This window comes from Pinus tabuliformis, chromosome 8, assembly GCF_031772625.1.
Source record: "Pinus tabuliformis cultivar Carrire ecotype Pingquan chromosome 8, CPIR1, whole genome shotgun sequence".
Classification (NCBI taxonomy): Eukaryota; Viridiplantae; Streptophyta; class Pinopsida; order Pinales; family Pinaceae; genus Pinus; species Pinus tabuliformis.
Window position 1 is genome coordinate 396,827,333 of NC_142294.1, and position 144,179 is coordinate 396,971,511.

At 39.9% G+C, this 144,179-nt stretch overlaps 1 pseudogene; it reads left to right on the forward strand.

Annotated features, from left to right (window-relative positions):
• Positions 1 to 62,635: 62,635 nt before the first annotated feature.
• LOC149235761 (abscisic acid receptor PYL9 pseudogene) lies at positions 62,636 to 95,526 on the forward strand (annotated as a pseudogene).
• Positions 95,527 to 144,179: the final 48,653 nt, after the last annotated feature.

Here is a 144,179-nt window from a genome sequence, read left to right on the forward strand (position 1 = left end):
GTAAAGGGTAAGTAGAAGAAAAGTTGCAGAAGTACAAATTTGATTGAAGCATAAGCACATTTATCATGCTTAATCTTATGTTTTAGTGTGCAAGAGCAGTTTTGAAAGTGAAAAAATGTTCACAAGTTGTTTTAGTTAACTTCCCCTCATTTCATTTCACCTCCACTACATACTTACTAATTTCCCCATTATCCCCTCATTTCCTAAGAAAATATCCTTTTCCCTTTATTTTGACCTTTACCCCTTCGTTTCACACATTTCCCTAGCAATTTACCCTTCAAAGGTCATTTCCCTATCCAAAACCCCTTTTCCCTAGTGTGAAACCCATTCCCCTTTGAAAAAATCATTTTCCCCTTATTAATTTCCCTATTTTACACAAAAAACCCATAAAATCCCCTTGTCTTAAGTTTAATCCCCCCTGCATTACTTTATTAACACCACCATTCATACATTTCCCGATATAAAAACCTTTTTAAACCATAAAACTCCATATATCCAAAGTTTTGTTTCACCCCACTTTATAAATAAAATTCCACAAATTCACATTTTCCCGATACAAAACCCATTTAACCCACCCCCTTGGTATGGTTAAATAAACCCCACCACAGTTAACCCTGGTCCTACTATATTTAAACCTGTGCATTATACTTTTAACCCCCACCACTTATTCATTAAATAATTATGAGTTAAGTGTAATTATCCCACGAGCCTCGCTAATCTCTGCCTGATTTCCCTCTGTGCAACTCCATCGCGCAATAGCCATTAGATCTTGCACCCCCAGATTTGATGGCGCACATCCATATTGCGCACTCCCGATGTCCGATCTTTACCTGCCGGAGAGCACATGAGAGTCGTGGTTTTTCTCGAGCCCCTTTTGGCTATGTGGCAGCACCGGGTGAACTTGCATGCTCTCATGAAAATACCACTCGATGGCCTCCGAAACCACCTCCTCGCTAAAGCTGAAATCACTCACTGTTCACATTATGAAATTCCACGCCAATTCTAGCCGTTACCCGTTAAAACGTTGAAGATCCTCATTTTCACTCTTTTCGCTCGTTTTTCAGTGAAATATGCCTTAGCCATTTACACCACCCTAAGCATGTGTGACCACATTTCACCATGGATTACCTCCTGAACACACTCTGTATTCCATCCATAGTTCTTCCTAATACAAATACAGGCTTTCGTCACCTCCTCTCAGAGCTGGATTTTATTAACAATTTTTTGTATTTTTCAGGTGATTAACAGAATAGGAGCTTGGATAAACAATTTTGATACTAGTTCCAAAACCTGTTTACTCTAAGATTCACAAGGAAAATGTATTCAAAAGAAAAAAGACAATTATCATAAAGCAGGAAGAAATCCTCTACACAGAGATAGTAAAGGTTAAAACACATATGAAATCATTTTCACTAGCACATCAGAACACTCTTACAAACTACTCTCCAAGCAACATTTTGTATTCTTACACTAAATATCATTTTTTACTAAAAACATAGAAACAGGTGTTATAGACATTTTTTGTGCCTTACAGCATGAAGCATGAAATGTCCATAATCTAAGGGATCCAAAGTCCCTAAACATGTTGTTCCTACCCCTAGAGGAACAAGGTCAGCAAACCACAGCACTGAATAACAGTTCTCCACCTAAAAACACTTAAAAACAAGGCAATTCTGGATCATGTCAACTGCTCCACTGAGCATCTGCGCTGAATTTCAACTGCTCCACTGTCTACCTGCGCTGAATGTCAACTGCAAAGAAGGCTACCTGCACTGAGCGAATTGGGACATGTGGCACAGTCATTCCTCAAGGTGTCAATGCCCAGGAAGCTTCCAAAATGACACTTGGATCAGAGAATTCGACTGGTGATGAGTAAGAGGGTCTAGATCTCCAAGTGGAAGCAAGAACCTCCAAGTGGACTCAAGAACTGAAGAATAATTGAAGTGAGAGAGGACACTAGTCAGCTTCATGCTAGCCTCAAGCTGACTCATCCTTTCTCCAAAACTCCTATATATAGATCTCTCTCATGAGGTCTAGGGAGGCTGGAATCTTGTGAATGTAAAGAATTGCTGTTGGTTTGAGTTTAGAACTATTGGGTGATTTGCTTTGAAGGAGGTGAAGAGGAGATTCCTTTTTGCTGGGAAGGTGGTGCTGGATTGGGCCTCTTATGGTTGTATCACTTCCTGAACTTTACTTCTTCCATTAATAAAGCATTTGAGGTTCTTCTATATGCATGTGTCTCAATGGTGTATTGTTATACTTGTGTATTTGATTTATTCTAATCCTTGAATCAATTATGAATGTATGCTTCTTGTAGTTTCCCTCTCTTGTCATTTTGCAGGATCTTGGTGTAGATGGGCCAGTGAAAGAGCAAGGAGCTGGGAGCAAGCAGCAAGGAGAGAAGATTGGATCAATCATTAGCGGAAGACATCGGTTAGTGGATCTCTTTCTCCCCTCTTTTACATCTCATAAAGAAGTAATCTCACATAGCTTTGCTTTGATTGTTGCTGAGGTACTATCACCCTTAGAGTGGGATAGGGCCATTCCGTATTGGATACTTTTCCCAACAACAAATTGGCGACTCCACTGGGGATCGTATCTTGTTGGTTGTTTGTGTTTTTGCTATTCATTTCCTAAGCACAGGGAGTACCGAATCGAACTGCATTTGGATCTTTCAAATGCAAAGTAGAGGGCAACTACTCTAGCTCAGTTTCTGTGCATGTTTATGATTTGAAGAGCTGATCCACAAGGACTCTGAATAGCTCTTAGTGATAGCTTTTCATCCTCCTTTTCATCCTTTAGTGTGTACTTGATTTATAGCTTCTGATTTGGCCAAAAACTGTTGATTTTTGAGCAATCTGTGACCCGGAAACTGAGAAAAACGAAAGTTTGTTTCTGATATCTACAAGCGATGAGTGGTATGGAGATATTATAGTTTATCTCCAAACCAAAAAGTTCAGGCCAAACACCTCTCACTCCGAACAAAAACGTATACGATACCAAGCAAAAGACTACATGATCGTCGGTGATACACTTTACCGTCGCGGTATCGATACAGTTCTGAGGAGGTGCCTTACCCATGAGGAGGCCGAAAAAGCCCTGAAGGAATGTCATTCAGACGCGTGTGGGGGGCATCAATCTGGATATGCAACACCACAAAAAATCTTACGAGCAGGATACTTCTGGCCAACCATGTTCAAAGATTGCATAATCACAGTCAGAAGTTGCCATGCTTGTCAAATTTTTGATAGCAAAACCAGGAGACCACCCGCACCTTCACAACCAATAGTTGCTGTTGGGCCCTTCGCCAAATGGGGCATCGATTTCATGCAATGTAACCCCACCTCGACCGGGGGGCATGGGTATATTATAGTCGCTGTTGACTATTTTACCAAATGGGCCGAGGCGATGCCTACATTGGATAACACTGGCGAAACAACTGCCCTTTTATTTTTCAATCATGTAGTCGCCAGGTTCGACGTACCACAGGCTATAGTTAAAGATCATGGGTCACATTTTTGCAATCACATGATGGTCGAATTAGCTGCCAAGCTAGGGCTATCTCACGACAGCTCTACCCCGTATTATCCGCAAGCCAACGGACAAGTTGAAGCAATCAACAAGGTCCTGAAGCGTATGTTGCAAAGGATGATCGGTGTTCATAAAAGAAGGTGGCACCTAATCCTGTACTCAGCCTTGTGGGCTTACCGAACGTCGGTAAAGAACGCAACCGGGTTCACGCCTTTTCAGCTGGTGTATGGCCTGGAAGCAGTCTTTCCAATCCAGTGCGAAATTTCGTCGCTTAAACTCGCAATCGATCTTCTCCCCGGAACTTCAGAAGAAGAGGCTCGTTTCTTGCAATTAATCCAATTGGATGAAACCCGTCGTGATGCCACTTTGGCTAACGAAGCCCATAAGAAACGAGTCAAGGCTCAGTTCGACAAAAGTGTCAAACCCCGTGTCTTCTCAGAAGGTGATTTGGTCTTGCTTTATGACCAAGAATCCGATAAATTGGGAGCGGGTAAACTCAAGTCCTTATGGATGGGCCCCTACATTGTTAAAAGGGTGTTAGCAAAAGGAGCCTACGAGTTAATGGATTACGACGGAATTCCACTGGCGTAGCCCCGCAACGGGCTATACCTCAAGCGTTACTATGCTTAAATAGTAACCTGCATGCTTTTGTTGTCTTTTGTTTTCGCTAAAGTATTTGTTCTGGTCGAGTGATCCATCTTTCTCATTTGTTGCAGATGTCTAACCTTCTGGAGACATGTGTTGGATATGCAGACGGAGTGAGTCGTAGTTCGCGGAACCTATCCTCCGCAGCCTGGGCCATTTTTTATCCAAGCGGCGAGTTAGTAAGTTTCAGAGGTGTATGTATTTGGCAATCAATGAATAACATCACTGAGTATAGCGCGTTGATAGAACTACTCTCTGATGCCATCACACGTGGCATATGCTGACTAATTGTCAGGCTAGACTCACAGCTCGTAATACTACAACTCAATGGTATATATTCCGTTCGCAATCCAGCTATTTATCGCATGTTCCTAAGGGTTAAGATTTTGGAAAGACAATTTGATTCAATTCAATACCAACATATTTCCATAAACTTAAACACATTAACCGACTCATTAGCAAATTATGTGTTAGATAGACATTTGCGACATATATAGAAGAGACACATCATCAATGATTGTACATATGGATCATATAACTCAACCATAATAAAACTCGAAAATCAAAATATATATAAGCTGTTTATAGTTCATACATAATGTTCTGTAACCAAGACAAAATTGGTCATATGACCCAAAACCTCAAAAGTGCTAGGGGGCACCCTAGCCTAGTGGTGCTCATGATAGCATGTCACGGCCTGTGCAATCATGCGCAAGAGACGAGTCCATCGTCTGGGCACACTAGTAGTGTGTCGCTGCAGCTGTAAAGGTAACTCATCAATCCTCACATCGGGAATGCCGAGAGTAAGGCTCTCAACCTGCTCCTGCATAGCTGTAAGGGTCTCAGTATCGTTAAGGTCACGAAGAATAGCTCTCCTAGCAGGCTCCACTGCCGGGGCAGTAACTGGCGGTCTCGAATGAACTGCTGGACGAACAGGACCAACATCTGCATGCACCCAAGAGTATGATTAAAAGTCTTGATAGAATAAAGCACAACAACATTATGAATAAAATAGAAAAGCGAGATCCGAGCAGTTTTAGAACATAGTTCATGCTCGTTAAAAAATAAACATAAGATTGAGCAGAGTTTTGGCGCATTCAAGCTCGTTAAAAAAATGAACCTATCCCGGTAAATAACCAGTGTGATCGTAAATTTATCAGCCATACAAAGCCATTGGTCGTGTTTTGCACCTGCCACCTCCATTCCATTTGTCCGATCATTCACCTCCATATGATTGTTTACCCATTTTTAGGAACAACTGCGAAGAGTGATTTCACCTAGCCATCCTTGTGACACTGCCGTGATTGGAAAATTCCAACCTGTACCTGGAATCTGCTGCTATCCCTGTTTATCACTTGTTCCTCAAAAGACGAGTCTTCTTTAAGCTCTTTTCAACTGACTCGTAAAATATGAAAATTTTGCCGAGTTTTGGCCTTCCAGCTCGTTAAAGTGACCGGAAGAGCTATCCCTCCTCTAGATTTTAATCTTTTTGGACCTGAGGGATTATTACACAAAAAGGTCGAGCGCTTGTTTAATTCGGCTCGTTAAAATTATCGAAAACTCATCCCTTCTGTATTGTTTTATATTTTTTCGGACTTAAGGGATTAGATGACGAAAAAAGAATTTTGGAGTTAACTTTCTGTACCTTTTCAGACTCTCTAAAAATGAAAAGGACCGAGTTTTCCTTGTCGTTAGACTCGTTAAAATGATTAAATAGCGACAAAATTGTCTTTAGACGGGAACGAGTTTCCCTATCTCTAAGCTCGTTAAAACATAGTGATGGGCTTGCCCGAAGGGCAGGTTATAGAACAAGCATATGTTATCCTCCTCAAACTTGACAAAAATAAAGAGGTACTGGTCAGAAATGACTGGGGAAAAATTGGGAGAACCTCAAAGCTTTAATGGTAGAAAGTCGCTCTTGAACATGACACTTTTCCTCCGTACCACATCGGGTTGGGTTATTTCATTCACCGGTCTCATCACCATGGTCTCGCCAAACCATCCACATTTGGGGTAATGCTACCGATCCATCGCATCAGTGTCGTTATATGTTCAAGAGATGTTGTTCAGAAAGAGTCAACCGTGCCCCATCCGCTGCCATACATTATCCTTCATCCATCCATGATCGCCACCCTGAATCCTATGTCACAGATTGTTTTCACCTCCATTAAAATCATTGGCTCCGTTTCGTGTCACTGATGTGGGATTCATTAAGGCCCTTCTTTGACGGATCGCTTCTTGTCGACTTCAGCTCATTATCCAAGAAGTTGATCTAGGAACACCCCCCTCAGTACTTTGAAGCTTGCATGCCTCAATGGCAAGTTTCTCACTTCCGGCGACAGGTATACATCAATGACCTTCGACCAGAAGATTTTGCGTGGTGTTCGACGCCAAGTCCTTTATTCACACCATGTGAATTGTACTGCAGTACCTTGAGGGTCATTATCATTATCGGTGATTTCTCTCGTGCTTGTTAACGGTTTATATCATTGACCGGTAATCAAGCGATGTCTTTCCATGTTCGACTTCAGCGCAATTCTCACATGGATCGACTTGTACTTAGAGTGAAGATCGAACGAGTTTGAAGTCCTGGGATCTAGTTTCATCCATCCGGGCTGCGATATATATTAGGGAATATAAAGACATTTGACATGACATCATTGCAGCAGATGATCATCCTACTCAAAGGATGATAATTTCAACAGAGAATTATCAGTCTACCATCAGACGATCGTCTGTTCTATGTACTAAAATGAATATATAAAGTTGAGCATGGGAATGCCCGCCTCAGCTAGATCATGAAAGCAGAATGAAAAATAATGTATTGTATTGTATTTTGTTACAGGTCACCTCTCAGCGATTGAATGAACTTCGGATCCTCCTGATAAAGCATTTCACCCGATAAACGACCTCATACTTTAGGGGGCAACTGTTATAGACATTTTTGTGCCTTACAGCATGAAGCATGAAATTTCCATAATCTAAGGGATCCAAAGTCCCTAAAAATGTTGTTCCTACCCCTAGAGGAACAAGGTCAGCAAACCACAGCACTGAATAACAGTTCTCCACCTGAAAACACTCAAAAAAAAGGCAATTCTGGATCATGTCAACTGCTCCACTGAGCATCTGCGCTGAATTTCAACTGCTCCACTGTCTACCTGCGCTGGTTGTCAACTGCAAAGAAGGCTACCTGCACTGAGCGAATTGGGACATGTGGCACAGTCATTCCTCAAGGTGTCAATGCCCAGGAAGCTTCCAAAATGACACTTGGATCAGAGAATTCGACTGGTGATGAGTAAGAGGGTCTAGATCTCCAAGTGGAAGCAAGAACCTCCAAGTGGACTCAAGAACTGAAGAATAACTGAAGTGAGAGAGGACACTAGTCAGCTTCATGCTAGCCTCAAGCTGACTCATCCTTTCTCCAAAACTCCTATATATAGATCTCTCTCATGAGGTCTAGGGAGGCTGGAATCTTGTGAATGTAAAGAATTGTTGTTGGTTTGAGTTTAGAACTATTGGGTGATTTGCTTTGAAGGAGGTGAGGAGGATATTTCTTTCTGCTGGGAAGGTGGTGCTGGATTGGGCCTCTTATGGTTGTATCACTTCCTGAACTTTACTTCTTCCATTAATAAAGCATTTGAGGTTCTTCTATATGCATGTGTCTTAATGGTGTATTGTTATACTTGTGTATTTGATTTATTCTAATCCTTGAATCAATTATGAATGTATGCTTCTTGTAGTTTCCCTCTCTTGTCATTTTGCAGGATCTTGGTGTAGCTGGGCCAGTGAAAGAGCAAGGAGCTGGGAGCAAGCAGCAAGGAGAGAAGATTGGATCAAGTGGAAGAGATCGGTTAGTGGATCTCTTTCTCCCCTCTTTTACATCTCATAAAGAAGTAATCTCAGATAGCTTTGCTTTGATTGTTGCTGAGGTACTATCACCCTTAGAGTGGGATAGGGTCATTCCGTATTGGATACTTTTCCCAACAACAGGAAAGTGTGAGTAAGATTTACTGTAATAAGTAAAAGTAAAAGCAGGTGACAGAGCATTCATGGTAAAAGAAATACAGTTGAAAGACAAATATAAGAGGCAGATGAAAATGTATCAGATGAAAGGTTATAAGTAAATATGACATCTAGCGTGAAGACCAAACAAACAAGCAGCTTAAAGGGAAAAAGATCAGAGACTAAAAGACAACAGAACCTAAATAATAGGGACAACAAACAACAATTCAATAGATTAGTTCTCAATGCAGTTTGAGATATTTTTAAAAGTTCTTTTGTATAAATACTTCATAATTCAAAGTATACAGGGTGGATTGCTATAAATTTGTAGAGTTATTTTGATCTTAAACCTAAGGGTGATTGTACCAAGTTTCAAGTCAAAACACTGGAGCAAGTAATAAAAAGATTGCACTAGAGGATTCATGAGATGAGTTATTGCAATGAAGTATCTTCTTTGTCTGATTTTGTTACCTTCTTATGTGTCTCGTAAACTTAAATGTTATCTAAATTTGAATGAATTAACTGGAAATTCAACTCAAAATTTGTTTAAGTACACTTTGTTTTGCACATTAGTCATTTATATGTTTTTCTCTGATACCCGGATTTGAGAACCCTTAATTGCTCTCCCATCCCAGTTGAACTCTTTCACTTCTCTTCATAATCCAGCCTAGCGAACCCTTAATTGCTCCCCGGATCCGATTAGAAACTATTCCACCTTCAAGCCTTTGAGATATTTAGTAACTCATCTATCTTGCCCTCTAGACATTGTTTTTAGAACTTAATCTAGTCTTATTTGTTTGACATTTGACCCCATAGCTCAATGGTAAAAGACAACCATTTTCATCTAAGTAAGTGATCCCACCACCCAAATTCAAATAAAAAACTCAAGTGCAGCCATAAATAGCCTAAAGTAATTAACTAAAACAAAGTTAAATCATAAAGAGAGAGCCCTCCCTAAGATTAGGAAGGGTAGGTCCTGATGTTATAGACATTTTTGTGCCTTACAGCATGAAGCATGAAATGTCCATAATCTAAGGGATCCAAATTCCCTAAACATGTTGTTCCTACCCCTAGAGGAACAGGGTCAGCAAACCACAGCACTGAATAAAAGTTCTCCACCTGAAAACACTCAAAAAAAAGGCAATTCTGGATCATGTCAACCGCTCCACTGAGCATCTGCGCTGAATGTCAACTGCTCCACTGTCTACTTGCGCTGAATGTCAACTGCAAAGAAGGCTACCTGCGCTGGGCGAGTTTGGACATGTGGCACAGTCATTCCTCAAGGTGTCAATGCCCAGGAAGCTTCCAAAATGACACTTGGATCAGGGAATTCGACTGGTGATGAGTAAGAGGTTCTAGATCTCCAAGTGGAAGCAAGAACCTCCAAGTGGACTCAAGAACTGAAGAATAACTGAAGTGAGAGAGGACACTAGTCAGCTTCATGCCAGCATCAAGCTGACTCATCCTTTCTCCAAAACTCCTATATATAGATCTCTCTCATGAGGTCTAAGGAGGCTGGAATCTTGTGAATGTAAAGAATTGTTGTTGGTTTGAGTTTAGAACTATTGGGTGATTTGCTTTGAAGGAGGTGAAGAAGAGATTTCTTTCTGCTGGGAAGGTGATGCTGGATTGGGCCTCTTATGGTTGTATCACTTCCTGAAACTTACTTCTTCCATTAATAAAGCATTTGAGGTTCTTCTATATGCATGTGTCTCAATGATGTATTGTTATACTTGTGTATTTGATTTATTATAATCCTTGAATCAATTATGAATGTATGCTTCTTGTAGTTTCCCTCTCTTGCCATTTTGCAGGATCTTGGTGTAGCTGGGCCAGTGAAAGAGCAAGGAGCTGGGGACAAGCAGCAAGGATAGAAGATTGGATCAACCATTAGCGAAAGACATCGGTTAGTGGATCTCTTTCTCTCCTATTTTACTTTCATAAAGAAGTAATCTCAGATAGCTTTGCTTCGATTGTTGTTGAGGTACTATCACCCTTAGAGTGGGATAGGGCCATTCCGTATTGGATACTTTTCCCAACAACAAATTGGCAACTCCGCTGGGGATCGTATCTTGTTGGTTGTTTGTGTTTTTGCTATTCATTTCCTAAACACAGGGAGTACCGAATCGAACTGCATTTGAATCTTTCAAATGCAAAGTAGAGGGCAGCTACTCTAGCTCAGTTTTTGGGCATGTTTATGATTTGAAGAACTGATCCACAAGGACTCTGAATAGCTCTTAGTGATAGCTTTTCATCCTCCTTTTAATCCTTTAGTGTGTACTTGATTGATAGCTTTGATTTGGCCAAAAACTGTTGATTTTTGAGCAATCTGTGACCCAGAACCTGAGAAAAACGAAAGTTTCTCTCTTCATTGCAGGCACTGTGAAGGCTGTCTGCATTTCATCACAGGTCCCGAAGGGGCTACCTACGCTGAATGTCAAACTGACAGTGTACTACATGCACTGAACCAGTCTTGCCTTGTGCAACTGGGGTTCTCTGCTTTCTGTTGCCCTGTTTTCATCCCTGTTTTTGCAGCCTGTTATCAGTCAATGTGCCTATCTGAAACCACTTTTCTTTGCCACTATTCCGCCTCGGTTGTATAAAGAAACTGTGTTTGTTCTTTGCGTATTTCTTATATCATTTGCAGTTTCCCATAACAAAAGTGAACTAGTCTTGCTGTGGCCTCTTAGATCTAGACCTATGATAAGTGTCGTTCTGATCTTAAGAGTTAGTTTGTTTGTTGTTCATAGCTGATTGAGCTTTTGCTTTCGTCATATGGTTTGAATTTATGTATTTCTAGTGTTGAAACAAGTAAATCTTAAGGTGTCTTTTGATTTTGGACAAAAGCTTGTTTACTTTCACTTGAGATTGAATTCAAAGTTATACAACAGCTTTCTTTTTGTAGTACATCAACATTAAGAAAGAGAAAAGAAATACTTGCATTGTGCATTTTGCATTTGATAAGTTTGCATGTTGATTTAGGAAAAAGAGCATTAGTGTGTGCTCTATGATCTGTGTGAAAAGATGATGTCTTTCTTTTCCCTCAGTAGTTAAGATTTTCATAAGTTGAAAAGATTGAAAAAGCTTGCTTCTCATCTTTAGACTGCATTTAGGAATTTGTATCATACATCTCGTGGTGAACCTTAAAAGGCAAACTTTAAAAAGATCAACTTAAAATATATTGAATGAACCTAATAACGCTTTGAAACATAACGCAAACACATAGAGGTCTAAGCTAGAGACGTGTTCCGGCGTCGTTAAACGTAGTGACTGTCGATCTCGAAGAAGGTGGGTGATTCCTCCTGAGAGTCGGTGGCACTAATACGGACTTGTGCTCCCACGTACCGTCGCGTATATATTGGGAGACCCCTATAGGCATATATCTTTTATCCTTAGGAAGCTGTGTCGGCCGCCCTACTGATCGCAATGCAGTGAACACAACATTCACGAAGATCGACCACCCGTACCGTAAAACGTATTATGTGGTTTTGCGAAAAGTTTGGCACACCCTCTGCCTAGATCTCCAGAGTAGTTTCTTTTGGCCTTTTTCAAACTCTATAACTGAAAAATTCCATCTGAGCATTTGTCACTTCGGGCTCGTTAAAACATAGAAGGAGACTAGAGTCATCTTTAGCTTTTTCTCGACTCTTAAAAAGTGAAAAAGCAAGTTGTGTCTAAAAAGCGTCTAATAAAATTCATTCAATTCGGAAACACAAATTTCCCCTTTTAATATTTTGGTTGATCGAGTAATCCGCAATCGTGGAAGAAAGTCAATTGAAACCCCGTCGTTCACGGAGGCTTATGAGTCAACCGTCTTCGTCTCCGGAATCGAAGATAGTACGGACGAAGCGAACTCGTTTAACCGGTTCAAAATCTCCTATAAAAGTTAGAACAAGTGTTCCAACTGCATCTGAGGTTCCGGTTACTCCAAACATTTCTGGAAACCCTGCCTCTATAGAAGAAGTTCAACAGCCACAGAAGGACAGTAATACTGATCCTAGTCTGGGGGCAAATACTTGTATAACTGAACCAGTTCCATCTGTAACCGGTCCAGAGAGTTTTGTTCCTCAAACAACTGTCGTTGTCGAAACAACCACTTCTTCGGCACCAGAAATATTTTACGGACCTGACGGTCTTCCTCTTCCACCAGGTTTGATTGCGATAGAGGAAATTATAGAGGATCTGCAAGCAAGTACCCCAACCCATTTTTGGGTCGGGGTCACTCTATTTCCTTCATCAGAAGTTAATCCACCACAAGTGGAGGTTCCTATAGAATCGCTAGGCAATCTATTGGATAGACTTAAAATGTCTGAACAACCGTCATCATCTAGGACTGTGTCAAACGACACAGCGACAGCAGAAGCCCGTGCCATCACTCCAACGATGTTTGTCGGCATACCATCTGTCCCGACTAGCTCGCAACTGCTAGAAGGAGTCCACCAAGGGACTATGACGACAGTGTGGTATGTTCCAGTTTGTTCATCCGGAATAATATCCGGCAACTCTTACGTTGAGACTCGACAGATTGATCCTCATGGAGGTCAATTTGGGCCATCCAGTCCTCAAGGACAAACAATCCCTCTGAGTTCCGAATTGCTACCGTATGGGGGGCAGTATGCCCTTTCATTACCTCCTCCAGGAGGATATCCATATGGCAGTTCTCAACAGTATTCAGGTTATACTGGAATTGCATCAAGTAGTTGGGTACCTATGCTACCTCAACAACCAAGGGTTGTATATTCTATGCAACAGTGTGTACCTATGACGAACATCCCGACCACACCGGCTATTGTAACTGTGTCACAAGTTCAAGCGATACCTGTTGCTTGTCAACCTCAGATTTCTCAGGTTGTAATGCAACAGCCACTTGGCCATGGGTCACAACCACGATCGCCAACTGGTGAGGCGACTCAGGTACAAACGGGTACAATTACCCCACACCTTGGTCCAACGGTTAGCATAGCACAACAGAACATGGCTTCACAACCATGGCTAGTGCAATACCAACAACCACAATTCCAGCAAGTATACCAAGGTTCTGAGCAGCAGATCTTTGCGAATAGTGGACAACCGTATATCCAAAACGGTCAAAACCAACCACTTTACAGTGGTCAATTCCACCAACCGTATCAGTCATACCAACATCAATTACATTATGCTGGTATGCAAAGGCCCACTGCTCAAGCGATTCCATCGTACCCTGGTTATGCTTCGCCTAACCTGAATCAACAGTTACCATTCGTGGCAACTTTAGAGTTACCCGATTTACACCGGTTAACCAACGATCCGATTGCTTATGCCCCTTGGTGGCCAGCGATTCCCCATAAACTTCCATCTGACATTCCTAAATTCAATGGAAATCCAGGTGAAGACCCATCGAATCACGTGATGACTTTCCATCTGTGGTGTTCGTCGAACACCCTAAACGACGATTCGATAAGGCTTCGCCTCTTTCAGAGGACATTGACAGGTCCAGCGGCTAAATGGTATATTGAATTACCTAGAGCCTCGTTCGACAATTTTAGTTCCCTAGCCACGACTTTCTTAATCCATTTTCAACTACCGATAAGGTATGAAACGGGAACAGAAATATTAACCAACTTCAAGCAGACAACTGCCACCCATATATCTGATCATATACATGAGTGGCGTCGTCTTCGTAGGATGGTGAAAACATACGTTCTTGATTAGCTATTAGCTGAATGGTTTATAAAGTCGTTACTTCCTGCTATAACAGAAGATGTGGCCAAGGGGGGAGTCGTAACAGAGGAGCAAGTTATTGCTCCTGCACAGTATTTGGACTTAGTTTATACTCAGTCCGGAACACTCTACGACAAAATACCTGACGCCCCTATACCAGAATTTTCAATTCCTCCTCCTCCTAAATCAAATAGTGACTCTCATGTCGGTGATGGCGTGATTGGCACGACAAACGCGAAATCGATAAAGGCTTCGTCAAAGAAGGCCCGTAAGAATTCGGATCAAAATGCAAAATAAGAAATTCTTGCTTCGGAAGTAAATGTCGTATCAGCAGATAAAGGCAAAGAAACCAATCAACCAGGAAGCAAGAAGAAGCAAAACAAAGGGAAGAAGAAGAAACAAGGTGAATCATCTCCTGGGAAAAATTCTTCGAACCCTCCTGGGCAAGGGAAACCAAAAAGTCCATGTTTGATATGTGACGAGGATCATTGGATAGCAGACTGTCCATACAAAGCTGAATTAAAAAGATTCTTAAAGAATTCACAAACCCCAACTGTGTTAACTGATCTGTTTCCGCATCCAGGTCAAAATCTGGTTGATAGTAGAAATGCTTCCCCGTCGCAAGTTCTAATGTTGTCAACCTCTAAGCAACAAAACGATGCTTTGATTTCAACAAAGAACAAAGATTACGGGAATCCGCAGCTGTTGAATGGCAAGGAAAGAGTTCAACCAAGCAGTTCGACGACAACTTCGGCAGAAGTTGTTCCACCATTCATCACGGGAAGCATTCCAATGATCCATGGAAGCAATCATTCTCTCCAAAATATCGGAGTCATTTTCCTAAAAGACCCTACTTTAATGGGTACTTTTTCCCTACCGCCTAGAAGTAATCTGGCAGAAATGGCCACAGTGGAATATGAAACCTTCTATTTCTAATGGATCTAAAACTTAGAGGATAGTTCTTTACTATGTCAACCTCATTAAATAATGAAACGACCCCCTGAAGTCTAGGGGGCATGCGCCTCGTTTGCATTATTATTTTGGGGGCATGCAAAATTAATCGAGCAGTTTTAGCATAAAGTTCATGCTCGTTAAAAAATAAACGCAAGATCCGAGCAGTTTTAACGCGGTCTTCATGCTCGTTAAACAATAAATATAAGCAGTGAGCAATGTTTCCTCCATAGTTTAAGCTCATTTTTAAATAAAAAATGAACCTATCACGGTAAATAACTACTGTGATCGTAAATTTATCAGCCATAAAAAGCCTTGGTCGTGTTTTGCACCTGCCACCTCCACTTTCATTTGGCCGATCGTTCACCTCCATACGATTGTTTACCCATTTTGAGGAACAGCTGCGAAGAGTGATTTCACCTAGCCATCCTTGTGACACTGCCGTGATTGGAAAATTCCAACCTGTACCTGGAATCAGTTGCTATCCCTGTTTATCACTCGTTCCTCAAAAGACGAGTCTTCTTTAAGCTCTTTTCAACTAACTCGTAAAATATGAAAAGTTTGCCGAGTTTTGGCCTTCCAGCTCGTTAAAAGGACCGGAAGAGCTATCCCTCCTCTAGATTTTAATCTTTTTGGACTTGAGGGATTATTGCACAAAAAGGTCGAGCGCTTGTTTTATTCGGCTCGTTAAAGTTATCGAAAACTCATCCCTTTTGTATTGTTTTATACTTTTTCGGACTTAAGGGATTAGATGACGAAAAAGGAATTTTGGAGTTAACTTTATGTACCTTTTCAGACTCTCTAAAAATGAAAAGGACTGAGTTTTCCTTGTCCTTAGACTCGTTAAAATGATTAAATAGCGACAAACTTGTCTTTAGACGAGAACGAGTTTCCCTATCGCTAGGCTCGTTAAAACATAGTGATAGGCTTGCCCGAAGGGCAGGTTATAGAACAAGCATATGTTATCCTCCTCAAGCTTGACAAAAATAAAGAGGTACTGGTCAGAAATGACTGGGGAAAAATTGGGAGAACCTCAAAGCTTTAATGGTAGCAAGTCACTCTTGAACATGACACTTTTCCTCCGTACCACATCGGGTTGGGTTGTTTCATTCACCGGTCTCATCACCATGGTCTCGCCAAACCATCCACATTTGGGGTAATGCTACCGATCCATCGCATCAGTGTCGTTATATGTTCAAGAGATGTTGTTCAGAAAGAGTCAACCGTGTCCCATCCACTGCCATACATTATCCTTCATCCATCCATGATCGCCACCCTGAATCATATGTCACAGATTGTTTTCACCTCCATTAAAATCATTAGCTCCGTTCCGTGTCATTGATGTGGGATTCATTAAGGCCCTCCTTTGACGGATCGCTTCTTGTCGACTTCAGCTCATTATCCAAGAATTTGATCTAGGAACACCCCCCTCAGTACTTTGAAGCTTGCATGCCTCAATGGCAAGTTTCTCACTTCTGGCGACAGGTATACATCAATGACCTTCGACCAGAAGATTTTGCGTGGTGTTCGACACCAAGTCCTTTATTCACACCACGTGGATTGTACTGTAGTACCTTGAGGGTCATTATCATTATCGGTGATTCTTCTCGCGCTTGTTAACGGTTTGCATCATTGACCGGTAATCAAGCGATGTCTTTCCATGTTCGACTTCAGCGCAATTCTCACATGGATCGACTTGTACTTAGAGTGAAGATCGAACGAGTTTGAAGACCCCGGATCTAGTTTCATCCATCCGGGCTGCGATATATATTCAGGAAATATAAAGACATTTGACATGTGCATCATTGCAGCAGATGATCATCCTACTCAAAGGATGATAATTTCAGCAGAGAATTATCAGTCTACCATCAGACGATCGTTTGTTCTATGTACCAAAATGAATTTATAAAGCTGAGCATGGGAATGCCCGCCTCAGCTAGATCATGAAAGCAGAATGAAAAATAATGTATTGTATTGTATTTTATTACAGGTCACCTCTCAGCGATTGAATGAACTTCAGATCCTCCAGATAAAGCATTTCACCCGATAAACGACCTCATACTTTAGGGGGCAACTGTTATAGACATTTTTGTGCCTTACAGCATGAAGCATGAAATGTCCATAATCTAAGGGATCCAAAGTCCCTAAACATGTTGTTCCTACCCCTAGAGGAACAAGGTCAGCAAACCACAACACTGAATAAAAGTTCTCCACCTGAAAACACTAAAAAACAAGGCAATTCTGGATCATGTCAACCGCTCCATTGAGCATCTGCGCTGAATGTCAACTGCTCCACTGTCTACCTGCGCTGAATGTCAACTGCAAAGAAGGCTACCTGCGTTGGGCGAGTTTGGACATGTGGCACAGTCATTCCTCAAGGTGTCAATGCCCAGGAAGCTTCCAAAATGACACTTGGATCAGGGAATTCGACTGGTGATGAGTAAGAGGTTCTAGATCTCCAAGTGGAAGCAAGAACCTCCAAGTGGACTCAAGAACTGAAGAATAACTGAAGTGAGAGAGGACACTAGTCAGCTTCATACCAGCATCAAGCTGACTCATCCTTTCTCCAAAACTCCTATATATAGATCTCTCTCATGAGGTCTAAGGAGGCTGGAATATTGTGAATGTAAATAATTGCTGTTGGTTTGAGTTTAGAACTATTGGGTGATTTGCTTTGAAGGAGGTGAAGAGGAGATTTCTTTCTACTGGGAAGGTGATGCTGGATTGGGCCTCTTATGGTTGTATCACTTCCTGAACCTTACTTCTTCCATTAATAAAGCATTTGAGGTTCTTCTATATGCATGTGTCTCAATGATGTATTGTTATACTTGTGTATTTGATTTATTCTAATCCTTGAATCAATTATGAATGTATGCTTCTTGTAGTTTCCCTCTCTTGCCATTTTGCAGGATCTTGGTGTAGCTGGGCCAGTGAAAGAGAAAGGAGCTGGGGACAAGCAGCAAGGATAGAAGATTGGATCAACCATTAGCGAAAGACATCGGTTAGTGGATCTCTTTCTCTCCTATTTTACTTTCATAAAGAAGTAATCTCAGATAGCTTTGCTTCGATTGTTGCTGAGGTACTATCACCCTTAGAGTGGGATAGGGTCATTCCGTATTGGATACTTTTCCCAACAACACCTGATCTACAAAAGTGGTTTGTGGTTACCTCTATCATTTCTTTTTCTGACAACTTTGAAGAAATTTTGGGGTGATAACATCATTGGCAACCATATTGGGGACTTTGATCCTCAGTCTCATAAAACTTTAAGGAAACCTTAAATTTCATCTTTGATCCAAAAAGGATCTAAGATAGACTTCTAAGTCTAAAGTGTTTATCAAAAAGGAAAATGAAAGTCCAAATATTCTCTTGGAAATAGTCCCATTGCATAGAACTTCTCCTTCTGAATCTACTGCAACTTGAATGGGCTAAAGTGGACTTCGGATGATGAAGTTATCGCATAAAGAAGGTTGCTTTTGTCCTTTGGAAAATGAGGCATTTCTTCTAAAAATGGGCTAAAGGTATTATAAAGGAAAAATCGCATTAGAAGGGTTAAGAAGAGGACTTAAGGCAAGGGCGGAAGGAACCCCCGACTGCGACCTCCGACTTATCGCATCGGAGGTAGGCCTTCCCTCGATATTGGGACCCTAGACAAGGCGACATGTGATTAGCGATTGCGTTATTCGACGATCAGAGCGATTTTCCGATTGATGATCGGAGGAGCAGGAGGCATAGACCCCTGCCGATGCGATACGTGAGGTGCGATATCAGCGATCGGTGGATCGACAGTTCGACGATTAGGTGATCGGTGATCCCCGATACAAAGGGTCGTTGGGCATGCGACTTGCGATAAGCCGATAAGGGCATAACCCAATGGGAATTATAAGCCTAATTACATAATATTTTAAATTTGAAAATTTGGATTTTCAATGTATTTCCAGTGTAAATGGGGTTTTGGCCATTACTCCATGCGATAGCAATTTGTGATAGAATGGCAGACCCGAAACGTTTATAAATGCAGCCTTAGAAATTTTGAGTTCTGTGGTAAGCGGGATTTTGGGCGGGCCTCACGGGGTAAGTGGTATTGGACAGGCTCCGCCCGAACCCATACACTGGCCAACACGTGGCATGGCGCAGGAGAGAGAAAACCTCCTTTTCGGGTGGGTATTCTCCGTGCACATAAGCCACCCAAAACAAGTTGTCAATCGTTGGATCGGAGATCATGCAGATCAATGGTGGGCTTGCGATAACCATAAAAGGGTGGACCTGATAGGGTTTATAGGGGTGATTTCATAATGGTTGAAGTTCGGATTTCGCACCCTAAAGTGTATTTTCGGTAAAAGTCCGTGTACTGGAATTTTGTTCCATTTTCGGGTTTTCACCTGAAGAAAGGGCTCAATTCTTTTGTAATAGCCCCTGATCATTGTGCCATGCGGAAAGTGAGCATTTTGTAAACAATGATGCGTTTGTAATGCGCAGAGCCACAGAGCTAGAAGCCAGAGGGCCGAATGAAGAGGCAGATGAATGATTATACGCAGAGAAATGGACAGGAAGTCGTGGAGCCGGAAGAATGCCTTAAAGAAGCCAGAGAGCACGATTGGGGGCAAGAGTAGGCAGAGCAGAAAGCACAAGCAACTGAGGGAGTTTTTGGAGTCGCTTGGAGGTCGAGCGAAAAACTAGAGAGTTGAAAGTTGCTGAGACAGTCACTTGGAGGTCAAGCAAATTACAGAGGCACGTAGAGGCTAAGAGAGAGAGCTCCAAGAAGCTAGAGCTGAAGAGCCAGAGTGAGAGCAAGAGAAAGAGCCAGAGAGAGAGCCAGAGCCACGAGCCAAAGACAGAGCCAAAGCCAGAGCCGAGAGCTACAGCGAGAGCCAGAGCCAGAAAGTTGGAGAGCTTTAGAGCCAGGGATAAGATGGTGTTCTAAGTCCATTGTATTTAGTGTAAACCAGTGGAGTTGAGTGTGGAGCTTGTAAAAGGACTGATGCCATAATCTCAGAGAGCCTAGTCGAGTTAACTAGAGCTTAAGGAGACGTAGCCTAAGAGTTTTGGGTGAATTCCATATTATATTGTTGTTATGTGTGATTGCTTGTTGTTGCATTGTATTTGCTGCTTTATTTGATGTTATATGTTTTGTATTTGTTCAAGAAAATAAACTTAAGGCACATAAACAGTTTAAAGACAAACACAAGCATACAACTATTTTCAAGCACTTTTTAATTCTGCAATTGGTTAATCATAAGGACTTGGAAATATTTAAGCTTTGGAAGTGGGAGAGGTTCTTGTAAGTTGGACAAGAAGATTTTAACGCCCCATTTTCAGATAGGTGGTATCAGAGCCTGAGATTGATTAAACTCACCTTCAAGAAGGTGATATCGAAGTTGATTATACCATAGCAAGTGGTATCAGATCAGAATGCTTGATTGACAGAGCAAAGATTGCTTGTTTGAAAGGTGTTTAAACAATCAGAGGTTGATTATATGGTTGTTTGCAGACTGACTATCGTTTGAGTTTGTAGAGGTGAAGGGAAAGCTATTGATAGCTAAGTCTAGGAGAGGACAAGAAGGAAGAAGGGCTAAAGGCATTCTTATTATTCCAAAGGACCTCAAGAAAATCCTTGAAGCACAAGAGATTTGTTGCAAAAGGTTACTTGAATAAGCTATTTATTAATCTTGTTTGAAGTTCTTTTGTTCATTAGCATAATGACAACTTTTACAAGTGATTCCTCAAATTCTTTTTTCTTCACAAGATTCTTTGATGGATACAAGAAGAAAGACTTGTTCACCATGATGGATATGGTGAGGGAAATGTATGAGGATGGAAGGAATAATAGCATACTTAGAGAGCATTTGAATTCCGTGGGGGAAGAGAAGCAGTTGCTTTCTGACAAATTGCAGGAAATGGAGAGGCAACTTCATATTGCAAATATGAACCTGAAAAGGATGCATGAGTTGGAGACACAACCCTTTGTTGCGAAAGAAGCCTTAGTTAAGTATCAGCTTGAAGAAGAGGTAAACAATTCCTTTTTGTCTTCAAATTCTTCTAAGAATGCTTGTATTGGTTCTTTTGAAAGGCATACCAAAGGCATAGGTTCCAAGCTAATGTATAGGATGGGCTATGAAGGAAAAGGCTTGGGAAAAAATGCACAAGGTATTGTTGAGCCAATAATAATTGAGGAAAGGCCTAGGTATTTGGGTCTTAGCTATGGAAAATATTATGAAAAAAGTTCCAAAGCTGCCATGAAGACCATAGAAACAGCTCCAAGAAGGAGCTTCATTTCAGGTCTTCTACCCCAAGATTGTGAAGATTGTATTCTTGGGGAATGCAATGGTGTGAAGCATACCTTGTAGAAAGAAGGTGTATATCAGCATGCACTTGAACCAAAGAGTTGCGGAAACTATGACAACCTTGAAAAGATTGAGGGTGTTCCAAAGGGAGTTAATTCTTCATTCAACTCACCTCCTCATGAAAGTAAAAGAGGTGGAAGAAAAAGGTATAAATCTGGTTCTTACCATATTCCTTTTGATTATTTTCAGCATGATAAATTTCCACATAAGCATGGGAAAATAATTGCATGTTCCTTTTGTGGTTTGGATAACCATAATGTTTCTAGATGTTGGAAGAGAATGGCCACATACAGGAAACTTTTGAAGGAAAGGAAGCAAGAAGCCAAAGGTCCATTGGACAAGGCAAACCATGCTGTCAAGAAGATGCACATGTGTTGCACTTACTGCCATAAGCAAGGGCATCTTGCTGAAAGGTGTTGTACTCTGAATCCAGCAATTCTTCCACAAAATCTGAAGAAAGTGGAAAGAGAAGATGATAGAAATGGAAAGGAAGATTCCATGATTGATGTGTTTCAGGACAATTCACATGTTAATGCTGATGTGGAGACAAAGGAAAGACCTTTGAAATGGATTGGTAAGAAATAGCTAGAATTCTTATCTAATTAAGATTGCATGTCTATTGATATAAGACATCTATTTGCATTTATTTGTTAATGGAATGCAAGTTGCAGGATTTTTCCAAGAAGGTGAATGAAGAAGTTGAGTAGGAGACTCACTTTGTTGAGAGAAAACCGCCTTTTTGGGCAGGTAATCTCCATGCACATAAGCCACCTGAAATGGACTATCAGCTGTTGGATCAGAGATCACGCAAATTAACGATGGGCTTGCGACAACCATAAAAGGGCAAGCCTGATAGGATTTATAGAAGCAATTTCATAATGGTTTAAGTTTGGATTTCACGCCCGATAGTGTACTTTTGGTAAAATTCCATGTATTGAAATTTTGTTCCATTTTCGGGTTTTCACCTTAAGAAAGGGTCTGATTCCTTTGTAATAGCCCTTAATTATTGTGCCACAGGGCAAGTGGGTGTTTTGTAAATAATGATGCACTTGTAACGCACAGAGCCATAGAGCTAGAAGCCAGAGGGCCAGATGAAGAGATAGAGGAATGATTGTATGCAGAGAAATGGACAGGAAGCCGCAGAGCCGGAAGAATACATCAAAGAAGCCAGAGAGCATGATTGAGGGCAAGAGCAGGTAGAGCAGAAACCATAGGCAGCTGAGGGGGTTTTTGGAGTCACTTGGAGGTCGAGCGAAAAACCAGAGAGCTGAAAGTTGCTGAGACAGTCGCTTGGAGTTCAAGCGAATTACAGAGGCACACAGAGGCCGAGAGAGAGAGCTCAAAGAAGCTAGAGTTGAAGAGCCAGAGCCAGAGCTAGAGCCAGAGTCATGAGCCAGAGCCAAAAATCTAGAGAGCTTCGGAGCTAGGGAGAAGATGGTGTTCTAAGCCCATTGTGTTCAGTGTAAACCAATGGAATTGAGCGTGGAGTTTGTAAAAGGACATATGCCATAATCCCAGAGAGCCTAGTCAAGTTGACTAGAGCTCAAGGAGATGTAACCCAAGAGTTTTGAGTGAAATCCATATTATATATTGCTGTTATGTGTGATTTCTTATTGCTGCATTGTATGCTTTATTTGTTGTTATATGTTTTATATCAGTTCAAGCAGATAAACTTAAGGCATATAAACAATTTAAAGACAAACACAATCATACACCTATTTTCAAGTACTTTTTAGTTCCACAATTGGTTAATCATAAGGACTTGGGAATATTTAAGCTTTGGAAGTGGGAGAGGTTCTTGTAAGTTGGTCAAGAAGCCTTTAATGCCCCATTTTTAGATCACATCTTGAGCCCCTTAAGGTCATTTTCGCAAGTTGTTTTTGAAAAATTTCATAAGAAACAATTAAAAAAGTTAGAATTGCGGCTCCTAAGAAGACTCACTATACCAGGGCAAATCCAGATCCAAACCCTACTACTATAGTTGATGACCCAGATAGAATTTTAAGAAAACCAAAAAACATGGAAACTCAGGCAAGTAGTAGCCATTTAGTCAAAGCAAAGTCACTCCTTGAGGAGTTGTCAACTTTAAAGGAAATTCCTTTTGATTTGTCATTTGACCTCTCATTATTTAGAACTAAATTTGAGAATGCCATTCATGAAACAGTGTTAGACCCTGAGTTTATTCAACCCATTGAATCAAAAGGGGTGATTATCCATCTAGATGATACTTACCTTCAACAATTTGTTGAACTAGTTGGCCTTACTGTTGCTGCTTCTGAAATTTCTACACAGTCTTCAATCACTGTAAATACACCTTCATTTCCCACTACTTCACCTATAGTATCCACTACAATCCATTCCCCTAGACCAATTATTCATCAACCATCCTCACCATCATCTAGTTCATCTCCATCCAGTTCAAGCCCTTCCTCAACTACCAGTTCCTTATCCCCTAGTCAATCCAGAATCCAACCCATGGCAGATTGATATGCACCTCTGGTTTTACCTACACAACTCCATGCCATGCCCCAAGATTATCAAAGAAAAATCTTTTTGTTTGATGCTACTAGTCAGTACACTGCCTAACAACATGTGAATAAAATCACAGACTATCTTTAGTTGCATGAGGTAGATGAATCAGATGTCCAAATGAGGTTGTTTGCCCAAACATTAACAGGGGATGTTAAGAAAGGGTTCAAAGCTTTACCTGCTGCCCATATTGCATACTTAGTTGATTTTCATAGATTATTCATTGATAGATGGGAGAGAAAGAAAAACCCTTGCAAATACTTTCTGAATATGATAACATTAGAATAGCTCCTAATGAGTCAGTTCAAGATTATTGTAGTAGGTTCAATAACATTTACAATGAAATCCCTGCTAATCTTAAGCCTCCACTTGACCTAGCATTAATCAAGTTCCCTGATGGTTTTGAGACTGACATTGATCTGGATTTAAACAGGAACGCAACAAATTACAGAGATAACCATAAACACAGAGATGTAGTGGAAATAAAACTTCATTTCATTAATGTAAAATACCGAAATATGCTTACAAACATAAATGGAAATAAACCAGTTAGGGCGATGGTAGCTTATTTTTGAGAAGAGATGTGACAACTACATGCCTCTGAACTGTGTTACAATGAGGCTCGAAGGCCTATTTATTACTCAGAAATAATGGAAAACCCTTAACATCCCAAAACCTAACCTTGGAAGATGAAATGCCAAATTATGGGCCCCGTTTTGGGTAAGTTGGTACATCAACTTCCCGGGGTTGTAACTTTGGCACCGATCTCCATTTGACTTGTACAATAGATTGTTAGAAAGATCTATCAGAGCATTATAACGTTTGGAAGAGAAACATCGGCCCATGGACCCATGTTGCTCCCAGATTTCCCAAAAAATGTCGTTTAGGGCCTCAAAACAACGCCGAAAGTTTAGGACCCGAAAAACTGCTAAAAATAGTAAATTGTGCTACAAATACGGAAACTAAAAAACTGAAAGAGATAGTTGTGGAGGTCCAAGTGGGATAGGTGGGTGGCCACCAACATCTACCTGGATCATTCCTCCCCCCTTAGGAAGCAATGGTCCCCATGGCATTGAGTTCCTCCATCTGTTGAACTTGGTCCCTGGTGAGCTATTCTGCAATCTCGGATGTGTCCAGTAATGGTGGGAAAGCATGGTCGAGGGCAGTACACATTGAACACTTGGTGCAGGTGAAGGAATGAGGGAATGTTGTGCTCCAAAGCATTGTTTCCCACAACCTTAGTAATGGTGTAAGGACCATGTCGGAGTGGTCTGAGCTTCTGATGGGTTATGGTAAGGCGTTCTTTCTACCGATGCAACCTGACTTTGTTGCCCACTTCACACTTGTGTGGTACCCCTATGGGTGAGGAGAAGTTGTTCCTGTGTTATTTCATGACCGTAACTCTCTGTTGTTGTTGCTGCTGCATGGAGGAACCCTTTGCGGGGCCATGGATGTGGCAATGATCTTCCCCTTACTTTGGGAGCGAACCAGACAGAAAATGAATTTCCTAGTCTCAGAGATGAGATTTCTACCCTTCTTAGTAGTGATCAAAGAGGTGGTGGTAGGTTGGGCTGCCTCTGGTATCCTGTATAATGAATTACCCAAAGAAATAATAATAGCACGAGGCCTTGACTCATACACAACATGTCGCCTCCACAAGTATGGCTGGCCTAATAATACATCGCAAACATCCAGAGGTGTAACATCACACAATACCTCGTCTGTGAAGGGTTTGATGTTGTAGGGAAGGTGACACTGCTAGTGAACTCAGAGATCTCATCCTTGGTGAAGCCACCCGATACTGTACCGTTCCGGGTGTGGTGTAGTCAATAGGCCCAACTGCTTCACGATTTCTACTGAAATCAGGTTCTTTTGGATGCCACTGCCAACAATGAATTGTAGCGGCGAACCCTTCACCCACATCTGTGAGTGGAAAATACACTCCCCCTCCTCTGGATCTTCGGGCTCATTCTTTTGGATCTTGGCAGTGACAACAGTTGCGCTGGGGTTTACATCAATGATCTGCTTCCCTTTGCCATTCCCCTTTTCGGGTTCTGACTCAGGGTCGGAACATGCATCTGATTCGGAAGCCTTCAACTCGGCCACCAGCGACTGCTTGGTCCGACACTCACTTGTCTTATGAGTGGGACTTGTGTGGAACTCACACCACTTTCCTGTATCCTTCTTCAACTTCATGGCACTGTTCTTTTCTTGTAGCTTCGACGGGTTGTCTTGGGTCACCCTGCCTTGGCTTTGTCCATTGGTCTTCAGATTTGCAGATCCAAAATATCGCTTCTTTTGTTTCAACTTCTGCTCGATTTTGATAGCGTATCACTTCTGCTCGATTTTGATAGCGTATCAGGATGCCTGCCGAGCGAGGAGATGTTCAGGAACTCCATCTCTTCCTGTATGTACCTGTCTAGGCAACCGCGGTATTTGAGTACCAAATGTAGCTCAGAATCCTTGATACCCAACTGTGTGCGAAGGGTATGAAAAATGTTTGTGAACTTTCGCACATCTTGGTCCCTTACCTATCACAGCGTGGTCCACTTTATGTATTTGTCCTCATAGCCTTTGACAGGGTAGTACTGCTCCTTGATGGCATCCCGAAATGAATTCCAAGTGGGTGTGGTTGAAAATAGTGAGCCTGTACTTTCATCCTTTTGCTCGCAGTAGGTTTCCCACCAGTCCTTGACGTGGAGGGCTGCTTTGAGAAGAGCAAAAACAATCTTTTCCTGACTCAAAAATTCATGAACAGAAAAATACCCTTCTAGCATATTTAAGCATTTGTCTACGACATCTGTGTATATCTGACCCTTGAATATGGGTATTTAAAAATTAACTTGTACCTTAAATGGTGTGACATTTCCAGAGTAGCTGTTGGAAGTTGATGCATCCCCTCTGGGTAGCCGCTGAAGGATCTAGGTAAAGTTGTCCATCATTGTGTTCTTTTGCCACTCGAGGGCTTCTACTAGCAAGATTTTGATAGGATCTCCTGCCCCCTCGTCCTTCTTTTCATCTGCCATTGGAGGCCATCGGGATTTGCAGGGTTAGTCTTGCAAAGGTTCGACTAGCTCAAGCCCTAACTCCTTATATTTCGACCTCGTTGGGGACATGCAAAGAAAAATAGAGAAAAAGCAGACTGCTCTGATACCATTGATCAAGATTTAAATAGGAACACAACAAATTACAAAGATAACCATAAACATAGAGATGCAGCTGAAATAAAACTTAATTTCATTAATGTAAAATACTGAAATATGCTTACAAATAGAAATGGAAATAAACTAGCTAGGGCGATGGTAGCTTATCTCTAAGAAGAGATGTGGTGGCTACATTCCTCTAAACTGTGTTACAATGAGGCTCAAAGGCCTATTTATTGTTTATAAATAATGGAAAACCCTTAACATCCCAAAACCTAACCCTAGAAGATGAAACGCCAAATTGTGGGCCCCGTTTTGGTAAGTTGGTATATCAACTTCCCGGGGTCGTAACTTTGACACCCGATCTCCATTTGACGCTTACAATAGCTTGTTAGAAAGATATATCCGAGAAATACAACTTTGGGAAGAACAACATTGGTCCATGGACCTATGTTGCTCCCAGATTTCCCAAAAAACGTTGTTTAGGGCCTCAAAATGGCTCTGGAAGTTCAAGACTCGAAAAACTGCTAAAAATAGTAAATTGTGCTACAAATACAGAAATTGAAAAACTGAAAGAGACAGTAGTGGGGGTCGGTGGCCACCAACATCCACCTGAATCAGACATGTCATACCAGTTAAGGGAAAGAAACCCTCAAACATTGGAACAAATGCAAAGCAATGCTGTTAGTGTAGAGGCCAACCTATTAGCCAAGAAATCTAGAATGTGAAATGAAAAGAGAGTTGTAATTAAAGAGGAAACTTCCACTTCTGATGGAAAAATAGATAATTTAGCAAAGAGTGTAGAAAGAATAATGGATAGATTAGAAAACATGGAAATAAAAACTCAATGGGAGAATCAACAACCACCCCCAATAAGAAACCCCAACTTTAGGAAGTCCTAATGCTGGAAAGAATGCTATACCAGATCAGCAGATTAGGCCTCCCTTCCAGGAGAACTATGCTGAGGAATCATAAAACCATGAAGAAGAGGATGACAGCTAGAAAAAATTGTTAGGAATAAACAATGAAAATATTGTTTTTCTTACTCAAGAAGAACAAGAGTTGTACATGTTGCAACAATTGCAATTATAATCTGGTGAGTCCTTTGACTTTAAACAGGGTTATGAGTCAGCTATATATGAGGTTCACAAACATTATAGCTTAATAAGTAAAAAGAACAATGAAGCTCCCACTAAAAGATCAATCCAGACCCAAACTAAAAATATAATAGAAGCTCTTGTCACTAAAATTTTACAAATCCTCCTTAGGGAACACCGGAGACTTCTACCCCAAAAATTGTAGATATAACCTCCACTGAAACGCAAACTGAAACAATTACTGAAAACATTCCAAATAGGAGTAATTATAACAAAACTGCTAAAACACAGAATGAATTGCCTAGTACTGAGAAACAAGATAAAAACACACAAACTGCATTTGTTAAGGAAGATCTCATCCAAACAAGGCGCAACTCCCTTTCAACATGAAAACTGAAATAGACAAATTAAAGATATCGGTTCCTTTGACCGAACTAGTAAAGAATGAATCCTATAGATCATGGATAACTGAAACTTTAAACATAGGAGAGGGAGAAGATGCTGTCAATTTGAATGATGGTCAACCTGAATTATTGTTTGGCCCTGAGGCCAATGGTATTCATCAGCAAGGGGGAGTCCCTCTTTTCTACATTAGCGTGAACATTCATGACAAAATATTACATAATACTATGTTAGACTCAGGGGCATCCCATAATTTGATGCCAAAAGCAATCATGGAGAGACTTATTTTCCATATAAGGACTTATTTTCGTATGTGCATATCCTGGGAGGTGCACATACTCTATGGTCTAATAAGAGTATGTGCATATCCCAGGATATGCACATACTCTTATCAGAACATATAAGGACTTATTTTACTTTGACTCTAGCCAAGTTAAATTCCTTGGTTTGATCAAGGATTTATGTGTAAATCTAGTCCAATGATCAGCAAAGAGTATTCTAATGGACATAGTAGTCGCAGATATCCCACCCAAATATGGAATGTTGTTATCTTGCTCATATCTGTTTTTGGCCAACAAAGGAAATTATATAAAGAGACCTTGATGAAATACATGGTGAGTAGTGTAGAAAAACCACAAAACTTTCCCATATACTCCATCCATTCTGATATGGACTCTTTCATCTTGTATAATTGAGACCATGACAAAAAGGAAATCACAACTAGAGAATTGAAATGCAAAACAGTTGACAGTGAAATTTTTTTCATGAGTCCCTATGGCATTTATATTTTGATGGATCTGTGAATAGGTTAGGGGTTGGTGCCGGAGTGTGGATCCACAATATGGAGAATAATCATTCTGAGGGACACGGATTCAGATTAAACTTCAATTGTGCAAATAACATGGCAGAGTATGAAGCTGTGATCTTAGTATTACAAATTGTTAGAAAACTTGGAGCTAAAAGAGTTTCCATACTTTGAGACTCATAACTGATTATTAAAAAAATTAATGGTGAAAACTCTGTAAACAATCCCAGACTTAGTCAATATATAGAGACTGTCATAGATTTGATTAAAGACCTCCTGGAAACAAACTTTGCTGCCATTCCTAGAAAACAAAATATGCAAGCCCACAATCTTGCCACTTTTGCTAGTACCTGCAAATTGCCCTTCCAACCCAACCATTAGTACACTGCAGAAGTGAGACATAGGCCTGTCATACTTGACAATTTAAAGTATTGACAGATTTTCTCCCACGATTCTCAGACTTATAACTTCATGAATGCTGAAGGTGAGTTTCAGAATTGTAAAATAGATAGAGAGTGTACAATAGATAATGAAGTAGATAACTTAGAAAGTGTAGAAATAGAGGAAATAATGAATGATGATCCTGAAATTCTTAATCTTAAAAATAATATTTTTCCAAAGGGATTAGTCCCCTTAGAATATTTGTTTGACTCAAATAATGTAGCTAGGAAACCGAAACTAGAGCCTTTGAGAGAGATATAGAAGAATGTAACATAGGAACTGAGGAAAAACCAAAACTCATTAAAATATCAAAAACCTTACCTCCAGAGGAAAAGGTAAAATACATAAATATGTTTAAAAAGTTCCAAGAGGTATTTGCATGGAGTTATGAAGATCTAAAATCTTATGACACCAACATAATTCAACACAAAATACCTCTTAAAGAAGATCATAAACCTTTCAAATAGAAACTTAGGATAATTAATCCAGTTCTTATGCCATCTATTGAGAAATAAGTTAAGAGAATGTATGATGCCCAAATCATAGCCCCCATTAGATGTTCAGGTTGGATTTCAAACTTAGTCACTACTAGGAAGAAAACTAGAGAAATCAGACTTTGTGTTGATTTCAGGAATTTAAACAAGGTCTCATTAAAAGACAACTATCCTCTACCAAAAATGGACCATATCCTTCAAAGGGTAGTAGGCTCATCCAAAATCTCTTTACTTGATGGATTCTCTGGATATAACCAGATCTTAGTTCAACCAGAGGACCAAGCCAAAATTACATTTACTACTCCTTGGGCTACCTTCATCTATTTGAAGATGCCCTTTGGATTAATGACGCAAGAGCAACATTTCAAAGAGCTATGGATATAGCTTTTGCCAAGGAGATCCATGATTTCTTAGTGGTATACCAAGATGACATCACGGTCTTTTCTCAATCTGATAATGAACACCTAGATCACCTGAGAAGAGTTTTCATCAAATGTAGGAAATTTTGGATTTCTTTAAATCCCAAAAAGACACTCTTTGGTCTATAAGAAGGAAAGCTGTTGGGACATATTATATCTAAAGATGGAATTAGAATAGATCCTGATAGAATAGAGGCCATTTTGACCATCACCCATTGTAGAAACATCAGAGAGTTAAAATTGTTTTTACGCAAAATTATTTTTCTTAGGAGATTCATTTCAAATCTAGAAAAATTGATTAGAGAACTAAATAACATGTTAAGAAAAGATTCAACACTTGTATGGACAGTGGAGGCCAAACAATCCTTTGAAGCCATCAAGGAAGCCCTAACCAAAGCTACAGTCCTTATAAGTCCTGATTTTCAGAAAGATTTTATAATTTTTTCTTTTGCTTCAGAACACACCATTGTAACAATCTTGTTGCAAAAGAATGACCAAGGATATGAACAACCAATTGCATTTTTCAGTAAATCCTTAAGAGATGCCACACTCAAATACAACATTATGGAAAACAAGCATTAGATTTAGTAAAGGCTATTAAAGACTTCAGAGTTTATATTTTGCATTCTCACATCATCGGTTATGTTACAAATTCAGTAGTTAAGGACATTTTGACACAAAATGGGCCTGAAGGGAAAATAGGCAAATGGATTGCCACTATATTGGAATATGACATAGAAATAAAGCCTCCTAAACTTATCAAAGTCCAATGTTTAGCCAAAATCATGGCTAAATCGAACTGTCAGGTCATAGATATTAATTTCATTGGTGCCCTTGATAATCAGGAAGAGATGACGACTCCATAGATTAGTGAACTTTTTACAGATTCACCCTGGTATGAAGATATCATATTTGTATTGCTAAACTTACAAGCTCCTCCTGATTTAACAAGAAATAAAGCTATATTTTTGAAAATGAAGTCATTAAGATATTGTATCATAGATAATAATTTGTTTTGGAAAGACATTAGTGGTATTATTTTGAACTGTTTACTGAAATATGAAGCTGATAAAATTATGCAAGAATTTCATGTAGGAGATTGTGGAGGACACTTGTATTGGAAGACTACTGCTGAAAAAATTCCGAGGGTTGGTTTCTACTGGCCCACTCTGTTTGTAGATGTTAACGCTCAGGTTGTTCCCTTTGACTCCCAAGGGAATACGGCCGAGGTAACCACTGACCAATCTTTGGGTCACAGGTTCTAGCCTACCTATGACCAGAGAGGGCTCTCTCTTTATGATTTAACTTTGTTTGTATAATATTTTAGGCTAGTTATGATTGCTCAAGGTTTTGTTTTAAATTTTGCTGGATGATGATTTCAGTCAAAACAGATGTATGTTTACAGGGTGATCTAGGCCATTGGGCATGGAGTCAGTGATGTTTAATTGCTTGATATGTCTGTGTTGATACAACAGCGATGCTACAGAGCCAGATAAGTGTCCAAGGAACAATGTTTTAAATCTGCAGATGGATGTGATGGAATCAGGGCGTGAAAGGCAACTAAGGATCTTTGAGTAAGATGATATGGAGAAAAGTGGGAATATTACTTACGATCCACTGAATAATTCCTGCATAACATTCATATATATAGAATTGATAAAAACATGAGCAATTAAGAATTCATGTTCATGATTAATTCTGAAGAAAACATTTCAACAATAGAGATTGAGTACAGGGTGTATACAAACATATCCTGTACTATTCTATTTCTCTATTATTAGATTGGTGAAACATGCATATGATTCAAACAAACATAGGAATATAAAACATAGATTAAGAAGACTTATTGTTCCATTAGACAACACAGGAATTCTGCGACAGCACGCAGAGCATCATTGAGACATCAAGCATCCAAGAAACACTGAGCTTTTCCAGCTTTTTGCATTAGATTGTCTGAAAATATACAATACATTTGCCTTAGAGTGAAAATCACCAACCCCAAATACGCTGCCAGGGGAGGTATATATACAAAGTTTACATCAGAAAATATCTAGCTGGTGAGTTAATGGCTCATTAATATTGTGCCAACTACTGGAGCATTGCAGCTGAGAAAATAAATGTTGTAGTAACTTCTTAGTATATTAGCTGTCCAAAATGGTCAGAGAATGTTGACTTTGTGACCGATGGAGTCGACTGAAGCCGTGCTGCCCAAAATTTGTGCATTTCCTATATTTGGCTTGCTGCCGTTGTCTTCATGCTGAGTCACCTTTTTCGGCTGCCTCGTATGTTGTCCAGATTCTATTTTTTGCTTTTGGCTGAGTGGAGGCTGACTAGGATTAATCAACTGAAATTACTGAGGCAAGATTTGCAGCATTGCCTGCCACCAGCCCTCTTTGGGCAGTTGGTGTCTTCGAATTTTTACCAAGGTTTCATCTACCTCTGTATATCTATAAAAATTTGGAGGAACCTCAAATAGGTGATTGATCTCATGTTCAATAAAAAATAGATTTTCAAGCTTGTCATTGAGGCCCTGCCCTATTGGAGGCCCTGTTTCCTCAGAAGTACTGGCGGATGCAGTAATTTGATTTTCAATAAAATTTGTCATCTTGGTAGCATATTGCTCACGGGGGAGAAGTCTTCCTGTGCTGGTTAGTAGGCTGGGCAATCCCTTTTCTTGCAGTGCTCCCATTTTGAGCTTGTACTCATCTACCTCAGCCTGCATTTCATGACATTTTCTTTCTACAGTTTGTGCAAAATTTCTGAGGGTGAGCACTTTTTTAGCTGTAAGGACAACATCAGTTCTGTTAATAATGTTCAGGGCTGCCAGCTCCTCCTTAGTCTGATTGTTGAGAAAATTTATCATTCTATTGGCCTACTCAGGCCTGTTCCCCAGTACTGTTCTGGCTTTTTGGATCTCAATTTGTGCTTGGCCAATCAATTCCATTTGTTCATGCACTGTCTTGATTGACTTCCATTGTCTAGTAAGGGAGTGGTCAATCCGGGCCCACAAAATTCTCTTTATTTCTGCCAGAGTATTTTCAAGTTTGAGCTCCTTTTCTAAGGCCTTTATTTTGTCTTTGAGGGCCTTAATTTCTCTAGACTGCTCTGCTACAGTCATCTTTGACTTGTCATATTTGGCCTCTAGTTCTGCCAATTTTTCCTTGGCCTGCTTGATCTCGGTTGCCTGCAGTTCCAGCTCTTTGATAGCCTTTGTCAATTCATCCATGTTTAAGCTGGACTCAGGGGCTGTTGTTGTTGCTGTTGCTTCTGTTGTTGTTGTAGTTGTTACAGGGGCTACTGCTGCCTCTGTAGTGGTGGTAGTGGTTGAGGTAGTTTGAGGAGGTTGGGAGGTTGATTCTCCCTGTTTGTCTTGTAGTGCCTCTTCTACCTCCTTCTCTAGATCAATGACTTTTTGATTCAGCTGCATTATTAGATCAAGCTGATCTTAAGACTCTTTTTCCTTTTGCATTTCTGCTGTTTGGGGGTGCTCAGTGGGAAGCAGTTTCAGCCTTTTCTTCAATGCAACAAATCATCTTCCTTCTTTTTCATGAGGGCCCTCACGCCCTTTGGGTCCTTAGGATCATGTCCTAGGTTCATGATGATGTCCTCTAGTGTCTTAATCCTGTTGTCCTTGGCCGTGGAGGACATTCTCTCAAAATCTAGCTGAATGTTGGTTTTCTTCAGCGATTCTTTCAATTCATGGGCCATTGTGGCCCTGTCTACCAAGGTGGCATAGACCATTTCCCCCGTTTGTTTGTGCAGCTCTATCTGGTCCATGGGGTGAATGTCCTTTGCCATGACTTCCAACTTTGTTTTTACAAATTCTGCAGCTGATTGAGGCTGCGGTACCTTGGGTTTGAAGTGGTTGAGGACTATCTTTTCCTCTTGTATGTCATACACTAACATCAGCCTCTATTGCTTAGCTGGTGTTTCTTTGAGGAATTGCTTGTACACCTCTATTCTCAATAGCTCATTTTGTGCTTTTATCTCTTTGAAGGAAGCTGTGGTGCTTGAAGGCTTCTTGCTCTGCTGAGTGGAGGAGGACACCTCCATGCCAAGCTGTAATCCCTGCTCTTGCTGAAAAGAGCTTGTAGCCGTTTGCTGGCTGTCTCCTCCTTCCTTCCTTGGACTCTCAATAACTTCTTCGCTTATTTCTTCTATGACTGGGGAGTCAACCTTTTGCCTCTTGGCTTCCGGTAGCTGGGAGGATCCACTAGCAGGAGTGGACTCTTCTCTGTCCCTTTTCTTGCCCCTCTCCTCATGTGCAGGGGTCTGCAATGCAGGCACTGTTGGTGGCTCTGTTTGTGGTGGAGGGGTTTGCTCTTGTTGCTGCCCAATTGAGGAGGCAGGCTTTTCTTTTACTATCTCTTCTTCAGTACCCATTATTCCCTTGCCCTTATCTGTGCCTGATGCTGGTGTAGATGGCGCCTGGGTGGCTGGTGCAGTTGTAGTTTTTGAGGTTCCTTCTCCAACTGGATGCGGTTGCTTGAAGATTACCTGCTGCACAGAATCTAAGTCAAGAGTTTTTTCCAAATCCTTGACATTTCTTTGCATTATTTCTTCTTGAGTTAGTTCCTCAACTAATGTGTCTTGCAACCATTCTTGCTGATTAGCATACTACTCAAAATGTGGAATTTTACAGTGCTCATAGCCTAGTAGCCTGTACTTGAATCTTCTAGCACTGATGAAGCCTTCAGGGTCATAAGGGACCCACCAAAAGCTTCTTGATAACTTGTATTTATCTCTGAGGATTTCCTCAGCTTCTTGCCATCCCTCTTTTTTGTTCATGATAAAGGGGCCCAGGTGGTGTTTGAACTTGAGGTGGGGTTTCTTCTTGGCACTATGAAAGTGGGTGAGGTCAGAGTTAATAAGCTGCCTATAGTACTCCAAGGCGAACAATCTCATTGGTACATATCTTGGGAGTCTGTATGGACAGAGTTCACAGCCATAAATTCTGATGACTGTGCGATTTTGGTATAGGTACCAATCACCTATTTTATAATTTTTGGACAGCTGCAGAGTTTTCTGGATTTCCAATGACACTCTAGGAGGAGGGGATCCCATCAATAGGCAAGAGACTAGGTAGACAAATTGATCAATAAATTCACAATATGAATATGGTGAATCTTGGACTTGGTGGAAAACTGATGACCAGAAGATGACAAACCTTCTTTCCCCCTTAGAATCCAGCTTCTTGATAGGGCATTGAAAAGCCTCAGACTGATAATACATGAACAAGTGGTAGATATATGATGAATATTTGAATATACCCTCCCTATCCACTTTGAAGAGTTGTTCATGTATCTTGTTGGCTATGAATTTAGCAAAGTTATACTTGTAAGCAGGAGGTTGGCTTGGGCTGTAAGCAGCTAATAACACCAGCACTGTCTCATCAACATGCTCACTGGTTTTATAGCCCAACACATAAGAAATGATGTCAACCAAAAGTTGGCCTACATCAGTAAAATGGACATGCAAGAAAGGAGATGGCCCTGTGGGCTGGTGGTCAGCTCTCATAAATGTTTTGGTGATCTTCTGAATGTCAGCAGTGGAAAGCTTGGCACCTGTATCTAGTAGATAGTTCATGGAGAAGGGATACAGCAACTGAGTTTGTTTGAAGTTGAGCATCTGGTTGATGGATTCAGCATTGATGTGGAAGAGTATGCTCCGAGATGGAGACTTGACATCTCTGTGATTTGGGTCATAATTCTCAGCACATAAGCGGATAATTTCTGGAAAAATGTTAACAGATGGGAGAAAGTAATAAGGCAGATTAGATTCCCATATCCCGTATGTGTCATTGTTGCTCAAATAGTTATCCCTCAATTCCCGGAAGGTCTGTAAATGGTTCCTGTCACCCACCAGGTCTTGGATGAGGTAATCTATGTCAGCAAGAGGCAGGGCCTCAAGCTCTTTGTTGGGTGGATTCATGGGGGCAACACTGAGAGCTATGGGTGCAGGTGCAGCCATTGTATAGTCCTCAAGTGTTATCTTTGAAATGCAGTTTCTGAATGTAACAATGTAACTGTAATAGCTTGTAAATCTTTTCAGAAGTCAGGTGGCAGGTTGAATGCAGGTGATGCCAGATATGTCTTCAAAGAGGAGTAGGTAGATTAAGCAGACTTGCCTCTGTTCTGCTCTGGTAAATTCACAAGGATTGTGAACAATGAGGATGAATTGCAGAGGGGCGGCAGGATTATAGGCTGGTGAAATGCAGCTCTTCGATCATGTACCCGGCAAAAGGGAACAATGCCGGGCAATTGGAGGGTCAATTTTCAAATTAAGGCCAAGAATGGTTTTTCAACAGTGAATTTTGAACAAGGGGACAATGTAGGTTGTTTTGGTCCAGCATTAACTGAATGACAGTCTTTAATTTAGGATTTACTAGGTATTTAGTGGAGAATTTTGCAGAAAAATGGCAAGAATACGGGAAAATGGGTAAATTTTGGCAAATACCTGGACAATTAACGCCGAGATGCTGCCGGGTTGAGCAATGGATGAAGAACGCAACTGAATTAGTGAGTGGCGGCGTCTGAAGCTTCAAATTCGCGGCGTGGAGGCAATTTTTCGGAGCGAACGTGTCAAACGGCTCTCTTTGTTTCCAGTGAAAGTGACAAAAACATTTGATTTTTGCGTTTATAACGACAAATTTGGAAAATATGGGTTTTTGGCGCTTTTGCGTGATGACGTCAGCATGACGTCATCAGCCGGCCCGGGTACGGATGATGACGTGGGTGCTGATTTGGAGGCCAGCGTGGCAGGACACGGTGGAGGGGCACGGGGGTCACAAGATGGCGTGGAAGGCGACGTGGCGTGGTAGCGGGGGCTTTGGGTATGACGTAATGATGATGCGGGAGTGACGCGACAAGGGAGGCGGGTTGCGGGAGGGCGGTTTCCGGTTTCCCTACACCGCTATTGGGGAAAGTTGGTAAAGGGGTGAGGGGATCCGAACAACCCCGGGGGCTGCCACGCATCCAGCAGACGGGAGCAAAATCACCCGCTCCCCGGATGCTAAAGCGCGGTAGGTCCAGGAATGAAATTGATCGCCCACCTTTGGATTGGGGGCAGGGGAAGATCAGTGGCTGGCGGGCGCCTCGACCCAGCATGCAAGTTTGGGTGGGGACCCGCCACACAATTAAATAATATTTAATATGTCGGGGTCAAAACTTTGGTTAGGGGGTTTTAATGGGTTTTAAACATATGTGGGTTAATATGTCGGGGTTCAACCAAATATTTATCATTAGGTTTGAGCGGGGGGAAGGGGTTTTCATATGTATTTTCGGAAAAAGGGTAGGAGAGGGTTTAGTGTAGGCTATTATTCTAACCAGGGGTTAGAGTAATTCCCAAGTAAGGGTTGACTATAGTCCCTGATGGACTAATGTCTCCCATATAAGTGCTAATTAGCTATAATGCTAAAGGGAGGGGATATTTGTACATTTTCTGGGCTTAATGCATAGAATGCTATAATAGTAGGGGGAGGGGTAGCACTTAGGGATTTATATAGTAAAATTAGAAATTAATATGAATTGGTGATGTGAGAGAAGGATATAAAGCTAAGTTTAATGAGTAAACTTATATTTAGAAGCAGATGGGAGTGAAGAAAGATTTTACACAGGAAATGTGGCTTCATTTTGGAGAAATAAGTCACTACTTGTCATGAAATTTGCAAATGAGAAATGTAAGGAGGACTGTTTAGGCAGATCCTACAGTCCTCAAGGGGATGTTAGTAAGAAACTTTTGAAGGGGATTAGGGAAGTTAGTGAGGGTTTGGTAGTTTGCCAAATAGGCCATTGCCCTTGCCTTTCTCCTACTGGTGACATCATATGTGATTTTCCTCATGTCATATGCTTAGATCTTGTATTCTGCAACCTTCCACTGCCTACCCTGCCTAATATGCCTAACATTCTTTCTTCCTTTGGATGGGTGCATTTAGCCTTGCAAACCCTGATAATTCTCTTTTCTTTTTGCTGTCCTCCTATCTAAATCTACCCTTATGACTTCCAAGGGCCCAGATTAAGCAGTTGGGCTCCTTTCTTTGTCTATCCACCTAGTCATCTGTCAAGCTTGAACTGTTTGAGCAGGTACTTCCTTTCTAGTCTACAACATGCAATTTAAAACATGGTGAGGCCCAGCTTGAGCTGTTGGACCACCCATCAAAGTAGCAGTGGAATTTTGGGTTAGCCACTTTCATGGTCTTTATTTGGGGTTCATTTGCTTTATTTTTTCTTTGACCAATTCTTTTTCTTGCCTTTTGATTTTTCTTTTAAGGCATACCCTCTTTACATTTTTTAACTGTCTGCTTCTTTCACAAAAATGGAACCTTAGTAGCATGGAAGGTGAACATTTTTGGCACTTTCACTGTCAATCATGAGAAATGAAAACCTATTGGCATAGGAGGCTAACAATGGCTCCACTTGGGGATGGATTTTCTAGATGAAAAGCCAAGAACAACAGGTCAGATTGCCTCATTCCTCTATTCTTGCTGTAGTCTGACTTTCTCTGTTGTTGGAGACTTATGCCTAGGATCTTAGATACTTGCAGGCAGTACCCACTGAGTTGATTTGCTGTGAAGTTGCAGATCTGTTTTTACCTGTTTCTCAAATTTTTCCTCATCACCTTAATAGTTCCTCTGTGTCTTTCCTTGCTTTCCAATGCTGGGATCAAACTTTTCTCCAAAAAAGAAAATAGTGCAACATCCTGGTCTTCTCAAAATATGCTCCACTTGGTGCTTTATTTATCTGTTGTGAATGATAATACTTGAAAATACAAATATTTATGTACAATATATGACTGTTCAGTGTTTGATCAAAAGGAGTCAAAATAATGCTTGAGCATTCTCCCATTGACTGGGCCTTCCTCAGTGTTTGAGCCATCCAAACTCCTTAGAAAGTAGGTGTTGTTACCTTGTATAGCATAGATGACATAAGGTCCCTTCCATAAGAAATCAAACTTACCATGTTTGCCTTTGTCCTCCCTCCTGGAATCCCATCTTAACACTTTGTTTCCTATAAAGAAATCTTCAGCTTTGGTTCTTTTGTCAAATATTCTTTTGAGTTTTTCTTGCAGTACTTGGGTTCTTTGATAGACTTCCTCTCTTGTTTGTTGTAGGTGAATTGTCTGATTGATTCTTCTTTGAATATCATTGGGCTCAGCTTGTATTTCTTGCAGCAACTTGATCACAGGAATTCCTAAAGATGAGGGAAACTTTGCTTCTAGCCCATAAACCAGTTCATATGGACTTATGCCAATTGATCTCTTGGTGGTTAGTCTGTCTGCCCACAAGGCATTGACCAATTTCTTATGCCAATTTTTTTTGTTTTCTTCCAAAACTTTCTTGATGATATTGATGAGAATTTTATTGGAAGACTCAGCTAGGCCATTACCTTGAGGATAGTAGGCAGTGGAGTGACCTAGGGTCATGTGATACTTGTGACAAAACTTGATCATTTTTTTGGATTTGAAAGCAGCAGCATTGTCTGTAATAATTTTATCTGGACAGCCAAACCTGGACAAGATGTTGGTTTTTATGAATTGTATAATAATGGAGTCATTGGCTTGCCTACAAGGGATGGCTTCTATCCATTTGGTAAAATAGTCTGTGGCAGTGAGAATCCACCTGTGCTGGCCAGAGGATGGAGGGTGAATTTCACCAATGAAGTCTAAACCCCATTGCTGGAATGGTCTCTCAGTTGAAACTGGTTTGAGTGGTAGAGGTAGCAGCTTTCTTTTTCCCTCAAAAATTTGGCATTTGTGACAAGACATTACAAATTTCTTCACATCAGCAAACAAGGAGGGCCAATAAAATTCAGCCCTTAGGATTTTATCAGCTGTGGACTTCCAGTATAAGTGTCCTCCACAGTCACCTGCATGAAATTCTTTGAGTACATTGTCAGTTTCTTCTAATGTTAAGCAATTGAGTAAGATCCCTTCATGATTTCTGCAAAACAAAACACTGTCAATAATACAAAACTTTGATGCTTTCATTTTCAAGAATCTTTTCTTGGTTCTGGACAACCCTAGAGGAGCTTGCAGGTTTAATAATACAAAACATATATCAACATACCATGGAGATTGCATAAAGGCTTGATCGATCTGTGGAATCGCCATCTCCTGTTCGTCGTCCAGTTCATTAATGTCAAGGGCTTGAAAATTGGTTTCAGTCATTAGTTTGGCTAGGCCTTGTCCTTTTATCAGTTTGGTAGGTTTGATCTCAATGTCATATTCTAAGATATTGGCAATCCACTTGCCCCTCTTGCCCTCAATTCCTTCTTGGGTTAGAATGTATTTGACCACTACATTAGGAACATAGGCAATTATATGAGGGTACAGGATATAGATTCTGAATTCCTTGATGGCTTTTACCAATGCATGGGATTGTTTTTCCATGATCTGATATTTCAAGGGAGCATCCCTAAGGGCTCTGCTAAAAAATGCAATGGGTTTTTCACAGCCCTGGTCATCTTTTTGTAGCAGAATAGTAGCAATTGTATGTTCAAATGCGAAAGAAAAAATGATAAAATCTTGATCAAATCTAGGGCTTGTTAGGACTGGTGTGTTTGTCAATGCCCTTTTGATATCCTCAAAGGCTTGTCTAGCTTCCATGGTCCATTTGACCTTGGAATCCTTTTTCAGCATATTATTTAACAGTCTTATGAGTTCAGCCAAATTGGGAATGAACCTCCTCAAGAAGTTGATTTTTCCTAGGAAGCTTTGCAGTTCTTTGATGTTTCTTGGATGTGGTACTTGTAGGATAGCTTGAATTCTGTCTGGGTCAATCCTAATACCATCTTTTGAGATTATATGCCCCAGGAGTTTGCCTTCCTCCAACCCAAACAGTGACTTCTTTGGGTTCAAAGATATGCCATACTTTCTACAAATTGTGAAAACCTGCCTCAAGTGTTCTAAGTGTTTTTGATCTGATTTTGAAAAGGCAGTGAGATCATCAAGATAGACAACTAGGAAATCATGAATTTCCTTGGCAAAGGCAATATCCATTGCTCTTTGGAATGTGGCCCCTGCATTTTTAAGCCCAAAAGGCATTTTGACATATTTGAATGTTCCCCAAGGTGTTGTGAAGGCAGTTTTGTCTTGATCATCCGGGTGTACTAGAATCTGATTGAATCCTGAGAAACCATCTAGTAAAGAGATCCTAGCGGCTCCCACTACCCTCCGCAAGATATGATCCATTTTTGGTAAGGGGTAATGGTTCTTGAGAGAGACTTTGTTCAAATTTCTTAGGTCAACACACAACCTGATTTCTCCTGTCTTTTTCCTAGTAGGCACTAGGTTTGAAATCCACTCTGAGAATCTGATTGGGGCAATGATCCCTGCTTCATACATACGTTTAACCTCTTTTTCAATGAGGGGGAGGAGGACCGGATTGACTCTCCTAAGCTTCTGCTTGAAAGGCTTTTGGTTTTCTTTTAAAGGTATAGTGTGCTGGATAACTGATGTATCATAAGATTTAAGGTCCTCATAGCTCCAGGCAAAGACATCTTGAAACTCTTTGAATAACTCAATGTATTTCAGTTTCTGCTCAGGTGGTAATGCTTTGGATAACTTGACCATTTTTGGATTTTCAGGAGTCCCAATGTTATAATCTTCTATTTCAGCATTCAATGGTTGCATTTTTGGTTTTCTTGAGATATCATTTGAATCGAACAGATCCTCCAAAGGGGTTAAACCTGTGGGCAAAAAATTATCCTTTACCTCAATTACCTCTGCTTCTGTTTCAGCCATTTCCTCTCCATCTTGTTTTTTCAACTCCCGTATAGTTTCCTTGTCAAAGGTGGTAGGATTTAAAACTAGATTAGTTGTTTCAGTTGATATTTTCTGTTTAATTGTGCATAGCTGTGGTTGATCATCTCTAGTGCTAGTGTCAATGTTCATGCCGGAAAATTCTTCCTTTAAAGTGAGGAAGTTATTTATTTGAGTGTTACTCTCGAAGACTTGCCAATTCTTGATGTTATCCGGAACTCAAGGTCTGTGTTTGATTTCAGCAGTAAACGTATGATTCGTTTTGAAAGGCAACTTGCAAGTGCTGGCAAAGGTTGCCAAGCTGTGAGCATGTAGATTGAGTTCTCTGGAAATTTTAGTCAACTGTGTTTGTGAGAAGCTCTCAAGTACTTGAATAGCTGCTCCCTTGTATGCTCTCAACCTTAGATCGTTTGTGGTAAAGTTTCCTTTAATTTGTTGTATGATTAGATCTGAATCCCCTAAGATTGAAATTTTGGTTGCACCTAGATTTTTTATGAGTTTCAAACCTAACAGAAGGGCTTCATATTCAGCCATGTTGTTTGTGCATAGAAAGTTTAGTCTGTATGCATGGCCCTCAGCTTGGTCATTGTGCATGTTATGGATCCAGACTCCTGCCCCAGCTCCTAACCTGTTTACAGAACCATCAAATTCTAAATACCATAAGGTTTCATGATCAAGATTTGGATTGGAATCACTAGAAAGTTGGATCATGGGTGGGTTGGCTTCTTGCAAGTAACTTGATACATCATGTTCTTTTGTCTTCTTATCAGCTATACCCACAGTCCCTTGGTCTTTGAAAGCACATTGCTCATCTAACTCCTCGGTCTCTACTGTCATTAATAGTTCAGAATAAGCTTTGTGGCAGATGTCGGCATTATAGAGAATAAATGAATCCATGTCAGAGTGTATTGAATAGATTGGAAAGTTTTGGGGCTTCTCTTGACTGCTTACCACATATTTCATCAAGGTTTCACGGTATAATCTCTTTGTCTGTCCAAAGACTGAGATAGTTGCATAGGACATATCCAATTGCAACGATCCTTGGAGTTTGGCCCCCCAGGATCTGGACAAGAGCATGCCATACTTAGGAGGTATATCAGCTACCACTACATCCATCAATATTGTCTTGGTTGGGTATTGGACCAGGGAGACACATAAATCTTTAATCAGGCCTAAGCACCTGACTTGGCTTGAATCAAATAAGAATAGATCTTTGTAAGGTCTTGTGATGTCTAAGTCAAGTTTTTCCATTACAGATTTGGGCATTAAGTTGTGTGAGGCCCCGGAATCAAACATTGCGTTATGTAGAACCTTGTCATGAATGTTTAGACTGCCATAGAAGGGTGGAACCCCTCCATTTTCTGTTTTTCCATTAACCTCAGGTCCGAATAGCACCTCAGGTTGGTCATCTAGGACATTCACAACATCTTTATTGTCTGACACTTGGAGTGACTTGTTAATCTGTTGCCTGTATACCTCATGTTTGGCCAATTCCGAAAGAGGGACTGATATCTTTAGTTTACTTATTTTGGTTTCCAGGTTAAAAGGCTTTTCCAATTGAATTTTGGCATTAAGTGCAACAGATTTTTCCCTTTCAGCTGGGTTGTCAGTGATCTTTTGTTCATGGTTGATATTATCTTGAGTAAAATTGGTACCATGTTTGCTTCCAAGGGTATTATCTGACTTTACTTTTGCTGGTTGGAGTGAGGCTGGCTGGTTTTCAGATGTCTGATGCTCTGAAACATCCTCCACAGTAACTTCTGTGGTGTTTGGGTTTGAATTGCCAGCTAATTTTGGGGGAGTCCTCTTATCATTGACTTTTTTTGGTTGCTTATTATTCTTTTTAAGAGGTTCAGGTACATCTATTGTTCTGGTCCTTAGTTTGTACTGTTTGTGTACCTCATACACAGCTGCATCATAACCCTCTTTGAAATCAAATGATTCTCCTGACTTAGTGTGGTATTGATTGTCATTGTAAACCTCTTGATCTTCTTGTGTTAAGAAGACTTGATGCTCACTGTTTAAACCCATTAGGTTGATGTGAGGATCCTCATTAGGTTCACTAGATGTGGAAGCTTCAGCATAGTTTTCTTGGAAAGGAGGTCTAACATGCTGGTCAGGATCAGTCCTTCCAACATTGGGATTTTGATTCTTTCTGAAGTTTGGGTTTCTAATATTGCTTGTTTGACCTTCCCATGATGATTTTCTTTTTATGGTTTCCACCCTGTCACCAAGTCTATCCATCCCTTTGATGATTGCATCTAGCTTTTGCTCAAATGATGAGGGTTCTTCTTTGAAAGTAGTTCTCCTTTCAGTCCTTGCCCGGTTTCTCTTAGCAATCAGATTTGCCTCTACACTTACAGCTATGTTCTGCATGTCTGCTAGGGTTGCAGGGGCTCTTTCTCTTAGTTGATATGCCATATCAGCATCAAACCCATCAGGGAACTTAATCAAAGCTAAATCAGGTGGAGGCCTAAGATTTTGAGGAATGGCATTATAAATAGTGTTGAATCTAGTGCAATAGTCCAAGACAGTTTCTTTAGGGCCTCTCCTTATGGTGTCATATTCAGATAAAATGTGTAGAGGGTCCTTTTTCTTTTCCCATCTGTTCAGAAAAGACTGATAAAGGGCACCCGAATCAGCTATAGAATTTGCAGCCAGTGCCCTGAACCAAGTTCTTACTTCACCTGTCAGACTTTGCACGAAAATCTTCATTCTAACATCATCATCATCTATCTCATAATTTTCAAAGTAATCTTGCATTTTCTTAGTATGTTGTAAGGCATCGTATGTACTGATTCCATCAAAATAAGTAATCTTACTTTGGTAGTCCTAAGGCATGGCCCCAGGATTACCAGGTAACTGAAGGGGAGCATAACGATTAGCCATATTTGGGGGGATAAGTGGTACAACTGGCAAAAAGGGAACAGCTGGAACAACAGGGACATCAACATCAGTTTGTGTGTTGGGTGTAGACAATATGTTTTGTGAAGTGGATGATGAAGAGGGGGAAGAATGAGCTATATGATGGTGTGCTGATGGTTTAGCAGGGGTTGGAATAAAACTTTGCTGAACTGCCTCAGGGCTAGATTCAGGAGATTGTTCTAGTTCCTTCTGGTTCCTAAGAGTTTTATGGATCAAATTTGGATTTTCGAAAACAGGTGGGGGATTTGGGTCAGGATTTGACCTGGTATGCCTAGTTCTCTTTTCAGGAGCCAGCTTCTGAACTTGTTTTTGGTATTTTTGAGAATATTTTTAGAACTGTTTAAGTTTTTGGAACCACTATCTAGAAACGGACAACAATTAAAAAATACGCTCTGGTCCCCAGCGGAGTCGCCATTTATGCTAACGCTCAGGTTGTTCCCTTTGAATCCCAAGGGAATACGGCCGAGGTAACCACTGACCAATCTTTGGGTCACAGGTTCTAGCCTACCTATGACCAGAGAGGGCTCTCTCTTTATGATTTAACTTTGTTTGTATAATATTTTAGGCTAGTTATCATTGCTCAAGGTTTTGTTTTAAATTTTGCTGGATGATGATTTCAGTCAAAACAGATGTATGTTTACAGGGTGATCTAGGCCATTGGGCATGGAGTCAGTGATGTTTAATTGCTTGATATGTCTGTGTTGATACAATAGTGGTGCTACAGAGCCAGATAAGTGTCCAAGGAACAATTTTTTAAATCTGCAGATGGATGTGATGGAATCAGGGCGTGAAAGGAAACTAAGGATCTTTCAGTAAGATGATATGGAGAAAAGTGGGAATATTACTTAGGATGCACTGAAGAATTCCTGCATAACATTCATATATATAGAATTGATACAAACATGAGCAATTAAGAATTCATGTTCATGATTAATTCTGAAGAAAACATTTCAACAATAGAGATTGAGTACAGGGTGTATACAAACATATCCTGTACTATTCTATTTCTCTATTATTAGATTGGTGAAACATGCATATGATTCAAACAAACATAGGAATATAAAACATAGATTAAGAAGACTTATTGTTCCATTAGACAGCACAGGAATTCTGCAACAGCACGCAGAGCATCATTGAGACATCAAGCATCCAAGAAACACTGAGCTTTTCCAGATTTCTGCATTAGATTGTCTGAAAATATATAATACATTTGCCTTAGAGTGAAAATCACGAACCCCAAATATGCTGCTAGGGGAGGTATATATACAAAGTTTACATCAGAAAATATCTAGCGGGTGAGTTAATGGCTCATTAATATTGTGCCAACTCCTGGAGCATTGCAGCTGAGAAAATAAATGCTGTAGTAACTTCTTAGTATATTAGCTGTCCAAAATGGTCAGAGAATGTTGACTTTGTGACCGATGGAGTCGGCTGAAGCCGTGCTGCCCAAAATTTGTGCATTTCCTATATTTGGCTTGCTGCCGCTGTCTTCATGCTGAGTCACCTTTTTCGGCTGCCTCGTATGCTGTCCAGATTCTGTTTTTTGCTTTTGGCTGAGTGGAGGCTGACTAGGATTAATCAACTGAAATTACTGAGGCAAGATTTGCAGCATTGCCTGCCACCAGTCCTCTTTGGGCAGTTGGTGTCTTCGAATTTTTACCAAGGTTTCATCTGCCTCTGTATATCTATAAAAATTTGGAGGAACCTCAAATAGGTGATTGATCTCATGTTCAATAAAAAACAAATTTTCAAGCTTGTCATAGAGGCACTGCCCTGTTGGAGGCCCTGTTTCCTCAGAAGTACTGGCGGATGCAGTAATTTGATTTTCAATAAAATTTGTCATCCTGGTAGCATATTGCTCACGGGGGAGAAGTCTTCCTATGCTGGTTAGTAGGCTGGGCAATCCCTTTTCTTGCAATGCTCCCATTTTGAGCTTGTACTCATCTACCTCAGCCTGCATTTCATGACATTTTCTTTCTACAGTTTGTGCAAAATTTCTGAGGGTGAGCACTTTTTTAGCTGTAAGGACAGAATCAGTTCTATTAATAATGTTCAGGGCTGCCAGCTCCTCCTTAGTCTGATTGTTGAGAAAATTTATCATTCTATTAGCCTGCTCAGGCCTGTTCCCCAGTACTGTTCTTTCTTTTTGGATCTCTATTTTTGCTTGGCCAATCAATTCCATTTGTTCATGCATTGTCTTGATTGACTTCCATTGTCTAGTAAGGGAGTGGTCAATCCGGACCCACAAAATTCTCTTTATTTCTGCCAGAGTATTTTCAAGTTTGAGCTCCTTTTCTAAGGCCTTTATTTTGTCTTTGAGGGCCTTAATTTCTCTAGACTGCTCTGCTACAGTCATCTTTGACTTGTCATATTTGGCCTCTAGTTCTGCCAATTTTTCCTTGGCCTGCTTGATCTCGGTTGCCTGCAGTTCCAGCTCTTTGATAGCCTTTGTCAATTAGTCCATGTTTAAGCTGGACTCAGGAGCTGTTGTTGTTGTTGCTGCTTCTGTTGTCGCTGTAGTTGTTACAGGGGCTACTGCTGCCTCTGTAGTGGTGGAAGTGTTTGAGGTAGTTTGAGGAGGTTGGGAGGTTGATTCTCCCTGTTTGTCTTGTAGTGCCTCTTCTACCTCCTTCTCTAGATCAATGACTTTTTGATTCAGCTGCATTATTAGATCAAGCTGATATTCAGACTCTTTTTCCTTTTGTAGTTCTGTTGTTTGGGGGTGCTCAATGGCAAGCAGTTTCAGCCTTTTCTTCAATGCAACAATATCATCTTCCTTCTTTTTCATGAGGGCCCTCACGCCCTTTGGGTCCTTAGGATCATGTCCTAGGTCCACGATGATGTCCTCCAATGTCTTAATCCTGTTGTCCTTGGCCGTGGAGGACATTCTCTCAAAATCTAGCTGAATGTTGGTGTTCTTCAACGATTCTTTCAATTCACGGGCCATTGTGGCCTTGTCTACCAAGGTGGCATAGACCATTTCCCCCGTTTGTTTGTGCAGCTCTATCTGGTCCATGGGGTGTATGTCCTTTGCCATGACTTCCAGCTTTGTTTTTACAAAATCTGCAGCTGATTGAGGCTACGGTACCTTGGGTTTGAAGTGGCTGAGGACTATCTTTTCCTCTTGTATGTCATACACCGACATCAGCCTCTCTTGCTTAGCTGGTGTTGCTTTGAGGAATTGCTTGTACACCTCTATTCTCAACAGTTCATTTTGTGCTTTTATCTCTTTGAAGGAAGCCTTGGTGCTTGAAGGCTTCTTGCTTTGCTGAGTGGAGGAGGACACCTCCATGCCAATCTGTAATCCCGGCTCTTGCTAAAAAGAGCTTGTAGCCGTTTGTTGGCCATCTCCTCCTTCCTTCCTTGGACTCTCAATAACTTCTTCGCTTATTTCTTCTATGACTGGGGAGTCAACGTTTTGCCTCTTGGCTTCCGGTAGCTGGGAGGATCCACTAGCAGGAGTGGACTCTTCTCTGTCCCTTTTCTTTCCCCTCTCCTCATGTGCAGGGGTCTGCAATGCAGGCGCTGTTGGTGGCTCTGTTTGTGGTGGAGGGGTTTTCTCTTGTTGCTGCCCAATTGAGGAGGCAGGCTTTTCTTTTACTATCTCTTCTTCAGTACCCATTATTCCCTTTCCCTTATCTGTGCCTGATGCTGGTGTAGATGGCGCCTGGGTGGCTGGTGCGGTTGTAGTTTTTGAGGTTCCTTCTCCAACTGGATGCAGTTGCTTGAAGATTACCTGCTGCACAGAATCTAAGTCAATAGTTTTTTTCCAAATCCTTGACATTTCTTTGCATTATTTCTTCTTGAGTTAGTTCCTCAACTAATGTGTCTTGCAGCCATTCTTGTTGATTAGCATACTGTTCAAAATGTGGAATTTTACAGTGCTCATAGCCTATTAGCCTGTACTTGACTCTTCTAGCACTGATGAAGCCTTCAGGGTCATAAGGGACCCACCAGAAGCTTCTTGATAACTTGTATTTATCTCTGAGGATTTCCTTAGCCTCTTGCCATCCCTCTTTTTTGTTCATGATAAAGGGGCCTAGGTGGTGTTTGAATTTGAGGTGGGCTTTCTTCTTGGCACTATGAAAGTGGGTGAGGTCAGAGTTAATAAGCTTCCTATAGTACTCCAAGGCGAATAGTCTCATTGGTACATATCTTGGGAGTCTGTATGGACAGAGCTCACAACCATAAATTCTGATGACTGTGTGATTTTGTTATAGGTACCAATCACCTATTTTATAATTTTTGGACAACGACAGAGTTTTCTGGATTTCCAATGACCCTCTAGGAGGACGGGATCTCATCAATAGGCAAGAGATCGGGTAGACAAATTGATCAATAAATTCACAATATGAATATGGTGAATCTTGGACTTGGTGGAAAACTAATGACCAGAAGATGACAGACCTTCTTTCCCCCTTAGAATCCAGCTTCTTGAAAGGGCATTGAAAAGCCTCAGACTGATAATACATGAACAAGTGGTAGATATATGATGAATATTTGAATATACCCTCCCTGTCCACTTTGAAGAGTTGTTCATGTATCTTGTTGGCTATGAATTTAGCAAAGTTATACTTGTAAGCAAGAGGTTGGCCTGGGCTGTAAGCAGCTAATAACACCAGCACTGTCTAATCAACATGCTCACTAGTTTTATAGCCCAACACTTAAGAAATGATGTCAACCAGAAGTTGGCCTACATCAGTAAAATGGACATGCAAGAAAGGAGGTGGCCCTGTGGGCTGGCGGTCAGCTCTCATAAATGTTTTGGTGATCTTCTGGATGTCAGCAGTGGAAAGCTTGGCACCTGTATATAGTAGATAGTTCATGGAGAAGGGATACAGCAGCTGACTTTGTTTGAAGTTGAGCATCTGGTTGATGGATTCAGTATTGATGTGGAAGAGTATGCTCCCAGATGGAGACTTGACAGCTCTGTGATTTGGATCATAATTCTCAGCACATAAGCGGAAAATTTCTGGAAAAATGTTAACTGATGGGAGAAAGTAATAAGGCAGATTAGATTCCCATATCCCGTATGTGTCATTGTTTCTCAAATAGTTATCCCTCAATTCCCGAAAGGTCTGTAAATGGTTCCTGTCACCCACCAGGTCTTGGATCAGGTAATCTCTGTCAGCAAGAGGCAGGGCCTCAAGCTCTTTGTTGGGTGGATTCATGGGGGCAACACTGAGAGCTGTGGGTGCAGGTGCAGCCATTGTATAGTCCTCAAGTGTTATCTTTGAAATGCAGTTTTTGAATGTAACAATGTAACTGTAATAGCTTGTAAATCTTTTCAGAAGTTAGGTGGCAGGTTGAATGCAGGTGATGCCAGATATGTCTTCAAAGAGGAGTAGGTAGATTAAGTAGACTTGCCTCTGTTCTGCTCTGGTAAATTCACAAGGATTGTGAACAATGAGGATGAATTGCAGAGGGGGGCAGGACTATAGGCTGGTGAAATGCAGTTCTTCGATCATGTACCCGGCAAAAGGGAACAATGCCGGGCAATTGGAGGGTCAATTTGCAAATTAAGGCCGAGAATGGTTTTTCAACAGTGAATTTTGAACAAGGGGACAATGTAGGTTGTTTTGGTCCAGCATTAACTGAATGACAATCTTTAATTTAGGATTTACCAGGTATTTAGTGGAGAATTTTGCAGAAAAATGGCAAGAATACGGGAAAATGGGTAAATTTTGGCAAATACCTGGACAATTAATGCCGAGATGCTGCCGGGTTGAGCAATGGATGAAGAACGCATCTGAATTAGTGAGTGGCGGCGCCTGAAGCTTCAAATTCGCGGCGTGGAGGCAGTTTTTCGGAGCGAACGAGTCAAACGACTCTCTTTGTTTCCAGTGAAAGTGACAAAAACATTTGATTTTTGCGTTTATAACGGAAAATTTGGCAAATATGGGTTTTTGGCGCTTTTGCGCGATGACGTCAGCATGACGTCATCGACGGGCCCAGGTACGGATGATGACGTGGGTGCTGAGTTGGAGGCCAGCGTGGCAGGACACGGTGGAGGATCGCCTTGGTCACAAGATGGCGTGGAAGGCGATGTCGCGTGGTAGCGGGGCTTTGGGTATGACGTAATGATGATGCAGGAGTGACGCGACAGGGGAGGTGGGTTGCAGGAGGGTGGTTTCCGGTTTCCCTGCACCGCTATTGGGGAAAGGCGGTAAAGGGGTGAGGGGCTCCGAACAACCCTGGGGGCCGCCACGCGTCCAGCATACGGGAGCAAAACCACCTGCTCCCCGGACGCTAAAGCGCGGCAGGTCCAGGAATGAAATTGACCGCCCACCTTTGGATTGGGGGCAGGGGAAGATCGGCGGCTGGCGGGCGCCCCGACCCAGCGTGCAAGTTTGGGTGGGGACCCGCCACACAATTAAATAATATTTAATATGTCGGGGTCAAAACTTTGGTTAGGGGGTTTTAATGGGTTTTAAACATATGTGGGTTAATATGTCGGGGTTCAACGAAATATTTATCATTAGGTTTGAGCGGGGGGAAGGGGTTTTCATATGTATTTTCCGAAAAAGGGTAAGAGAGGGTTTAGTGTAGGCTATTATTCTAACCAGGGGTTAGAGTAATCCCCAAGTAAGGGTTGACTATAGTCCCTGATGGAATAATGTCTCCCATATAAGTGCTAATTAGCTATAATGCTAAAGGGAGGGGATATTTGTACATTTTCTGGGCTTATTGCATAGAATGCTATAATAGTAGGGGGAGGGGTAGCACTTAGGGATTTATATAGTAGAATTAGAAATTAATATGAATTGGTGATGTGAGAGAGGGATAGAAAGCTAAGTTTAATGAGTAAACTTAGATTTAGAAGCAGATGGGAGTGAAGAAAGATTTTACACAGGAAATGTGGCTTCTTTTTGGAGAAAGAAGTCACTACTTGTCATGAAATTTGCAAATGAGAAATGTAAGGAGGACTGTTTAGGCAGATCCTACAGTCCTCAAGGGGATGTTAGTAAGAAACTTTTGAAGGGGATTAGGGAAGTTAGTGAGGGTTTGGTAGTTTGCCAAATAGGCCATTGCCCTTGCCTTTCTCCTACTGGTGACATCATATGTGATTTTCCTCATGTCATATGCTTAAATCTTGTATTCTGCAACCTTCCACTGCCTACCCTGCCTATTATGCCTAACATTCTTTCTTCCTTTGGATGGGTGCATTTAGCCTTGCAAACCCTGATAATTCTCTTTTCTTTTTGCTGTCCTCCTATCTAAATCTACCCTTATGACTTCCAAGGGCCCAGATTAAGTAGTTGGGCTCGTTTCTTTCTCTATCCACCTAGTCATCTGTCAAGCTTGAACTGTTTGAGCAGGTACTTCCTTTCTAGTCTACAACATGCAATTTAAAACATGGTGAGGCCCAGCTTGAGCTGTTGGACCACCCATCAAAGTAGCAGTGGAATTTTGGATTAGCCACTTTCATGGTCTTTATTTGGGGTTCATTTGCTTTATTTTTTCTTTGACCAATTCATTTTCTTGCCTTTTGATTTTTCTTTTAAGGCATACCCTCTTTACATTTTTTAACTGTCTGCTTCTTTCACAAAAATGGAACCTTAGTAGCATGGAAGGTGAACATTTTTGGCACTTCCACTGTCAATCATGAGAAATGAAAACCTATTGGTATAGGAGGCTAACAGTAGATGTTAAGAAACATGTGACCTCCTGTCATAAGTGCCCGATATTTGAGGGAAAGAGAAAACTTTTACCCTTGCCTTTTAAACCAATCTCCACAGAAATTCCATTTCAACAATGGGGGTTAGACTTCATTGGAGAAATACACCCAACCTCCTCAGCCCAACATAAGTGGATTTTGATAGCCACTAATTATTTTACCAAATGGATAGTAGCCATCCCTTCTAGACAAGCCACAAACACTGCCATTATCTCCTTCCTAGAAAATAATATCCCATCAAGATTTGGGTGCCCCAAAATCTCATTACTGATAATGCAACTGCCTTTTAAGTCCAAGAAAATGATAGATTTCTGTAAAAAATACCACATCACCCTTGGCCACTCCACAACCTATTACCCTCAAGGTAATGGACTTGAAAAATCCTCCAACAAAAGCTTGGTCAATATCATTAAGAAGTTACTGGAAGACAACAAGAAGACATGGAGCAAAAGGTTGGTCAATGCCTTATGGGCAGACAAACTAACTACTAAGAAGTCCATTGGCACATCTCCCTATCATTTAGTATATGGGATGGATGTTGTTTTTCCATATTTTTTGGGAGTGCCAGTGATGAAGATCATCCAAGAGTTGTAGGTAGAACCAAATGATATCCAGAGAAGGATAAATCAGACCATACACTTGCACCAGACCAGAGAAGAAGTATATGTAAAATCACAGGTAATCCAGGACAAAATAAAAAAGGTATTTGATAAAAATACCAAAGCTGATGATTTTTACATAGGTGATAAAGTTCTTAAGTGGGATTCAAGAAGAGAAGACAAAGGAAAACATGGCAAAGTTGACTTCTTTTGGAAAAGGCCTTATGTCGTTTATGGTTACAGGGGTAACAACGATATTTTCTTGAGAGAGATAGATGGATCAGATCTACCAGGAGGACCTGTCAATCGCAAAATGTTGAAGCATTAATTTTCCATTGATTAACAATATTTCACTTTATTTTGCATCATTGTACATAACATTGCAGAGTGTAGATTGGATTGGATGGTAATCTTTTGAAGTTGAAACCTGGAGAGAAGGCCCCGAGCTTTGAAAGTTTCACCATCATAATTATGAATAAGGAAGAAATCATAGAAGAACTATTTACAGGGTAACTGCAGTCACAATTCAAAGCCCACTGATCTTAAAGTTCTTGACACGTCACCAGGAAATTCCATCCCCATGTGGAGCCACTATTAGGGTGCTATTATAATAGGATTTATAATTTTGAATTGTCTATGGTTAGTTTTGTAATATTGTAATACTTTTTCTTTTTGCAAAATGTTTTCCATATTTAAAATTAAAAATGGTAAAGAGGGTGTGTCCTAAAAGAAATATCAAATGACAAAAGGAATAAGAAAATATCAAAAAAATGAAAAAATATGAACCCCAAACAAAAATATATCATGAAAGTGTGCAAGTCTAAGTGCCACTAATTTTTACTTTACTGTACAAAATAATGGTTGTGTGCAGCTTGTCATAAATGCCACAAACCATGATAGTCAAACTGTTTAATTTTCACTAGTTCATGCTTTAAATTTCATGTTTATAGATGGAGAATAAAGATCTAGCCAAACTGTTTAATCTTGGCAGATCAATAGTTAGGTAGAGAAATAAAATGTGCTCATAAGCTTAATCTGAGCCATTGGAAGATATAAGGTTAAAATTAGATAGTTTAATTTTCAGAAGAAAAAGGAAAGAAAGGGTTTGCTAGCTTAAATGCACCCAATTAAGTGAAGAAAAAAATGTTAGGGTAAGTAGAAGAAAGGTTGCAGAAGTACAAATTTGATTGAAACATAAGCACATTTATCATGTTTAATCCTATGTTTCAGTGTGCAGGAGAAGTTTTGAAAGTGAAATAATGTTCGCAAGTTGATTTGGTTAACTTCCCGTCATTTCATTTCATCCCCCACTGCATACTTACTAATTTCCCCATTATCCCCTCATTTCCTAAGAACGTACCCTTTTCCCTTCATTTTGACCCTTACAAGTTGGTTTCACACATTTCCCTAGCAATTTAACCACCAAAGGTCATTTCCCTACCAAAAACCCCTTTTCCCTAGTGTGAAACCCATTCCCCTTTGAAAAAATCATTTTCCCCTCATTAATTTCCCTATTTCACACAAAAAACCCATAAAAACCCATAAAACTCCCTTTTCTTAAGTTCAATTCCCCCCCGCATTACTTGATTAACTCCGCCATTCATACATTTCCCGATATAAAAACCTCTTGAAACCATAAAAACTAATATATCCAAAGTTTTTTTTCACCCTGCTTTATAAAGAAACCTTTGCAAATTCACATATTCCCAATTCAAAACCCGTTTAACGCACCCCCTTGGTGTGGTTAAATAAACCCCACCACAGTTAACCCCAGTCCTACTATATTTAAACCCACACATTATACTTTTTACCCGCACCACTTATTCATTAAATAATTACAAGTTAAGTGTAATTATCCCCCGAGCCCCGCTAATCTTTGCCTGATTGCCCTCCGTGCAACTCTGTCGCGCGATAGCTATTAGATCTTGCACCCCTAGATCTGAAGGCGCACATCCATATTGCGTGCTCCCGACGTCCGACCTTTACCTGCCTGAGAGCACGCAAGATTCGTGGCTTTGCTCGGGCCCCTTTTGGCTATGTGGCAGCTCTAGGTGAAGTTGCATGCTCTGATGAAAATACCACCCGATGGCCAAAAGGGGTGTGATGGCCTCTGAAACTGCCTCCCCGCTAAAGCTGAAACCACTCACTGTTCACATTATGAATTTGTGTGCCAATTCTAGCCGTTATCTGTTAAAACGTTGAAGACCCTCATTTTCACTCTTTTCACTCGTTTTTTCAGTGAAAGATGCTTTAGCCATTTATGCCACCCTAAGCCTCTGCGACTGGATTTCACCATGGATTACCTCTCGAACACGCTCTCGACTTCGTCCATAGTTCTTCTCAATTCAAATACAACCTTTGGTCACCTCCTCTCAGACCTGGATTTTATTAACGAATTGTTGTATTTGCAGGTGATTAACAGAATAGGAGCTTGGATAAACAATTTTGATACTAGTTCCAAAACCTGTTTACTCGAAGATTCACAAGGAAAATGTATTCAAAAGCTTAATTTAGAAGAAAAACGACAATTATCATAGAGCAGGAAGAAATCCTTTATAAAGAGACAGTAATGGTTAAAACAAAAATGAAATCATTTTCACCAGCACAACAGAACATTCTTACAAACTACTCTCCAAGCGACATTTTGTATTCTTATAGTAAAAATCATTTTTTACTAAAAACACAGAAACAAGAAAGTGTGAGTAAGATTTACTGTAATAAGTAAAAGTAAAAGCAGGTGACATAACATTCATGGTAAAAGAAATACAATTGAAAGACAAACAGAGGAGGCAGATGAAAGTGTATAAGATGAAAGGTCATAAATAAATATGACATCTAGCGTGAAGACCAAACAAACAAGCAGCTTAAAGGGCAAAAGATCAGAGACTAAAAGACAACATAACCTAAATAACAAGCACAACAAACTGTCAGGCCAGGTTAACTCCAGAAATTAATGAGCGCAAGAAAGAACTGATAATTTTATTCATTAGCCAACTATTATTTATACATACATAAAACGGATCAGTTCATCTTCTAGATGACTGTCCAGTTCACCCATCCGTTTCAGATTAGGTGTCAACATTCCCCCCCTTAATCTGAAGGGATGTTGGTGAGTCCAAGCATCGTTCTGAATCTTTCAAGCTTTTCTCTTCCAAGCGCTTTGGTGAAGATGTCTGCAATTTGTTCGTTTTTGGAACAATGACGGAGATGGATTGTTTTGGCCTCAACATGATGTCGGATCAGATGATATTTAGTATTGATGTTCTTAGTACGATCATGGAACTTTGGGTTCTTGGCCAACTTTATTGCAGAGGTGTTATCAATCATGAGTGGAGTTGATTGTATTTGTTTTACTTGCAAATCTTCAAGAATTTTCCTGAGCCACACAATTTCTTTCGTTGCTTTAGCTGCTGCCACATATTCTGCTTCTGTTGTGGAATCTGCTCGTACTGATTGTTTGCGTGATCTCCAGGAGACAGCTCCTGATCCAAGACTCATAGCATATCCTGAAGTAGATACCCCAGTTTCTTTGTCTCCATCGAAGTTTGAATCAGAGTATCCAATCAAGTTGAAGTCGTCCACCTGTGTATACTTGATTCCAAGGTCTTGAGTTCCCTTCAAGTACCTTAGAACTCTTTTTGCAGCAGACCAATGTCCCTCACAAGGCTTTTGCATAAACCTGGAGAGGATTCCAACAACAAATGAAATGTCTGGTCTGGTAGTAGTGAGGTAGATGAGACTTCCTACAAGCTGTCTATACTTTGTTGCATCCTCAAATTCCTTTCCTTCAATAGATGTGAGGTTCAAGTTTTGTTCCATTGGAGTATAAAGGGGATTGCACTCTGTCATGCCAAATCTGTTTAACAAATCTCCAATGTATTTCTTTTGAGAAAGAAATATGGACTTTGGATGTTGGGTTACTTCAATGCCAAGATAGTAATGAACATAGCCCAAATCAGTGATTTCAAAATTTTTTCCTAATTCTTTCTTTATGGATGCAATATAGCTTTCATTGTTCCTTGTCATTAAAATATCATCTACATATACCACAAGATATACAACTGTTTTGCCAACTTTCTTGACAAATAAAGTTGAATCATCAAGATCAAAATGATTGAAGTTGAGTTTCAGAAGATGCTCAGTTAGTTTTTCATACCAGGCTCGTGGTGCTTGTTTGAGGCCATACAAGGACTTCACAAGTTTGCATACTTTGTGTTCATGTCCTTTCACAGCAAATCCTTCAGGCTGGGACATAAAAACATTCTCTTTTAGATCTCCATTCAAGAATGCAGTTTTTACATCCATTTGATGGACTTTCCAACCGTTCTGAGCAGCTAGTGCAAAGAGTGTCCGGATGGTGGCCCATTTTGCTGTGGGAGCAAAAGTTTCCTCATAATCGACCCCTTCCTTCTGTGCAAAACCTTTTGCCACAAGCCTAGCTTTGTGCTTGTCAAGTGAGCCATCAGCTTTGTACTTGTTCTTGTAGACCCACTTGCAGCCAACTGGTTTGGTTCCAAATGGAGGATCAACCAGCTTCTAAGTGCCATTCTTTATGAGGGCATTATACTCCTTCTGCATCGCTTCTTTCCATTCATCATGAGAAGCAGCTTCTTTGAAGGAAGTTGGTTCAAAATATGTAGACAAGTTCAATTCACAATCATAAGTAACATCCATATCAACAGGTGAATTAGAGTTATCTACATCACCTCCATCTTGAACAATGTAAACTTTGAAACGGGAACTGATATTGTTACCCATTTCGTAGAGATAGCAAAAGAATGACCCGATTTTCAAAAGTGGTGATGCAGAATACACATGTTTTTTTTAGAACATGGTTTTTGGAACTTTAATTTTTTTTCATGTTCAAGGATGAAATCAAGTTTTAGAATGGTAGTGATTTTCATGCTGATTTTAAAAAGTGAGTATTCTGCATCACACCCTTTTTTTAAAAGACCTATTTTTGACTTTTAATTTTCTAGTGTGTGAAATGTAAAAAATTATTTTCTACATTTGATAGTTTTTGAAGTCGTCATTTTATTCATATTTTCTTGTTCTCTATCTTAATTTTTTTTTTTTTTAGGGGGGTTTTTATTGTTTTGCGTTTTTAAATTAGAAAGTCGATAGTTTGAATTTTAGATAATCTACATATTTATACATCCTTAATTAATTTTTCAATCCACATGAAATAATTGTTTCTAAAAAACAACATTTTTTAACAATGGACATAAAAATAACCATTTTTAACATAAATATAACAAAAAAACTAAACGTTTTGATAATTTTTTGCTAGAATTAACATGTCAAAATCACAATTTTTATACAAAAATATTAACTAAAAATGGTCAAATAATAGTTTTTTTTATGAATTTCATGTCAAAAAAATAATAATAACAACTTTTTTTTCAAAAAATAATAATTAACTTAAAAATCAATGCAAGTATGGGCGAGCCCCTACCCACGCGCCCCCCACAACCCTCCTCCCTACCCCCCCTCCCCTTCCCTCACCCTACCCCCTACCGTCCCCCCACACCCTCACCCCCAAAACCCCCTCCCCCCCATCCCCCGCCCCCAAACCCCCTACACCCCCCAACACCTCCCCGCGGCCACCCCTCCCCACTGCACCCACCACTCCCCATAGCACGCGCCCCCCCTACCCCATCCCCCCCCCACCATCCCCACGCCCTACCCCTCCCCCCCCACCATCCCCACGCCCTACCCCTCCCCCCTCCCATCTCCGCGCCCTACCCCTTACCCCCCCTACCCCCCCAACCCTTATCCCCCCCCCCCACACCCTACCCATGTCCGACCCTTATCCCCCGCCCACCCTACCCGCGCCCTACCCTTACCCCCCCCCCCACACCACACCCTACCCTTACCCCCTCCCCACACCCTATTCCCCACCCGCGCCCTACCCAATTGCCCCCCCCCCCCTCCGCCCCCTATCCTACCCTTACCCCGCGCCCTACCCCCCCGTGCCCTACCCCCCCCCCCCCCCATTTCCCCCCCACGCCCCCTATCCTACCCCTAACCCCCCATCCCCCCACCCCCCTACCCTACCCCTACCCCTACCCCTACACATATGAAAAATAAAAAATCATCAACAATTAGGAACCATGGTAAAGATTATTAATGAATGGAATAGTACATATTAAATAGGTATGATGTAGACAACAATGAATAATCAAAAGTATTATAGATCTATACCATCTACTTACCTTTCACTTTCCTCATTCTAGCCTTCCCCAACAACACCTCCTTTCGAATCTACTGATGGAGTTGACATCTAAAATGGGAGGAAAATTAATATATGCTACTAATTTATCAAGATACACACTAATATACACCAAGGATTGGTATACCATATACCCCTCCACCGTAGAACCCTTAGGATGTGCTCTTTGTTTAAAAATATCGTTCAATAATTTCAAATGCTTTTCCCCTGTCCATATTGAATTTCTGTGTATAGGTCCAAACATTTCAATATCCTCAACTTGGTCTATGAGTTAGTGTACTTAAAAATGATGGTGGTAGATACCTTCACATTTACACATTAGCCTAGCAATTTATTTACTCCAATACTTCGTATCATTTTTTTAGGATTCTTTTAGATGTCAACCACGTAGACATTATGCAAGTAAATTAAAAGTTTGAACAATTATGTATATAAATTGCAAGTAAAACAACATATCATGAAGTTCTTCAGCTAAAATTTTTCATAAAAATCATTGCTCACCTCATGTAATTGCTAAGATCATATATAACTTGTTTTATGTTGTTTCAAAGAGTTAGAGGTAGAAAATACTATTGAAAAAAAAGGGGATCATTACAACGATTAGAGGTGGAATATACCATAATAATATAGTTAAAAAGAAATAATAAAAATATGTATACCAATATAAAAATACAACAAAACAATTACCTTAGTGAAGGTATGCTAGTCATGAGCTTTTACTCTCCCAAGCTCACCCTTTTTTGTCAAGATATTATTTATGTTCGAAGAAAATCTTATGGGGAATTTAATTTTCCAAATGAACTATTTTAAAATGTTGGTTTATTGCTCTATAAATGACCATGGAATACTCTCTCAATGTCCATCAATATTTGAATGAATCACATTTTGCATTGTATATTTTCCTTCATTAATGGCACTACATGTTTTGATAAACTTTTCCTTGTCACTCCTTCCATCTAAGATTTATCACAATGTTTCTATTAGATTCCTCCCAATAAAATTGTATCGAACCAATGTGTTATTTGTAGGTGCTCATAGTGGGACAACATACTAAATTTTATAAGGTAAATTTCTATTCCTTATGGAAACCCATTAATGCCTTCACAATGTGTATGAAAAATTTATGAAATTACAAAAATAATTGCTAGATACCAAAAAACAACTAAACAAAAATAAACATTATAAAATATTATATATCATAATTTCCTCAACATTACGTGGCATATCTAGTTAATGTAAATTCTATTATTAATGTACTCTGAATCAACTGATATCAAGAAACATTTTTCTCAAGAATTAGTTACAAAATAATTTTAATGCCCATGAAACTGAATGTATTTTGAGGAAAAAGAATATTTGGTGACTCTGCTTATGGGAACTGTGGACACATAGTGCTACAATGTAGTTGTCACAGAATCATAAACATTAATGGTATTGAAACAATGATTTTCGTAAATCTTATTTTTTATGACGAAGTCATTTTCAAGGGATGGATTTTTCTTAGATATCATGGTCTCAAACAAACACTTCTTTGTATGCCTTTTTATGGGTTATTAGACAAAGGTGTGATCGTAAATTAAACCCATGAACCATTCACCGGCCATGATCAATGTATTACTTCAAAGCTCTAAAGTTGCATTTTCAAGCTTGATTCAAACTAAAAAGTTTGAAAGATCGATTTCGCCAACTTATTCTTTAATCAGGCAGTATGACAATAAGGCCAATGGGAGTAGATCATGGAAATTTGTGTCTTGGAATTTTAAGAGGGATGCACTCGGCCAAAGAATAACCTCAAGTCGCCAGGAAGATTAGGCGCAGCGCCACCCCAGGCCGCCCCGCCCCGCCCGACCGGCAGCCGGTCGATTCCGGGAATCGACCCGCCGCCGGTCGGGCGGGGCGGGGCGGCCCGGGGGTGGCCCTGCGCGCGGCAGCCATATTTAAAAACTGCAAATTGCTTTTAATGATGGTCTCTATGAATAAACAGGTTTCCTCTTTTGTATTCCCTTGTGGCACATCCACCACGTAGGATTCGATCACAATGGTTCCGGGTTTTCCATTTATAAGCCTCTCATGCAGAGTTGTGATGGATCGATAATTGTTGAGCCTGTGCTCACCTCCCACGATGTTGAAGCTCAAAATATGCTGCTCCTCGTCCAGAATATCCAGTCGCTCGATGCTCGTGACCGCAGGGAGACCAGACACAACTTCAACCTCCCTGAGGCAGCCGCGGACGAAGTTCTTATAGAGTTGAGGCTTGTCGAATCTCCGAATCAGTGACCAGACAACGCTCACCGGTGCCTCCACGTGCTGAACAACCACAAATGAGCACCTCACCTCGTTTTCTCCACCATTCGAATGGTATCGCCCGACCATCTCCTGCAGCCACTCCCCAAATCCTCTTCCTTCCTGCAAGTAATTTACGGCACAAAGCCTACCAATTTCCTTCGACCCGCCTGACAATATGGAGCCGGGCGGCCGGGGGGTGGCCCTGCGCCCGACAGTCAGTTTTTAAAAAATTTCCCCTCGAACAACTTTTTTTAGAAATATATATTTGTCGCCATACCACAACTATTTCATAGATAGACAGACAGATATTGTCAAGCGATAGCTGCTACTTACCAAAATTGAACCCAAAACGAAAAAATATTTATCAGAAAAAACAACGTCGTTAACTTTGGCATGGGAAAGGGGAATACATGCGTGGAATTGTTCCATTGAAATAATAATAATGTTAGAAATGCATCTATTGCCATTAGTTGGCACATGATAATGTACTGGTTGCTTCAGATAATACGCAATGTCACCAGATAATACATAATGTCACCATATCCGTAGAGGCTCTTTTTTATAATTAAGACGACAGGGGCAGCCGAGTGACGGTCATACTCTCATAATTTCTAAGTGATTTAGTCAGTCTACAACGGTTGGTTTTCCATTCGATATGGATAACTATCATTGGTATCCTAATATATATTGTTTAGATGACGGGGCCTGTCTAGTTTGATATGTTAGAATGTCTAACATATCAAACTAGACAGGCCCCGTCATCTAAACAATATATATTAGGATACCAATGATAGTTATCCATATCGAATGGAAAACCAACCGTTGTAGACTGACTAAATCACTTAGAAATTATGAGAGTATGACCGTCACTCGGCTGCCCCTGTCGTCTTAATTATAAAAAAGAGCCTCTACGGATATGGTGACATTATGTATTATCTGGTGACATTGCGTATTATCTGAAGCAACCAGTACATTATCATGTGCCAACTAATGGCAATAGACGCATTTCTAACATAACTTTATTATTATTTCATTGGAACAATTCCACGCATGTATTCCCCTTGCCCATGCCAAAGTTAACGACGTTGTTTTTTCTGATAAATATTTTTTCATTTTGGGTTCAATTTTGGTAAGTAGCAGCTATCGCTTGACAATATCTGTCTGTCTATCTATGAAATAGCTGTGGTATGGCGACAAATATATATTTCTAAAAAAAGTTGTTCGAGGGGAAATTTTTTAAAAACTGACTGCCGCGCACAGGGCCACCCCCGGGCCGCCCCGCTCCATATTGTCAGGCGAGTCGAAGGAAATTGGTAGGATTTGTGCCGTAAATTACTTGCAGGAAGGAGGAGGATTTGGGGAGTGGCTGCAGGAGATGGTCGAGCGATACCATTCGAACGGTGGAGAAAACGAGGTGAGGTGCTCATCTGTGGTTGTGCAGCACGTGGAGGCACCGGTGAGCGTTGTCTGGTCACTGATTCGGAGATTCGACAAGCCTCAACTCTATAAGAACTTCGTCCGCGGTTGCCTCAGGGAGGTTGAAGTTGTGTCTGGTCTCCCTGCGGTCACGAGCATCGAGCGACTGGATATTCTGGACGAGGAGCAGCATATTCTGAGCTTCAGCATCGTGGGAGGCGAGCACAGGCTCAACAATTATCGATCCATCACAACTCTGCATGAGAGGCTTATAAATGGAAAACCCGGAACCATTGTGATCGAATCGTACGTGGTGGATGTGCCACAAGGGAATACAAAAGAGGAAACCTGTTTATTCGTAGAGACCATCATTAAAAGCAATTTGCAGTTTTTAAATATGGCTGCCGCGCGCAGGGCCACCCCCGGGCCGCCCCGCCCCGCCCGACCGGCGGAGGGTCGATTCCCGGAATCGACCCTCCGCCGGTCGGGCGGGGCGGGGCGGCCCGGGGGTGGCGCTGCGCCTAATCTTCCTGGCGACTTGAGCTTATGCTTTGGCCGAGTGCATCCCTCTTAAAATTCCAAGACACAAATTTCCATGAGCTACTCCCATTGGCCTTATTGTCATACTGCCTGATTAAAGAATAAGTTGGCAAAATCGATCTTTCAAACTTTTTAGTTTGAATCAAGCTTGAAAATGCAACTTTAGAGCTTTGAAGTAATACATTGATCATGGCCGGTGAATGGTTCATGGGTTTAATTTATGATCACACCTTTGTCTAATAACCCATAAAAAGGCATACAAAGAAGTGTTTGTTTGAGACCATGCTATCTAAGAAAAATCCATCCCTTGAAAATGACTTCATCATAAAAAATAAGATTTACGAAAATCATTGTTTCAATACCATTAATGTTTATGATTCTGTGACAACTACATTGTAGCACTATGTGTCCACAGTTCCCATAAGCAGAGTCACCAAATATTCTTTTTCCTCAAAATACATTCAGTTTCATGGGCATTAAAATTATTTGTAACTAATTCTTGAGAAAAATGTTTTTTGATATCAATTGATTCAGAGTACATTAATAATAGAATTTACATTAACTAGATATGCCACGTAATGTTGAGGAAATTATGATATATAATATTTTATAATGTTTATTTGTGTTTAGTTGTTTTTTGGTATCTAACAATTATTTTTGTAATTTCATAAATTTTTCATACACATTGTGAAGGTATTAATGGGTTTCCATAAGGAATAGAAATTTACCTTATAAAATTTAGTATGTTGTCCCACTATGAGCACCTACAAATAACACATTGGTTCGATACAATTTTATTGGGAGGAATCTAATAGAAACATTGTGATAAATCTTAGATGGAAGGAGTGACAAGGAAAAGTTTATCAAAACATGTAGTGCCATTAATGAAGGAAAATATACAATGCAAAATGTGATTCATTCAAATATTGATGAATACAGGTTTTATGCGTATTCCATTTTGAAACTAAAACAATAATTTTGTTAGGATTGATTTTAGATGCTTCTATGTACATCATATGCAAAGCAACATTTTTGTCAATATATCAATGTTAAAGAATCCTTGATGGGAATAAATATTGGTAATGGATTTAGGAGGTCTCGCACAAATGGTGGGCATGTAGGGCCAATATTCTCAAAGAATATTGGAATTCTTGGAATGCGTAAGCAACTGAATTGTGCATGCATAGTCACGAACTTGGTGTGCATTATGAAAAATAATGAATGAAAAGTTGTAGAGGCTCTACAAAGGTTGGGAGTATTTCCCCACGCCCCCTTATATTAGCAATGTCAACTATAGTGTCATTTACAAGTGAATTGTTGAAAGAAAATGTTCAGAGTGGTTTTTGGTGTTGATGAAATCTCAACTAATGGTGTTGTTATTCACAATGAGAAAATTCTTGTATAAACACCATATGGACTAAGACAAATGTTATGTGTAAAAAGTACAACAATTTATTAAATACTGACCTATTATATTTTTATAACAAACATGATGTTTGAAATTCAAAACAATTAAAGTGCAAATTATGAATGCTTAATGGGGATTACATCTAGTAAGTTGTTTTGTTGGTTAGGTAAACCAAATTCCAACAACTTACAATCTATATATCAAGCCTCTAAAATTACTCTTTTGCATACCTATTTTATAAAAGGAAAATGTTGCTTTTTGTTCTACCAAATTTCTAAGTCTAAGAAACAATGTACAATGTAATTTTTCTTCACATCTTAAGTTTTGAAGAATTTCTATTAAGTTCAAATCATAAATAAATAGTATCACCACATCACTTCTATATATATATATATATATATATATATATATATATATATATATATATATATATATATATATATATATATATATATATCTATTATGGTATTGATATTTATATTTTGATTATCTATATGAGTTGAATTTGTAAAAATTTAGAACTATTTTCCTTATATATATCTTTACTCAAATCCAAAAAAATAAAATAAAACAATATAATTAGAAATTAATAAAACTTATCTTACAAAATATAAGATGACATTCATAACTTCTTGCCTAAAATATTTATGCATAACAAAAAAATTATTATTATAAAACCATGTTTTTTTGAATTAATACATATTTCAGAATAAAATTTTATTATACTAATAATAATTGAATTTAAAATCACATATTAACTAAATATGAAATCTAAAATATATAAAACTTATATTTATATAAAAGAAAAAGTATCTATGTACCAATTTTTATTCACTTTAATTTAAAAAAAACCTCAACTAATACAGCCTCCAAATTCTAATATTTCAGAATGTTTCAAATATTAAAAAAAACAACATATCTTAATCAATTCCTATTCAATTTATTTAAAATAAACCTTTTAACTATAAATTAAATTATAAATACAGCCTCCAAATTCTAATAGACACATGTCCAATCATGCTTCTTGAACCGTTCAAAAACGCAATGTCGTCTATATCGGCACGCTGGTCCTCGTAATCATTACCTCGATTTTGGTGAGAAAAATTTGGACTCAGTGTACCTATCGTTAAAGCCCCACAACTTACGATGTGTTAAGAGTTGAATGGTGTCACATGTCCATATATTAAACACAACATTATATAAATAAAATAAAAATTTGTTTACATCTCCAATAATAATTTTGTCTCTTTAACTCCTTTTGGCATACTTATATCATTGATGATTATAAATCAAAATAATGAGTTTATTATTAACACAAGCGACAGTAAGTGCCTTAATAATTCATAACAACTGGGATTTGATTGATATCCACATCGATTATATGTGTTCTCAAAATTTACTTTGGATTTCTTTTAAAAAAATTACATTTATATGCCAGTGCTATGTTGGACTTTATATTTAATGAGAAGCTCGACCTTAGTCTTGTAAACCAGCGCCAAATTTAATGATTTTGGCCTTTTGGCTTAGGTGCCAGTTCTTCGTGCTCCAGGTTGTCACTTCCTGCACTGCCCTCGGGATCCGTATTCTCATCAACGACTCTTGGCTACTTGCTGCATCGGGCGGCTGCTAGTGAAGTTGTTTCTACATTTCCTGGGAATAGCATCTTTGTCAAGTCTTTGTGTCATTCCAGAGCGAGACCAACTCTATTCAGGGTTTCTTGGTTGTGCTCAGTGCCTTCTGGTTTGTTCGACCATTGATGTATTATGTTTGCTTATCCTCTTCGTCTTCCATCGCTATGGTTTTGTCTGGGTTGGTTGAACATAAAACATTTGATTCTTCTTAATGTTGTCAGAGTTCCATTCCTCAGCAATGGGGTTCTCACCATGTTTTGCGAGGATAAGTACTTATGAAATCATTTTTGGTCTTTCTATTCTTACAAATGACTACAATTTTGTTCGTACGAGGGTTTCTAATGTTGTTTCCATCCTCCGTGGTAGATTTCCTTTACAGGTTCAGGGGTTTCTGCTGTGTTGTGGAGAAACTCTCAATCCGGCTTCGATTGTGGCTGAACCTACCTTGCACCGAGTACTTACTCCTTTTGCTTTTATTTCTAAAGAAGGTTTTGCAGCCAAAGTGTTAGAGTTTCTAAATTGTAGAGATTAATTTCTTGTAGGGTTTGTCCATCGTTTGGAGCTATGGTGAAGCAATGTTTATAACTTAAACATCTATATCTAGGGTTTCCTTATGTGGCTTCGACCCATCGCTTTGTAAATTTGGGCGTATTTAGGCCATTGCTCTGTGTAATAGGGGTTTCGAAATAGAGGCATAGTTTGAACTTTATGTAACATTTATTTACATGTAAGATCTATGGTTGAATGCTATAGACTCTTATTTCTAAAGAGCGTATAATTTTACTTAGACTTTTTATGTCCAGAGGTGATGAACTTATGATTGTTTTGTTTGTTTATTGCGTTGAACCTCAGAACATATTTTAATACATGTTTGAGCTGTCAATTCAAAAGTATTGAGCCTTCACAGATCAACTTTTTCTCTCTGGTTGATATTTAGCTAAAATGAGTGTTGTTTTTCTCTATTTATGCTCAGAAATCTAATTCTCAGTATCTTTGGCTGAGGTTGTAGTCTTTTGTAACCTCCAGAAGTCATGGTTTCCTATAATACATTTTAATCCTAAAGCTTAAGCTTCCATGTTACTCTTTGTGTGAATATGTGGTAATTTTCGTAGTTATTATGCATATTCGACATGCATTTATTTGACTAGGGTTTAAGAATTGAAATGTATATGGAACAGAGTTGTGAGGGTTCTGATTTCGAAAGCTTTAGATGTGTTCATCCTTAACCATATTTAATGAAGCATTTTTATGTTGTTGGATTATGTGTTAAGTATGATAAATTTTATTGTTTAAATATTTACAATGCAATATCAAATTAGAGATATAATGTCTGTTTTATTCAATATACAAATAAAGACTTTTGATTTCATTCAGTGATATACTTTGTTCATAATGTCATGGTTTTTTAATTTTATAGTTGAAAAAATTTCAATTTCTTTTGTATCTATCATGGTGTGGTTGAAAACATGTTAAATTTATACTTAGGAAAGAAAAATGATATTCTACCAGAAACATTAATGTGTTTTTTCCTTAAAAATTAACTTTGTTTGAGACATAAAAAATTGGTTTTATTAGCATTTTTTTAAAAGTTTGAAAATTGACCCTAAAAAAAAACGTTATTCCAGTAGCATCACTTTCGTTTTGAAGCTATATTTTGCACGAAAATTTCGTAGTACATTTCGTAGTCACCGCCATTTTTAAAACACGTTCAAAATTCACACCTAAAAAAAAAAACATCGTTCCAGTATACACACTTTTCGTTTTTAGCATTGTTTTTGATGTTTTTTTGGGGTTTTTTGGCTAGAGTTCCCGTTTTGAGTTTATAGTTCCCGTTTCAAAGTTTACATTGTTCTTGTCGGTTTGTATTTCTGGTTCCTGTTTTTCCAATTTCATCAGGATGAACACTTTCAAGTGTCTTTGTCAGCCACTTTGGGGGACCTTTTTGAGATGGTCCAGGCTGTTCTGTTGATTGAGTTGGGACTGAATCAAGATTAAGTCTCCCAATTCTATCAATTACATCACTTAAAGCATCATCCGTTGTTGGAGTGTCATGCAGGGGAGATTGTTCTTCAGAAGGAGATTTCACATGTTGATCTAGTATAGGAATCCCCCCTTCAAGATGTGGAATCTGGTTATCAAACTCTTGGAATGATTTTGGTTTTGTGAATCTATCCAAGCGATCAAGTTTCCACTCAACAACACTGTCAGATTTGGATGATTCAAGAAAAATGACATCTCTAGATAAAACAAACTTTTTATTTACTTCATCATAAAGGCGGTATGCTTTAGATGTGTTTGAATACCCCAGGAAGATACACTTACGACTTCTAGCACCAAGTTTGTTTCTATGTACCTTTGGTATTAAAGCATAACAGGTGGAACCAAATATCCTTAGATGTTTTACTGAAGGAACATGTCCATACCACAATTCATAAGGAGTCTTGTTTCTTATAGCACTAGATGGACATCTATTCTTTATATATGCAGCACATAGAACAACATCAGCCCAAAACATTGTCTTTACATTTTTGAAGAAAAGCATGGATCGTACCATATTCAAAATTGTTCTGTTCATTCTTTCAGCTACACCATTCTGTTGAGGATTATAAGGCACAGTTGTTTGATGTTTAATCCCATGTTGGCGAAGATAGTGTTCAAATTCATTTGATGTATATTCTTTTCCATTATCAGTGCGAATAGACCCAATATGAGATTGTGCATCATTTTCAATCCATTTATGAAAATTCTTGAATGTTTGAAAAGCATCAGATTTGTTCTTCAAAAAATAAACCCAACACATTCTGGTGTAATCATCAATAAATGTCATGATATATTTATTTCCATTTGCAGAAGGAACAGGCATTGGACCACATAAATCTGAATGAATAAGTTCAAGCTTCCTATGTGCTCTTGAATGTGAATCATGAAAAGACTGTTTGCTATGCTTTCCTAGAATGCAAGCATCACATTGTTTATGTTTTCTAGGAATTGTAGGCAAACCAGCAACACCATTTTTCTTCAACAAGCGGAGACTATCATAGTTTAAATGTCCAAATCTAGCATGCCATAATAAAATTGATGGAAGTTCTTCTTCTTCATGATGAGAAATATATGAGAAATGTTGTGCATGAGGAGAGGTTCCTTGCAGTTTAAGAAGTCTTTCTTCTTCTATACCCCTCATGACAAGTGAGTGGTCAAATGCCTTTCTTACCTCAAGCTTGCCATCAAACATGTGAATGGAGTGACCTTGCTGGCAGATGTGGACCAGGGACAACAAGTTTCTCTTGAGCTGTGGGAGATATAGAACATGATCCAGAAGAAAGTCTGGAAGACCAGGCAGTTTAATCCTGATTGTGCCAAGCCCCGATGGCTTGATTTTTGACTGATCTGCAAAGTATACTGCTCCATCAACATTGTCAGTGAAATCTTCAAAGAAATCTTTCCTATGATTCATATGACAGGTTGCTCCTGAATCAAGCAACTAGTCATTTTTCGAAGAAGCAAGTGAAGCATTAAACAAATCTTCATTTACTCCAATGTTACATTATGCCTCAATATAGTGAGCGGATTCAGGTGCTTTACCTTTGTCTGTGTCATCAGTTTTACCTTTCTGCTGGTTTCTTCTCTGCTCAACCTTGTCCCATGGTAGCTTGCATGTAGAAGCATCATGTGATCCATTTCGTTTGCAGCGAATGCAATGCAGATCTGCCTTTTCTGCTTGAGGATGTCTGCCCCCCTGCCTCTGAAGTATCTTCCTCTTCCTCTTCGTCCACCTCTTCCTCTTGTAGAATCTCGAGCAGGATGCTTTTCTTTATGATCAAGGCAAGCAGTCTCTTCAGAAGATTCAGGGACTGTTTTCTTTCCAAAGGCTTTCTCTCTTTCAACAAACTTTTTCACAAGAGTGTCAAAGGTTATATCTTTAAGATTTACATTTGCTTGTAAAGACTCAAGATAATTATTGTAGGTAGGATAGAGTGCTTTGAGAAAGGAAATAAGAGAGATATCCAGCTCAACCTTAGTGGATTTAATATCATGCATTATAGACTTTATTTCAGATGCAAGAGCAAGAGGATCATTATTTTTCAGTTCAAGAGTGAAGAGTTTAATCATAAGCTGAACAACTTCAAGTGCAGAATGTGTATCATAGAGTTCTTTCAACTTTTGTAAAGCTTCAAAGGCATTGGAATAGGATGAAATATGACGACTTACTTCCTCATTTACAGATGCTGCGATCAATGCATAGGCTTTGCTGTTCATGTTTTCCCAAATAACAAGTTCTTTATCTGATGTAGGCTGCACAGGGTCTTTGTTTTCTTCTCCGACACACACTCCTTTCCATAGCTCATTATAGATGAGGGTGTGTTTTACCATCCGAGACCATTCTGAATAGTTCTCCTTGCCAGTGAGAACTATTCCTACCATAGAAATGATTGAATACATTCTGTAAAAAAATATTTCTGTCAAAAAAACTTCTGTTGAGAAAAAAATCCTTATATCATAGCCTTATGCATTTTATTTTTCTTTTAACATTTCATCAGCATATCATCAGCATTTCTTATATCACCATTTCTTTATATCACTTCCACAATATTATGTTTTGAAAAAAAAGAGGGCGCTCAAGGTATCTCTTCAACATATATCACTGCTACAATATTATGTTTTGAAAAAAAAGAGGGCACTCAAGATATCTCTACAACATATATCACTGCCACAATATATATCAATGCAAAAAACTCAAGAATCCTTATGCATCAGTTCATGCAAGAGCTACAGAGATTGTAAATACGATTGTACAGAACAATCCACAAAGTCAACAACTTGTGAATAGAAACACGAATTAACATTAAGTATCTCTCAGGCTTTCGACTCTAGGCTGCCAGTTCTGTTACCTCAGTGAAAATATATTAATGTCAAACCTTTACCGCTCCCAATGGCCGCATCTTTGTTGCGCATGAAGGCATCACTTTATTCTCAGAAACAGGTTTCAATACAATTTATCAATACAGTTTATATAAACCTCAGCATCGGTCTCAATACATAATTCTATGGCTCGACATCTGTCTTCAATACAGTTTATATAAACCTCGGCATCGGTCTCAATACATAACCACAACCATTAGCAGTCTATTCGCATATAACGATACATGCACAGACTATGCATCATTTTTCGCTTTGAATGAGATCAAGTGATAAGCATTAAGAATGATACCACTGCGCAACACGTTACATTACTAGAACCGCAACACGTTACCTCCCTTGCTTAAATCACCAAAGGATTCTGGCTGGCTCCTCAAACCGTGGCAATCTGATGCGTTTGAGTTTCTTTAGTTCATCAAAGGAATCAGGCAGCCTCTTTAACTTGTGGCACTTCTGCAGATCGACCACCAATAGTCTCACAAGCCAACGCTCAGTGTAGCAAGCATCGTTGCATAAGTCAATGGTCTTTAGAAATCCCTCACCAAATTGACAAACAATCAATAATATTCAAAAACTCTTTGAGATAACCACTTGCCCAAGAGTAATACAATGGATTTGGATTTTAATAAATGGAAATGAGCGTGAATGAATGGAGCAGATACAACACACCATATAGAATTGCTTTACCATATACACACCGTGTTCAAACGCTCAGGCAGCATAGAACTGCGTAATACCATATACACACAGTATATTCAAACGCTCAGGCAGCATAAAACCAGCGTTAAAGTGTAAAACGCATCGATTTTGCTCATTCAAAGTTCCTTTGCCAACTCCATACAATGCTTCCGCCAAAGAAGGAAAACGCTCAGGACAGAGGGCGTAGTTTTCAGAGGCGCAGTCTTCAGAGGCGCTCAGGATAGAGGGCGCAGTCTACAGCAGTGGCAACACTATATGCTTAGAGAATTGCTCAGGGAATTGCTCAGGAAGATGCATCGCTCAGCAGGAGTTACACTATTTTGGGACCTGTGCTCCGATACCATGTCAGGCCAGGTTAACTCCAGAAATTAATGAGCGCAAGAAAGAACTGATAATTTTATTCATTAGCCAACTATTATTTATGCACACATAAAACAGATGAGTTCATCTTCTAGATGATTGTCCAGTAAACCCATCCGTTTTGGATTAGGTGTCAACACAAACAACAATTCAATATATTAGATCTCAATGTAGTTTGAGATATTTTGTAAAGTTCTTTTGTATAAATACTTCATAATTCGAAGTATACAGGGTGGATTGCTATACATTTGTAGAGTTATTTTTATCTTAAACCTAAGGGTGATTGTACCAACTTTCAAGTCAAAAGACTGGAGAAAGTAATAAAAAAATTGCACTAGAGGATTCATGAGATGAGCTATTGTAGTGAACTATCTTCTTTGTTTGATTCTGTTATCTTCTTATGTGTCTCATAAACTTAAATGTTATCTAAATTTGAATGAATTAACTGGAAATTTAACTCATAATTTGTTTAAGTACACTCTGTTTTTCACAGTTAGTCATTTATATGTTTTTCTCTAAAACCCGGATTTGAGAACTCTTAATTTCTCTCCCATCTCGGTTGACCTCTTTCCCTTATCTTCATGATCCAACCTTGGGAACCCTTAATTACTCCCTGGATCCGATTGGAAACCATTCCACCTTCAAGCCTTTGAGATCTGTAGTAACTCCTCTATCTTTCCCTCTAGACATTGTTTTTAGAACTTAATCTATTCTTGTTTGTATGACATTTTACCCGATAGCTCAATGGTAAAACATAACCTTTTTCATCTAAGTGAGTGATCCCACTACCCAAATTCAAATCAAAAACCCAAGTGAAACCATAACTAGCCTAAAATTAATTAACTAAAACAATGTTAAATAATAAAGAGAGAGCCCTCTCTGAGATTAGGAAGGCTAGGTCCTGATCTCCAAAAGTGGTTTCTGGTTACCTATATCATTTCTTTGTCTGACAACTTTGAAGAAATTTTGGAGTGATAACAGGCTTAAGCCTTGGTCAATGTGCTGACGACCTTCAAAATATATGCCCTGCAATGAAGCATAACAACTGATGTTCCTACAGTGGTTGTGAAAGACATTTTGGTACAAGGAGATAGTGAGGGAAAAAGAGGTAAATATATTGCTAAAATCCAAGAATATGACCTGGAGATCAAATCCATGAAGTTGATCAAAGGGCAGGGATTAGCTAAAATATTGTCTGAATCAAACTCTCAAGCTTTCGGTATAAATTTGCTGATAGAGGAAGGAGAAATCCAGAGAGGAGAGGAAAAGAATAAGGTCAAGACCAAAACGTAGAATATCCAAATGAAGTAGCTCATGTCTCACTAGTATAAAGATATAATCCACTATTTACTTTTTCTTAGCTTTCTAGTCAATTTTGATAAAGTTAAATGCATAGCTTTGAGGTTACAGGCCAATACCGTTTTTCATTCTAAATGGCCAATTGTATTGGAAAGACCGAGTGGGTTTTTTTTATTTTATGCCTAGTTTAAGAAAAGATCCATAAAGTGATGGATGAGTTTGATAATTGTGTGTGTGCGGGTCATTATCGTTGGAGAGCTACAACCCATAAAATTCTCAAAGCAGGTTTCTATTGGTCCAAACTATTTGGTGAGGTACATGCATCTGTTTGTTGGAAATAATACTGAGACAGGGGGTGAATCAATATTATCAAGTTCTTTTAATAAATATTCCTTATTTATTCTTTGAATTATTTTTGCATGTCAGTACCATAAAATAATGAGCATGAACAAAGAAAACAGATAGTCACACCAAAGAACACAAGATGTAAGGTGGAAACCCAATGTGGGTGAAAACCACCTGCTGCAATATGTCTCTATCTTCTTTCAAATTAGAAACTCCTTTTACAATGGTTTTGTACTGGTGCAGTCCTTTACCAGTACGCAGGCTGCAACGTGCAGAGAGCTACAACTCTCTCTCATTTTCTAGTCTCTCCTGGAAGGGAGCTACAACCCCCTACTTATTTTCTTTCAAGGACCACTTTTCATAAACTTTCAAACTGTGCCTTCTGTGGCGCTGCGACCACCGCACCTGCACCTTCTGTGGTGCCTCTGCACTGCGCCTTCTATGGCGCCTCTACACTGCGCCTTCTGTGGCGCCTCTGCACTGTGCCTTCTGTGGCGCCCCCACACTGCGCCTTCTGTGGCGCCTCTGTGGCATCTCCGCACTGCGCCTTCTGTGGCGCCTCCGCACTGCGCCTTCTGTGGCACCTCTGTGGCGTCTCCGCACTGCGCCTTCTGTGGCACCTCCACATTGCGCCTTCTGTGGCGCCTCTGCACTGCGCCTTCTGTGGCGCCTCTGTGGCATCTCCACACTACGCCTTCTGTGGCGCCTCAGTGGCGTCTCCGCACTGCGCCTTCTGTGGCACCTCCGCACTGCACCTTCTGTGGCACCTCTGTGGCGTCTCCGCACTGTGCCTTCTGTGGCGCCTCTGTGGCGTCTCCGCACTGCGCCTTCTGTGGCGTCTTTGCACTGCGCCTTCTGTGGCGTCTCCGCACTGCGCCTTCTGTGGCGTCTCTGTGGCGTCTCCGCACTCCGCCTTCTGTGGCGCCTCCGCACTACGCCTTCTGTGGCGCCTCCGCACTTCCGCAGTTGCAGCGCTCGAGAGATCACCCTTCACAGATTCGCTTTCAACTTCCCTTTCATAGATCAAACTTTTAAAACAATAACCCAATATTTCAGATCTTAAGATATTCGATTTGAAAGAATGAATTAGCCAAGTGATCTCCTTTGCTTTATATAGGCTTAGGCCTTTCACAATACCACGGGCCAAAACCATAGGATCAAAAAACTGTTGGACTAATACCATGAACCAACCATGAAAGTACGTGAGATTAACACTTTTGACGAAGTACCATGGTCCAAAACCATAGGTTCAAATACGAAGGACTAAGTACCATGGACTAAAGGTAAGTCCTCCAACATATACGCGCTTTTCCTCATAGGTTCAAATACCAAGGACTAACTACCATGGACCAAAGGTAAGTTCTCCAACATATACGTGCTTTTCCTCATAGGTTCAAATACCAAGGACTTACTATCATGGACCAAAGGTAAGTTCTCCAACATATATGCGCTTTTCCTCATAGGTTCAAATACCAAGGACTAACTACCATGGACCAAAGGTAAGTTCTCCAACATATACACGCTTTTCCTTGCATGAAAGTGTGTGAACTTTTTCTCTACATGAAATTAACTTTTCTCTGCATAAAAGTGCGTGAACGTTTCTCTACATGAAATAAACTTTTCTCTGCACAAAAGTGCGTGAACTTTTCTCTACCCTATAATTTATCTGAGATGAGTGGGTTGCCATCAAGTACAACAGATGTATCATAATGCCAACAATCTCCCCCTTTGGACTTGATGGCAACAACAACCAATCACTCTCCCCCTTTGACATCAAGGCAAAGGGTTATGCTCCCCCTAAGAACATGCTCCCCCTGACTATAAACCAGATCTGTAAAGAAGAACCATAATCCATGACCATGAAAGAGATAGAGACGTATTGCAACAATATTCAGACCAACTTCCATGATCTCATTCTGTACTTCCTCCATAATTCCAACAATGCATGATATGCTCCCCCTGAACCTGTGCCATTCGATCTTTGACCAATCCGTAACCCAACACATGTACACATATACTTCAGATGAACCTTGCGTACAACCAACAATCAGAAGAGATTCAATAACAAGATGATGCATCAACAACCCCCAGCTTTTGCCTGAGGTATTCAAAGGGCTCCCTAGGCAATGGTTTGGTGAGTATATCAACAACCTGTTCCTTAGAAGGAACATACTCCAACTTGAACTTTTGTTCAAGCACCTGTACCTGGAGAAAGTGATACTTAATTGGTATGTGCTTGGTTTTTGAATGCATGACTGGGTTCTTTGAGATGCTGATTGCACTTGTGTTATCACATAAGATGGAGATAGGTGGTGTACAAGTGATTTGAAAATCCTGCAAGGTCTGCATCATCCAAAGGAGTTGAGTGCAACAAGATGCAGCAACAACATATTCTGCTTCAGCTGTAGATAAGGCAATCGAACTCTGTTACTTGCTGAACCAAGATACTAGTCTGGAACCCATAAAGAATGCGCGACCACTTGTTCTCTTCCTGTCATCCACGCTTCCAGCCCAATCGGAATCTGTATAAGAATGCAGTGTGAGATTTGTATCTCTAGGATACCATAAACCATAATTTTGAGTCCCTTGAAGATATTTGAAAATTCTCTTCACTGCTTGAAGATGAGTCTCCTTCGGATTTTCCTGAAATATTCCAACTATTCCAACTGCATGCATGATGTCCGGTCGGGAACCTATCAGATAAAGTAGACTTCCAATCATAGATCTGTAGGTTGGTTGATGTACTGCTGCAGATTCATCATTTGCACTGAGGATACATCCTGTGACCATGGGTGTACATACTGGTTTTGCATCTTCCCTGCCATATTTCTTCAAAATCTGTTTGAGATACTTGGTTTGAGACAAAAAGATTCCTCCTTCCTTTTGTTGGATTTGCAAACCAAGGAAATATGTCAGTTCTCCTAGCAAGGACATTTCAAATTCTTTCTGCATGACCAAGGCAAAGCTTTGACTCATAGCTTCTTCATTGCTGCCAAAGATAATGTCATCTACATACACAACAAGTATTAGCAATTTGTCATTTTTAACTTTTATATAAAGATTTCTATCTGTTGATCCTTTTGACAAACCTTATTGATGAAGATATTTTTCCAAACGATAGTACCAAGCCCTTGGAGCTTGTTTGAGACCATAGAGAGCCTTTTCCAATCTGCATACAAGATTTGGATCATTTCCAAGAATGAAACCATCTGGCTGCTCAATATATACTTCTTCTTCTAAGTCTCCATTTAGAAAGGCTGATTTCACGTCCATTTGAAATACTTTGAAGTTTTGAAAGCTTGAGAGAGCAAGGAACATTCGAATGGCCTCAAGTCTTGCAATAGGAGCAAAGGTTTCTTCAAAATCTATTCCTTCTTGCTGCACATACCCTTTACAAACAAGTCTCGCCTTGTTTCTAATTACTTCTCCATTTTCATTCAATTTATTTTTGAAGACCCATTTTGTTCCTATAACATTCTTATCTTTGGTCTAGGAACCAACTCCCAAGTGTTGTTCTTTTCGATCTGCTCAAGTTCTTCATCCATTGCTTTGATCCAACATTCATCTTTGCATGCCTCTTTCACATTTTGTGGTTCAGTGGAAGAGAGTAATGCCAAATAGCTTGAAGCTTCTGCAATTTTTCTTCTTGTTTGTACACCTGCTTCTTTCTGCCCCACAATCTGAGATTCTCGATGATTCTTCTGAACATATCTAGATGGAGTCTTCTCTTCTATTCTTGTCTGCTCCTCTGGTTCTTCTTGAGGTTCTTCTTCTTCATCATTCTATCTTTGAGGGTAGCCTTCATCTTCTTTGATGTCTTCATGATGTACTTGCCTAGGAATGTATCCCTTCTCATCAACCACTACATCAATGTTATCAACAATTTTGCCAAGTCTTTTATTGTAGCACTTGTATGCTTTGCTATGTGGAGAATAACCAAGAAGAATTCCTTCATCTGCTCTAGGTTCAAGTTTGCCAAGTTGCTCATCAGTATTCTTAATATAACATTTGCTCCCAAAGATTTTGAAGTGCTTCACCGAAGGAGTCTCACCACACCAGAGCTCATGAGGGGTTTGAGTGTTGTTAACACGGACATTTGTTTTGTTGAGAATAACAACCGCAGCATGTGCAACTTCACCCCAGAAAGTTGCGGGAGTACTCGACTCATCAAGCATAGCACGATCCATTTGTTGGATTGTTCTGTTCATTCTTTCCACAACTCCATTTTGCTGAGGAGTTCTAGCTGTAGAGAATTCTCTTCTTATCCCATGTTCTTCACAGAAATCGAAAAATTCATTCGAGGTAAACTCCCCACCTCTGTCAGATCTGAGGCACTTAATTTTGTATCTTGATTCATTTTCAACCAAGGCTTTGAAGGATTTGAATTTTTCGAATACTTCATCTTTGTGCTTCATTTTTCCTAACCAGACAAACCTGGAGAAATCATCAATGAATAATATCAAGTATTCTTCTCCTCGAGGTGTTCTTTTTCTGAATGGACCACATGTATCTGTATGTACTAGCTCAAGAGGCATGCTAGCTGATCCTTCCTTCTCTGGAAAATTAGTTCTGGTTTGCTTTCCAAACTGACATGATTTGCATATGGTGTTGTCTGGAATTTTGATATCTGGAAGATCGCGAACTGCCTGATATTTGCATGCTTTCCTTATTTGTGAAAAGCTTAGATGCCCCAACCTCCGATGCCATAGCCAGTGTTCATCATCCTTTCTTAGATAGCATTGTTGTTGTCCTTCTTCAAATACGTATAGATTATTTGGAGTTCTTTTACCTTTGATCATCGTTTTACCTGTATCAAGATCACGCACAAGACATCCATTTGTTCTAAATATCACCTCGGTTCCTTGATCACACATCTGGCTGACACTTAGAAGATTATGTTGCAATCCATCAACATACAAAACATTTCCAACCTTGACCTTTTCTTTTAACTGAGCAGTGCCTTTTCCTTTTATAGTTGCAGGAGTATCATTTCCAAAATAAACTTTCTTTCCCTTTTCTAGAGGAGAATATGACTCAAGTTTTTCTTTATCACCTGTCATATGCTTCGAACATCCGCTGTCAATGTACCATAGATTTTCCTGTCCCTCTGCATAAAATTCTATCCCACATCTTTCTGTTTGTGGTTCCTTTATTCTCCATGTTTTGGTGCTTGAGGCTTGTTCCATTGTCTGCTGAAACCTGCTCCTGCATTCAGAATCTTCATGACCAAAGTTATTGCAAATAGAACATTCAACTTCATTTTCAAGAACCGAAAAGTTTTTATAGGTCCTTTTTGTAATCCCGGTCATACTTCTTTGTTTTTGAGCTTCTCTAGTCATGATCGTTTTATATGCAACAGATTGAGCTGCTTTGTGACCAAAGTTATGGCAAGAAAAGCATTGTCCATTGAAGAAATTTCTGCGGTTATCAAATCTTCCGGCCAAACGATTGTAATTTCTATTGTCATTCATTCTTGAAGCAAATTGAGAGGATTTTACCTGTGGCTGGTTGTAGCTTTTGTTCATCCTTAAGACAGATTGCCCCTGATTTGCCTGATAGTCTTTGTTTGTAATTGGTCCTTGCTTTACTTGGTGATCTCCATTGTGCTTTTGCTCATTCCTTCTTGCTGCATCAAGATAACTCTTTGAGGTGGATGCTTGAGAAGTTTCTCCATTATAGCCCAGACCTGTCTTGTTTAGAGGAGAGCGTTGTACATTGATGATCTCATCCAGAGTTTCAGATCCTTTGACAAAATTAAGATTAATAGCCTTTGTTTTCTCAATATCTTTTCTAAGACCAACAATTTCGCCTTCTAACTTTTCAAGATATTTTTCTTTTTCATCAATTTGAAGTTGTAGAGTATCAATGATCCTATTCTTTTCTTCTATACATGTCTTGAGTCTAGAAATTTCTTCACAAAAGCTATCCACATCTATAGCATCCATGTAATCATCATCTTCAAATGCCATTAAGAGTTTATAGTCATTACCTCGTTCATCTTCGTCACTATTTGATAGACCATCACTATCTTCATGAGTGTAGTAGCTTTTCTTATTTGCAATCTGTTTCTTGTTCCATCTAGCAGGTTCCTTTCCTTTATCCTTATGAGGACATTTTGCAGCATAATGACCTACTCTTCCACAAGCAAAGCATTTAAAAGGTAACTTACCTCTGAACCTTCCAGTTCCCCTTTGAAGATTTCCGACAAAATTTGATTATTCTTCTTCTTCTTCTGGCACGTGACTTGCTTCATAATAGTCTCCTTTGCCTGAAGCCTTGAAAGCAACTTCTCTTTTGTCTGATGGACCTCCCTTTCTCACTTCATAAGCATTTAGAATTCCGTGTAGCTGAGACATAGTAAGAATTCATAGATTTTCCTTTTCTTCTATTGCAGACACTTTAGATTCAAAGTTGGGGAACAATGATCTTAGAACTTTTTCAACCACAATAGCCTCTTTTATTTCTTCACCCAAGTTTTTCATGCAATTAACAATCTCATCTACCCGAAGGAAATAGTTAGCCACACTTTCATCATTATACATTCTGAGATTCTCATACTGAATCCTGAGGGTTTGAAGTTTAGCACGCTTTACCTGTTCATCTCCTTCGTAGCTCAAGACAATATTGTCCCATATTTCTTTTGCGGATTTATATTGCATAACCTTCACGAATTCTATTTGAGATAAACATCCCAGCAGAGTATTGACTGCTTTAGCATTTGTTTCATATTTCTTCTTTTCGGCTGTATCTGTAGGAGTAGCTGAAGGAATAGTGTAGCCTGTATCTATGATATCCCAAACTTCTGTACCAAGAGATTGAAGATAGGCAGTAACTCTTACCTTCCAATAATTGAAGTTTGTCCCATCAAAAATTGGTGGCCTGATTGATGCTTCCCTCTCATAGTTGCTCATGATGAATGATCTTCCTTCAAGCGATCAAGCTTCTCTGAAGGACCTGCTCTGATACCAATTGTTGGAAATAATACTGAGAGGGGGGGTGAATCAGTATTATCAAGTTCTTTTAATAAATCTTCCTTATTTATTCTTTGAATTATTTTTGCATGTTAGTACCATAAAATAATGAGCATGAACAAAGAAAACAGATAGTCACACCAAAGAACACAAGATGTAAGGTGGAAACCCAATTTGGGTGAAAACCACCTGCTGCAATATGTCTGTATCTTCTTTCAAATTAGAAACTCCTTTTACAATGGTTTTGTACTGGTGCAGTCCTTTACCAGTACGCAGGCTGCAACCTGCAGAGAGCTACAAATCTCTCTCGTTTTCCAGTCTCTCCTGGAAGGGAGCTACAACCCCCTACTTCTTTTCTTTCAAGGACCACTTTTCATAAATTTTCGAACTGCGCCTTCTGTGGCGCCTCCGCACTGCGCCTTCTGTGGCGCCTCTGCACTGCGCCTTCTATGGCACCTCCGCACTGCGCCTTCTATGGTGCCTCTTTGGCGTCTCCGCACTGTGCCTTCTATGGCGCCTCCGCACTGTGCCTTCTGTGGCGCCTCCGCACTGCGCCTTCTGTGGCATCTCCGCACTGCGCCTTCTGTGGTGCCTCCGCACTACGCTTTCTGTGGCGCCTCCGCACTGCGCCTTCTGTGGTGCCTCTGTGGTGTCTCCCCACTGCGCCTTCTGTGGCGCCTCTGTGGCGTCTCCGCACTGCGCCTTCTGTGGCACCTCCGCACTGCACCTTCTGTGGCACCTCTGTGGCATCTCCGCAATGCGCCTTCTGTGGCGCCTCTATGGCGTCTCCGCATTGTGCCTTCTGTGGCGCCTCTGTGGCGTCTCCGCACTGCGGCTTCTGTGGCGCCTCCGCACTTCCACAGCTGCAGCGCTCGAGAGATCACCCTTCACAGATTCGATTTCAACTTCCCTTTCATAGATCAAACTTTTAAAACAATAACCCAATATTTCAGATCTTAAGATATTCGATTTGCAAGAATGAATTAGCCAAGTGATCTCCTTTGCTTTATATAGGCTTAGGCCTTTCACAATACCACGGGCCAAAACCATAGGATCAAAAAAATTGTTGGACTAATACCATGAACCAACCATGAAAGTACGTGAGATCAACACTTTTGACGAAGTACCATGGTCCAAAACCATAGGTTCAAATACCAAGGACTAAGTACCATGGACCAAAGGTAAGTTCTCCAACATATACGCGCTTTTCCTCATAGGTTCAAATACCAAGGACTAACTACCATGGACCAAAGGTAAGTTCTCCAACATATATGCGCTTTTCCTCATAGGTTCAAATACCAAGGACTAACTACCATGGACCAAAGGTAAGTTCTCCAACATATACACGCTTTTCCTCATAGGTTCAAATACCAAGGACTAACTACCATGGACCAAAGGTAAGTTCTCCAACATATACGTATTTTTCCTTGCATGAAAGTGCGTGAACTTTTTCTCTACATGAAATAAACTTTTCTCTGCATAAAAGTGCGTTAACTTTTCTCTACATGAAATAAACATTTTTTTTGCATAAAAGTGCGTGAACTTTTCTCTACACTATAATTTATCTGAGATGAGTGGGTTGCCATCAAGTACAACATATGTATCATAATGCCAACAATGTTTGGGCTCGTGAGAGGTGCCAAATGTTTGCTGAAAGGTAGAAATTAACACCTTTTCCTTTAATCCCTATTTTCATTGAAGAACATTTCAGACAATGGGGTTTAGACTTCATTGGGGAAATAAAACCACCCTCCATTGATCAACACAAGTGGATTCTTATAACCACCGATTACCTCACTAAGTTGGTGGAAGCAGTCCTAGCCAGGAATGCAACTGATGTCGTTGTTATCAAATTCATGGAGGAAAATATCCTTGCCAAGTTTGATTCCCAAGGAAGATCATCATTGATAATGCTAAATTTTTTAAATCTACCAAGTTTATGAGCTTCTACCATAAGTATAAAATCATTGTGGGTCACTCCACTAGCTACTATCCATAGGGAAATGGATTGGCGGAATCATCAAATAAAACCTTGGTAAGGATTCTTAAGAAGACAATATTAGAAAATCAGAAAATATGGGATTCACTACTGAAGTTTTCTTTATGGGAAAATAAAGTTACTACTAGGTGGTCAACTGGGAAATGCCCTTTTGAATTAGTGTATGGGAAAGAAGTAATTTTTCCCATACAACTAACAATGTCGGTGGCCAAAATTATACAGGAGATGGATGAAGAGACAAATTCTCTACCCAGGAGGATCAATCCGCTAGTAGAACTTCAAGAAACTAGGGGGGAGGTGACTCAAAATATGATTCTGTATTAGGAAAATATGAAGGCCCTATTTGACACAAAAGAAAAACACAGAACCTTATAGCCAGGGGGTTTGGTGCTCAGGTGGGATGTCAAAAGAAAAGATAAAGGAAAACATATAAAATTCGATCCTTTATGGTTTGGACCTTTCAAGATTGCTGAGGCAAAGGGGAACAATACTTTCTTACTGAAAAACTTGGATGGTGAAGCACTTGAGATGCTTGTGAATGGGCCATTTCTCAAGCTTCACTTCTAGCACTAAATAAGTTCATTTTCATCCACTATACATACCGGTGAGCCATTGTAGATATCGGTAACTATAAGTTTTTATGTTTCTATTTTTATTTTTATATACTTGAATATAATGACTCCAACCCCAATGGATAAAAGGCTACTAGTTTGCACGTTCTCAACACCTTTCTAGCAAGGCACTGTCCCCAATTGGAGCCAATGTTGTCACCTACTGTACCTTTTTTGAATTGTGCCAAATGATGTCAAATGTTGGCCCAAAAAGGGGAGCCGAAGTGCAAAAGGCCAAAGGGAGAACAAATATTATAGGTTGAAAGCTTGAGGAGGCCATTACCAAAGATTAAATCTGAAAGCCAAGAGGAAAGCGCACATGTTATGAATAAAATTTATAACAAATAAAAATAAAAATAAATAACGTAAAATAAATAATCAAATAATGATTATGTTAAATAATCATTAACTTAAAGTGAAAAGGCATGTCTAAAGACATGCCCAATCATGAAAGGACACCTACCTAAGTATATAAGCAGGGTCTCATTGTAACATTTCTCATCACTTGTACATTTATATATATAATAAATTATTACTTACAAATAAATTTGTGTATTTTATGTTAAAGTCAACAAGCTATAAGTTTCGTTGCTTTAGTGGTATTAGAGCCATGCCACACGATATAACCATGTGAGTCCTTGAACTTTGTTCGTCACACAATATGTCCTTAAGTTTTCACCCTAAATACATTGAGAAGTTTAGTAAAATTCAAGAAGAATTTGAAGGATTATAAAAATCATGTGTAGAAGTTACAACATGTCTAAAGAAAAGTTATGCAGCGGAAGACGATAGCGATGGTGAAGAAACGAAACAAAGTGAAACATGAGAGAAGATTTTGATAAGAATGTCTGTAATGACAATGAAGTTGATATAGGTCAAGATGAGGATCCAGTTGAAGATGGTCATGATGAGGGCTATCTTGAGACACAAGAAGATGAACAATATCATAACAATGAGGAAGATGAACAATCTCATAGAAATCATGATGAAAGTCAAAATTCTTCTTCAAGAGTTAAAAACAGGGGAGTCTCAAAATCAATAATGCAATAGAAGGTAATGTAGTATTCAATAGGGCTAATAGTTCTTGTTTGATTTGAAGTATGCATTCTGGAAACAATGGAAGAGGACAATCGAATTAGGGGGTGAAATTTGCATAATCAAATAAATACTTTGTCCATAGAAGTATGAGATTAGTGGAAGCTGAGGTAAATATGAAGGAAAGTGACTTATATTCCTCATCAAATAATGAAATTGTTGCTTCGAATGTGAAATCACAATCCTAGGAAATTAGATCTCCATTAATTAACCAGCCACTAGGAAATCAGATCTCCATTAATCAACTATCCATCTCGATGCCACACTGCATAGTTCAATATCTGCAGCGCCGCATAAACGTCGTGAATGATTATATAATCCCCTGCTACATCATTAGCTATTGACAAGAATGCGCAAAAATACCCCACAACAGTGAAATCATATTTCAATAAAAAAAGGAAATCAATTCGTTTTGCATTTCCACCTCGACCACATGAAAGCGTACATGCAAGGACAATGTTACTTGTTTTTCTGCAGCAAAAACAAACAAATTTCAATTGAGGAGCTCAAAAACATGGTACAGAGTCTATTAAACGACCTAATCTCAAACCTGCACTAAAACAACCCGACCATCGGGAGGGAAATACTCTTTTGGGTATACAACAAATGATGCATCATCCGAAAACCAATTGTTGTCAGCAATTTACTGAATTTTGTTTCCTCCATGGGAATCAAAGATCTCAAGGGCATGATAATCACCAACGATTTGCGTTCTATGAGGCCTGAGGTATCCTTACCAGTAGTATGCATTTTTCATAGAATTTTTCTTGGTTACAGGGTGCCCAACAAGTTCCGACTAGGGCTCCATATCATCGATGTATTATGCCTCCAAAATTTGTTTAATGACCATATTGGAATTTTATAGGCCATTTCCAAGGTGATTGAAGAGGGCGACAACATGGCCTACTCATTCATTGTGGATGCCCTTGATATTTTCTTTGAAATGTCAATAAACAAAATTGATGCCGCCGTCACAACGTGTGTCCCAAGTCAAACATTGGGTCATACGACATGTTCCCGGTGATATGTCAGATCAATTTATATGCGTGATTGGTCAAGCGACGTGTCTTCGGTCAAAGGTCAAACGACATGTCTTGCATCGATTCTATATATGTGCGATTGATACTCTGAGTTTCGATAGCGTGGTGTGGAGAGCATGGTCATGATAGTGTGGTCGACTTTTTGTTCATTCTATGATACATGATAAATTAAATTCACATAATTTAATTAATTAAATAAAATTATTTAAATTAATTAAAATAAATTATTTCTTTAAATTATTTTATTAAATAAAATTATTTATTTATTTATTTAATGAAATTATTTAATTAATTTAAATTAATTAATTAATTTAAATTAATTAATTAATTAAAATGATTTAATTAAAAAAAGTGAACATGGATAAACCCAACAATATTTGACAAATAATACATGTTGAAATGCCTTGGCAGCATAAAGAAAAGTGTTAGCAATAAGCTTTGAGGACAAATCTTTCGAAATGTTATGAATATAATTTGTAACAAATAAAAATAAAAATGAATAATCAAATAATGATTATGTTAAAATGTCGTTCACTTAAAGTGAAAAGGATTGTCTAAAGACATGGCCAATCATGAAAGGGCACCTGCCTAGTTATATAAGCAAGGCCTTATTGTAACATTTCTCATCACTTGTACATTTTTTTTATATATAATAAATTATTACTTACAAATACATTTGTATATTTTACATTAAATTCAACAAACTATAAGTTTTGTTGCTTCGCCAGATTTAAAGAGGAGTGTTGCAATTTGGGACCCGATCACATCAGAGCCCAATATTGGGGAGACTGACAGGAAGCCATATCAGATGACATAATATCGGAGGTCGGTGGCATCAAAACCATTTTAAATTTCTTTTCTAAAGTTTCCAATGAGGGGCTTCGATATCAGCTCGCACCTGGTCACAAAGACCTCAAAGGACAAAGGGAGCAGAGTTGGGCGGAGCCCCATAGTGCTAAGAAGGAATATTGGGGATTGAAAGCATCAAGATTCCTTGATAAAAAGTTTCGATGAAGGGGGATTCTGATATAGATTGGAACATATTCATGAGAGATCCACATAACCTAGAGCCAATGGAAGATTAGAAACATGAATGCTACAGACCATATCGAGGAGGAAAATATCGTAACTCTTGTGTAAGTCAATTTTGGAAAAGTTATGATAAAGAGGGCTTCCAATGGAGACTAGCGCTTGATCACAACATTACAAAAGAATCTGGCACAAAAACAAAGGCCCTAAGGACCCTTTCTCTCTCCTCAAAATTGGACACACAACAACAGGTAGTTGGTGCCAAGAAGTGACAGGGTAAATTATGTCAGCATGACGTGGAGGGTCAAGGACAGATGGCAATTTCTTTCAATGTTTTGGAGGGCCTTAAAGGACAAATATGGGTGATATGTGTCAACGCACAGGAGGCACCACGTGGAAATGAGATGTCAACATGATGTCACTTCAGAGGCCTAAATATCGGAGGAAGAGGCCATCATAACTCTTTTTAAATCTCTTTGTAAAACTTCCGATGAGGGGTGCTTCAATATCTACTAGCACTTGGTCACAAAGACCTTAAAGGACCAAGGGAATTGTTACACAGTATTTTGTCACACTTCCCGTCCCATATCCTGAAGTGTCAAAATGATGAAGTCTGTCAATGTACTCACCATGATCGAGAAGGATCTCGTAAGATCAGTCACACAGGTTTAGTTTTGTCCTCAACATTCAGTCTGGTGTCGTTCAGTTTCAACAATGTTGTTAATGGTTCAGGTTGTTGAGGTGATGTTAATGATTTTCATGGTGATGGTTTTATATCTGGTTGTCGACATTTGATTGTCATCTACCTCGTAGGATTTGCCATTACAGCTAATTAAATTGATGAAGTGGAATTAGATGTGGTTCTAATAGACATATGTGGAGTTGTCTTAGGAAGTCCATATCATTATGATCGTGATGCAGTATTTTACAGGAGAGAGCATAAATATCAGCTTAAGAAATATGGGGTTTACTTTATTGTTAGGGAACATCAAAGTAAAAATCGTTTGAATATTGTTCTAATCAGATGAAGTGATTAATAAGTTCAAATAAGAGATTTGTAATCATGTGTTTAAAGGAACAACATAACAATCAACATGATGCTTGTTCAGGTTATGAGTCTTAGCTTAAAGATAGTTTGATCAAAGAGGTAGAAACTTTTATAGTTCTATTAAAAGAAACCAAACATCTTACTCATAAGCGGGGAATACAACATGAATTACACTTGATGTCTAAAGCTCCTCTTCCTAATCTCAAAATGAATCAATTCAGTCTAAGTTTGGAGATTAACAGTTACAGGGATGTAGGTCAGTATTGGGGAAAGTCAGTGTTCAATTTCTCTTATATTGTGCCACCAATTCATGTTTCAAATAGTTTGGAAGTTAACAGTTACAGGGATGCAGGTCAGTATTGGGGAAAGTCAGTGTTCGATTTCTCTTGTATTGTGTCACCATTTCATATTTCAAACAATTTGGAAGCCTCTTTTCAAGTGGAGAGGAAGCCTATTTGTTTTCATATCAAAGCGTTTTCTAAAGCAGCGTCAAAGTATCTAAGGGAAACTTAGGCATCAGGGGAAAGTGATTATTAATGGAAACATCATTTAATGAATAAGGAAAAAGTGATTCAAACAAATCAACAACTAATTCAATACTTTCAAAACCAAACTAAGTTGTCGCAGTTTTCACCTTACAGTTTGATGGGTTTATGGTAGAAAGTTCACTTAGTAATCAGGAAGTAATAAAGTATGTTAAATCAAGTAGTTGGTTTGATGTCAAGAATATCTTTGATTGTCTCTGTCATTCCACAAAATAGATTGTTAATACATGTCAATGATATTGAACAATATCCTGTAGAGATTGTTTTCAAAGATGATTATGAATCACTAACTCATGGTATTTCGTGAAAAGAAATCAATTTCCATGTTCATAACGGGTTGTTTAACCATCGTCGCAAGTTGTGCATATTGCAGATGGAGGAAACATGTCACCAATTCAAAATGCGCCATGGTCAGCATCATCAGGGTCATCACTTGCAGGTGATTGATCGAATGTATTGGGACATCATGAGGACAAGGCGGAGAGTGAGGGAGCTCTACCCTCATTTACTATTTGTCTAGTCAAACTTTTGTGGTACAAAAACTTTCAAGTGGAGAGGATTGATGGAGGAAGATCTCATCAGATTAGTCACACAGGTTCAGTTTTGTTGTCAGCATTGATTCTGGTATGGTTCAGATTCGACAGTGTTGTTAATGGTTCAGGTTGTTCAGGTGATGTTAATGGTTTTCATGGTGATGGTTTTGTATCTGGTTTTCAACATGTGATTGTCGTCCACCTCGTAGGATTTCGTTGTCAACATGTTGGTTATCATTAGTCCACCAGGATATGGTTTGTCTTCCATGTTACCGGGTTTGGTTGTCGTTTTCAAGTTACGATTGTCGCAAATGTCACTTTGTGACAATTTAATGTAATTTTTTTTTTTTTTTTTTTTTTTTTTTTTTTTATGTAAGGCTAAAACCTATGACTAAACCCTAGCCTAAAAGCTATGGAGGAAAAAATAAAAAAATCTAAAGAGCTAAAACCCTAATACATTACCTCTATTCATTAAAACATGTATTAAACATACATTAAAATGCATTAGCAAACATAAAACCTAAGTCCTAAACCTTTTACCCTAGGTTCTAAACCTATCGGATATATTACAATCCAAACAATGTATTAAAACAATTCCAAATTAATACATTAAACCTAATGCTACAAACTCTCGACCTTTGTTAAAGCAATACAAAAGACATTGTAAAAAAATATAAATCATATACAGAGTCCCTAACCGTGGAGGAGACCGCAACAGGACCGCATGGTCATTTGAACTGAGGTTAGATAACTGTTGGGGTTATGTTAACCATTGGCTTGGAAACTATGCGGGGGTTGTAAACCATGTGAACAAGCAACTAGGGTTAAAAACGGCTGAGTGGGAGTCCACCTAACCATAACTGCGGTGGGAACTATTCCATGTGAGCAGTTGCAGGGATTAACCGTGAGGGTTAGCACCAGGAGTCAGGATCGTTAGCAGCACCACGTTGGATAGCTATCACATACAAACCGTCGACTGCAACCATCATGATAAACCACCAGGTGTATAACAATGGTTAGACTGCCCTGTTCACATGCGGGCGATCAACCTCCTCCGCCCGGTCAGCAAGACGACATGGTTTTAGTTTTAATATATGGTCCAATTGTGGGTTTTATGGTTGTTATTCGACATTAAACTAATGTGATGACCATGGTGTTATCCCTAAGGTGTCAAGACATGGATAGACCAAGGCCCAAGCACCAAAATTAGATCAAATGCATTCCTAAACTTGGTGGAGGGAGTTCGAATGCACTTGGTGGGTTTAAAAAGTCAGTCTACTTATTGAAGTGTGAGGAGAGTGGTTTTGGGTTTTTGTATGCAGGTTTTGGAGGTTATAGTTGATTTTGTTTTTAGTGTAACAGGAGCATCGAGAGTCAGAATTGGAAACCGTGACAGGCGTTGGAAATCTAGTTCAGAGAGATTTCTCATGATAGTGACTAGAAGTGTCTGTGTGCACATTCAATTTGGTCAAATTTCTGTTTAATTGACCTCCTTGGCTTCAATCCTAATAAAGCAGTCACGCATCTTGAAAGCGAACCCGGAGATGTAGTCCATTAAGGATGAACTCTGTAATCAATATTGTTGTCTGGTATCACTGTGTATTTGCTATTTCCACTACTGTCTTGCATCTTATTCATGTTTACTCATCTGTCGTAAAGATTTTTCGTCAAGCAGTTCTCATGGTTTCAACACTTTTAGTTAAACATTCTATTCATTAATGACTAGTCAATTCTACTTCAGTTTTTAACATATGATCATTTCAGATCATATAATTTGGTATTAGAGTAGGTTTCGTTTGTATAATTTTCCATTGAATGTTAACCAGGTCAAAGTCACAACGTGGAGAAGGAATCCTTGAGCAGATAGATCTAGAGATTAGAAAGTGACGAGTCGTTCATAAGTCGACCATGATAGGATCTGATGTAGGTGAAAATACTGAAACTAAGATGAGTGATGAATAGTTTCAGCAAGCATTCTTGACTATGTAGTCGATGTTGGGAGAACTCTACAAAGACAAGAAGGCAAGAGATGCTGCCTCTTCTTCAAAGACATCGAATAAGGACAAAGGTAAAGGAAAGGCTGATAAACCACCTTCACCTCCATCATCTCCATCATCATCATCATCTTATTCTTCTTCTTCTTCGAGTGAAAAATATGAAACAGAAAAGAAACCTAAGAAAACATCTCTTTTGAAACTTGATGTGAAATTTGAGTTACCTATTTATGATGGCGAAATGAATCCTGAAAAGCTAGATAACTGGATTAAGCAGTTAGAAGTGTATTGTCGTATTCGGAACATTTCCGATGATGAAACAGAAATTCAGTTAGCTACACTTAGAATGGGGGGAACAAATTTAATCTGGTGGGAAAGTAAAACTCTGATAGATGTAAAGCGAAAAGGAAAATTCATCTCTTCATGGTCTAAGTTTTTAAAAGCTCTTAGGAAACAATTTTATCCTTTAGGATACATGCAGCAAGTTATTATTGATTGGCGACACTTGAGGCAAGGTAAATGATAGAGTGTTTAGGATTTTACTCAGGAGTTCAGAAAGAAAGCATTGGCGTTTATTATTTCATTGGATACACGTGAAACTTTATTAAAATACATCGACAATTTACATTCATATTTGCAACATACATTATTGATTTTTAATCCTGATGACTTTGATGAAGTGTGTGTTCAGGCCATACATATTGAATCAGGTGCCAAACCATTCAATTTTTCATCACAATCATCCAAAGAGTTGGAAGTAAAAGATTCCAATGACAGTGAAGGGAAGAACAATTTGAAGAGAAAGAATCAACGATAGCTTAGAAGGAAAGACATACTTGTTCTCATTGCGAGAGAATCGGTCATGATGAATCTAAGTGTTGGAAACTTCATCCAAAACTTAAGCCCAAAAAGTTCCTTAAGGAGAAGGATGAAAAGAAGGCAATTGCAGTATTCCAACAGGATCTAGGTTCCAATTCAGGTGATGAAAGGAGGATAACTACTATGGCTACGACAGGTAAAACTTTTGACATTGGTTCAAGTTCGAATACTATTGCATCTTCATCAAACATAAATCCTTCAAATGAGGAAAAGAGTTGAATTATTTAACATAAGGATAACTTCTAAGCACACAAAGATAGATACAATGTTTGACAATAGATCACACGCTAATCTAATATCTGAATATTTAGTTAATAATTTGGGTTTTGAAGCACAAAATCACCCAAGACCTTACCCATTAGGATGGATAAATAAATCAACTAAGATAAAAGTCACCAAATAGTGTCGATTAATATTTTCCATTATAGCTAATTACAATGATGAAGTGGAACTAGATGTGGTTCTAATAGACATATGTGGAGTTGTCTTAAGAAGTCCTTATATTTATGATCGTGATGTAGTATTTTATAGGAGAGAGCATAAATATCAGCTTAAGGAATATGGGGTTGAATTTATTGTTAGGGCACATCAAAGAAAAAATCATTTGAATATTGTTGCTAATCAGATGAAGCGATTAATAAGTTCAAATAAGAGATTTGTAATCATGTGTGTAAAGGAACAACATAACAATCAACATGATGCTTGTTCAGGTTATGAGTCTCAATTTAAATATAGTTTGATTAAAGAGCTAGGAAATTTTCCAGTTCTATTAAAAGAAACCAAACATCTTACTCATAAGCAGGGAATACAACATGAATTACAATTGATGTCTAAAGCTCCTCTTCCTAATGTCAGAATGAATCAATTCAGTCCAAGTTTGGAAATTAATAGTTACAACGATGCATGTTAGTATTGGGGAAAGTCAGTGTTCAATTTCTCTTATATTGTGTCACCAATTCATGTTTCAAATAGTTTGGAAGTTAACAGTTATAGGGATGTAGGTTAGTATTGGGGAAAGTCAATTTTCAATTTCTCTTGTATTGTGTCACCATTTCATATTTCAAACAATTTGGAAGCCTCTTTTCAAGTGGAGAGGAAGCCCATTTGTTTTCATATCAAAACCTTCTCTAAAGTAGTGTCAAAGTATCTAAGGGAAAATTATGCAATAGGGGAAAGTGCTAATCAATGGAAACATCATTTAATGAATAAGGAAAAAGTGATTCAAACAAATCAATAGCTAATTCAATACTTTCAAAATCAAACTAAGTTGCAGCAGTTTTCACCTTACAGTTTGATGGATTTATGGCAGCAAGTTCACTTAGTAATCAGGAAGCATGAAAGTATATTAAACCAAGTAGATGGTTTGATGTCAAGAATATCTTTGATTGTATCTGTCATTCCACAAAATAGATTGTTAATACATGTCAATGGTATTGAACAATATCTTGTAGAGACTATTTTCAAAGATGATTATTAATCACTAACTCATGGTATTTCGTGGAAAGAAATCAATTGCCATGTTCATAATAGGTTGTTTAACCATCATCACAAGTTGTGCCTAATGCAGATGGAAGAAGCAGGTCCCCAATTCAAAATGTGCCATGGTCAGCGTTATCAGGGTCATCACTTGCATGTGATTGATCGAATCTATTGGTACATCATCAGGACAAGGTGGAGAGTGAGGAAGCTCTACCCTCATTTACTATTTGTTTAGTCAAAATTTTGTGGTCCAAGAGCTTTGAAGTGGAGAGGATTGATCCAGGAGGATCTCGTCAGATCAGTCATATAGGTTCAATTTCGCCATCAACATTCAGTTCAGTGTCATTCAATTTCAACAGTGTTGTTAATGGTTTAGGTTGTTCAGGCGATGTTAATGGTTTTCATGGTGATGGTTTTGTATCTGGTTTTCGACATGTTATGGTCATCCACCTCATAGGATTTCATTGTCGACATGTTGGTTGTCTTCAGTCCGCCAGGATATGGTTTGTCTTCCATGTTTCCAGGTTTGTTTGTCGTCTTCAAGTTACGATTGTCGCAAAGGTCACTTTGTGACAATTTGATGTAAAAGATTTTTTTTGTAAGGCTAAAACCTATGACTAAACCCTAGCCCTAAAAGCTATGGAGAAAAGCATAAAAAAACCTAAAGACCTAAAACCCTAATACATTACCTCTACGCATTAAAACATGTATTAAACATACATTAAAATGCATTAACAAACATAAAACCTAAGTCCTAAACCTTTTACCCTAGGTTCTAAACCTATCGGATATATTACAATCCAAACCATGTATTAAAACAATTCCAAATTAATACATAAAACCTAATGCTACAAACTCTCGGCCTTTGTTAAGCAATACAAAAAACATTGTAAAAAAATATAAATCATATACACAGTCCCTAACTGCAGAGGAGACCGCAGTGGGACTGCATGGTCATGTGAACGAAGGTCGAATAACCATCGTGGTTATGCTAACCACCAGATTGGAAATCACACGAGGGTTTTAAACCATGTGAATAGGCAGTCAGGGTTACAAATGATGGAGCAAGGGTCTACCTAAGTAACCGCGGCGGGAACTATGCCATGTGAGAAGCTACGGGGATTAACCATTAGGGTTAGCGCCAGGAGTCATGACTGTTAGCAACACTGTGTTTGATAGTTGTCGCATAAAAATCGTCGACTGCAACCGTCAAGATAAACCACCAGGTGTATAATAATGGTTAGATTTCCCTATTCACATGTGGGCAGTTAACCTCCTCTGCCTGGTCAGCAAGTCACCACGGTTTCAGTTTTAATATATGGTCCAATTGTGGGTTTTATGTTTTTTATTTGACATTAAACTACTGCGATGACCGTGGTGTTATCCCTGCGGTGTCAAGACATGGATAGACCGAGGCCCAAGAACACAAATTAGATCAAATGCATTCCTAAACTCGATGGAGGGAGTTTGAATACACCTAGTGGGTTTAAAAAGGTAGTCTGCTCATTGAAGTGTGAGGAAAGTGGTTTTGGGTTTTTGTATGCAGGTTCTGGAGGTTATAGTTGATTTTGTTTTCAGTGTGACAAGAGCATCTGGAGTCGGAATTGGAATCCATGATAGGCATTGGAAAGCGGGTTTAGAGAGATTTCTCATGACAGTGACCAGAAGTGCCTGTGTGCACATTCAGTTTGGTCAAATTGTTGTATAATCGACCTCCTTGTTTTCAATCTTATTAAAGCAATCGCCCATCTTAAAAGCAGACCCGAAGACGTAGTGCATTAAGGACAGACTCTGTAATCAATCTTTTTGTCTTATCGTCGTGTATTTGCTATTTTCACTATTGTCTTATATCTTATTCTTGTTTACTCATCTGTCGTAAGGTCTTTTACTCAAGCAATTCTCACGGTTTCAACACTTTCAGTTAAACATTCTATTCATTAATGGCTAATCAATTCTACTTCAATTTTTAGCATATGATCATTTTAGATCACACCATGAAACACATACATAAATATCCCTGAAGAAGAGAAGAAAACCCACCCTGAGAGAATTGTGAAGAAGTTTTCCTGAAACCCTAGTTTTTAGGATTAACATGCTTTGCACTACTCTTGACCTATGCTGATGGTTTGTTGCAATATGTTGACCTAGCGCTACTAGCGTGGCTTTTGATAGGAAAACCCGTGCTAAACCTCTTATGGAAGTTTTTCCTAAAGTGGAGGAGAAGCTTCTCTTACTAGAAGCCCTGAGAAGGGCGAGCTGGATATTGTTGAATGAGGATATGGCCAAGTTATCCCCTTTTGAGTCTTTGATCCTACCTTTAGGGATCTTCCCCTTAAGATGTGGACCTTATTCCCGTTTCTTGGATCCATAAATCTCTCTCCTTCCCTATAAATGAAATCCCTTCTATCCCCAACTGGTTGGTCATTTGCATTCTTATGATGAAACTATGCTTAAATGTTGCCCATCTAACGAAGGAGAAGGAGTGTTTGAAGGTCTTGGCTTGGACTTGGAAATCCACCAAAAAGGAGGATTCGAACATCAAGGCACCTATGGTTGTATGATTCCCTCATTTCTATTAATAAATACATCATGTGTTTACTTTCCATAAGTGTATAAATCATTATTCATTTAGCATGATGTTGCTTTATATGTCATGTAGTTCATGTTAGAATGAATTATGCTATCTATGCTTATGTCTTTCTTGTTTGATCTTCCTTGTAGGTACTCATCCATAATGGCGTAAAGAGGATTGATCCTAGAAGCGAGAAGGTTGAGGATGGCATCAACGAGTGCTTAACATCAGAGTGAGGCAGGTTATTGCACTTGTTTATCTGTTTTTTTACTAGATCCTCTCATAGGACTAGAGAGATCGCTTATGTCTACAAAAGGGATTGTCTTCACAATAGGTATTGAGCTGGTTAGAGCACCCAAGTGCTAAGGAGAAATATCAAAGGTTGAAAGTATCAAAACCCTTTCAGAAAGGGTTACGAGGAAGAGGGCTTCTGATATAGATAGTGCTCGGTCATGACCATCCATAAAACCAAAGGTGAAGTATGAATAAAAAAGAGAGATAAGCACCAATAAGAGCATAAAAGGTTTTAGTACATACCTCTGAGCTTGAGGTCACGACACCCAGTCCCATGGGATAGAAAGGAAAAGGGAAAATAGAAAACAAACTTGAAGGCATTAGAAATTTGTGATTTCAATAGGCTAATTAAAATAAAGTTAAGAGATGCATCAGGTTTTGATGGTATAGTCAGGAGTGTAGGAAAGTGGATGGGTCAGTAGTTATGATTACAGAGCATCGCCAAGGCCACCACAACTGATCGCTTCTAGCTCTAGAAATTGGGGAACTCAAATAGTTAAGGGAGAAAGCGACAAGTGTATTGGTCGGTAACTGCGAAGGAAAACTATGGCAGAAACATGGCCTGATCAAAGGAAATCATAGGAAATGGCATGGAGATATGTTTCTATGAACATCATTCAGGTTTACAAAATTTTGTGATTATGTCATTTCCCTATTTTAAAGAAGGAATCAAATTTGTTGTAATCATTTGGGAAACAAACCCTATGCATGTCGAGATAACTAGTCGATTAGACAACTAGGGCATCACTGAGATATTTTGTAACTATTGTTTTAAGCCTCCCATCTCCTTATAAATAGGGGGAATAAAATCATTTGAAAGGTTCCTAAATTCTACATTCTAGAGGTTAGAATTCTGCTTTTACAAGTTCTGAGCTTTGTTTGTAAAAAAAGCGATTCCAATTTTTGTTTAATTTGCTTGTTCATGAGGTGCTCAGGCTTATAAAAATGTTAACTATGATGGACTGGTGATTTGGAATCTATCTTCAAAGATTAATGATGCAGTTCTATTGATTCCAAGTGGAGTAATGTGCAGTATGTTTTCCCCTCTGTATACCATTTCATGTATGTTTATCCTCCTATGTATTCCTGAGCATGAGATCTTTCCGCTACAATATGCATTGAGGCTCTGACTAGAACTCTCCTTCTTGCTCCACCTGCAATACAAAACAATGAATAACATGATCAACATCCTTTATATAGTTCTTAAGCAATGAAATATGGAAACATCATGGAATTTCACTGTTGGAGGCAGCACAAGTCAATATGCCACTTGTCCATTCCTCTCAAGGTTATCGAAAGGCCTGCAATACCGTGGTGCCAACTTGGCACATGAACCAATCCTCAAAGATATTTTCTTGGGCTTGATGCACAAATACACATGCTCCCCAACCTGAAACTCCTTAAGCACCTTGTGTTGATCCACATAACTCTTTGTTTTGAAACCAGCTCAAGAAAAGATAGAAAAGAAAGATCAACGCCTTAGAATTCAGCCTCTTCGAGGGGGCAACCTCCTTTACATTACATAAATGAATAATTATTGGATGATACAAATGACAAAACCTCCTTTCTATATATAGGAGTCTAAGGAGTTACAATATAATCCAGTCGAACTAACAATAATAATAGAAAGCCATAAAAATAACAATAGAGGGATTCTATGGGGCACAGAAATAAAAATATGGGGGTAATAGGGGCACAAAAATATAAATAAGGCGTATAACTACAATAGTAATGGGGTAATCACTAGTATTATAGGGACCCAACATGCCCCTCTCCTTCAAAAAAGTGTTGTCCTCAACGCTTGAGCAGTTCTGGATACTTCTTCATAAAATTCTCATCCTCCCATGTGGAATCTTCAGCGGATAAGTTCTTCCACTTGATAAGATACTCTGAAATTGATCAATTTCGTAGCTGTCGAGTTCTTGTTTCTGTGACTGCTTTCGGTTCCAATATAATTTTTCCTTCCTTGTCAAGTTCTGGCAATATTGTTTGAACTGTGAGCTTGTCGCCTATAACCTTCTTTAAACATGAAACATGGAAAACTGGGTGCAATCGAGAAGCTGCAGGAAGCTCCAATTTGTATGCCATAGTACCAATCTTTTGCAACACCTTGTACGGACCATAATACTTTGGTGATAATTTATTATCCTTCTTAGCTTGCTTTAGGGACATTTGCTTATATGGTTGTAGCCGTAGGAATACCCAATCACCTACATCAAAAATTCTTTCACTGCAATGTTGATCTGCCTGTTGTTTCATTCTATTTTGTGCCAACACGAGGTTATCCTTTAAGAGTTGGAGGACTTGTTGTTGATGTTTGATGTGATGTTCAACTGCCTGAACCTTAGAATTTTCTCTTAAATATGATGTGATTGATGGTGGTTGGTAACCATAAAGTGCCATAAATGGGGTCATTTTTGTTGCTGTATGGAAGGAAGTGTTATACCACCATTCAGGCAGAGGCAACCATTTGACCCATTATGTATGTTTATTAGATACAAAGCAACGAAGATATCCTTCCAAACATTTCTTTACTATCTCAGTTTTCCCATCAGATTGAGGATGATAAGATGAGCTATGAGCTAACTGAGTACCAAGACAAGAAAATAATTCTGTCCAAAAATTTCCAGTGAAAATGGGATCTCTGTCACTTACAATAATCTTTGGGTTTCCATGTAGCTTTTGAACTGTTTCCATAAATGCAGTAGAAACTGTACTGGCTTTAAATGGATGTGATAATGCACAAAAGTGTGCATACATGGTAAGCTGTCAACTACCACCATGATGACACTCTTTCCCTCAGAATTGGGTAAACCTGTGATAAAATCCATTGAAACCTCCTCCCAACGTTGGCTTGGAATGGATAAAGGTTGTAATAGACCCGGTGTCTTAATTGTTTCAACTTTATTTTGTTGGCAAACCAAACATTCCGCCACAAACTTTTGAATATCTGATTTAAGGCCATCCCAAAAAAATTCCTTCTTAACCTGGTGGTAAGTTTTTAAAAATCCTGAGTGCCCTCCTAAGGGATAAGTGTGCAATTCCATAAGAATCTTTTGTTTTAGCTGGGAATTCTTACAGAGGTATAAGCGATCTTTGTACCATAACGAATCATTTTGCTAGCTAAATGTATCAGAAGTACTGGAATCTTGTTGTAGCTTTCGAATAAGTGCCCACACTTCTTCGTCATTCTTCCATTCCTCCTTTGCTTGGTTTATCCAATCTGGTTGGATAATAGAAATGGCACACAACAATGCTTCCATATCTTCATCCTTTCTTGAGAGTGCATCTGCGACCACATTTTGCTTCCCTTTTTTGTAGATGATTTCAAAGTCATAACCCAACATCTTTGTGACCCACTTTTGTTGCTCTTCAGAGGATAATATTTGTTCTAAAAATTATTTAAGGCTATCATGATCCGTTTTTACCTTGAAGTGTCTTCCCATTAGGTAGGGTCGCCATTTCTTAAGTGCATGGAGTATTGCCAACATTTCCTTCTCATAAATAGCTTTTCTTAAAAAATTTGCCTTGATTGGATGACTTTCAAAAGCAATGGGTCTTTCATATTGCATTAGAACAGCACCAATTCCATTTCCTAAAGCATCACATTCCACAATAAAGGTTTTTGTGAAGTCCGGTGTAGCTAAGACCGGTTCTTGGCACATTGCCTCTTTAAGATGTTTAAAGGCCTTTGTTGCTTCCGGAGTCCATGAAAATGAATCTTTATTCAATAATGTTGTTAGAGGTGCTGCTATTCTCCCATAATTCTTAACGAACCTGTGATAATACCCTATCAACCCAAGAAATCCTCGCAGATGCTTTATGGATGTGGGGATTTTCCATTCCTTAATGGCTTTAATTTTGCTAGGGTCTACCTTAAATCCTTCATGAGATACAATATGACCCAAATATTCCACCTCCTGGACTCCAAAGAAACATTTGGATCTTTTTGCATATAATTGTTTCTCCTCCAATAGTTGTAGCACCTTGTCAACATGTTCTACATGATCCTTCCAAGACTTGTTGTAGATTAGTATATCATCAAAAAATACTAACACAAATTTTCTAAGGAATGGATTGAAAATTGAATTCATCAAACCTTGAAATGTTGAAGGTGCATTGGTAAGGCCAAAAGGCATGACCAAAAATTCATAATGACCCTCATGAGTTCTAAATGCCATTTTCAGAATGTCTTCAATCTTCATTATGATTTTATGATATCCCGAACGAAGATCCAACTTGGTGAAGTAAATTGATGCATGCAATTCATCCAGTAATTCATCAATGACAGGAATGGGGAACTTATCTTTAATAGTGATCTTGTTGAGCTCCCTATAATCTGGACACATGCGCCATGATCCATCCTTCTTGTGCACCAATACTACCAGAGCTGAGAAAGAACTTTGACTTGGTTGAATTATACCAGCCTCTAGCATTTCTGCAACCATACATTCAATTTCACTTTTTTGGACATATGGATATCTGTACGGCCTGATGTTTGGAGGAACACCTCCTGGAATCATATGAATAGCATGATCATGATCACACATAGGTGGGAGACCTTTGGGAGTCTCAAATACCTTGGAATGATTGTCTAGGACTTTTTGGAGATCTGGATAAATAGATGATTCCAATGTGGAAACATCTAGCGAACATAATTGTGAAATTACACCGCTTTGCTCCTTTTTTAGAAGCTTTGTCATGCCATTAGAGTTGATTATCTTTCCTGGTTTCCCTGCAATACCCCTTAATTCCACTTCCTTTCCTTCCACATAAAATTTCATGAAAAGTTCTTGAAAATTAAAAGCTATTGTACCCAAGGATTGTAGCCATTGGACTCCTAGTACAACATCAGCATCTCCCATTGGAATGGAAAGCATTGGGCTAGTCAATACATATTCTCCCATGGATAGCTTGATATTATGGCACTTTCCAGAACAATTTATTTTTCCTCCATTTGCAATCATCACTTGACACTCTGGTGCTGGATATAGGAAGCAATTCAATTCTTTTGCTAGCCTACAATGAATAAAATTGTGGGTGCTTCGTGAATCAATCAACACTATTACCTTTTTCTTCTTGATTTGTCCTTCTATCTTGATGGTTTGAGGAGTGGTAATTCTCGCCAATGCATTACAAGATATGGTCGGATTTATTTGTTCTTCATCTAGGCTTTGTTCCTGAAATATATCCTCTTCTTTTGACCTTTCTTGCTCCTTTTCTTCTTCCTCTTCACAATCTATGTAGAATAATTTCTTCTCAGCACACTTATGACCTTTTGTGTATTTTCTATCACAATTGTAACAAAGCCCTTTTGCTCTTTTTTCTTCCAATTGTTGTGGTGTCAACCTTGTAGGTTGTGGAGGACTATGGGCAACAACACTTCTGTCTTTATAGTTGTGAATGGTATGCTTCCTAGTTGCCATAATTTTGCTTTCCATTCTTCTTGCTAACCTGAATGCCTTCTCTAATGAATCAGGTTCCCAAAGGCACACATCATGTTGGATATTATCCTTTATGCTCCTCTGGAATATCTTTTACCCTTATGTTCAATTTTTGGAACTCCTCAATGTGCTCCATTATTGAACCCTTTTGTTTGAGACTTATCAATTGGCTAAAAAAAGTATTGCTTTTTGTATCCTCATAATGTGCTATCAATTCTTCCGTAAAAATTGCCCAAGTGATAAATTGTTTACGAGAACAAAGCCATTGATACCATACAAACTGATTTGGTTCCAAATATAAAGTTGCCATACGTACCTTTTGTGTGTTTTTCACATTATTGAGATCGAAGAATTGCTCCATCTGTAATATCCATGTGGCGGGATCCTTGCCATCAAAATTCCTCATATCGATTTTTGGAACATGGTGAGTCTTCGATCCAATATTAGAGTCTATGGATTCATGATTAACATTTATTTTGTTCTAATCATGAGTTTCCTTTAGTACTCTTTCACCCTTAGTGACCATTTCTTGTAGCAACTTTTTCATATTTATCTTCAATTCTTCCATCTTATCATCCATTCCATCAATTTTAGTGTCCATGCCATTCACCTTAGCTTACATGCCATCCATCTTAGCTTCTATGCCTTTCTTTAAACAGTCCATCTTAGCTTCTACACCTTTCTTTAAACCATCCATCTTAGCTTCTACATCTTTCTTTAAACCATCCATCTTAGATTCTGTTCCTTTTTGTGCAAGGGACAGTTGTTGCACTTGGTCTTGTAATTTTGATATATCATGTTGCATTTCTTCCTCTTCTTCATGAGTCATGCTAGAGCTTTCAGGTTCCTTCTTAGGTGTTTGCATTTTCTTTCCTCGGGGCATTAGTTAATGATAATAATGCTCTACTATGCCCTTTGAATTCCTTCAAAATAAATTTTCAAACCAAGATTAAGCAAAAATTTAAAAAAATCTACACACCGTTTTTCACTTTGTAGGAGCTTGATATTGCCTCTGATGTATCTCTGTACTTTCCTATCATCTAGTTCTGAAATTGTGACCTGTAGTAGCTCTTTGTGTCCTCTTTCCAATTCCACAAGTCTGATCTAAATTGGATTCTCCAAGAAAGCGTTATGCACAATCTCCCAAGATGACCTAATTATAGACCTTTCGAGAAGAGTGCACTTGTATGAAGTGCCACGTGTACAATTTTCGACCTCTGGTTCTGAAGCAGATATAAAAGAAACAACAGTCCGTCCTCTTTCTGTACCTTCTTACGAAATTTCAATTCGATCCCCAGATAGAAAGTTATGACGATTTTCCCTAGGTCACCTGTTTTGAATGTAATTCAGGAGTCTGTAAAAAGACCAACTTCCTCAGAGCATATCTCTGCAAATATCGTGCACAAAGATCTGAAATTGGGACCCAAGCTTCAGCACGATTTGTTTTCAAATGGGTTTTTTTTGCGACTTCTGAAACGTCACAGAAACAATGTTATAGTGAAAATGCCACGATGACCTGTTTGGAGCAGCGAAACCCTAGAATCCAAAGCTCTGATACCAAATGTTATGAAACCAGCTCAAGAAAATATGGAAAAGAAAGATCAACGACTTAGAATTGAGCCTCTTCGAGGGGGAAACCTACTTTACATTACATAAATGAACAATTCTTGGATGATAGAAATGACAAAACCTCCTTTCTATATATAGGAGTCTAAGGAGTCACAATATAATCCAGCCAACCTAACAATAATAATATAAAGCCACAAAAATAACAATAGAGGGATTCTATGGGGCACAGAAATAACAATATGGGGGTAATAGGGGCACAACAATATAAATAAGGGGTATAACTACAATAGTAATGGGGTAATTGCTAGTATTATAGGGACCCAACACTCTTATGTCTATCGTGTGTTGGCTTTAGATTCCTCTTTATAACCTACATTTCCTTCTCCATGTCTACCAACATATCTGGTCCAATAAGTACCATGTTCACTAGATCACTCCAATTGATGGGAGTGTTACAACTTCACCCATACAATGCCTCGAAAGGACTCATCCTCAATGACTCCTGATAACCATTGTTGTATGTGAACTCAACCAATGGAAGATACTCCTCCCATTTCCTCTGCTGATGCATCAAGTACATCCTCAATATATCCTACAAGATCTTGTTAACCCTCTCTGTCTATCCATCTGTCTATGGATGATAAGATGTACTGAAGGCCAACTCTGTGCCCAAGCCTGCAAATAAATCCTTCCAAAACTTGGAAGTGAACTTTGCATCCTTGTCTAACACAACATTCTTCGGAACACCATGTAGTCTCACTATCTCTATGATGAAAACCTGTGCTACCTCACTGGCTGAATATGCAGTCTTTACGTGAATGAAGTGAGCTACCTTGCTCAACCTGTCAACCCTGACCATAATAGAATCATTTTGCCTCATTTTCCTTGGAAGACCTATGATGAAATCCATGGAAATGACCTCCCATTTCCATTCCAGAATTGATATAGGCTATAGTAAACTGTGAAAATTCCTATACCCGGAAACCCTACTGTAACAACTGATGATATTTTTGCTATTTGTTAAATTCCTTTAAAGAAATTACTTGTAGTCTATGAAAAATATCAAAACACATACACTGTAGCCTTCACTTAATTAAAATATATGTGGAAACAAGAAACAGAGCAAGAAAGAAAATACAACAACATAACACCATTAATTTTGGACAAATGTGCCCGAAAAAACCCAATGCGGGAAAACCAGTGAAACAGATCTGAGGGTTTTATTATTATCCAGTAGTAATTCTGAGTACAATTCTTTGGATGCTCAACAAGCAATCCAATACAGAGAGAAACTGGACAAAACAAATAGTGATATGCTATCACCCTGTCACTGGAAGAATCTAAGTCTGATCATGCTGGACTGGAGCCTTTCCATCCCCTCTGCGTGGCCTCTGCGCAGAAGTACATAAGCCTTACGCAGTCTTTGCATTACCCCTACTAGGAATCATGCTACTCCTCCTTTAGATTCTTTGCTATCTGGAAATTTTGAATTTCTGCCTCTCGGTCGCACATGTTGGCTCCTGGCTTTTGAAACTCGATTTCCTCATCAAGAATTGGATCTCCCTTTAAGGCCTACATTGTCACCGTGTCAGCTCTATGTGGGCCAGCGTCTGCCTCTCTCTGGACGTCATTCTGTCCTCTCTGCATCATACTCACCGGCCTAGGAAAACTTTCCTCTTTCGGATACTATCTTTGCCCCTCACTACAAAATATCACTTCGATCACTCCTCTAGAAACTGTTGCGCTTCCCTCTCGGAGAAATTCAATATTCTTGATCTCTCTCGATGTGTTTTCCAAATGACTCTCAAGCCTCCTTAAATAATCTTCTCATTGACATTCAATGGACCATATTATAAGCTAATCAATGGCTAAGATAATTTATGCTTGATCCTTGTCTTCTTCTAGAAGTAACACCCACAGATAGATTAATACCCATTAATTATTTTAATTTTCTAAGTTTAGACTTAGGGACCCATTAAAAATAAATAATTATTTTAATAAAACTATTTCCGGATGGAATCTACAAAAACTCTTTCTGAGTTCTTTGGAATACATGTGCCCTAGCCTCTCTAAAAAATTTGAGACTTAGAGCACATTTGATGCTGCCAAAAATCAACACTCCCTCTTAGAGAGGAATATGCTCTAGCAATGCCTCCCACTGAAGCATCACCCTGACTTCATAACATTTTCCTTTGCACTGCTGATGTCTGACATGTTGTCCACCAACTATTGCACTACTACTACAACTGTACTGCTACTGACACTGCCACTATCAACACTGCATATGTACTACAACTCCCTCTGAATTTTTGCATCCGTGATGCTGTTGGCACTGCCACTACCAACTGCATCTACACTACAAATTGTTGCTGCTACTGCATCAAAAACGAAAAAATATCCCAAATTACTGAACAAGTGTTAAACATATATGCATCTTGATGTTGGAGATCTGACTGCTACTAGTCCCATGCTATCCCTCTGAAGCCACTACACTACTGCTGCTACTGCACTGTGCCTCCCTGCACTGTTGCAACTCTAAACTACGTTGCTCAGACTTGGTGTTCTAGCCACTGCATCTACCGTTCCAACACTCCTCTACATCAACTGACATTAATCCATCCTACTACTTCTGATCTGGGCTCCCATAACAAGGAATTGATCTGAGAGGTGGGCTCCCCAAGGATCTTTCCCATTTGCATCTCTTTCAAGCTACAACTCTAAATCAACCCACCTCCCTCGTGAAGGTATCTTGGTGGTCATGGAAAACTCCTCCTCGATCTTCGCAGGTGTAGCCTTCAGATCATGCTTCTCATCTTTGTCCTTCTTCCTAAGAGGACACTGCGTTATGTAGTGACCTATTTCACCACACCTGAAGCATTTGATCTTCGATAGTTCTTCTGCCTCCGCTTCTCTTGTTGCCCCTTGGATGTAAGGGATGCATTCTCTTCCTCCTCCTTGGGCTTCGACCCACTGCTGCTACTTCTGTCAAGATTACACTTGACTAGATCTCTCTTCAGCTCTTCCTACTTGAGAGTTGCCCACATACATTTCCAGTCTTGCAAAGCTGCCCTACCCAGGATGCTCTGGAAAAAGACTTGCCACTCTTCTGAGACTGAGTTTAAGGCTAGTCTCACCATCTCGGAACCTTGACGTGTAGACCCCACAACTGCTAACTTTCCCTGGGTCTCCTAAAGCTTCGTGAGGAACAGATCAATGTGCTCCCCCTTTTACATCTGTGCATATCTCAGTTTCTTCTCTAAGTACATCTCTGCTGCTAAGAAGATTCTTGATACAATGTCACCAAGGCATCCCACATCTCCTTAGAAGTCCCTTTACTAGTGATGTGACATACCGCATGATCCTTTACTCCATCAAGGATCATCCTCTTGGCCTTCACTATTTCTCTCTTGTACTTCTTCAGCTAATCTGGATCCGTGGGCTCAGCCACCACACTATCGACAATAGACCCTAAGAAAATGCTCATCCAGAAAGCACAAAATCGTTGCCTTCCAGATCACATAGTTGGATGCCCCATCCAACCTGCTCTGATCTCTCAGTCCACTGGCTTCCATCTGTGTCACGAAAATGTTGAATTGCTCCTCTTTGTCTCTTACTGCTTCTGCTCAGGCAATAAGAAAGCAAACTTCTTGGCGGGAAGTTTATTGAGGATAAATTCCCTCACGGTGCTTCTCCTCTCCCTTTTGATGATTTTCTTCCCAACAAACTGGCTGCAGAAAAATTGTGTCCCACCAGATCTTCCTCATGCTAAGGCTCTGCATTGCTCCCTCTGGCATGATAAAATTCCAATCTGGAAGCCCTTCCTCTCCGTCGAATCACTCAAAGAGAGATTCCTCGAAAATTCAGCCCTCCTGGCCTAGACTGTGCAATCCTTCTAGGGATTCGAACTTCTACCTCCTGTAGCTATTCAATCTCCTTCTCTGCTCAACACTGGGTTCTCTGGCACTGCTCTTCTTTTTTTACCTACATTGCTCTGATACTATGTGAAAATTCCTAAACCTAGAACCACTACTGCAACAACTAATGATATTTCTCCTATTTGTTAAATTCCTTTAAAAAAATTACTTGCAGTTTCCTACGACAAATATTGAAATACACACATTGCAACCTTCACTTAATTAAAATATATGGGGAAAGAAGAAACTGAGAAAGAAAGAAAATAAAACACCATGACACTGTTATTTTTAAACAAATGTCCCCAAAAGAACCCAATGCGGGAAAACCAGTGCTGCAGATCTGAGGGTTCTATTATTATGCAGTATTAATTCTACATAAAATTCCTTGGATGCTCAATTAGCAATCTGATATAGGGAGAAACTAGATAAAACAAATAGTGAGATTCTCTCACCCTATCATTGGAAGAATCTGAGTATGATCACACTAGACTAGAGCCTTTGCGTCTCGTCTACGTGGCCTCTACGCAGAACTGCATAAGCCTCATGCAGTTTATGCATCACCCCTACTGAGAATCATGTTGCTCCTCCTTCGTACCCTCTTCTGGCTGGAAATTCCTAATTTCCGCCTCTCGGTCTCAGATGTCGGCTCCCAAATTTTGAAACTCGATTTCCTCAGCATGAATTCGATCTCCCTCTAAGGCTTGCGTTGTCACTACGTCAGCTTTGTGTGGGCCAATGTATGCCTCTCTCTGGACATCATTCTTTCCTCTCTTCCTTGTACTCTCAGGCTGAGGAAAACTTCCCTCTTCCAAATACTATCTCTGCTCCTCACTCCAAAAGATCATTTCGATCAATCCTCTAGAAACTGCTGCGCTACCCTTTTTGAGGAATTTGATCTTCTTGATCTCTCTCGGTGTGTTTTCCAAATGACCCTCAAGCCTCCTTAAATAATCTTCTCGTTGACATTCAACGACCCAGATTAGAAGCTAATTAACGACTAAGATTATTTCTGCTCGAACCTCATCTTTTTCTAGAAGTTACACCCATAGTTAAATTAATACCCATTAATTATTTTATTTTCCTAAGTTTAGACTTAGGTACCCATTAAAAATAATTAATTATTTTAATAAAATTGCCTTCGGATGGAATTTCCCAAAATTATTTCTAGGTTCTTTGGAATACATGTGCCTAAGCCTCTCTACAAAATTTGAGACTTAGAGCACATTCGATGCTACCAAAAATCAACATAAACCACCTAGATGCTTACATTCCACCTTTACTTGCTAACAATCTAAACATCTAGCCATGAAATCTTCCACTTCCTTCTTGAGATTCAGCCAATAGTAGAACTTATTTACCACAATCAATCTCTTTTGATATCTTAGATTACTCGAGTATGGCTTGGCATGAAACTCCCTCAAGATAAGATTCTTGAGCTCACTGCAATTCGACATGTAGATCTTGTCTTTAAACCTCACCAAACCATCTGTCATGAGATGATAGTCTACATCCTGATCACCTGTACCTATACTTGCACCTGTATCTGTACCTTCAATCTGTTGTAATCGATGCATAATCTCCATGCATTTGTCATCCCACTGTCCTTCCTGCAAGATCCTATCATGTAACCCTATCCCATAAGAGCTCATAACTGTTATACTTCCTGCTAAGAGCAATTGCAACCCGATTGTCCTTGCATTTGATGTATCTAATCTCAAAGTCAAACTCACTAAGGGTAGCCAACCATTTAGCTTGCCTGGAATTTAGATTCGGCTGATCAAACAAATACCTCAATTGACTGTGATCTCTCATCAATATGAACCTTCTGCCAAGAAGATAATGTCTCCACATATTCAATGCATGTATAATCACTGCTAGCTCAAGATCGTGCGTCGAGTATTTCCACTCATGCTCATTCAGTTTTCGTGAAACATAGCACACTACCTGTCCTTTTTGCGTGAGGACTCCACCAAGTCCTCTCTTGCAAGCATTTGTACACACTACAAACTCCTTGTCTAAAGCTGTTATCTTTAGCACTGGTGCATGTGTCAATAACTTCTTAAGCTTCTCAAAACTAGCCTCACATTCTTATGTCCATTAAAACTTCTTACCTTTTTGTTGCAATGATGTGATAGGATATGCAATGCATGAGAAGTTCCTAATGAACCTCCTATAGTAACTTGCCAATCCCATGAATGATCTCACCTCATCCACATTTTTAGGAGCTACCCACTCCATGATAGCCCTTATCTTTTATGGATCCATTGCTATGACATTCTTGGAGACAACATGCCCCAAGTAATGTACCTCAGTCTGAAAGACACTACACTTGCTAATTTTAGCATACAACTGATGCTCTCTTAGCAATCTCAACACTACTGCTAAATGCTTGGCATATTCTTCCTCATTCTTAGAATATACTTGTATGTCATCAATGAATACAATAACAAACTTGTCCATATAAGGACACAACACACTATTCATCAAACACATAAATGTAGCTAGATCATTAGTCAAACCAAATGGAACAACACCAAACTCATAATGCCCATACCTGGTCCTCAACGCAGTCTTGAATATATCCTCTTCCTTGATGCGTACGTAACAGTATCCTGATCTCAAGTTGATCTTAGAGAACACTGCTGCTCCCTTCAACTAATTAAACAAATTATCAATCCTCGATAAAGGGTACATGTTCTTGATCTTTACCTTTTTTAGCTGCCTGTAGTCACTGCATAATCTAAGAGTACCATATTTCTTCTTTACGAACAACATTGGTGTGCCCCAAGGCAATACACTTGACCTGATGTACCCCTTGTCCAACATTTCCTTCAGCTACAACTTTAAATCAACCAACTCAGGTGTGCTCATCCTGTAAGGTGCTTTTGATGTTGGGGCTGCCCATGTGACCAACTCAATAGAAAATTCTACCTCTGTGTGACGTGGAAAATCTGTAATATCCTAAGGAAATACATCTTGAAACTACTGCAAAACTGGGTATTTGCTTAACACATTTGCATCCTCAACCTCATTACCCTTTTCAGTAGAAATGTGTACTGCAAACATCACACAACATTTTCTGCAATTGCACTTAGTTTGCATAGCGGTAACCATCCTCACTGATGTAGGCTTCTTCCTTCCCTACAAAGTGCTCTTTTCCCCACTATCATCCACAAACTCAATGGCCTTGCCGAAACAATCCACTTTGGTTATGTGAAAGTATAACCAATCCATACCCAAAAGCATACTATATGAACCCAATGGTAGTACATTCAAATTCGCTGATGTAGGCATGCCATTTAACTCAAATGAACAAGCTCTTACCCAATGGAGAACTCTCCTGTTCATACCTATAGCCAACTGTACCTACTAAGATTCTGCATGCACTTCTTTTCTCAAACCACAATTATCCACTAGGCCGGGATTAATATAACTATAGTTAAATCTAGGATCAATCAAAATAGAAACAACTTGATCGCAAAGCTTACCGTCCATCTCAATGATCAATGCTTGATGATCTGCCTACTTGTTGTCCACAATTGCATAGATCCAAGGAATGTTATGAACAACATCACCAACTGTATGCACCTCCTAATCTCTGTAGATCTGGGTTCTACCAACACTCTAATACTGCGGGAAATCCCTCTTACGATGATCCTTACCACATATCCAACACTGTAATGGTTCCCTACCACCTCCTCTACCCTGCTGCTCTCCACATCCCTTCTAAGTTGTATTGAATATCTTGTAAGGCACTGCATTTTCTTTCTCACTTGCATATTGAGGTCTTCCTCTCTTTGGTGGCCATTTTCCTTTAGCTTTCTCATTTATTTTCAAGTCATGCTTAGGCTCAAATATGCGCTTCAATTACTCATAGAAATGCTTCAACTTTCAGATGGCCTCCTCCAACGATCTAGGCTCATCAAAATCAATCCGATTTTTGTATGAAATTGGCAGTCCACTGATGAATCTTTGAACCTTGGCCTTCTCATCCCTGAGGTAAGGCACATATCTCTACAGCTCCAAAAATTTGCTAGTATACTCATCATCTGTCATAGAACCCATCCGCAACTCATAAAAATCCTTAGCCTTGTCATCATAGTACCTCTCAGACAAGTACTTCTTCTTGAAGAGCCTCTCAAATGCATGCCAAGTAAAATCCTCCTCATGTATACCTTTGACATTCTTCACGTCTTCCCACCAAAAATTTGGTTTACCTTTAAGACTGAAAGTGTCTATCTTTGCTTTCATGTTTTCTAAATAGTCATGAAATCAAAAGCATTTATTCATACCCAACAACCATGTCTCTACATCCTGTTAGCTACCTATACCAATAGGTTTCATGTTTCATGATTGGCAGGGGAAGTGCCAATATGATCTACTTTGGTGATGCAAAGATCTCATATTTTGGTGAAAGACACATGTTTACAATTGGTTTATACTGCCCCACTTCTGAATGGGTGATCCAATAGTCTAAGCTGGGTCATCCCATGTTTCAATTTTCTGTTGTACATTAGAGAAAGAAGTCTGTCCAAAATGTTCAATCTTGGCAGATAAAGTAGTTAGGTAGAGAATGAAGGTTTCCAACTGTTAAATCTGGGGCCTTGGAAGTAATAAGACTAGCCTTAGATAGAAAATCAAAAGAAAAAGCCAAAGGTAAAGAAAAGGCACATAAGGGTTTGCAAGTCTAAGTGCACCCTCATTGGAGTAACAAAAAATGCTAGGCAATAGAGTGGGTAGGTAGATGGGGTTGTAGAAGCATGCTTTCTTTTATGTCACTGGCCCAAGCAAAGAAAAAACATGGCGCCAGTGCAGGTCTCTCATTCAGCAGTTTTGCAGCAATACAATGAAGCATTCCTAACCCCCTTATTACCCCCAGTACACTCTTTACTAACATCCCAATGCCACCTATGTTAATGGAAGAAGTCAAAGTCTTTTGTTGGTTCTTGTTTCTTTAAAAGCCACATTTCTTGTGTAAAAATTCTTTTCATTTTGATCTACTTCCTAAACTAAGTTGATTTCATATAAAACTTAGTGTTTTTCCCCCCTCATCCACCTTTTCCACTCATATTAACTCCTAATTTCTGACTACTTAATTCCCTATGTTTCCCTTTCCCTATTACTATAACACCATGGTGTATAAAACCCCAACAATATGTATATTCCCTTCCCCTTGGCATTATAGCCATATGTCCAAAGTCAGGGATTAAATTGACCTCTGGTCAGTTTAATAACCTAAGCCCTACCCCTTTTTTCCCTCCACAACCCTCTGAAATAATTTACCCACTTTATTTTGCAAAACAGCCTTGTAAAAACCCCACTATTACCCCTAACCCGCACCATTTGCAAAATACACCAGACGACCCACTTTCACCCTCTATCCTAAGTCTGTTACTATGCACATTTCAATACAAAAAGCACCAAATAAACCCATTTTTCCTTTTATCCAAAGTTTGCATGTATAGCGCGTACATTTCAAAAAATATAATAAATTATTCCCGCCCCGCTGCCGTATGGTCCTTGCATGTTATCGACCCGTCGACCGTCGGATCTGCGCTCTCCCATCTGACGGCCCACATCCATATCGGGTCGGCCCCGATGGCCGGACGTTACCTCCCGAGAAATGGCAGAGGGTGACGTCAGAGCTCTGCCACGCGTCGCTCCTAAATCTCATCGGGAGACCGCCTAGCGTTACCACCACCGTACCATAAGCGGTCCGATGGAACCGCTTACCGCCCTTCATAAACAGCCTGCCCACATCATCGCTGCGTCACACCCACGTCATGTCAACTCAGCGCCGTGTCAGCACGGCCCGCCACTGCTCCGACTTGTCTGCCACCTCATCAATCCCCATGGACCACTCACAGGCCACCACGTCACCCTTCCGTACCCGACCCCACCCAATGACGTCTTGCTGACGTCATCCAAAAAAGGCGACAGTAACCCAAAAAGTCCATATTTTCGCCAAAATTCATGTTTTTTGTCACTTTGGCCAAAAGAACTATTGCTCCGGTTTGCATGCAAAATACGATCTTTTCGCCGCCAACCTGTAGAATTCAACTTAAAGACCGCGGGCACTTCCAATCTACCCGCATTGTAACCATTGCCGGCAATTCACCAGGTATTTATACGAGTTTCGCCTCCACGCCTGGTTTTGAGTATAATTTACCAAGCAAGCATAAAAAAAGTCAAAATCACTGTAATTACCAGCAATTCTCTAGTGACCAGCTTTATTTTCAGTCATAAGGTCGAAATTTGCCTACGAGAACCAGCATTAAGCCAAATTTCCATCAATTAACAGTCAGTCCGCACATTCGTGGACTTGAAACCTGAGCTGCACTAATTCACCGAGAAAACCGTGGTACTAGTCCCTGCAGTTGCTCATTTATCTCTCATTGGAGCATTTCAATTGTTCTCGCTTCAATTTACCTTGTTTTCCCCTGCAAATTGCCTCACTCTTGCAAAATACCCCTCTGTGTTGCTCTGTCCAGTAACACCAGTTCTAGTACAAATCAGAGTCCTAATTAGCCATGGAAACACCAGTAGCATTAAATGTACCACCTCTGAATGCCCCACACAGAGAGTTAGATTGGAGGGCCCTGGGTGATAAAGATTATCAGATAACAGAGATATTCTCAATAAATTCCAAATTTAACATTCATATGCTAAATGAGTTAAAGGCTCAACACCTCAGTGGAGCTGATATTTTAGGGATTTGGGACTCCAATTTGCCCATTTTCAACCTTCCTCAAGTCAATGTCCTTCCAGACTTGATCCATAGATGTTGTGAAAACTATGATCCATGTCAAAGAGCTGTTCTGAGTCCCACAGGTTCAGTCTTGTTCCATATCACCCCTGAGGCCATAAATGAGATGCTGCACTTTCACACTACAAAGCCACTAACTCCTCTTTTCATGATGGACTTATTAAAGAAGGGGGGCAAGCTGTCTAGTGCCCAAGTCATCAAGATTAATCAATTATTTATTCGTCCAAGCTCTGAAGCTGTGAGAACACCTCCTATTGGAAATCCATATCTCAATGACTTGGGCAAAAATGCTGGTGGATTTGATCATTTATGTCCTGGGGTACAGGGGATGTGAGGATGTTGATGACACCATTATGGCCATGCTGTCCATTTTTTCCCCTGGAAAGCCTCCTGCTGTGCACTATGATTATGCTACATACATTACCAATAAGATTCATGAGCAACTGATGAATCTAGAGAGGGAAAAGGTGTTTAGATACACCTCATACATCTATCACCTGTTCTTATTTTATCAACCTGACAGTTTCCTATTCCTCTCAAGAAGCTTGATGCCCAGGGAAGCCCAAGGTCTGTAGTATTTTGGACTTCAGTTTTTCATCACACCTCCTGTTCACCATACACATACTGTGAATTCATAGACCTTTTTATCCATCCAGCTATGACCTTGTTATTTGGTGTCCCTCCTCCAAGATTGACTGATGAGATGCAAAGAATACTCCAGCTCTCAAAGGTCTACAACATTGGTGATTGGTACTTTTACCAACACCATAAAGTAATCAGAATATATGGTTGTGAGTTGGACCCTTATAGGCTACCAAGATATGTCCCTATGAGACTCTTTGCCTTGGAGTATTTCAGGCAATTTGGAAATGCAGACCAGGTCCATTTCCACAGTAAAAACAAGAAGGTGCAACTAAAGGTCAGGAACCAGCTAGGCCCATTTCTTTACAACAAAAGGGAGGAGGGATAGAAGGAAGCAGATAGGATCCTAGAGACCCTCAAATTAGAAACCAGTTTCCACTGGGTACCTTATGACCCTAATAATTTCATTTCTCTCAGGAGGGTAAAACATAAATTGGGTGGCTATGCTCACATCAAATTGCCTCATATTGAAAAATATGCCAATTTACTAAGTTGGAAAGACGACACTCTAGAAGAGGCAATCACTAGAGAGAAAATGCTACAAAGAGAGGCAAAGAACATTAAGAAAGAGGCTGACTTGGAAACTTGTGGGCGGGTTTCCTCTTCCTATCAAAGGCAACTTGGAGCAGCTGCCTCATCCTCTACAACCCACCAGCAAGCAGCTAGAACTGATCATCAGGTATAAAAAAAGGCTAAAGAAAAGCAGATGGAGTAGGAACAACCACCTCCTACAGCAGAAAAACAAAAAGAAAAGCAGCCAATGCAGCAAGAAGAAACAACTGAGGCCCCAAAAACCAAAGAGCAGCAGACTCAAGAAACTGTGCCTCCTAGGCAGGAAACGACAGTGGAGGCCTCGGTATTCCAAACTCCATAGAATGAAGAGAGAAACCGAAAGAGGGAGAGAGAGCAGGAGACTCCCCTCACCACATCTACAACTCAAGGAGAGAAAAGGCAGAGGATAAATCCCCTTGCAGAAGAAGAGATGCCTATTGGGCAATCCTTGGGCATGGGCCCACCAAGCATGGAGGCATCTGCCAGTTCCTTTCAGCAGGAACAAGAAAGAATAATCGGAGGAGAGGTCAGCTCCTCAAGTCAGCAAAGGAGAGCCGAAACAAGCATCAAGCAACAATTCATTGACATAAAAAAGAGAAATGAGCCACTCAGGCTCCAGATCTATAATCAATTGCTTAAAATGGCCGCTACAAACCAGCAGAGGCTTATGTCAGCTTATGACATAACAGAGGGGAAAATGACCATGAGTCATTTCATGCCAACCATGCTGCAACCACAGTCAGCTGTAGACTATATAAGGACCAACCTTGTGGTTCTTGCAAAAGACATCCACCCTATGGATCAAATAGAACTTCACAAGCAAACAGGTGAGATGGTGTATTCGACACTTGCAGATAATACCTTCTTGGCACATAGGTTGGAAAATAGCCTGAACAATACAACTGCCCAACTTGAGTTGGAGAAGGCATCCTCTTAGGTCAAAGACAATAGGATAAGGTCTTTGGAGGATATAATCATAGAGCTTGGGCATGACCCAAAGGACCCTAAAGATATAAAGGAGCTGCTAAAGATAAGGGATTCAGACATTGCAGCCTTAAGAAAGATGATAAAGATCCCAGCAACCCTTCACCCTCAAACAGAATAGGTTGCCCAGCGAAGGCAAGACCAAGATGTAGCAGCCATGCTGGTATCACTCCATAAACAACTTGTCCAGACAGAGGGAAAATTGGTAGAAACAGAGGCTGCATTGCAGGCAGCCCTACAACAGAAAGAAGGAGGCCAAACATCTCAGCCCCCTTAGCAAGTAATCAACCTTGAGGAACCCCCTCAAATTGTCACTCCTCCTACAGTACAGACAGTTGAGACAGCTCCATCAACATCAGCACCAGCACCAACATCAGAGCAGGCTCCAAGCCTGGACATGCAGAAGTTGATGAATGAAATTCAAATCCTAGAAGCTCAGATGACAGAGCTGAATGAGGCCAAGGAAAAGCTAGCTACTCTTAATGAAAGATATGACAAGTCTAAGCAGAATGTAGCTGAAAAAGGAAGAGAAATAAAAGCTCTTAAGGAGAAGATAAAGGAGCTGGAAAAGGAGCTCACTCTTGACAAGGTGGTGGCTGAGGTCAAGAAGGTTTTATGGGCCAACATTGGCCAATCAATAACAGACCAATGGCAGTATATAGAGACTATTCATGAGCAGATGGATCTCATCAGCAGGGCTCACAAGGAAATTCAAAAGGCAAGGGCATCTCTTGGAAACATGCCTGAGATAGCCAATAGGATGATCAACGTCCTCAACAACCGTACAGGCTCTCAGCTGACAGCCATGGGTATCTCTGGCAGAACTGACACCATATTACTGATAAAAAGAGTGCTCACTTTGCGAAGCCTGGTGCAGACCTTGGATAGAAGGTGCCAGGAGATGCAAACATAAGTAAATAAGTTTGTGGAAAAATTCACAGCATTGCATAACAGAGGCCTTCCCATCTTACTAAACAGTGTAGGAAGGCTACTATCACATGAGAACTATGCAAAAAGGGTAAATGCATTCGCCACTAATGAGATCACTGCAGGATCAAGCACTCCAGAGGAAGTAGGGCCTGTATCTAGGCAGAGCCTTTATGAAAAAGTGGAGAATTTGTTTTTTATTATGAATGAGATCAGACATTTGTTTGAAGTGCCTCCCAATTTCTATAAGTATACAGAGGCAGATGAAACATTAGGTGAAATTTTGAGTCATCAATTGCCTACACAGGAATGGTGGACCAGCATGATACAACTGTTGTTGTGAACCAACAGGTATCCATCAACTTTTTGCATAAAACATATAATCAGCAGGTTCAGACAATTTGATGCATTCAGCATAACTTGAGAAGAGTGGGCTGAGCCAACTCAGCAGGCAGATTCGGCTACCACAGCAACACTAAAAGCTACAGGTGACAAGGCCAAGGACTCTACAGTATGACAGAGCCATAAAGACACATCATCAACATTAATGCAGAACGCGCAACCGACTCAGTGGCCTCCAAAGGTCAACCAACTTCCTTAGCTGCTATTTTGAAAGTTGGTGAATGTATTTATTAAAAAAATAACTCAGCGGTTTAGATATTTTTGTAAAACCGATTGTATATATTCCCCCTCACACAAGCTTACAGGGGTTGTTGATTTTCTCTTGAAGAGATCCTATGCTTTAAATGTTCAGAGTTTTAATCCAAAAGCTGATGGAATCTCCAAGGTTCTGTGTTGTCTGACGCTTTATGGTGTGTTAGCTGAATGCTACAGGATTCCTGCGTATTTCATGGAACAATAAGTTTCTTTAACCTCTTCGTTATGTTTGTTATTTCCTTCATGATCCATTTCATGTTCTATGTTCACAGTTGAATGGCAAAGAAAAAGAATAGTTGCAAGATTTATTCATAGAATACCCTGGACTCAATCTATGTTGTTACGAATGTTTTTCCTCAGTTATAGTTACAAGAGTTTGATTCTTAATTGCTTCACCTTTGGACTGTACCTATCACAGTGATTATTGTTCAGGAATTCAAACCTGCTCCTGGGCAATGCATATCTTTCTCACACCACCAGCTTAGTGGAAAATTCTTAAATGCCTTCCACTGGTTACACATACTTCATCATCTCAATCTCAAGTTTGTTTCATGAAATATTTAAATGGCCCTGCAGTTTCAACAACCCCACTTAAACATCTCAAACAGCCTGTAACCACAGACTCCATTGCCCAATGGACTAAAACTATCTGAAGATATCCTCCTAGGTACTGAAAGACATCATTCAACCAAAAATATAAAACAAAACCCTTACCTCACAGCTAGCCTAAGATCCCCTAGAACATAGTGAAAAATCATAAGAGAGAACCCTCTCTGATTACAGGTTGGCTGGAACCTGTAATCCTAAGCTTGGTTAGTGGTTACCCCGGCCATATTCCCTCAGGAGTCAAAGGGAACAACCTAGGTGTTAACATAAATGGCGACTCCACTGGGGACCTGAATAAACTTTATAACCCCCTGTCTGATTCCTAATACTGTAGATAAAGCCTGAGTGACAACCAGATAGCCTTAGAAATTGCCTCTGCTTTGCATTTGCAGGAGTATATAAAAGCTGGCTCAGTCAATCTTTATTCAGTATTAAGTTCCATATAGTTATGCTATATCTGATCAGTCCTTATCAAGTATCATTAGCCTCCTCAAAAATTCTCCTAAATAAAAATCACAGAAGCTGGCTCCTAAGAAGAAAACTCGCTATACAAGATCTAACCCAGATCCTGACCCATCACCTGAGTTTCAAAACCCAAACTTGATTTGAAGAATCCTCAAGAGAGACAAATCAGAAGGGACTTTATCAGAATCCAGTTCAGAAGCAGGTATTCAAACAGACATTCCAACCCCTGCTAAGGCTTCTCTTCATCCTCATACCACTGGTCCACAATCTACTAGTTCTTCCTCCACCCCACATAGTGCCTCCTCAACTCCTCCATTAGTTACACATATCCCTATTATCCCATTTCCTCCACTTGTCCCATTCATCCCTGTTATTCATATTGTCCCTCCAAACATGTCTAATAGATATGATCCACTACAGTTACCGGCCAATACAGCTCGTATGCCTCAAGAGTACCAAAGTAAGATCTCATACTTTGATGGTACTGGCTCTTATCCAGCCCTTCAACATACTAAGAAAATGAAGGACTACTTTGAAAACTATGAGATAGATGATGATGGGGTTAGGATGAAAATTTTTGTGCAAAGCCTAACAGGAGATGTAAGAACATGGTTTAGGTCGCTGGCAGTAAACTCAATCATTGACCCTGAGGCCCTATATCAAACATTTATCAACAGATGGGAGAAGAAGAAGGATCCACTTCATATTTTATCCGAATACAATACAATCAAAAGAGGTCCACAAGAAACTGTCCTGGACTACTATGCTCGGTTTAACAATGTCTACAATGCTATTCCCCAAAATCTTAGACCCCCACCGGATCTGGCCCTATATACCTTTCCTGATGGGTTTGATTCAGATATGGCATATCAATTAAGGGAAAGGGCTCCCCGAACTTTAGCTGAAATGCAAGATATAGCAGTGAGTGTAGAAGCCAACCTGATAGCCAAGAGAAATAGGACAAGAACTGAGAGAAAGACTACCTTTAAAGAAGAGCCTTCAGGCTGGGATCAAAAATTGGATGCAATACTCACTGGTATGCAGAGATTAGGTGACATAGTAGAATCAGTTGAGAGGAAATCATCATGGGAAGCACCACAAAATAACCCAATCAGGAATCCCAATTTTAGAATAAATCAAAATCCTAATGTTGGTAGGGCAAGCCCTGAACCAGAAATTATACCACCATTCCAGGAAAACTATGCTGAAACCTCTACTTCTAATGAGCAGATAGATGATACCCATATTAACCTAATGGGCCTGAACGATGATCAGCAAATTTTTCTAAGTCAAGAAGATCATAAGGATGATGACATTAAGTAGTTCCAAACCAAATTAGGTGAGTCATTTGATTTTAAACAAGGCTATGACACAGCTGTTTATGAAGTTCATAAGCAATACAACCTAAGGAGAAGAACTATAAATGTGACTCAGCCTGAGAAAACAAAGGATAGATTACTGCCCAAGAAAACCGTTGTCCCAGAGCCAATTGACAAAACTGATTCAATTACAAATGAAGCAACAATTGAAGAAATAACTGAAACATCTCCCTCCAAACAACAACCAATGGCTACTTCCCCCTCACAGCATAATCTAAGCAACACTTTTCAAAAGGTAAACAAGAAGGACAAGCCTCAAGATCAAAGTGTGAGTCAAGAAGAAAACTTAATTAGCAAAGAAAAAGTTGTTAAGCAAGACACCAAGACCCAATCTGATAGACCTTTTGATTTAGAAGCTGAAATTGGAAAGTTGAAGATAGCCATCCCTCTTTCAGAGCTAGCCAAGCATAACATTTACAAACAACAAATCAAGAAATCCCTTCAACTCACTCACAATAAAGATGATGTTAATGTGTTAGATGACACCCCAGAGCTACTTTTTGGCCCAGAGGTTGATGGAAAGGCAGCAGTTACAGGAATCTTACCTTTTTATGTCAGCCTGCATGTTCATGATAAGGTATTACATAATGCAATGTTTGACTCAGGCGCCTCTCACAACCTGATGCCCAAATCAGTCATGGAAAGATTGAACCTAGATATTACAAGACCATACAAGGACCTATTTTCATTCGACTCTAGCCAAGTTAAGTGTTTAGACCTGATAAAGGATCTCTGTGTGTCACTTGTCCAATACCCAAATAAGACAATCTTGATGGATGTTGTAGTTGTTGATATCCCACCCAAGTATGGAACGCTATTATCAAGATCATGGGGGGCTAAACTCTAAGGTTCCCTGCAATTAGACATGTCATACGCCACCATCTCTGTCTTTGGGCAACCCAAGAGGCTATACAGAGAGTCACTCATGAAATACATGGTGAGCAGTGAAGAAAAACCTCAAAATTTCCCCATTTATGCAGTCGATTCAGATATGGACTCCTTTTTTTTGTTCAATGATGATGTAAGTCCAATGGGAAATAACAAATCTATCATGCTTGAACAAGACTTGCATATAAATGAGGAATCAAGTTCCCAAGAAAACAAGGGGGTGCAATCTAGTAATGAAACTGTCCTAAAAGGCAAACCAGGTGAAAGATAAGAACTCCAACTTATAATCCCTAGTCATAGAGAAAATGTTGAAAATCCCTTAAATCAAGAGATCTTATGGTTCCTTGAGTTTGATGGATCAGTCAACAAATTAGGGGCAGGAGCTGGAGTGTGGATTCATAACAAACAAAGCAATCATGCAGAAGGCCGAGCTTTTAGGCTTAATTTCAGATGTACTAACAATATGGCAGAATATGAGGCTCTTCTGTTAGGCCTCAAATTGGTAAAATCATTGCAGGCCACAAAAGTTTCAATCATGGGAGATTCAGACCTTATTATCCAACAAGTCAAAGGCAATTTTGTCACCAATGACAAAAGACTAAGGTCATACAGGTCTGCTGCTATTGAAGTGCTCAAAACTTTTAGTGAATTTCAAATAACTAAAATAGCTAGAACCCACAACCTTCATGCATACAGTTTAGCTACATTTGCTAGTACATAAAAATTGCCTTTTGAACCTAACCATTGTTTTACAGCTGAGATAAAACACAGACCTTCTGTCCCAAACAATGTTAAATACTGGCAAGTATTTGAGGATGACACACAGATAAATAATTTCTTAACCTTGCATCATGAATTTTCAAGCTTGCACATTGATGCTGACACTGTGAAAGACACAGAACCATTGAGGGAACAGGACCAAACAGCGATATCACCCAAAACAGCAAATCAAATGCTTTGTCCAACAAACTTTGACAAGGAGAGAATACAAGAACTTGAACAATGCCATTTTGATGAAGCAGCTGGAACAGAGGCTGAAATCATAGAGTTAAAGGACAACTTTCTACCAACAGGCTTAACTCCATTGGAGGACATTTTTGACTCAAATGATGTCCCTAAAAAACCGAAAATGCAGCCCCTCAGTGCTGCCATTGAAGAATGCAACATTGGGACTCCTGAAACACCTAAAATAATCAAATTGTATGCATCTTTACCTTTTGACCAGAAGCCTAAATACGTTGATCTCTTTAAAGAGTTCCAAGATGTCCTTGCATGGAGTTATGAGGATTTAAAATCCTATGACACCTCTGTTATCCAACACACCATCCCTCTCAAGCCTAATCAAGAGCCATTCAAGCAAAAATTGAGAAGGATCAATCCTATGCTTCTCCCTTCAATTGAGAAAGAGGTACAAAAAATGTTTAAAGCTGGTATCATAGCCCCAATTAGGTTCTCAGACTGGATTTCAAATTTGGTGCCCACAAGAAATAAAACCGGTGAGGTTATGCTTTGCGTTGATCTAAGGAATTTAAACCAAGTATCCCTCAAAGACAATTATCCCTTACCTAAAATGGATCACATTCTCCAAAGAGTGGTGGGGGCTTCAAGAATATCATTACTTGATGGATTCTCAGGCTTCAATCAGATCCTAGTCCACCCTGATGATCAAGAGAAAACAACATTCACAACCCCATGGGCAACTTTCAAATATGTTAAAATGCCTTTTGGATTGAAAAATGCAGGAGCTACATTTCAGAGAGCAATGGATATTGCTTTTGCTAAAGAGATTCATGACTTCCTTGTTATTTACTTAGATGACCTCACGCCTTTTTCAAAATCTGACCAAGAACATCTAAAGCACTTAAGAAAAATATTCATAACATGTAGGAAGTGCGAGATCTCCTTAAATCCTAAAAAGTCTATATTCGGTTTGGAAGAAGGTAAGCTGTTAGGTCACATCATTTCAAAGGATGGTATTAGAATTGATCGAGACAGAATACAGGCCATCTTGCAAATGCCCCATCCAAGAAACATCAAAGAATTACAAGCCTTCTTGGGAAAGATCAACTTCTTAAGGAGGTTTATTCCAAACTTAGCAGAATTGATCAGATTACTAAACAACATGATAAAGAAGGATTCAAAGGTAAAATGGACAGTAGAAGCAAATCAAGCTTTTGAAGGTATAAAATTGGCCCTTACCCAAACCCCAGTCCTAACAAATCCTCAATTTGAAAGAGAGTTTATCATTTTTTCTTTTTCCTCCTAGCATACCATTGTTGTTGTCTTATTACAGAAAGATGACCAAGGAAATGAAAAACCTATTGCTTTCTTTAGTAGAGCCCTTAGAGATGCACCTCTGAAATATCATATCATGGAGAAGCAAGCTTATGCCTTGGTCAAAGCCATTAAAGACTTTAGGATCTACATCTTATACTCCCATGTTATAGCTTATGTACCAAGTGTTATAGACAATTTTGTGCCTTACAGCAACAAGCATGAATTGTCAATAATCCAAGGGATCCAAAGTTCCCTAAACATGATGTTCCTACCCCTAGAGGAACAAGGTCAGCAAACCAACAGCTCTCAGATCAGTTCTCCACCTGAAAACACTCAAAAACAAGCAATCCTGAAATCAAAGCAGGTGCTCCACTGGGTTCCTGCGCTGAAACACAACTGCTCCATGGTGTACCTGCGTTGCAAAGCAGGTAGAACAAAGCCCACCTGCGTTGGGCGAGTTTGGACATGTGGCACAGTGTGTCATTGCTTTGGAATCTTCCAAAAATGACACTTGGATCAGGTATTTCGCCTTGTGATGAGTCAGAGGCTTTGTTTCTCCAAGTGGAAGCAAGGTTCACCAAGTGGACTCAAGAACTGAAGATCAACTAAAGATTAACTGAAGAGAGAGAGGACACAAGGCAGCAACACATCAGTTGCAAGCTGACTCATCCTTTCTCAATTCATCTATATATTGAGCTCTCTCCTATGAGCTCAGGGGGCTGGAATTTTGTGCAAAGTAATGATATGCTGTTGGTTTCATTCTTGAGTTATTGGGTGATTGTTTGAGAGAGGTGAAGAAGAGCAATTCTTTTGCTGGGAGGTGTTGCTGGGTTGGAGCCTGCAATGGTTGTAATCCTCTCAGAACCTTTATTTCTTCATTAATAAAATCTATTGAGGTTCTTCTATGTGCTTTTGTTCAATTATATATTGTGATGATTGCATGTTTGGTTTACACTAATCCATGAACCAGTTATGATTGCATGCCTCTTGTAGTTTCCTTCTTTGTCATTGTGCAGGATCTCATTGTAGCTGGGCGAGCAGAAGGAAAAAGAGCTAGGAACAAGCGGCCAAAGAGGAGAGTCTGGATTCGACATTAAGCGCAAGGCAACGGTTAGTGCTTCCTCCATTCTCTTTTGCTTTCATAAAGAAGAAAACCTTCAGTAGTTTGCTTTACAGTTGTTGCTAAGGAACTGTCACCCTTAGAGTGGGTTAGGGTCATCCGAGTCGGATACTTTTCCCTACAACAAACTGGCGACTCCACTGGGGATCGTATCCGTTTGATTGTGTTTGTAGTATTTTGCTATTCATTTCCTGAACAAAAGAGTACCAAATCGAAAAGCTTTTGACTATATCAAAAGCGAAGTAGAGGGGCTGCTACTCTTGCTCATTGTCTGAGCAGATTCATGATTTGAAGAGCTGATCTACAAAGATCCTTGTAAGCTCTTAGTGATAGCTTTGCACCTTCTAAATCATCCCTTTGAGTATGCTTGACTGAATGCTTCTGATTTGAGCAAAAACCGTGCATTTTTGAGAAAATTATGACCCGGAAACTGTGAAAACGCAATTCTCGTTTTCCAAAGCAGGTAGTACACAGGCTACCCGCTTTGCAATGCAGGTCCCGAACTGGCTACCTGCGTTGAGAGCCAGTTTGACTGTGCAGAGCCTGCGTTGACCCAAATTTGCTTAGTGCATTTGGGGTTTCCTCCTTTCTCTTGCCTGTTTTCACTTAGTTTTGCTGCTAGGTGTCAGTCTTGTGCCTGTTTTGAAACCAATATTACTTGCCATCATTCTACCTCTGTTATATAACAAAATTGTACTTGTTCTTTGTATTTCTTATTCATTTACAATTTCCCATAACGAAAAGTAAACTAGTCATGCTTTTGGCCTCTTAGATCTGAACCTGTGTTAGGCGTTTTGCTAGTCTAAAGAGTTAGCTTGTTTGCTGTCCATAGCTGATTAGTCATTTTACTTTCGTTAGTATGGTTTGATTTCATGTATTTCCAGTGATTAAACAAGTGAATCTTAAGGTGTCTTTTAGTTTTGGACAAGCTTGTTTACTTTCGCTTTAAATCGAAATCAAAGTTATATAACCTATTTCTTTTTGTATCCATCCACATTAAGAAAGGGAAAAGAAAATACATGCATTGTGCATTTTGCATTTGAAAAAGTTTGCATGATGATTTAGGAGAAAATGCATTAGTTTGTGCTGTATGAACTGTGTGAAAAGAATTTGCCTTTCTTCTCCCTCAGTAGCTAAGATTTTCATCAGTCGAAAAGATTTGAAAAAGCTTGCTTCTCATCTTAAGCTGCATTTAGGAATTTGTCATATACATCTCATGGTGAACCTTGAAAGGCAAACTTTAAAAAGATCAACTTAAAATATACTGAATGAACCTAACAACGCATTTGAAACATAATGCAAACATCTAGAGGTCTAGGTAGAGACGTGTTCCGGCGTCGTTAAACATAGTGACTGTCGATCTCTATGAAGGTGGGTGATTCCTCGTGAGAGTCGGTGGCACTAATACGGACTTGTGCTCCCACGTACCGTCGCGTATATATTGGGAGACCCCTATAGGCAATTATCCTTTATCCATAGGAAGCCGTGTCGGCCGCCCTACTGATCGCGATGCAGTGAACACAGCATTCACGAAGATCGACCACCCATACCGTAAAACGTATTCTGTGGTTTCGCGAAAGGTTTGGCACACCCTCTGCCTAGATCTCCAGAGCAGTTTCTTTTGGCCCTTTTCAAACTCTATAACTGAAAAGGTCCAACCGAGCATTTGTCACTTCGGGCTCGTTAATACATCGAAGGCGACTAGAGTCATCTTTAGATTTTTCTCGACTCTTAAAACATGAAAAAGCAAAGTTATGTTTAAAAGCGTCTAATAAAATTCATTCAAATCGGAAACAAAAATTTTCCCCTTTATATTTTAGTTGATCGAGTAATCCGCAATCGTGGAAGAAAGTCAATTGAATATCCGTCGTTCTCGGAGGCTTGCGAGTCAACCGTCTTTGTCTCCGGAATCGAAAACAATCCGGACAAAGCGAGCTCGTCGAACCAGTTCAAAATCTCCTTTAAAAGTTAGAACAAGCGTTCCAACAACATCTGAGATTCTGGTCACTCCAAACATTTCCGGAAACCCTGCCTCTATAGAAGAAGTTCAACCGCCACAGAGGGACAGTAATACTGATCCTAGTCTGGGGGTAAATACTTGTATGACTGAACTAGTTCCATCTGTAACCGGTCCAGAGAGTTTTGTTCCTCAAACATCCGTCGCGGTCGATACAACCCCTTCTTCGGCACCGGAAATCTTTTACGGACCTGACGGTCTTCCTCTTCCACCTGGTCTAATTGCGATAGAGGAAATTATAGAAGAACCGCAAGTATCCACTCCAATTCAATTTGGAGTAGGGGTCGCTCTATTTCCTGCTACAACAGAAGTTTGTCCATCACCAGTGGAAGTTCCTGTAGAATCACTAGGTGATCAATTGGATAGACTAAAAATGACTGAACAACCGTCGACATCTAGGACTGTGTCGAATGACACGACAACGGTAGAATTACCTGCTGCAAATCCAACAATGTTCGCCGGCATACCATCTGTCCCAACTAGCTCGCAGTCGCTAGAAGGAGTCCACCAAGAGACTATCTCGACAGTATGGTCTGTTCCTGTTTGTTCTGGAGTAATGTCTGGTAACTCTCATGGTGAGGCTCACCAAATTGACCCTTTTGGGAATCTAATTAGGCCATCCAGTCCTCCAGGACAGTCAATTGCCTTGAGTTCTGGGTTGCTACCGTATGGGAGGCAGTACCCATACGGGAGCTCTCAACCTTATTCAAGTTATGGCGGAATTGCAACGAGTAGTTGGGTACCTGTGCTATCCCAGCCACCGAGAGTTGTATATTCTATGCAACAGTGTGTACCTGTGACAAACATCCCAACTACACCGGCTATTGTGACCGTGTCGCAAGTTCAAACAATGCCTGTTGTGTGTCAACCTCAGATTGCTCAGGTTCTCATGCAACAGCCACTTGACCCTGCGACCCAACCACAATCACCTACTGGTGGGACAACACAAGTACAGTTGGGTACAACTACCCCACATCTTGGTCCAATGGTTAGTGTAGCGCAACAACCCATGGTGTCGCAACCGTGGATAATGCAATACCAACAGCCGCAATTCCAACAAGTGTACCAAGGTTCTGAACAACAAATATTTGCGAATACTGGACAACCATATATTCAAAATGGTCAAAATCAACCACTTTATAGTGGTCAAGTCCATCAACCGTATTCATCATACCAACATCAGCTCCATTATGCTGGTATGCAAAGACCGACTGTTCAGGCGATTCCATCGTATCCTGGTTACGCTTCACCTAACTTGAACCAGCAGTTACCATTCGTGGCGACTTTAGAGTTGCCTGATTTACATCGGTTAACAAACGATCCAATTGCTTACGCCCCTTGGTGGCCAGTGATTCCACACAAACTCCCATCCGACATTCCTAAATTCAATGGAAATCCAGGTGAAGACCCGTCGAATCATGTGATGACATTTCATCTATGGTGTTCGTCGAACACTTTGAATGACGATTCGATAAGGCTTCGCCTCTTTCAGAGGACATTGACAGGTCCAACGGCAAAATGGTATATAGAATTGCCTAGAGCTTCGTTCGACAATTTTGGCTCCCTTGCCACGACATTTTTGACCCACTTTCAATTACCAATAAGGTATGAAACAGGAACAGAGATATTGACTAACTTCAAACAGACAACCGCAACTCATATATCAGATCATATACATGAGTGGCGGCGTCGACGAAGAATGGTTAAAACATACGTCCCTGATCAGCTTTTAGCTGAGTGGTTTATAAAGTCGTTACTTCCGGCCATAACGGAAGATGTGGCAAAGGGGGGAGTCGTAACAGAAGAGCAGGTTATCGCTCGTGCACAATATTTGGATTTAGTGTATACTCAGTCCGGCACGCTCTATGACAAGATACCAGACACCCCTAGACCAGAGTTTTCAATTCCTCCTCCTCCTAAATCGAATAGTGACTCTCATGCCGGCGATGGCGTGATTGGCACGGCAAACGCGAATCCGAGAAAGGCCAATCCCAAGAAGGCCCGTAAAGATTCGAATCAAAATGCTCAAGAAGAGATTCTTGCTTCGGAAGTAAATGCCATATCAACAGATAAGGGCAAAGAAACCAATCAACCAGGAAGCAAGAAAAATCAAAACAAAGGGAAGAAGAAAAAACAAGGAGAGTCATCTCCTCGAAAAACTTCTTCAAGCCCTCCTCGAGATAGGAAACCACCTTATGGGTGTCAGATATGTGATGAGGATCACTGGACGAGAGAATGTCCATACAAAGCTGATCTAAAAAGATTCTTAAAGAGTTCGAAAACTCCAGCTGTGTTAACTGACCCGTTTCCCGATCGAGGAAAAAATCTGGTTGGTAGTGGAAATGCTTCACCGTCGCAAGTGCTTATGTTATCGATATCGAAGCAACAGAATGATGCTTTGATTTCGACAAGGAACAAAGATTACGGGAATCCACAGGTGTCGAACGATAAAGGTAAAGATCAACCTAGCAGTTCGACAACAACTTCGGCAGAAGTTGTACCCCCCATCACACATGAATTAACGATAAAACCGCCAAAGGGAGTAGTACACAAGTCGACGTTTAATCCTCGTGCCAGAGCGGCACAACATTATAACATAGTAGAAGATTTGGCGCAATCGCCGTCTGCTATGTCGACTCTTGAAGTACTACAAAATTGCCCATCCCAAAGGCAGGCATTGTTATCAGCAATTGGTGGGGTGGATCCTAAAGATTCCAATCTTGTATCCTTTGATCACAAAGGATATGATCCTCAGTTACCAGCTCAACTAGCTTTCCTCGTCCAAGTGAAAGCCCTCAACAAAACTGTTCATCGAACAATTATTGATGAGGGGGCATCGACATGTATTATGTCGATGAGTTGCTGGAAAACTTTAGGATCTCCAACCTTGTCGCGATCATCGACAACATTAAAAGCATTCGACGGAAGGACATATACCCCTTACGGTATCCTTAGTAACTTGAAAGTTGAACTAGGGGGCAAAACAGTAGAAATAGATGTTGAAGTCATCGATGGCAATCTTGACTATAACATCCTACTGGGAAGACCATGGATTTATGCCATGGAAGCTGTTGTGTCGACCTATTTTAGGAAAATCGCATTCCCCTTTCAAGGAGGGATTACGATCATTGACCAACAAAATTTCCTCCCTAATGGTTCACAAGTTACAGGAAGCGTTCCTCTGATCCATGGAAGCGACCATTCGTTTCAAAATATCGGAGTAGGCCTACTAAAAGATCCTACATTAATGGGAACTTTCACTCTTCCGCCGACGTTCATTGTGGGAGAAGTGGCGACAGTAGGAACCTGCAATATGATATCTTCCGCACAAAAGATGTCAGAAAACGATATCAGCATGGATGATGCAAAGGTTTTGTCCCCAAGCCCAATGGAAGTATTGTAGCAATCAATTTTCTTGGCCTGGGGGGCAACCCCAAATCAATGCTCATCAAGCGTTTGGATAGATAGAGAATATGGCACCCCTTTAAGTCCTTGGTCGCGAGTGCATGGAACCGACAAAGGAATAGTCCAATCAATGGTAATTGACAGGGCACCATGGAATGATTCCCACCATCGCTCCCTTCTCCCGAGTTGTGGGGAAGATACTCAAAATAACCTTTATCATCCTTCAGTTTTCAATTTTCTATCGAGTACTGTAAATATAGTGGGCAATGAGGATAGTTCTTTTACTATGTCAACCTCATTAAAAAATGAAACGATCCCCTTTCCAGATCTCAAAGGTAAACCTTCATTCCAACCAACAAAGTTGAATGCAATGAAGCTTGGGGGGCATGCACCTCGATTTGCGTTATTATGCTGGGGGCATGCAAACATATCTTCGAGCAGTTTTTGTGCAGAAGTTCATGCTCGTTAAAAAATAAACGTAAAATGTGAGCAATCTTTCCCTAGCAGTTCAAGCTCATCCAGAAAAATGAATCGGTAAACAACCTCGAGAAATGTAACCTTTGAAAGCCATATTAAAAGCCCTTGGTCGTGTTTATATGCCATCACCTCCATCCATTCATTTGGCCAATCGTTCACCTCCATATGTTTGTTTACCCATTTTGAGGAACAGCTGCGAAGAGTGATTTCACTTAGCCATCCTTGTGACACTGCCGTGATTGGAGAATTCCAACCTGTACCTGGAATCTGCTGCTATCCCTGTTCATCACTCGTTCCTCAAAAGACGAGTCTTCTTTGAGCTCTTTTCGCTGACTCGTAAAATCTGAAAAGTTTGCCGAGTTTTGGCCTTCCAGCTCGTTAAAGCTACCGGAAAGCTATCCCTCCTCTAGATTTTAATCTTTTTGGACCTGAGGGATTATTGCACAAAAAGATCGAGTGCTTGTTTTGTTCGGCTCGTTAAAGCAACCGAAAATTCATCCCTTCTGTATTGTTTTATACTTTTTCGGACTTAAGGGATTAGATGACGAAAAAGGAATTTTGGAGTTAACTTTTCGTGCCTTTTCAGACTCTCTAAAAATGAAAAGGACCGAGTTTTCCTTGTCGTTAGACTCGTTAAAATGATTAAATAGCGACAAACTTGTCTTTAGACGAGAACGAGTTTCCCTATCGCTAGGCTCGTTAAAACATAGCGATGGGCTTGCCCGAAGGGTAGGTTATAGAACAAGCATATGTTATCCTCCTCAAGCTTGACAAAAATAAAGAGGTACTGGTCAGCAATGACTGGGGAAAAATTGGGAGAACCTCACAGTATTAATGGTAGCAAGTCGCTCTTGAACATGACACTTTGTCCTCCGTCCGCATCGGGTTGGGTTGTTTCATTCACCGGTCGCAGAATGATGGTCCTCGCCACACCATCCACAATTGGGGTAATGCTACCAATCCATCACATCAGTGTCGTTATATGTTCAAGAGATGTGGTTTTGTAAAGAGTCAACCCTGTTCCGCCCACTGCCATACATTATCCTTCATCCACTTCATGACCGCCACCCTGAATCATACATCACAGTTTGTTTTCACCTCATCACAATCACTAGCTCCGTTCCGTGTCACTGATGTGGGATTCATTAAGGCCCTCCTTTGACGGATCGCTCCTTGTCGACATCAGCTCATTATCCAAGGAATTGATCTAGGAACACCCCCCTCAGTACTTTGAAGCTTGCATGCCTCAATGGCAAGTTTCTCACTTCCGGCGACAGGTATACATCAATGACCTTCGACCAGAAGATTTTGCATGGTGGTCGACGCCAAGTCCTTTATTCCCACCATGTAGATTGTACTGCCGTACCTTGAGGGTCATCATCCTTATCAGTGATTCCTCTCGCGCTTGTTAACGGTTTACATTATTGACCGGTAATCAAGCGATGTCTTTCCATGTTCGACTTCAAGAAATTCTCACATGGATCGACTTGTACATCGAGTGAAGATCGGAAGAGATTGAAGACCCCGGATCTAGTTTCATCCATCCGGGCTGCGATATATATTCAGGACATAAAGACATTTGATATGTACATCATTGCAACAGATGATCATCCTTCTCAAAAGATGATAAATTCGGCAGAGAATTATCAGTGAAGGATGATAAATTCGGCAGAGAATTATCAGTCTAGCATCAGACGATCGTCTGTTCTATGTACCGAAATGTATTTATAAAGCTGAGCATGGGAATGCCCGCCTCAGCTAGGTCATGAAAAATGTATGAAAAATAATGTATTGTATTGTATCTTATTACAGGACACTTCTCAGCAGATTGAATGAACTTCGGATCCTCTCAATAAAGCATTTCACCCGATAAACGACCTCATACTTTAGGGGGCATCTGTTATAGACAATTTTGTGCCTTACAGCAATAAGCATGAATTGTCAATAATCCAAGGGATCCAAAGTTCCCTAAACATGATGTTCCTACCCCTAGAGGAACAAGGTCAGCAAACCAACAGCTCTCAGATCAGTTCTCCACCTGAAAACACTCAAAAACAAGCAATCCTGAAATCAAAGCAGGTGCTCCACTGGGTTCCTGCGCTGAAACACAACTGCTCCATGGTGTACCTGCGTTGCAAAGCAGGTAGAACAAAGCCCACCTGCGTTGGGCGAGTTTGGACATGTGGCACAGTGTGTCATTGCTTTGGAATCTTCCAAAAATGACACTTGGATCAGGTATTTCGCCTTGTGATGAGTCAGAGGCTTTGTTTCTCCAAGTGGAAGCAAGGTTCACCAAGTGGACTCAAGAACTGAAGATCAACTAAAGATTAACTGAAGAGAGAGAGGACACAAGGCAGCTACACATCAGTTGCAAGCTGACTCATCCTTTCTCAATTCATCTATATATTGAGCTCTCTCCTATGAGCTCAGGGGGCTGGAATTTTGTGCAAAGTAATGATATGCTGTTGGTTTCATTCTTGAGTTATTGGGTGATTGTTTGAGAGAGGTGAAGAAGAGCAATTCTTTCTGCTGGGAGGTGTTGCTGGGTTGGAGCCTGCAATGGTTGTAATCCTCTCAGAACCTTTATTTCTTCATTAATAAAAGCTATTGAGGTTCTTCTATGTGCTTTTGTTCAATTATATATTGTGATGATTGCATGTTTGGTTTACACTAATCCATGAACCAGTTATGATTGCATGCCTCTTGTAGTTTCCTTCTTTGTCATTGTGCAGGATCTCATTGTAGCTGGGCGAGTAGAAGGACAAAGAGCTAGGAACAAGCGGCCAAAGAGGAGAGTCTGGATTCGACATTAAGCGCAAGGCAACGGTTAGTGCTTCCTCCATTCTCTTTTGCTTTCATAAAGAAGAAAACCTTCAGTAGTTTGCTTTGCAGTTGTTGCTAAGGAACTGTCACCCTTAGAGTGGGTTAGGGTCATCCGAGTCAGATACTTTTCCCTACAACACCAAGTCCCATTGTGAAAGACATACTCACTCAAGAAAACTTAGAGGGTAGGAGAGGAAAATGGATTGCCAACATTTTAGAATTTGACATTGAAATAAAACCTACCAAACTGATAAAAGGGCAAGGTTTGGCCAAACTAATGTCTGAAAAAATTTCCAAGCCTTGGACATTAACCAACTGGACAATGAATCAGAGCTGGCGACTCCAAAGATCAATGTAGCCTTTGAACAATCCCTATGGTATTCTGATATTTGTTATATATTGCAAAACCTGTGTGCTCCCCCAGGATTGTCCAGAACCAAATCCAGATTTCTAAAAATGAAAGCTTCAAAATTTTGTGTCATAGATGGTAATTTACTATGGAAAAATCATGAAGGTATACTGCTGAACTGTTTGAATATGGATGAGACTGACAATGTTATGAAAGAATTTCATGCAGGAGATTGTGGTGATCATTTGTATTGGAAGTCCACTGTGGATAAGATATTAAGAGCTGGTTACTATTGGCCTACTCTGTTCTCTGATGTTAAAAAATTTACCACTTCATGTCACAAATGTCAAGTGTTTGAGGGAAAAAGAAAGTTACTACCACTTCCTTTAAAGCCTATTGCAACAGAAAAACCCTTTCAGCAATGGGGCTTGGACTTCATTGGGGAAATTCATCCTTCATCCTCAGGCCAACATAGATGGATTCTAACAGCCACAGATTACTTTACTAAATGGATTGAAGTTGTTCCATGTAGGCAGGCAAATGATTCAACTATCATTCAGTTCCTTGAGACCAATATCCTTTCTAGATTTGGTTGTCCTGACAAGGTTATAACAGACAATGCTGCTGCTTTTAGATCCAAGAAGATGGTGAACTTTTGTCACAAATTTCATATCACTTTGGGTCACTCCACAACATACTACCCTCAAGGCAATGGTTTAGCTGAATCTTCTAACAAAAGTCTTATCAACATCATCAAGAAAGTATTGGAAGAGAATAAGAAAAATTGGCATAAGAAGCTTGTAAATGCCTTATGGGTAGACAGGCTAACAACGAAGAGATCTATAGGGATCAGCCCATATGAATTGGTATATGGAATGGAAGCCAAATTCTCTTCATCCTTAGGGATCCCTGTCATGAAAATTCTTCAAGAAAGTCAAGCTGAACCAAATCACATGCAAAGAAGAGTAACCCAAATTATATGCTTACAACAAACCAGAGAACAAGTGTTTAACAGAGTTCAAATCCTACAAGAGAAACTAAAGAAAGCCTTTGATAGAAGAACCAAAGCTAAAGACTTCTTTATTGGTGACAAAGTGCTTAAACGGGATTCAAGAAGAGAAGACAAGGGTAAGCATGGAAAGTTTGACTCACTTTGGAGAGGACCTTTTGTGATTCAAGCAGTACAAGGAAATAAAACTTATTTCTTGGAAAGTCTGGATGGCATTGAAGCTGAAGAGGGCCCTGTAAATGGCCGGATGTTAAAGCACTGCTTTGATTACTTTCCATGTATATAGCATGGCTCCTCCCCTGTACATAATCGGTTGTATATACTGTTTTCTTTCAGCATGTGAATAGCTCAGTTTGAAAGGTATTGCAGAATCAGGAAAAGGCTTTTAGTTTAGCAAGTTCCACAAGTGTGACAGATTCTAGTTTTGAAGTGCAAAGAAAAAGTTTTCAGGTTTTGAAGAGAAGTCACACAGTCAAGGCAGTCTGACCTGCTGTTCTTGGTCTTTCAAGAAGAAAAACCATCCTCAAGTGGAGCCACTGTTAGCTACCTATACCAATAGGTTTCATGTTTCATGATTGGCATGGCAAGTGCCAATATGATCTACTTTGGTGACGAAAAGATCTCATATTTTGGTGAAAGACACATGTTTACAGTTGGTTGATACCGCCCCAATTCTGAATGGGTGATCCAACAGTCTAAGCTGGGTCATCCCATGTTTCAATTTTCTGTTGTACATTAGAGAAAGAAGTCTCTCCAAACGGTTCAATCTTGGCAGATAAAGTAGTTAGGTAGAGAATGAAGGTTCCCAACTGTTAAATCTGGGGCCTTGGAAGCAATAAGACTAGCCTTAGATAGAAAATCAAAAGAAAAAGCCAAAGGAAAAGAAAAGGCACATAAGGGTTTGCAAGTCTAAGTGCACCCTCATTGGAGTAACAAAAAATGCTAGGAAATAGAGTGGGTAGGTAGATGGGGTTGCAGAAGCATGTTTTCTTTTATGTCACTGGCCCAAGCAAAGAAAAAACATGGCGCCAGTGCAGGTCTCTCATTCAGCAGTTTTGCAGCAATACAATGAAGCATGTCTAACCCCCTGATTACCCCGCAGTACACTCATTACTAACATCCCAATGCCACCTATGTTCATGGAAGAAGTCAAAGTCTTTTGTTGGTTCTTGTTTCTTTAAAAGCCACATTTGTTGTGTAAAAATTCTTTTCATTTTGATCTACTTCCTAAACTAAGTTGATTTCATATAAAACTTAGTGTTTTTCCCCCCTCATCCACCTTTTCCACTCATATTAACTCCTAATTTCTTACTACTTAATTCCCTATGTTTCCCTTTCCCTATTACTATAACACCATGGCGTATAAAACCCCAGCAATATTATATTCGCTTCCCCTTGGCATTATAGCCATATGTCCAAAGTCAGGGATTAAATTGACCTCTGGTCAGTTTAATAACCTAAGCCCTACCCCTTTTTTCCCTCCACAACCCTCTGAAATAATTTACCCACTTTATTTTGCAAAACAGCCTTGTAAAAAACCCACTATTACCCCTAACCCGTGCCATTTGCAAAATACACCAGAAAACCAACTTTCATCCTCTATCCTAAGTCTTTTACTATGGGCATTTCAATACAAAAAACACCAAATAAACCCATTTTTCCTTTTATACAAAGTTTGGATGTATAGCGCGCTTTACACATAAATGCATTGAAAAACACATATTCCTTTGGTCTTCAAATTACCGCCCAGGCGCACATTTCAAAAAATATAATAAATTATTCCCGCCCCACTGCCGTATGGTCCTTGCATGTTATCGACCCGTCGACCGTCGGATCTGGGCTCTCCCATCCGACGGCCCACATCCATATCGGGTCAGCCCCGATGGCCGGACGTTACCTCCCGAGAAATGGCAGAGGGTGATGTCAGGCCTCTGCCACACGTCGCTCCTAAATCTCATCGGGAGACCGCCTGCCATTACCACCACCGTACCATAAGCGGTCTAATGGAACCGCTTACCGCCCTTCATAAACCGCGTGCCCACATCATCGCTATGTCACGCCCACGTCATGTCAACTCAGCGCCGTGTCAGCGCCCGACCCGCCACTGCTCTGACTTGTCTGCCACCTCATCAATCCCCGTCGACCACTCACAGGCCGCCACGTCGCCCTTTCGTACCTGACCCCACCCGATGACGTAATCCAAAAAAGACGCCAGTAACCCAAAAAGTCCATATTTTCGCCAAAATTCGTGTTTTTTGTCACTTTGGCCAAAAGAACTATTGCTCCGGTTTGCATGCAAAATATGATCTTTTCGCCGCCAACCTGCAGAATTCAACTTAAAGACCGTGGGCGCTTCCAATCTACCTGCATTGTAACCATTGCCGGTAATTCACCAGGTATTTATCTGAGTTTCCCCTCCATGCCTGGTTTTGAGTATAATTTACCAAGCAAGCATAAAAAGAGTCAAAATCACTGTAATTACCAGCAATTCTCCAGTGACCAGCTTTATTTTCAGTCGTAAGGTCGAAATTCACCTACGGGAACCAGCATTAAGCCAAATTTCCATCAATTAACAGTCAGTCCGTGCATTCGTGGACTTGAAACCTGAGCTGCACTAATTCACCGAGAAAACCATGGTACTAGTCCCAACAGTTTCTCATTTATCTCTCGTTGGAGCATTTCAATTGTTCTCGCCTCAATTTACCCCGTTTTCCCCTGCAAATTGCCTCACTCTTGCAAAATACCCCTCTGTGTTGCTCTGTCCAGTAACATCAGTTCTAGTACAAATAAGAGTCCTAATTAGCCATGGAAACACCAATAGAATTAAATGTCCCACCTCTGAATGCCCCACACAGAGAGTTAGAGTGGAAGGCCCTGGGTGATAAAGATTATCAGATAACATAGATATTCTCAATAAATTCCAAATTTAACATTCATATGCTAAATGAGTTAAAGGCTCAAAACCTAAGTGGAGCTGATATTTTAGGGATTTGGGACCCCAATTTGCCCATTTTCAACCTTCCTCAAGTCAATGTCCTTCCAGACTTGATTCATAGATGCTGTGAAAACTATGATCCATGTCAAAGAGCTGTTCTCAGTCCTACAGGTTCAGTCTTGTTCCATATCACCCCTGAGGCCATAAATGAGATGCTGCACTTTCACACTGCAAAGCCACTAACTCCTCTTTTCATGATGGGCTTATTAAAGAAGGGGGGCAAGCTTTCCAGTGCCCAGGTCATCAGGATTAATCAATTATTTATTCGGCCAAGCTCTGAAGCTGTGAGAACACCTCCTAGTGGAAATCCATATCTCAATGACTTGGGCAAAATGCTGGTGGATTTGATCAGTTATGTCCTGGGGTACAGGGGATGTGAGGATGTTGATGACACCATTATGGCCATGCTGTCCATTTTTTCCCCTGGAAAGCCTCCTGTTGTGCACTATGATTATTCTACATACATTGCAAATAAGATTCATGAGCAACTGATGAATCTAGAGAGGGAAAAGTTGTTTAGATACACCTCATACATCTATCACCTGTTCTTATTTTATCAACCTGACAGTTTCCCTATTCCTCTCAAGAAGATTGATGCCCAGGGGAACCCAAGGTCTGTAGTATTTTGGACTTCAGTTTTTCATCACACCTCCTGTTCACCATACACATACTGTGAATTCATAGACCTTTTTATCCATCCAGCTATGACCTTGTTATTTGGTGCCCCTCCTCCAAGATTGACTGATGAGATGCAAAGAATACTCCACCTCGCAAAGGTCTACATCATTGGTGATTGGTACTTTTACCAACACCATACAGTAATCAGAATATATGGCTATGAGTTGGACCCTTATGGGCTGCCAAGATATGTCCCTATGAGACTCTTTGCCTTGGAGTATTTCAGGCAATTTGGAAATGCAGACCAGGTCCATTTCCATAGTAAAAACAAGAAGGTGAAACTAAAGGTCAGGAACCAGCTAGGCCCATTTCTTTACAACAAAAGGGAGGAGGGATGGAAGGAAGCAGATAGGATCCTAGAGACCCTCAAATTAGAAACCAGTTTCCGCTGGGTACCTTATGACCCTAATGATTTCATTTCTCTCAGGAGGGTAAAACATAAACTAGGTGGCTATGCTCACATCAGATTGCCTCATATTGAAAAATATGCCAATTTACTAAGTTGGAAAGAGGGCACTCTAGAAGAGGCAATCACTAGAGAGAAAATGCTAAATAGAGAGGCAAAGAACATTGAGAAAGAGGCTGACTTGGAAACTTGTGGGTGGGTTTCCTCTTCCTATTAAAGGCAACTTGGAGCAGATGCCTCATCCTCTACAGCCCACCAGCATGCAGCTAGAACTGATCATCAGGTATCAAACAAGGGTAAAGAAAAGCAGATGGAACAGGAACAACCACCTCCTACAACAGAACAACAAAAAGAAAATCAGCCAATGCAGCAAGAAGAAACAGTTGAGGCCCCAAAAACCAAAGAGCAGCAGACTCAAGAAACTATGCCTCCTAGGCAGGAAACGACAGTGGAGGCCTCGGTGCTCCAAACTCCAGAGAATGAAGAGAGAAACCGAAAGAGGGAGAGAGAGCAGGAGACTCCCCTCACCACATCTACAACTCAAGGAGAGAAAAGGCAGAGGATAAATCCCCTTTCAGAAGAAGAGATGCCTATTGGGCAATCCTTGGGCATGGGCCCACCAAGCATGGAGGCATCTGCCAGTTCCTTTCAACAGGAACAAGAAAGAATAATCGGAGGAGAGGTCAGCTCCTCAAGTCAGCAAAGGAGAGCCGAAACAAGCATCAAGCAACAATTCATTGACATAAAAAAGAGAAATGAGCCACTCAGGCTCCAGATCTATAATCAATTGCTTAAAATGGCCCCTAGAAACTAGCAGAGGCTTATGTCAGCTTATGACATAACAGAGGGGAAAATGACCATGAGTCATTTCATGCCAACCATGCTGTAGCCACAGTCAGCTGCAGACTATATAAGGACCAACATTGAGGTTCTTGCAAAAGACATCCACCCTATGGATCAAATAGAACTTCACAAGAAAACGGGTGAGATGGTGTATTCGACACTTGCAGATAAGACCTTCTTGGCACATAGGTTGGAAAATAGCCTGAACAATACAACTGCCCAACTTGAGTTGGAGAAGGCATCCTCTCAAGCCAAAGACAATAGGATAAGGTCTTTGGAGGATATAATCATAGAGCTTGGGCATGACCCAAAGGACCCTAAAGCTATAAATGAGCTGCTAAAGATAAGGGATTCAGATATTGCAGCCTTAAGAAAGATGATAAAGATCCCAACAACCCTTCACCCTCAAACAGAAGAGGTTGCCCAGCGAAGGCAGGACCAAGATGTAGCAGCCATGCTGGTATCACTCCATAAACAACTTGTCCGGACAGAGGGAAAATTGGTAGAAACAGAGGCTGCATTGCAGGCAGCCCTACAACAGAAAGAAGGAGGCCAAACATCTCAGCCCCCTCAACAAGTAATCAACCTTGAGGAACCCCCTTAAATTGTCACTCCTCCTACAGTACAGACAGTTGAGATAGCTCCATCAACATCAACACCAACACCAACATCAGAGCACGCTCCAAGCCTGAACATGCAGAAGTTGATGAATGAAATTCAAATCCTAGAAGCTCAGATGACAGAGCTGAATGAGGCCAAGGAAAAGCTAGCTACTCTTAATGAAAGATATGACAAGTCTAAGCAGAATGTAGCTAAAAAAGGAAGAGAAATAAAAGCTCTTAAGGAGAAGATAAAGGAGCTAGAAAAGGAGCTCACTCTTGACAAGGTGGTGGCTGAGGTCAAGAAGGTTTTATGGGCCAACATTGGCAAATCAATAACAGACCAATGGCAGTATATAGAGACTATTCATGAGTAGATGGATCTCATCAGCAGGGCTCACAAGGAAATTCAAAAGGCAAGGGAATCTCTTGGAAACATGCCTGAGATAGCCAACAGGATGATCAACGTCCTCAACAGCCGTACAGGCTCTCAGCTGACAGCCATGGGTATCTCTGGCAGAACTGACACCATATTACTGATAAAAAGAGTGCTCACTTTGAGAACCCTGGTGCAGACCTCAGATAGAAGGTGCCAGGAGATGCAAACAGAAGTAAATAAGTTTGTGGAAAAATTCACAACATTGCATAACAGAGGCCTTCCCAGCTTACTGAACATCGCAGGAAGGCCACTATCACATGAGAACTATGCAAAAAGGGTAAATGCATTTGCCACTAATGAGATCACTGCAGGATCAAGCACTCCAGAGGCAGTAGGGCCTGTATCTGGGCAGAGCCTTTATGAAAAAGTGGAGAATTTGTTTTTTATTATGAATGAGATCAGACATTTGTTTGAAGTGCCTCCCAATTTCTATAAATATACAGAGGCAGATGAAACCTTAGGTGCAATTTTGAGTCATCAATTGCCTACACAGGAATGGTGGACCAGCATGATACAACTGTTGCTGTGAACCAACAGGTATCCATCAACTTTTTGCATAAAACATATAATAAGCAGGTTCAGACAATTTGATGCATTCAGCATAACTTGAGAAGAGTGGGCTGAGCCAACTCAGCAGGCAGATTCGGCCACCACAGCAACACTAACAGCTACAGGTGACAAGGCCTAGGACTCTACAGTATGACAGAGCCATAAAGATACGTCACTCAGCACTAATGTAGAACGCTCAACCGACTCAGTGGCCTCCAAAGGTCAAAAAGACTGCTGACACAATTAAAGAGCATTCATTTTGTATTTAGAGCAGCAATAACTTCCTTAGCTGCTATTTTGAAAGTTGGTGAATGTATTTATTAAACAAATGACTCAACGGTTTAGATATTTTTGTAAAACCGATTGTATATATTCCCCCTCGCACAAGCTTGCAGGGGTTGTTGATTTTCTCTTGAAGAGATCCTATGCTGTAAATGTTCAGAGTTTTAATACAAAAACTGATGGAATTTCCAAGGTTTTGTGTTGTCTGACGCTTTATGGTGTGTTTGCTGAATGCTACAGGATTCCTGCATATTTCATGGAACAATAAGTTTCTTTAACCTCTTCGTTATGTTTTTTATTTCCTTCATGATCCATTTCATGTTCTATGTTCACAGTTTAATGGAAAAGAAAAAGAATATTTGCAGGATTTATTCATAGAATACCCTGGACTCAATCTATGCTATTACGAATGTTTTTCCTCAGTTATAGTTACAAGAGTGTGATTCTTAATTGCTGCACCTTTGGACTGTACCTATCACAGTGATTATTGTTCAGGAATTCAAACCTGCTCCTGGGCAATACATCTCTTTCTCACACCACCAGCTTAGTGGAAAATTCTTAAATGCCTTCCACTGGTTACACATACTTCATCATCTCAATCTCAAGTTTGTTTCATGAAATATTTAAATGGCCCTGCAGTTTCAGCAACCCCACTTAAACATCTCAAACAGCCTGTAACCACAGACTCCATTGCCCAATGGACTAAAACTATCTGAAGATATCCTCCTAGGTACTGAAAGACATCATTCAACCAAAAATATAAAACAAAACCCTTACCTCACAGCTAGCCTAAGATCCCCTAGAACATAGTGAAAAATCATAAGAGAGAGCCCTCTCTGATTACAGGTTGGCTAGAACCTGTAATCCTAAGCTTGGTTAGTGGTTACCCTGGCCGTATTCCCTCAGGAGTCAAAGGGAACAACCTGGGTGTTAACACATCCTATTATTTCTTCATCTCTATATCAAAGGTAGGTGGATTTTCCTTCTTAAACTCATATGGAAAGTATCCCTTATCACTCCTCTTGTAAGGATGATAACGATGGCGATCATGATGCCTATCAAAATCAGAACTGGAATAGTACCTGTGTCGATCACCTATCCTATATGGAGTATCCAAAAGCCTTCCATCTATGGTCATGTTAGATCTATCCAACCTGTGTCTACAGGCAACCTAATTCCATATGCCCCATTAGTTCTGTCCTTATGTCGATGGCTGATTTGAAGTGGTCTATCTCGCTGCAAATCTGACAAACTATGAACTAGTATTCCATTCACCTTTGCTTGTTTCTCTTGTGCCTGCATGATTTTGTCATTGTCTACTTTACAACTCCTCATTTCTTCCTTTAGGATTCTTAATGTGTTTAACAAGTTAGAAGAATGCCCCACACCACGTTTCCCATCTGATGCATAGGGATATTCTATGTAGTCTACCACCTTTCTAGCCATATGATCTCTTTCTTGCAAAGCATACTATGTCAGCTAAACCAAATCACAATAAACCAATGTACCTTAACATAATTTGGGGAGGATACCTTGTCTGCAAGATCATCAAATCAACACGATACATGTATAACATTATCATAACAACATATATATATATATCAAAGAAGTGTATCAACGCATAAATATCATTCTAGTTAGGGTCCAACCATCAATGCAAGGCCATATCAACAATGCATGCTATGATCTCATGCATGACAACAACCATTACTCCATTTCACTGATTGCCACATTTAACTACAACATGCATAAGCAATGCCTAATCGACTACACATACGTATGAACACATGTAGTCGAGCATAAGTGATCAATTCATGTAATCAACCTACAAGACGGATACATGTAATCAAAACATACAAGCATGCAACCTAACATACAAGGATGTATTCAAGATGCATATAATCATATCACCAATCATATACTTTCGACGATGCATCCCACAAAAGCACACCAAGTTCCTCATGACAACCTTGCTGCAATCATGATAAACATGATGCAATTCAACAAGCACATGGAATGCAGGTGTAAGACACACACATGCAACTAGCATGCATGCATCACCAAGCACCTTCACCTAAGGAGAGCGTAACCACACTCTGATACCAATATGTAACACCCCCTCCTCCCAGGTCCACCGAAGCAACCTACCAACTGGGGTAAATGTGTGATGAGAGAGGCTACTATAAGGGATTCAACTTCCTTGGTGACCTTAAGGAAATGGGACCGATGAAACATATCAAACAAACTCATCCACATCAACAACAACACCCTCAGGAGACATGTCAGCCACTCAGATATCCTATCCCTAAGTCCCATTCATGATTTAAGCCTTTTAACCCTTGGTTGCACTCATGCTATAGGCATGACAACGTCCAATAACCCAAAGTCACTCTCATAGGCCTATGTGCCAACGATTATGGACTTTTCTAAGCAG